A 140520-nucleotide genomic window follows, 5' to 3' on the forward strand; every position below is an offset into this window, starting at 1 on the left:
GAAGAAATCTGTTCCCAAGTATTCCCACACATAACAGAGGCACACGTGATCGTATACAAATGTAAGTAAGGTTTGAAATGACTACGTTTGAGTCAAACATGATATTCATTGTGGGCTTCATACATTAAATATGTAATCAATAAATGATTTGTAATTATGTTTCGGCCCCCAGACCATCCACTCAAGGACAAAACAGCGGTTGCATCTAGATGATGACTCCTGGAACAGGGAATCATATCAGGTTCACTCTGTTCACTCTATGAACATTTCTAGCTCCAAAACAACCTCCTGAGTTGCCAACACGTTGTTCAGCCTCCCAACCACCGAGTCCTAATTAGCGTCTCCTCTGTTAGAGGCAGTACTGTGTAAGAGCCTGGAAGTTATGTCCTGTCTGGTTGCAGAGCAGCTGCACTTTAAAAGCCAAGTGGCATAGCCAGGTTCGTGGAAACCAGACATCTTGTCTGTCCCTTAACATTTTACCCACACCAAACCTTCAGGGGCGTAGACTCAGAGGGGCACACACAGACCCGGGCATGTCAAGGAATGAGATGAGACAGATTGATAGAATAAGTGGGTGGCGGGGCTGGTGTGATTTAGAAGCACTGGCAGTGAGTTCGCAACTTTTGACGGGCCTGAGGGGAGGCTCTGCTGTGCTGACAGTCTGGGGAATAGTACAGCCTGCTGTGGGAGGTAGGAAAGGGGGAGTCCAGTATGTTAACCTATGAATTGGGAATAAAACTTGCCTTTGAGTATACTTACCTGTCCTGGTCGTCTGTGTTGGGGCTGTGTGCTGGAGCACTTTAAATAATGTGTTGTGTGGAGTTAGGGGTTCACTATAAACTGTGACAGGCACAAACACTTTTTTTGCCAAAGCCCTCCTTATCTGTAAAGATATGACACACGCACTCTGAAGTTCCTCTCTGGGGTGCAGAGAAATCATTTTCTCGCCAAATAATATTTTGCCTAATATGGCTGAGCATATGGCCCACTCTAAACGAATAAGTGTAACAGCACTATTGTGATCATGGCTTTGACAACATCAGATGTGTTTCATTGAGCTCTGGGGCGTGGGTGGGGGAGTAACTAACTACAAGCAGCCAGATCTTCAATCGAAAGCTGGTTGTTGCGCCCTTATTCTCTCCCTGTTGTTCTCACCACTGGATTTATTGCGCGGTAGACGGACAACCCAATTTTTTCCATAAAACCCTGCGTTTCAACGCAGCACAGTTCACGTGTATTTTCATCTCTCAAGTCAAACCGTGGTGTGAAACAGAGGATACCTCCTGGACTTGGGGTGGATACCAACAACTGAGAGAAGATTGTTTTTGGTTTAGTCATCGGGCGACAGCAGGAAAGGTGCACGCGTTCAGATGCTCAGCTGACCCGGGCTTTTTTTTCCCCTTGGCGATAGCGGGAGATGCTGCTGGAGTTGCTTTGGCGCCATTCCGCTCTCTCTGTCTCTCTGGCTTGTTGGGACAATACATTTAGCGAATGGAGATGTGAAGAGGCTTAAAGTATGGCATGCAAAGATGGTTTCTGCCAAGAAGGAGATGGTAACTGCGATGTACCCCAGTTACATTTCGACTCTCTTCTACTTTTTCTGCTTGATTGCTTGGTGAGTTCCGAGGATACATGATCTGGGGGGAATATTTTTTCCTGTCAGATTGGCGCTGCGCTGGTGCCACTGTCCATGGTCCTGAAGACTCTCGGTGCTGAAATCTGAAAGTGCTGTAATTGTGATAAAATCGACTCCCTAATGCTAATGTTGTCATCCATAGCTTGGGTATCGGAGAGGCTACTGTAATTTCACGATAACAAATCATTTTGATTATTTGTGTCGTTTTTCAGTGTAAAGAGAATCTCTGGAACGATAAAAAAGGATGACAGAATATATCCCGAGAATTTCACACGCATTTTAGACAGACTCCTGGACGGGTATGACAACAGACTGCGACCTGGATTTGGGGGTAGGTACATACCTGAAACGGTGACAGTTTTCGGCTGTCCAATTAGTTTGTGTGCTACAGTGGCTCAAAGAGATGAGCGACTATGATTTCCACTATTGTACCAATGCCTCAGAGCCTGGTTCCTCTCTAGGGTTCTTCCTTGGTTCCTGCCTTTCTAGTGAGTTTTTCCAAGCCACCAAGCTTCTGCATTGCTTGCTGTTTGAGGTTTTAGGCTGGGTTTCTGTATTGCACTTTGTGACATCTGCTGATGTAAAAAGGGCTTTATAAATCAATTTGATTGATTTGAGTTGTTAAATAGCCTATGAGGTTGACAGATCAAAATCACATTGTATTTTTCAACCAGAGGGCATGAGCTTTTCCGTAGCCTACTGTTTCAAATGAAACATATTCCTCCACTGAGCCACGACTACTGCCTCCCACAGATGTGACACGACATTCCTTGTTTCAAAAGCTAGTCGTCCATGACCTGAATTAACACTTTCTTATAATCACTGCTTTGATTCTCGTGTGCGACTGAAAACGGTAGGCTACCTTCAAATGTTTAAGCGAGTTTACATATGTCGTCTAATCGCTGTGGGGAAAGCCGCTTATTGCACTTTTTAAATAGAAAGAGTGCAGTGTCGTTTTCTTGTGTCAAATTCTCTACGAGCACCAAGTACCAGACACACACATGTTTAAAGACTGTATGCTTGACTGTGAATTAATAACGAAAAAGTAACCTATTTTTCGTTCATTATAGACTTGACGGTGCGTTTGAAAATAGCCTACCTTAGAATACGTCCTTCAACTCCACCCTCAAAAAGATTCTACCTTAGTGCGCGTAAACTTCAAAACTCACCAAGTGTGCATAGGTTAGATACTGATCGGCTTACTCACAGAAATGTACGATTTAAACCTATTTATCTCAGGTTCACTCCATTATATAAAAGTTTAGAACCTGATGCGGGTTATTAGGTTAAGCATACGTTGCATGCTATTGCATATACTGTAGGGTTTTGGCACACATCTCCACAGCACTATCAACCCAACCTTTGGCCAATGTTATGCTGTTACTGAGGTTTTATGTTTCACATATTATTCCATGACAGGCCTACATGTGAATAACACAAGTTCTACTTAAATTCAATTGAGGATTGGTTCATAAAGGGTTGCCTAATAAACCAGAACTAGAGTGCCTGTAGAAAGTATACAGACCCCTTGGATTTCTTCACATTATATTGTTACAAAGTGGGACTAAAATGGATTTGTCATTTTATGTCAACGATCTTCACAAAATACTCTGTAACATCAAAGTGCAAGAACAATTGTAACGTTTGTGAAAGATTCATGAAAAATAAAACACTAACATACCTTGACATGATGGAGTATTTTGTGTAAATAAAATTAAATCTATTTTAATCCCACTTTGTAATGCAACGAAATGTGAAAAAAGTTCAAGGCACTGTGCGGTCACTTCAAATCAATCAATTAATCACATTCATTTTATAAAGCCCTTTTTAAGTCAGCAGTTGTCACAAAGTGCATTTCAGATACCCAGCCTAAAACCCCAAAGAGCAACCAATGCAGATGCAGAAGCACAGTGGCTTGGGGCTATGATGTGATATGCTTAGGACATTCTAGATATTGTGAAACTGATAGAATTTTCCTCTCAATAGGTCCGGTGACAGAGGTGAAAACAGACATTTATGTGACAAGTTTCGGCCCTGTCTCTGATGTTGAAATGGTATGTACCGAATCAACAACTTGAAACAGATGAAAAGCCAAAAAAAAAAAGTTTGATTCATGTAGACAATACACTTAACGTTTCATAGAAGAAAAAAAGACAATGTTAACTGTTTAGATTTTGGTTTCTGCATCCTCAGGAGTACACCATGGACGTGTTCTTCAGACAGACATGGGTCGACAGGAGGCTGAGGTATGAGGGTCCTATTGAGATCCTCCGACTCAACAACATGATGGTCGCCAATGTGTGGACTCCTGACACCTTCTTCAGGAATGGCAAGAAGTCTGTGGCACACAACATGACTGCCCCCAACAGGTTGTTCCGCATCATGAAGAACGGCACGATTCTTTACACCATGAGGTACTACATATACCAAAATGCTTTACACCATGATGCATACATTACCCAGCATGCCATACATCCAAACTGATCGCGGGCATCTGCGAAGCCAGGTGCTAAAATATATTATATTTTAGATGCTTGATGCACTGCAAGTCCTGCCTCTCCCATCTACCCATTGGTTTTTAGACACCTACTAACCCACCTGGGTGATTGAGAGTTTAAGCCACACTCCAGTCCAGTTGGTGGCGGAAATGCACCTTAAAGTTGGTTGCCAAACGCTGTATAAAATCCACAGAAGAAGGAGAAGCAGAAGAAGGGGGGGAGCAGAAGTAGAATGAACAAGGATAAATTAATCAAAGAAAAACTAAAAACTAAGTTTCCCCTTTTATCTGTGGATAAATTGTCAGAGTAGAGAACATGTGCTTTTGTGTGACTCAAAATTCTAGAAAGATCCAGCAAAAAAAAGGAACACATGTGACCCACCGCCTCAATTCAGTCTTATGTAGAAAAAAAATTTTTTTTTTACTTTGAATGTTTTTTACTTTGGAAAAAAGTAGATATCCAGAGCTACAAAATGCTATATCATACACTGATGTTGAGGAATAATGGGAAAGTAATTCTGCTTTGAAAGTTGATCAGTTTGTAACCCCACTTTTGAGTAAATGGCCCTAGAATATTTTGGTACATCCACTGAAGAGCTGCTCTTTGTACTGTACCTATGGGTTCAGGTTATGGTTAATTGTCTAGCTAGCTAGCTAAACAATGAATCATAATCCAAACCCATAGCTACAGTACAAACGGATAGTCATTATCTAGCCACCATGCATGAAATGCTGGAGTATGGATCTGCAGGTTGCAAAAGTTAACCAACTAGGTTCAATGTTAGCTACCTAGCTAAAATTAGGCTATAACTAGCAATGCAAATGGATTTCTGAGATGCGAATAATATTATTACACAGATCATAATGGTAGCGTTAGCTAGCGAGCCAGCATGTCCAGCTCATCCATTATCTCAGCCAATCATGGCTAGCGGGAAGCTTCTTGCCTTTTTCCATGGATAAACCAACTAGGCTCGTAATTGAACCATTTTATTCATATTTGCAGATGGCATACAAGTTTGTTATTAAGGCACATGAAAGTTCACATGTTCCAGAAGGCATTTCCGCCCAAAAAGCATTTTGATAAAAAAATTTAAAACGTTCAAATGCCTCTCCTGTGAAGTAGTGATGTTCGACATACCTTCTTGAAATGGGTCACATATGCATTTCAGGTAAAAAAATAACAACCCAGTGTTTATCTCCCAAGATAAATTAGCTAGCAACAACAAACTAGCTAAATGTCCATGAATGTTTAATGGGTTTCGACCTGTCCCCAAAATAATAGTTGGTTCACAGTTGGTTTTGGTATTTTAACCTGCGTGTCATGAACACATCTGGTGGGGATAGACAAAATCAACATGCGCATGATGGAGCTGGTTTGGTCAGCATGTGCTACTCAGCCTATCTACAGTATCCATCCTAAAGGTAGTTCTCCACTTTATGTATATGATACATGTCTGTCTTCTGTTTGGAGGGGTCCCTACTCTCCAACTCCCATTAGTTTCAATATGTTTAGATGTATGTATCCCCATAGGTTGACTATCAGTGCAGAGTGTCCCATGAAGCTTGTGGACTTCCCCATGGATGGACATGCATGCCCTCTCAAGTTTGGAAGCTGTAAGTATGATATGATATACTTTAAGTCTATTGTAATAGAAGTGACTTGAGAAGTGACTTAAAAAAAAGCGGTACTTCATTCTTCTCATGAGACTAATAAATTGTAGGCCATGCATTCTTCGGAACACTATGCATTGAAATAAACCCCAATGCAAATCCGACTATATCGTTTCTTAGCAGATATTAAACCTGACACGGTTTATGTGTTTACATGCTCTAACAGTTCTTTGTCCTGTTTGATTTAGTTTGCGATGTTTATAAAATGCATATTTGAATACACAGATCACACCAATTTACCAGCCAGCTCCTTTTCCCCTGCTTTTTGGTGTATCTGAAAGGGGTAGGGATTTTTAAAAACATGACAAATTTAAACCCACCTATACACCTTTCACGCAACGTTTTTCCGCCAACTTCAGCATCCCGCCAACTTTTTGCAGACTTTTCTTTATATGTTTCTTATCACCTCCATAATGTTAAATGCAAACAGCCCCCATGGTTTAACAACACCCCCAACCCCCTCCCCCCCCTCCAATCCACCAGCTACCCAGTGATATGTTTAAAAGGGGTATAACAGCAAATAAAGTGGTAAATAAGGGTCTGTTTTAAAGGTGGTCCTATTAACACTGCCTTGTATTTCTTACAGATAATATTCCACATCTTCTGTCTGAAATGTGTAGATGTACTCAATATATCCCAGTTTGTCAACAAACAAAAAATTACTAGTTTGTTTTGAGAAAAATACTACCATTACTGTTACCCTATGCAGTGTCAAGCTTGTGGTATTCTTCCCGTTTTGTCATATTTTGGAATTTCATACATATTCCTCAAGTAAGAATTCATTTGCTTTTTTCTGACAATGACGCTAATAATACATGACATTCATTTTGTACCAAAACCAGAACAAAGGAACCCAAATTCAGCACTATTGTTCATAATGAGTATAACGGTCAGCAAAACAGTGACTTATCTCCAATGGAAGAAGTTTTCAAATGAGGGTTCTGTCTTATCAGAAAACAGTAGCGATTTAAAGATAGCATCTATTGAGGGAAAAGCAAAAGAAAGGATCGGAGGATGGTTTCCCATGCACTTCCCAACCCTCCCCCAATCTATTATCAGCAATTGTGACATTTGTAGAGGCAGAGGACAAAATAGATTCCTCAGTTATCATTCAGTTACGTTATTCTTGGTTTAACATAGTACCTCCCCCCACCTTCCCCAAATCCCATCCTCCCATCCTGGCCCAGAGTCAGGGAAGCAGACGCTGCATCCGATGGGGCCTGTAGCTCGGGAAAGGTCAGAATCCCTCTTCCCGCCCCAGGTTAGCTCAGACCTATTCTGGATCTCTCCAGAGCTAGTGTGAGTCGGCGCCCCCGGCAGCAGTCCACTCCACAACGCCCCAGCCGGCCCATTTTCCCTGCGCAGTTGGTGTCATGCCGACTTTGAGTCCCCTGTGGGAAGCGACAAACGGGAACAACAGACCCCGACATGAACCCAAGCATGTGTTGTTGTTTTTTATTTCAGCCCTCTTGTATGAACCCTCATGTCACATTTCAACGTTTTTGCACCGTTTTTCTGCAACGCTGGATATGCAAAAACTTTTCCATGCAACAAAGAGCTTGTGAGACCTGTCAGTTTGAACGCAGACTCATTGAGCACACATAAGTCTACCCTTTGAGCACACAGGAGTCTACCCTTTGAGCACACAGGAGTCTACCCTTTGAGCACACAGTAGACACCCACACCCTTTATTACCATGCTACTGTACCACTCATGTTCAATCAAATTACGAGGAAAAGGTCTCTCAAAATCCAGAGTGCACTATTTCAGGTCATCTTCAACGTCTGTATGTATTAAGCCAGTGAGGGATGTACAGATAAAGTGGGGGAACCATGCGTAACTGGACTGCACACCATCACATCACACATCATTGTGTCGTGCAAATGCATTGTGATCAGCTGACTAGATGAGGGAGATAGAAACGTTTCTCGTGTTCACAAAGCTTAGAGTTAAGGAGAGGATATCACTTGCACACGGTAGTCATACTCTCATATGACTACCATTTTAACATTTCCACTTAATGACGCTCTCTCACAATAAAGACCCTATTATATCTCTCTCTCTCTCTCTCTCTCTCTATCTATCTCTCTCTATCTCTCTCAATACCTCCATTGTACATGTTTTTTCATTACAGCTACAATTTTGAATTTGTATTAACCCCCACTTGAGGGTTCAATATATATATACATATATATACCTTCTCTCCCCCCAGATGCATACCCTAAAACAGAGATGATTTATACCTGGACCAAAGGACCACAGTATTCAGTGGAGGTTCCCCCAGAATCATCCAGCCTCGTGCAGTATGATCTCATTGGCCACACTGTCAGCAGTGAGGAGGTCAAGTCAATCACAGGTATGGTCGGCCATTGGTAAGATACCGTAGATATCCCCAACTCTGATGATAGTGATGCCATTCTTTGTTAATAAACACTGGCATTTCTTCTTCAGTTCTTCATTCAGTTTGGAATGTTTTCTGTACAGTAGCTTTGTCCAAAATAACTTGTCGAGTTATATTTTTTTATTTTATCATGATTAACTTTTACGCTACTGTCTCCAAAGGCACTCTCTATGGTGTCATTAAAAATGTATGATTTTGTTTGACGCTGTATCCCTCAGAGAACAGTGAAGACACAATACAAACGAGCAGGAGTCCATCATTTTCTGTGCTTGTGCTCACTGTCTCATGTCAGTCTGTTTTTTTATGGAACAAATCAACCGTCACATCTATGGCTATCCTCCAGGTGAATACGTGGTGATGACAGTGCACTTCCACTTGAAGCGGAAAATGGGCTACTTCATGATTCAGACGTATATCCCCTGCATCATGACAGTAATTCTCTCCCAAGTGTCCTTCTGGATAAATAAAGAATCGGTCCCGGCTCGAACAGTCTTCGGTACGTATTGCACACAAATCCCGCCATTCTGTAAAATACTTATTTTGCGAGGCAGAGAAGATGCACATGTGAAAGTGTGATGTGCCTCGTCTGTGTGTCTTTGTCTCCATTTTCATTTTGTGACTACGTGCTGCTGAGCAATGGACTTGGCTGTCTTTAGCCTTTTATATAACAATTAAGGGCTATGATTTATTAAATGTGTGTTATACTTCCATTGTTGTTATCCATTAAGTGGCAGTTGCATTTGCCAAAACCAGCCCATTTGTTTACAAACAGAAATGGCAGGGCCCCACTGTGGGTGGAGTCAAAGATTAAAGGAGTGCACCTTTTTAAACCTGGAACTATACACTCCAGCACAGTGGTTCCCAAACTGTGGGGCCACGGGGGTGCACCCCACAGTTTGCAAAACAATGTGCTAGAGTGTATAGCACAAGTCCATAGGAGACCAAGCAAACAGGATATTTACTTAACATCAGGTCAGGTAGCCTTAAAGGTACTCTAATTCCATGCAAGGTGCACAAGGTTCCCGGCTTAAAGGTGCACTCCTCAATCTCTGACTCCACCCACACTTATGTTTGTTAACAAATGGGCTTCCATCTTACCCTTGAAGGTTGTCATAGAATGCACAAGGTGCAATTTTCAAATTGGGTAGTGCATCATCAGTTTTCTTCTTGTCATGTCAGTCATTGCATACCTTAAAGAGTTATTTCTAAATTCTCAGAAATGTCCTGTTCAACTAGCCCATGCCAGGTAACGTTTTTTTTAGCCAGGTTTTTTAGCCCAAAGATTTTGAATGAATACACATTAGACATGGCAAAATGTACAGAACTGCAAGAAAATGAGCTTTAAACCTGTAAAATGTTCTCTCCGCCAATAATAGGGGTGTGAAAAGTTTGTGTCATGAACAGTGCTTGTGCCCATAGAAATGTGTGGTGCGTGCTCACCCATAACGGGGGTGGAGATGTTCCCCAATGCTGTATAGGGGGCCTGAGTGAAAAGGTTGGAGAACTCTAGAACTTCTCAATTGCACAGCACATTTCCATTACTTTCATTAACCTGGGTTTTACAAGTACTCAAGTACTCCATGTAAATCAGCCTTTCTTATGTGTTACCCCTGAGCTTGGGAAATCGCATACTGTATTACAGCGTTCAATATATAGCAATTGATTGGTTTGGGTTAAATTCAGAAGACACATTTCGGTTGAATGCAGGGTTCTGAATACTTTCCGAAGGCAGTGTGTGTGTGTGTGTGTGTGTGTGTGTGTGTGTGTGTGTGTGTGTGTGTGTGTGTGTGTGTGTGTGTGTGTGTGTGTGTGTGTGTGTGTGTGTGTGTGTGTGTGTGTGTGTGTGTGTGTGTGTGTGTGTGTGTGTGTGTGTGAAGGTGAAGTCAGAAGTTTTCATACACTTAGGTTGGAGTCATTAAAACTCGTTTTTTAACCACACCACAAATATCTTGTTAACAAACTATAGTTTTGGCAAGTCGGTTAGGACATCTACTTTGTGAATGACACAAGTAATTTTTCCAACAATTGTTTACAGACAGATTATTTCACTTATAATTCACTGCATCACAATTCCAGTGGGTCAGAAGTTTACATACACTAAGTTGACTGTGCCTTTAAACAGCTTGGAAAATTCCAGAAAATTATGTCATGGCTTTGGAAGTTTCTGACGGGCTAATTGACATCATTTGAGTCAATTGGAGGTGTACCTGTGGATGTATTTCAAGGCCTACCTTCAAACTCAGTGCCTCTTTGCTTGCCATCATGGGAAAATCAAAAGAAAATCAGCCAAGACCTCAGAAAAAACATTGTAGACCTCCACAAGTCTGATTCATCCTTGGGAGCAATTTCCAAACGCCTGAAGGTACCACGTTCATCTGTACAAACAATAGTACGCAAGTATAAACACCATGGGACCACACAGCCGTCATACCGCTCTGGAAGGAGATGCATTCTGTCTCCTAGAGATGAATGTACTTTAGTGCGAAAAGTGCAAATCAATCACAGAACAACAGCAAAGGACCTTGTGAAGATGCTGGAGGAAACAGGTACAAAAGTATTTATATCCACAGTAAAACGAGTCCTATATCGACATAACCTGAAAGGCCGCTCAGCATGGAAGAAGCCACTGCTCCAAAACCGCCATTAAAAAGCCAGACTACAGTTTGCAACTGCACATGGGGACAAAGATCGTACTTTTTTAGAAATGTCCTCTGGTCTGATGAAACAAAAAAATAACTGTTTGGCAATAATGACCATCGTTATGTTTGGAGGAAAAAGGGGGAGGCTTGCAAGCCGAAGAACACCATCCCAACCGTGAAGCATGGGTCTGGCAGCATCATGTTGTGAGGGTGCTTTAAAAAATAAATAAATCATGTATTGCAAAAAATACAAGGAAGGGGTAACATTAAACTATTAAAACATGAAGGACAAAAATACAGCAACAAGACACTATCAAACGTGTCAGTCCTTCCGCAACAGAGCCATCCTTCTGTGTGAGGGTGCTTGTGCATGATAGTGATAGAAAATATGTCATAGTTTCCTTTTTCATGATCACAACCTTGTGAAACCCGAACCCTCCAAGATCCCCCCACAGTTCCCCAATAGCTGTCCCTCAACCATTCGAGACCCCTCCCACAGTCCCCCCTGGAAGAAATAAAAAATACAATTAATTCCATTCCCCACCCCCAAGAACCCCCCAATGCACCAACAACCAAAATAATGAACTAAAGAGAAAAAAGGAAACGACAGAAGAAAACAGCAAACAACAATGCAATTTTTTTAAACAAAATAATACATTTACAACAAGGGACATCAAGGACAACTAAAATCATAACAGCAATGCCAACTGTATATGTTTGTGTTCATGTCTGGCACTATTACATGTGTGTGTGTGTGTTCTTGTATGTGTTTATTTGAATGAGAGTGTGTGTATATGCATGTGTACAAACACCTGCACGGCATCAGCCTCAGGCAAACCGGCATTAGTTGTAAAAATACTGCCACTTTGTGTCATTCAAATGTACTTGAATGATGTTTTATTTAGACTTTTTTTCCCTTTATCTTTTGACCATCATTCTCTCTCTCACACAGCAACTCCACTCCCACTTGTCTCCAATTCCACATACCAACCCTCAACTTCCCTCAGCCCATCCCATCTATCGCTGCTGGCCACCCACTTCGTGTTTCTATGCAACACATATCTATCTAATCGAATAGAATCTACAGATTGCGTGTTGAAGATAAATACTTTTACTAAGAGTATTAGTATATTAGTAATTGACTGACCCGGTCTCTCCAGATCTCCTAACAGTACTATTTCTGGGATCAATTTTAGATCAATGCTATGCATTTTCAGCCATTCCTGAACCTGAAACCAGAAACAGGCTACCTGAGGGCAATACCAAATAAATGATCTATTGATTCTGTATCCTCACAACAAAATCTGCAGAGCTTCGATGATTTTATGCCCCAAATATTCAACATTTTGTTGGTGGCAAAAATTCTATATAATAATTTTAGCTGAAAAGCACAAAGTCTTGAATCTTGCGTTGTTTTATATATCAACTCATACACCCTGTACCATGGAATCGGTACATCAGAAATCTCTTCCCAACTATTTTGCAATCTGTATGGCACAGTTGTCGACATCCTGGTCCTCAAATGAAACTGGTATACTTTCCTATTTATGTTATTTTTATTCCTCTGCCAGTTTTGATCCTTTATATTGGGACAGACAGACCATTTCCCTACCTCCTCCCGCTGCCACCCTCCTCCTCCATTTTTGGAGCAATGCTGTAATCAATTGGTTATACTCTTGGATTGAGCAGACCTTCCCATACAATTCTGATAACTCCATGATGGACATAACTCTACCATTACAATTTACAATATCATTTAAGAACAAAATACCCTTTTCAAACTTCTTTCCCATAAATACAGGTATTTTATCAACCAGCACATTTGAGTTCAGTCATCATATTTGTTCTATCTTTTCAGGGGCATGAAATTGAAATTGTAGCCAGCTCTGCAATGCTTGCTTAAAAAAGACAGATACTTGAAAAAAGTTTTTTTTTTAAGTCAATTCATAAAAAATGAGACATGACAATCTGCACAAAGGCAAAAAGGCATTCTTAAACAATATATGAGCTTTTCTTATTAATCTACTTGAGAACCATTTAGGGTTCAAATAAAACTTTTGAACGAGTGAAGCTTTTAGAGAGAAGTTTAGTGCTTTTATATTTAATAATCTCAAACCACCCAATTCATATTCATTATAAAGATAGGCTTGTTTTATTTTGTCTGGTTTAGCGTCCCAGATAAAGCAAAATATTTTTTTGCTCATGTGATTTGAAAACCGAATCATCAGGAGTAGGCAGTGACATAAGTAAGTAAGTGAGTAAACTGAGATATGACTAAGGATTTAATCAGAGCAATTTTTTCATAAATAGACAGGTATTTACCTCTCCATGGTTGCAGGATCTATTGGTTGCAAGTTTTCTATTGAAATTCATTGTGGAGAGCTTATTTATATATTTTGTGATATGAATACAGAGTATATCTTTTTATTTATTTTTTATTTTATTTCACCTTTATTTAACCAGGTAGGCTAGTTGAGAACAAGTTCTCATTTGCAACTGCGACCTGGCCAAGATAAAGTATAGCAGTGTGAACAGACAACACAGAGTTACACATGGAGTAAACAATTAACAAGTCAATAATACAGTAGAAAAAAGGAGAGTCTATATACATTGTGTGCAAAAGGCATGAGGAGGTAGGCGAATAATTACAATTTTGCAGATTAACACTGGAGTGATAAATTAAGTGATAAATGATCAGATGGTCATGTACAGGTAGAGATATTGGTGTGCAAAAGAGCAGAAAATAAAATAAATAAAAACAGTATGGGGATGAGGTAGGTAAAAATGGGTGGGCTATTTACCGATAGACTATGAACAGCGGCAGAGATCGGTTAGCTGCTCAGATAGCAGATGTTGGAAGTTGGTGCGGGAGATAAAAGTCTCCAACTTCAGCAATTTTTGCAATTCGTTCCAGTCACAGGCAGCAGAGAACTGGAACGAAAGGCGGCCAAATGAGGAGTTGGCTTTAGGGATGATCAGTGAGATACACCTGCTGGAGTGCGTGCTACGGGTGGGTGTTGCCATCGTGACCAGTGAACTGAGATAAGGCATGGACTTGTAGATGACCTGGAGCCAGTGGGTCGAATATGTAGCCGACTAGAGCATACAGGTCGCAGTGGTGGGTGGTATAAGGTGCTTTAGTGACAAAACAGATGGCACTGTGATAAACTGCATCCAGTTTGCTGAGTAGAGTGTTGGAAGCAATTTTGTAGATGACATCGTCGAAGTCTAGGATCGGTAGGATAGTCAGTTTTACTAGGGTAAGTTTGGCGGCGTGAGTGAAGGAGGCTTTGTTGCGGAATAGAAAGCCGACTCTTGATTTGATTTTCGATTGGAGATGTTTGATATGAGTCTGGAAGGAGAGTTTACAGTCTAGCCAGACACCTAGGTACTTATAGATGTCCACATATTCAAGGTCGGAACCATCCAGGGTGGTGATGCTGGTCAGGCGTGCGGGTGCAGGCAGCGAACAGTTGAAAAGCATGCATTTGGTTTTACTAGCGTTTAAGAGCAGTTGGAGGCCATGGAAGGAGTGTTGTATGGCATTGAAGCTCGTTTGGAGGTTAGATAGCACAGTGTCCAAGGACGGGCCGTAAGTATATAGAATGGTGTCGTCTGCATAGAGGTGGATCAGGGAATCGCCCGCAGCAAGAGCAACATCATTGATATATACAGAGAAAAGAGTCGGCCCGAGAATTGAACCCTGTGGCACCCTCATAGAGACTGACCGGACAGCATGCCCTCCAATTTGACACACTGAACTCTGTCTGCAAAGTAGTTGGTGAACCAGGCAAGGCAGTCATCAGAAAAACCGAGGCTACTGAGTCTGCCGATAAGAATATGGTTATTGACAGAGTTGAAAGCCTTGGCTAGGTCGATGAAGACGGCTGCACAGTACTGTCTTTTATCGATGGCGGGTATGATATCGTTTAGTACCTTGAGTGTGGCTGAGATGCACCCGTGACCGGCTCGGAAACCAGATTGCACAGCGGAGAAGGTACGGTGGGATTCGAGATGGTCAGTGACGTGTTTGTTGACTTGGCTTTCGAAGACCTTAGATAGGCAGGACAGGATGGATATAGGTCTGTAACAGTTTGGGTCCAGGGTGTCTCCCCATTTGAAGAGGGGGATGACTGCGGCAGCTTTCCAATCCTTGGGGATCTCAGACGATATGAAAGAGAGGTTGAACAGGCTGGTAATAGGGGTTGCGACAATGGCGGCGGATAGTTTCAGAGATAGAGGGTCCAGATTGTCAAACCCAGCTGATTTGTACGGGTCCGGGTTTTGCAGCTCTTTCAGAACATCTGCTATCTGGATTTGGGTAAAGGAGAACCTGGAGAGGCTTGGGCGAGTAGCTGCGGGGGGGGGGGCGGAGCTGTTGACCGAGGTTGGAGTAGCCAGGCGGAAGGCATGGCCAGCCATTGAGAAATGCTTGTTGAAGTTTTCGATAATCATGGGTTTATCGGTGGTGACCGTGTTACCTAGCCTCAGTGCAGTGGGCAGCTGGGGGAGGTGCTCTTGTTCTCCATGGACTTCACAGTGTCCCAAAACTTTTTGGAGTTGGAGCTACAGGATGCAAACTTCTGCCTGAAGAAGCTGGCCTTAGCTTTCCTGACTGACTGCATGTATTGGTTCCTGACTTCCCTGAACAGTTGCATATCGCGGGAACTATTCGATGCTATTGCAGTCCGCCACAGGATGTTTTTGTGCTGGTCGAGGGCAGTCAGGTCTGGAGTGAACCAAGGGCTATATCTGTTCTTATTTCTGCATTTTCTGAACGGAGCATGCTTATCTAAAATGGTGAGGAAGTTACTTTTAAAGAATGACCAGGCATCCTCAACTGACCGGATGAGGTCAATGTCCTTCCAGGATACCCGGGCCAGGTCGATTAGAAAGGCCTGCTCACAGAAGTGTTTTAGGGAGCGTTTGACAGTGATCTGGGGTGGTCGTTTGACTGCGGCTCCATAGTGGATACAGGCAATGAGGCAGTGATCGCTGAGATCCTGGTTGAAGACAGCGGAGGTGTATTTGGAGGGCCAGTTGGTCAGGATGACATCTATGAGGGTGCCCTTGTTTACAGATTTAGGGTTGTACCTGGTGGGTTCCTTGATGATTTGTGTGAGATTGAGGGCATCTAGGTTAGATTGTAGGACTGCCGGGGTGTTAAGCATATCCCAGTTTAGGTCACCTAACAGAACAAACTCTGAAGCTAGATGGGGGGCGATCAATTCACAAATGGTGTCCAGGGCACAGCTGGGAGCTGAGGGGGGTTGGTAGCAGGCGGCAACAGTGAGAGACTTATTTCTGGAGAGACTCATTTTTAAACTACTTTTAAACTACTTCACCATCATCCCATTTTATAGGTAAGCTGCAGGGTAATGTAAAAGTTGTATCTTTTAAGGATCCAATACGTAATATTGTACACTTATCATAATTAGGTTTTAGTCCAGAGAGTACAGAAAGGTTATTTAGATATTTATTGAGACATTGCAGGGATCTAGCTTGCAGACTTAAAATAAAGCTTGAGTCATCGGCATACATGGACACCTTTGTTTTTAATTATTGGATTTCTAATCCTCTAAGGTTGTTATTGGATCAGATTTTAATAGCTAGCATTTCGATGGCCATAACGAATAGATATGTTGACAGGGGACAACCTTATTTAACTCCTCTTGACAATTTAAAACTCTCTGAGAAGTAGCTGTTATTTACTATTTTACACCTGGGGTTGCAATACATTATTTTTCCCATTTTATAAGAGAATTACCGAAATTGAAAAGATCCAGGCATTTATAAATAAAATCCAGTCTTACTTTATCAAAGCCTTTTCAAAATCCGCTATAAATACCATTCCTGGCTACTTATATGTTTCATGATGTTCTATTATTTTGAGTAGTTGTCGTATATTATCTCCAATGTATCGTCCATGTAAAAAAACTGTCTGATCAGGATGAGCAATTCCTGGGAAAACCCTTTTAATTCTTAGTGCTCTGCATTTTGCTAGTATTTTTGCATCACAACATTGAAGCGTAAGGGGCCTCCAGGTTTTTAGATAGACTTCCACCTGGGTCTTGTTTTAATAATAGAGAAATCAGACCTTCCTACGGAGTACCTGACAGGCTACTATTTCTATAGGAGTAGTTAAAACAATATAACAATGGAGCTTTTAGTATATCAAGAATATTTGATATACCTCTACCGGTATGCCATCAAGCCCTGGGGGTTTTCCAGACTGAAAGGATTTAATACCCTCAAAAAGTTATTCCTCTGTAATTTGGCCTTCGCACTGATCTTACTGTACATTTGTTAATTTTACATTTTTTATATTATTTGGAAAGAATTCCTTACCGTAATCTTCATTCAGTGGGAGAGGATGAGACAGAAAAGAGAACATCTGCCTAAAAAGCTTTCTTTTTTTAAATATCATTCGAAGAATCATAGATGGCTCCGTCTTCAGTAACGAGTTTCTGCAAATTCTTTTTGTTAGCTTTCCTGTATTGGAGATTCAGAAAGAATTCTGTGCATTTTTCTCCATATTCCACCCAGTTTGCTTTATTTGTGTAATAGATGACATTAGATCGTTCTTGAATAAGTTCCTCAAGTTATTTTTGTTTTTACTCTAACTTATTTTGTATCTCTGTAGTATCGTTTTTATTGCTATCTACCTGTATTAGTTCATGGTTTTCCCTTGTTAGTCTTGTTTCTTTAGCCAGGAACTGCTTTTTTAAATTATTGATGAATATTGAATTGAATGACCCCTGAAGGTACATTTAAAGGTATTCCAAACAATAAGGGGATTTGCTGAACCTATATTATACTGGAAATATTCAGTTATAAATTATTAAGTTAAATTAAGTTAAAAATAAACTGTCCTCCAGTAAAATTTGATTACATTTCCAATATCCCCGTCCACGTGGAAAATCTATAATAGTGATGCCAATTAGATGATGATCCGATCGCATTCTGTCTCTTATTAAAACTTTTTTTAACCGTTGATGCAAGAGAGAAAGAGACAATAAAATAGTCAAGACGACTAGCTTGATTAAGTCTCTTCCATGTACATCTCACGAGGTTGGGCTTTTTTAGGCTCCAAATATCCACTATTTCTAATGTGTCCATAATATTTGTGATTTCCTTAAAGCCACGGTGATGATAGTTTGTAGAGTGATTACCTTCACGGTCCATTGAGGTACTTAAGACTGTGTTATAGTCTTCTACCACAATGATTAGATAATTTGTTGCCTGTAAATTCAATAAATTGGTATAAATGTTTTCGAAGAAGTGTGGATCATCCTGATTTGGACCATATAGATTCATGAGCAAAATCTCTTTTCCGTCCACTTTCATATTCAAAAGGATCCACCTTCCTTGCTGATCATTCCTGATTATTTTCACATTCAGATCGAAATTTTTGTTAATATCATCACACCCTTTTTGTTCCTTTGTCCATGACAGAAAATTATTTCACCACCCCATTCCCTTTTCCACGCAACTTAATTTAAGGATGTAGAGTGAGTTTCCTGTAAACAGTACGTTATATTCCTTTTCTTTTAGCCATGTAAAGACTGATCTTTTTTTATAATCTACCAAACCATTACAATTATAACTAGCTATATATATTTCACCCCTTACCATAACTAGATACTATTCTCAGGCTAAATTGACCATAATTAGTGCTTGTAAAGTTACTGCCATCAGAAGTATTTTGAAGGTCAAAACTAGAGCTTTCAAATGTCTAATAGTTCAAGAAATAGGTTCCAGCAATATTTTTTTTATTCCCTTGCCTGTTTGCCTGTGAGCCAATTCCACAGATGTTAGAAAATTGAGACAAATGATGTGTGAAACAAATCTGAGTAGGTTGATGTGTATGGTATTGGATATGATATAATGAGAGTGTGTATGATGTCTGTATAAGAGTAAGACTATAATGTGTGATGTCCAAATAAATAATAACTCTGCCAATTTGCATGTTTGAGTGTCTGTGTGTAACTTATAGGGCATATAGCCTTAATCTCTTCATAATTGTAATCAATATCATATCACCGTCATTGTTGCATCGTAATTACCATTAACATAATTGAAAAACACATCCCAGCATTTCCATAGCAATTTACGTTTCACATGATCATGAAAGAGACCTTGCATTACTCTAGAGACGGCTTCACTACAGTACAAATGTATTCTGTACAATGTTATTATTCCCCAATGCCCCTATTCTGATATCTTCCCCTTGCTTGTTGTAAACATACAGTGGGGCAAAAAAGTATTTAGTCAGCCACCAATTGTGCAAGTTCTCCCACTTAAAAAGATGAGAGAGGCCTGTAATTTTCATCATAGGTACACTTCAACTACGACAGACAAAATGAGAAAAAAAATCCAGAAAATCACATTGTAGGATTTTTAATGAATTTATTTGCATATTATGGTGGAAAATAAGTATTTGGTCAACTACAAACAAGCAAGATTTCTGGCCTTACACAGACCTGTAACTTCTTCTTTAAGAGGCTCCTCTGTCCTCCACTTACCTGTATTAATGGCACCTGTTTGAACTTGTTATCAGTATAAAAGACACCTGTCCACAACCTCAAACAGTCACACTCCCATCTTCACATAGGAACTCTATAGCTCTGTCAGAGTGACCACTGGGTTTTTGGTCACCTCCTGACCAAGGCCCTTCTCCCCCACTTGCTCAGTTTGACCCGGCAGTTAGCGCTAGGAAGAGTCTTGGTGAATCCAAACTTCTTCCATTTAAGAATGATGGAGGCCACTGTGTTCTTGGGGACCTTCATTGCTGCAGACATTTTTTGTTACCCTTCCCCAGGTCTTTGCCCCAACACAACCCTGTCTCAGAGCTCTACGGACAATTCCTTCAACCTCTTGGCTTGGTTTATGCTCTGACATGCACTGTCAACTGTGGGAACTTATATGGACAGATGTGTGTCTAATCAATTGGATTTACCATATGTGGACTCCAAGTTGTAGAAACATCTCAAGGATGATCAATGGAAACAGAAAACACCTGAGCTCAATTTTGAGTCTCATAGCAAAGGGTCTGAATTCTCATGTAAATGAGATATGTTTTTATTTCTAATAAATATGCAAACATTTCTAAAAACCTGTTGTTTTCACTTCATCATTATTATCTATTGTGTGTAGATTGATGAGGAATTATTACTTTATCCATTTTAGAATAAGGCTGCAACATAACATTTTTTTATATAAATATATTTCTTACTATTGTCTCCATTGAAGAATAATATTGAACCACACATGCGGAGATCATCCGTTCACCTAATCTGCATCTCACAAAGACACGTTGGTTTGAACCAAAAATCTCAAATTTGGACTTATCAGACCAAAAGGACAGATATCCACCGGTCTAATGTCCATTGCTCGTGTTTCTGGGTCCAAGCAAGTCTCTTGTTATTATTGGTGTCCTTTAGTAGTGGTTTCTTTGCAGCAATTCAGCCCTGAAGGACTGATTCACAGTTGTCTCTGAACAGTTGATGTTGAGATGTGTCTGTTACTTGAACTCTGTGAAGCATTTGCTGGTAATTCTTATGAACTCATCCTCTGCATCAGTGGTAACTCTGGGTCTTCCTTTCCTGTGGCGGTCCTCGTGAGCCAGTTTCATCATAGCGCTTGATGGTTTTTGCGACTGCACTTGATAATTTCAAAGTTCTTCAAATTTTTCGGATTGACTGACCTTCATGTCTTAAAGTAATGATGGACTGTCGTTTCTCTTTGCATATTTGAGCTGTTGTTGCCAAAAGACTGGTTGTTTACCAAATAGGGCTATCTTCTGTATACCACCCCTACCTTGACACAACACAACTGATTCTCTCAAACGCATTAAGAAGGAAAGAAAGTCCACAGATTAACTTTTAACAAGGCACACCTGTTCATTGAAATGCATTCCAAGTGACTACCTCATGAAGCTGGTTGAGAGAATGCCAAGCGTGTGTAAAGCTGTCATCAAGGCAAAGGGTGGCCACAAAATATTTTGATTTGTTTAAACCTTTATTTCTTGCTACATGATTCCATATGTGTTATTTAATAGTTTTGATGTCTTCACTATTACAATGTAGAAAATAGTAAAACATTAAGAAAAACCCTGGAATGAGTAGGTGTGTCCAAACTTTTGACTGGTACTGTTTTTCTGATGACTGCCTTGCCTGGTTCACCAACTACTTTGCAGACAGAGTTCAGTGTGTCAAATCGGAGGGCATGCTGTCCGGTCCTCTGGCAGTCTCTATGGGGGTGCCACAGGGTTAAATTCTTGGGCCGACTCTTTTCTCTGTATATATCAATGATGTTGCTCTTGCTGCGGGCGATTCCCTGATCCACCTCTATGCAGACGACACCATACTTCCGGCCCATCCTTGGACACTGTGCTATCTAACCTCCAAATGAGCTTCAATGCCATACAACACTCCTTCCGTGGCCTCCAACTGCTCTTAAACGCTAGTAAAACCAAATGCATGCTTTTCAATCGTTCGCTGCCTGCACCCGCACGCCTGACTAGTATCACCTCCCTGGATGGTTCCGACCTTGAATATGTGGACATCTATAAGTACCTAGGTGTCTGGCTAGACTGTAAACTCTCCTTCCAGACTCATATCAAACATCTCCAATCAAAAGCAGCTAACCGATCGCTGCAGCTGTACATAGTCTATCGGTAAATAGCCCACCCAATTTTACCTACCTCATCCCCATACTGTTTTTATTTATTTACTTTTCTGCTCTTTTGCACACCAATATCTCTACCTGTCCATGACCATCTGATCATTTATCACTCCAGTGTTAATCTGCAAAATTGTAATTATTTGCCTACCTCCTCATGCCTTTTGCACACAATGTATATAGACTCCCCTTTTTTTCTACTGTGTTATTGACTTGTTAATTGTTTACTCCATGTGTAACTCTGTGTTGTCTGTTCACACTGCTATGCTTTATCTTGGCCAGGTCGCAGTTGCAAATGAGAACTTGTTCTCAACTAGCCTACCTGGTTAAATAAAGGTGAAATAAAATAAAATAAAAAATATATTATATATATGATAGTGTTTATAGACATTATGGACAGTATATGAATAGAAAAGGTGTGTACAGCAGTCGATATAGAGGATGAGCCTTGACTAGAGTACAGTGTATATACTTTCTTGGGTACAGGAACAATGGTGGACATCTTGAAGCGAGTGGGGACAACAGACTGGGATAAGGGGGGGGGGGTTGAATATGTCTGTCAACACTCCAGCCACCTAGTCTGCACATGCTCTGAGGACACAGCTAGGGATATATGTTAGCTAGCTAAGTTAGCCATGTTATGTCGACCTCAGGATACGATTTGAGAGCACTAGTTAATGGTTAGCTAGTAACTTGGCTGCATGCTAACAGTAAATTCAGTGGCTATCCAGCAGCTAGCCCCACTAGAAAAACTCAGAAAAAAGCAAAACAGTAATAAGGTCCTCAATCAGCTTTCTGAATTGCCCTAGAGGCACCAAAACATAACATTTTAAGAACATTTTGAAGATTGTTCCACAAATAAAGGTGCAAGAAAACTAAAAGCTGATTTACCTAACTGAGACCAAAGGAATTTCTAAAGTGAGCCATTCCAGAGACTGGGTGTGGTAACTCATACGTCTAAAGTTTAGTAAAGATGTTAGGTGCAGCGGGAGTTTTTGTAAAAGGGTTTTCTACATGAAACCATAGCAATGTAAACCTACACAACATCAAAGAGGGCCAACCAACTTTCTGGTTAAGAATGCAGTGATGAGTACTAAAACTGTATGACACACCTGTAATCAAAGCACAGTGTCCTATGATGAACTGCATCTAACGACTTTAATGAAGTGGCAGCTACGTGTATATAGATAGGAGCGTCTACTGAAGAATCTGTTTTCTATTGTTTAGCGAGAGGCATCCATTTCTATAGAAGAAGCCCCTTTTTATACTCAGCTTCTTAACTAACTCATCGATATGGTTTTTAAAAAGAGGCAGAGCTGCAGCAAAAATGTATCAAGCATATCACCCTGGCGACTTGTTTCCCTCATCTATCTTAAGCAAGGCATCTAGCACGTCACAGGTAGTAAATTGTTGAAATGAAAACAAACAAAAAAAGGCTGACAGGTAAAATCATGATTAAAATAATCACTTATCCCGTTCTTCTCAGTTATGATGCCAGAGTCAGACAGAACTTGCTTAGGCAACGAAGAAGGGGAATTTGTATGCTTCAGTGCATTTACTGTTTTCCAATGCGTTTTTGCCCTTTCGTGTGTTGATGAAAAGATAAATGAGCGCCCACCTTTTGGCACTGTTTTGCATGCTACCCCACATGTGTGTATCTGCCTCTGTTGCATCTATGAGCCTACTTGCTTTGCCTGCTGACTTTCTTACAAAGACAGACACACGATCGCTGAGTCACTGGGTTCTACTCATATCCTAGCAGCTGTAGAAGCTAGTGCGTGTTATTTCACAGCCACACTGATTCACGCAACGCCCCAGTGCGTCCCCTCCCACCTCCTGTCTCAACGGGGAGCTAATGAAACTGTCCAATATGTGACAGGAGGGTGTTGTGGGAACATAAATATTGTTGCATTGGCCAAACCCCCAGGCTGTGGGGCTGTTACAGTACTCTCTCTTGTGTGCATGTGTGTGTGCGTGTGTGTGTGCATGCGTGTGTAAGGAGGGAAAGAAAGGAATTGACTTGAGGGATGATTAAGAAGCTCCCCCTGGTGGCTCAATATGTTATTGTCTAGTGAAATGTGTGGCATATACAGTTGAAGTCGTAAGTTTACATACACCTTAGCTAAACACATTTAAACATTTAATCCTAGTAAAAATTCCCTGTCTAGATCAGTTAAGATCACCACTTTATTTTAAGAATGCGAAATGTCAGAATAATAGTAGAGAGAATGATTTATTTCAGCTTTTATTTCTTTCATCACATTCCCAGTGGATCAGAAGTTTTACATACACTCAATTAGTATTTGATAGAATTGCCTTTAAATTGTTTAACTTGGGTCAAACGTTTTGGGTAGCCTTCCACAAGCTTCCAACAATAAGTTGGGTGACTTTTGGCCCATTGCTCCTGACAGAGCTGGTGTAACTGAGTCAGGTTTGTAGGCCTCCTTGCTTGCACACGCATTTTCATTTCTGCCCATAAATGTTCTATGGGATTGAGGTCAGGGCTTTGTGATGGCCACTCCAATACCATGATTTTGTTGTCCTTAAGCCATTTTGTCACAACTTTGGAAGTATGCTTGGGGTCATTGTCCATTTGGAAAACCCATTTGCGACCAAGCTTTAACTTCCTGACTAATGTCTTGAGATGTTGCTTCAATATATCCCCATAATTTCCCTACCTCATGATGCCATCTATTTTGTGAAGTGCACCAGTCCCTCCTGCAGCAAAGCACCACCTCAACATGATGCTGCCACCCCCGTGCTTCACAGTTGGGATGGTGTTCTTCAGATTGCAAGCCTCCCCCTTTTTCCTCCAAATGTAACAATGGTCGTTATGGCCAAACAGTTCCATTTTTGTTTCATCAGACCAGAGGATATTTCTCCAAAAAGTACGATCTTTGCAGTTGCAAACCGTAGTCTGGCTTTTTTTGGGCGGTTTTGGAGCAGTGGCGTCTTCCTTGCGGAGCAGCCTTTCAGGTTATGATGATATAGGACTCGTTTTTACTGTGGAAATAGATACTTTTGTACCTGTTTCCTCCAGCATCTTCACAGCGTCCTTTGCTGTTTTCTCTGGGATTGATTTGCACTTTTCGCACCACGTTCATCTCTAGGAGACAGAACACATCTCCTTCTTGAGCGGTATGACGGCTGCGTGATCCCATGGTGTTTATACTTGCGTACTATTGTTTGTACAGATGAACGTGGTACCTTCAGGCATTTGGAAATTGCTCCCAAGGATGTACCAGACATGTGGAGGTCTACAATCTTTTTTCTGAGGTCTTGGCTGATTTATTTAGATTTTCCCATGATGTCAAGCAAAGAGGCACTGAGTTTGAAGGTAGGCCTCGAAATACATCCACAGGTACACCTCCAATTGACTCAAATGATGTCAATTAGCCTATCAGAAGCTTCTATAGCCATGACATAATTTTCTGGAATGTTCCAAGCTGTTTAAAGGCACAGTCAACTTAGTGTATGTAAACTTTTGACCCACTGGAATTGTGCTACAGTGAATTATAAGTGAAATAATTTGTCTGTAAACAATTGTTGAAAAATCGCTTGTGCCATGCACAAAGTAGATGTACTAACAGACTTGCCAAAACTATAGTTTGTTAACAAGAAATTTGTGGTGTGGTTGAAAAACGAGTTTTCATGGCTCCAACTTAAGTGTATGTAAACTTCCGACTTCAACTGCAGCCTAAAACTAACCTTGTCTCAGATATGTTTGTCCAATCAATGTTTGGCATGATGAAGGCCAAAGGGGTTTGCAAGACAGCACAAACAGATCTGGGACTCGAATAATGTTAAACTGGTTCTGCCTCTTGGACATGCACTGGTCATGTTTCAATACATTTGAGGGACTGATATGCATCTAGCATTTCATAGGTGGCATAACAGCTTGTTTTTGTAGATTCTTTCATCTTTATCTAACCTTTTAACCTATACACTGACCGATGGTAAGTCTGTGTCCATCCTCAATTTGACTGAATATGGTGTGAGCTCTGTGTGGGATATGAGTGTGTGTGAGTGCATGTGTTGGGATTGTGTCATTTCCCCCGTTCACCTTTCTCTCAGTTTCCATTCTCAATGACCCATTGTTTTTTAGTATGAATCATTCTCTACCACCTGAGTGCTTACTGGAATATTTCTCAATCTTTGTTGTCCTCAATGCATCCTATACGCACTCATTGAAACAGTAGAGACGGGGAGGAGACACTGAACACACTAACATGTGGGCCCTGAGCCACTCTGGGGACATTCATTGTGACTCACAATCCTCACAGTAGTCTACCGGATGTTGTCAGTAGATGCAATGTTTGAAAACATATACTATAAAGTCAGAAAGACCAACCATGGAAGGGCCTCCCCAGGGGAACATGTACTTACAATGGCTTACAACATCCGGTATGCTACTGTGAGGAGTCACAATGAATGTCCCCAGAGTGGCTCAGGGTCCACATATACATTATGAATACCCTACTGTTTATATATATATATATATATATATTGCGACAGACCAGGGGGTTGGGTCAGACACGGACAGAGTAGGATTAGCTCAGTTTCAAAGGTGTTTATTAAAATAATAGTTCAAAAGAAAATAATAGGTCGCCCCCATGAGACCCTCTCCGGGATACCGTCTTCTGGGCTCCGGGTCTTGCAGTATCCTGTGGGGATCAAAAACTGAACTCACTCCTGTTAACTCTACAACCGTCCCCAACTATACAGGAGTCCTTTCTTCCCCCACTCTCTCTCCTGTGTGCTGCCCTTCTGGCAGCTTTATAGGACTTGTACAGCTGGTGAGCAATCAGCCGTTGATTACTCACTAACTCCCAATCAGCCCCAATTAGTCCTGGCCGGAGAGCCCGTCGAGGCCTGGCACATCCAGCAGATGGAGCCAACACCTCGTGATGTATACTCCGTCTGTCACCAGGCCTCGACGAGTCTCCCCCTGGTGGCTGACCTGCTGTACACCACGAAATATATGCATAGAAATGTCAATACAACGTGAACCCTTATGCTGGAGGAGAAGGTTGACGTTTTACGTGTCCCCAACCAATTGTGTTTTTTTGTTTGTTTCTTTGCAACTTATTTTTTTAAACTTATTTTGCACATAATGTTGCCGCTACCGTCTCTTATAACCAAAAATAACTTCTGGACATCAGGACTACGATTACTCATCACAGACTAGCAGAATCCTTTTTTCCTTGAACGAGTCTGACAAGCCCAGTGTGAATGATATACTGTTTTCGCGGGAACAAGCGCCAAAGGGCGGGCTGCCTTCTGAGAATTCGTAGGCGACCCCACTTCCTTCCATTCTGCTAGCAAACGTGCGATCTTTGGAAAATAAAATGGATGACCTACACGGAAGACTAAACTTCCAACGGGACATTCAAAACTGTTATATCTTACGCTTCACGGAGTCGTGGCTGAACGATGACATTATCAACATACAGCAGGCTGGTTATACACTGTACCGGCAGGATAGAACAGCGGCATCTGGTAAGACAAGGGCAGGGGTATTTTTGTAAATAACAGCTGGTGCACAATATCTAAGGAAGGCTATTGCTCAGGCTATTGCTCGCCTGAAGTATAGTATCTCGTAATAAGCTGTAGACCACACAATCTACCGAGAGAGTTTTGATCTGTATTTTTTACATACCACCACAGACTGAGGCTGGCACTTATACCGCATTGAATGAGCTGTATTCTGCCATAAGCAAACAAGAAAATGCTCACCCAGTGGCGGTGCTCCTAGTAGCCAGGGACTTTATTGCAGGGAAACTTAAATCCGTTTTACAAAAAGTCCTAGCAGCATGCTAAATTTGCAACAAGAGGGGGGGGGAATTCCACCTTTACTCCACACACAGAGACACATACAAAGCTCTCACTCGCCCTTCAAATCTGACCATAATTTTTTCCTCCGGATTACTGCTTACAAGCAAAAGTTAAGGCAGGAAGCACCAGTGACTCGATCAATAAAAAAGTGGTCAGATGAAGCAGATGCTAAGCTTCAGGACAGTTTTGGGATTCCTCCGATGGCATTGAGGAGTACACCACATCAGTCATTGGCTTCATCAATAAGTGCATTGATGACGTTGTCCCCACAGTGACCGTACGTGCATACCCTTACCAGAAACCATGGATTACAGACAACATCCGCACTGAGCTAATGGCTAGAGCTGCCACTTTCAAGGAGCGGGACGCTAACCCGGAAGCTTATAAGAAGTCCCGCTATGCCCTCAGACAAACCATCAAACAGGCAAAGTGTCAATACAGGACTAAGATTGAATCGTACTACACTGGCTCTGACGCTCATCGGATGTGGCAGAGCTTGCAAACCATTACAGACTACAAAGGGAAGCACAGCCGAATGATGCCCAGTGACACAAGCCTACCAGACGAGCTAAACTACTTCTATGCTCGCTTTGAGGCAAATAACACTGAAACATGCATGAGAACACCAGCTGTTCCGGAAGACTGTGTGATCACGCTCTCCGCAACTGATGTGAGTAAGACCTTCAAACAGGTCAACATTCACAAGGCCGCAGGGCCAGACGTATTACCAGGATATGTACTGCGAGCATGCGCTGACCAACTTTCAAGTGTCTTCACTGACATTTTCAAACTCTCCCTGTCCTAGTCTGTAATACCAACATGTTTCAAGCAGACCACCATAGCCCCTGTTCCCAAGAACACTAAGGTAACCTGCCTAAATGACTACCGACCCGTAGCTCTCACATCTGTAGCCATGAAGTGCTTTGAAAACCTGGTCATGGCTCACATCAACACCATTATCCCAGAAACCCTTGACCCACTCATATTTGCATACCGTCCCAACAGATCCACAGATGATGCAATCGCTATTGCGCTCCAAACTGCCCTTTCCCACCTGGACATAAGGAACACCTATGTGAGAATGCTATTCATTGACTACAGCTCAGCATTCAACACCATAGTGCCCTCAAAGCTCATCAATAAGCTAAGGACCCTGGGACTAAACACCTCCCTCTGCAACTGGATCCAGGACTTCCTGACAGGCCACCCCCCAGGTGGTAAGGGTAGGTAACAACACATCCACCGTGCTAATCCTCAACACAGGGGCCCCTCAGGGGTGCGTGCTCAGTCCCCTCCTGTACTCCCTGTTCACTCATGACTGCACAGCCAGGCACGACTCAAACACCATCATTACGTTTGCCGATGACACAACAGTGGTAGGCCTGATCACCGACAACGATGAGACAGCCTATAGGGGGGAGGTCAGAGACGTGGCCGTGTGGTGCCAGGACAACAACCTCTCCCTCAACGTGATCAAGACAAAGGAGATGATTGTGGACTACGGGAAAAAGAGGACCGAGCATGCCCCCATTCTCATCGACGGGGCTGCAGTGGAGCAGGTTGAGAGCTTCAAGTGTCCTTTGTGTCCACATCACCAACAAACTAACATGGTCCAAGCAAACCAAGACAGACGTGAAGAGGGCACGACAAAACCTATTCCCCCTCAGGAGACTGACTAGATTTAGCATGGGTCCTCCTCCGATCCTTAAAGGGTTCTACAGCTGAACCATCAAGAGCATCACTGCCTGGTATTGTCAGGACCCCGTTACGAACCTGGGTCTCCGGAGTGAGAAACAGTCACTTAACCAACTGAGCCACGAATAGTCAGCAGAACCCAGATGATGAGGCAGACACAGCAGTACTTAAGACGGTGTATTTAATAAAGTAAAAAGGAGAAGACCTTCAATACAAAAAATGGCAAATCCAAAAGGTGGTAGGAATAGCACAAAAAAGCCTCAAGAGATACTCAAAAACAAAAACAGAATTCCACAAGAGCATCCACTGGAATCGACAAGAATACACAGAACACTAGGGCTGGGTGCTAACATACAAACACAGAGCACAGAACTGAGGGAAACTAAGGGTTTAAATACAATCAGGGGAAACGAGGCACAGGTGCAAATAATAATGGGGAACAAGGGAAAAAACATAAGGTCAAAAAGCACAATGGGGGCATCTAGTGACCAAAACCCGGAACAACCCTGGCCAAATCCTGACAGGTATGGCATCTGCTCAGCCTCTGACCACAAGGCACTACAGAGGGTAGTGCGAATGGTCCAGTACATCACTGTGGCCAAGATTCCTGCCATCCAGGACCTCTATACCAGGCAGTCAGAGGAAGGCCCTAAAAATTGTCAAAGACTCCAGCCAACCTAGTCATAGACTGTTCTCTCTGCTACTGCATGGCAAGCGACGCGCCAAGTCTGGGTCCAAGTGGCTTCTATACAGCTTCTACCCCCAAGCCATAAGACACGTCCCCCTCCTCTTTTTCACTGCTGCTACTCTCTGTTGTTATCATCCTATGCATGGTCACTTTAATAAACTCTACCTGTACATATTACCTCAACTGGTGCCCCGCACATTGACTCTTCACCGGTACCCCCCTGTATATAGTCTTGCTATTGTTATTTTACTGCTGTTCTTTAATTACTTTTTACTTTTATTTCTTATTCTTATCTGTATTTTTTTAAACTGCATTGTTGGTCAAGGGCTCGTGAGTAAGCATTTCACTGTAAGGTCTACACCTGTTGTATTCGGCGCATGTGACTAATACAATTTGATTAGATTTTTAATTGAAGTTACAGAACAGATTAGCAGTGTTCTATAGTACACTGTATTACTTCTACAACTAATATAAGGACAGGACATGAGATGGGAGTAGAAACTAACGTGGGCATTGTTTAATGCATTTCACATAACAATACATTCCAAGCATTCCAATGTACGTAAGCAGGTGGTGCGTTACCAGTGCCCTAAAGAACATCAATACACAACAAGTGTAGACTAGAGCTTATTTTCTACTCCCAATATAATGTAAGCAAGACCCATTTTGTCCTAATCCAAGCAACTCCAAAGCCATGCGTTCTAATCTAAACAAGGTGTCACACGATGAGGAATGAAGACTGTACACCAACAGAAGCCGTCATTGCTATTACTCCTTAATTTGATGATTATAGCTCATCTGATTACATCAGTCACACCTCATTAATCTGTAAAAGGAACGATTGTGCATCTGATCTTGCCAATTAATCCAAGGAAAGACACAATTTTATTAAAGCTAATATCTACTGTACCTTTGGAAGTCCTCTGCCTCATACACTTAAATATGCATGCTGTAGGTAGGCAGAGTTTTGGAGATGGAGGATGAAGTTATGTTTCTGTATCTCTAACATAAAGGGGATTTTCTCTGAATCACATTACAGCTATTTGCTAATAATCCCAAGTGACCTGCAAGCTTACTATAACCCCCCAGTTATTGTAAAGGTATAATCCTCAGAGTGGAGACAATTTGTCTTAAAAGGAATTGGAGGTGAGGGAAAGTAGGTATGCTATGTGAGGTGGTCACTTGGGCAAACTCATGAGGATGGAAAACACAGGAAGCAAAGGTCAATAGGTCATCGACCAGATGTTTACAGGTCATTCTAGTGTCAGAAACGTTCAGTTTCCTGTTTTTCATGTTAAATATGTGTGTTAGATTTCCACAAATTATTTTCATCGACTTTTCTACGTAATTGTATCCCTGAACTAGTACACCTGATTCAATTAGCCAAGGGATTGATGATTATATGAGAAGTTGAATCAGGTGTGCTAGCCCTGGAATAGATTAAATACAATGAACAGCCAGGGGGGGGTCCCCCAGGAATGGTTTGAGTGATGCTAATATAATAGGACGGTTATATAATAGGACGGTGAGGCTGATACTGACTGTTTTAGTACTGTATGTATTATTTGAGTGTGTTGACTATTATTTTGGTTACAATTTACAGCCAAGGTCACAAACTTTTTCAAATTTTCAGGCATCACCACGGTCCTGACCATGACCACGTTAAGCATCAGCGCGCGCCACTCCCTCCCCAAAGTCTCCTACGCCACCGCCATGGACTGGTTCATTGCCGTGTGCTTCGCCTTCGTCTTCTCCGCTCTCATAGAGTTCGCTGCCGTCAACTACTTCACCAATGCAGAGATGGAGAGACTGAAAAGGAAGCCGCCAAAATGCCCGCCGGCACCCCAAACAACCCCAGTGAAAGTGAAGGATATGGAGGAAGTTCTGCAGGTGTGTTAAGACCTATCCTCATTCCCTATACCCTTTTCCACTTCAGAGACTGAAGTGTGCACTTGTTCGTTCCCCTTTGTTAATTTGTATGCTGATCATCAAATGCAGATTCATTGCAAGTCTCAAAATTGGATAAATGGACTTATTAATATATAATACAGTAATACAGTAAACTGAAGGTTACTTTAGCATTGATCATTTATGTTTGGAGGGTCTCTTTTCCTAGCTCTCTCCCTTTGTGCCTCTCTTGTTCTCTTTGTACCTCTCTTTCTCGTTGTACCCCTCTCTGCCAGCCTTCTCTCCCGCTCTCTCCATGATGTCATGAGCTAAGAAACATTCACTTCCTGAAGGCCAAATAGGAATAGTAAATGATGAATACATGTTAAGTTTGTCCCATTTAGAGTACAGCTGAACAACTGTCTGCTTAGATCACTGCACGCCATTTGTAATCCAGCGGAGAGGCTTAGCAATATTATCTAAAAAAATGTTTTTAAATATGCTCTGAACGTCCTACATTTGCTTGCTTTCTCATCATAAAAAAAAGATAAATGTGTTTTGAAGACCCGTGTTGTAGAATATTCGTCCCATTTTCATTTGTTACCTACATTTACAATGTGATGCAAGCATGTTTGCGAGAGCCATTTTTGGTTTTACCCAAAACATGAACGGCTCCTACAAAGTTTTTGGTTTTGCTCGTCATACTGCGTACAGCATGTTCTCATGAAAGGGTATTTGCACAGAATCGCGTGTAATGGGGGTTGATCAAACATGTTTACATTGAATTCATTACTCCATGCATTTGCGTTCTACTGTAGTATGAACACAATCCTTCATTTAAGGGGAAATGACATGCTAACTATCTCATGTCACAGTCCAACTGTTGATTGATGGCTGGCTGATACTAACCGAGAAAAAGCCATACATTCCCCCTGTATGCCCCGATGACTGCTTAGAGTGTGCCCTGTGGATCTCAAATCTTTGTGCGGAGTAATCGCACCTGAATGCAGTTTTAGTGACAAGTGCACATCAATGGATTAGCAGGTTGCCACAGCAACACTGCTGGGACACATCTGTACACGTTTCAGAAGCCCTGGCGCCGGGAGATAACTCTGTTCCTACAGAGCTGTGGCTCCAGCCCCGCACGGCTAACAGTGGGCAAATCAGCTCGGCATTAAGGCCCGCCGTGTGTATTGATGTGGCTCAGATTGATCTAAAACCTTTTACCTCCCAGCCATAGTGATGTCAAACCTAGCCTAGTGTCTACAGCACTGCGCCTCACATCTCTCAGACAGTAAGCAATACGCTTAGCCAGTTAGCACATTCCGGTAGGGGAATTATCACCAGTGAGGCTATAGGGCAGCACCTCCCTCTTCTGGGGCTGAAACCTATGCTAGCTCTCAGGAGATAAGCTCTTTTGATGTTTTACTGTACTGCCATGCCGCCCCATGGAACAGTACTTTGTGACATAAGCTTGTGTGAAATGAGTGAAAACCTACACAAATAACGTCTGGGAGCTGGGCTATTCTACCACGCAGTGCAGTATGTATGCAGACTAAAGAGTGTCGGCGGTATAAAGTAGGCCAGTCATATTCAGGCACATAGGAAAGGCTTAGAATCAGTGGTTCCTGACTGTTAACATGGTATAGCTCTGCATAGTTGATATTTCTCAGCTCAGTACAATTGTCATATTGTACCTTATCACAAAGAATCAAGGAAAAATGGTCACATTTGAATTCAAATTGCTCCACTTCAAGGGACTTGCTTGTTGTTGCACTTGAGTGAACTATGTGCACAATTCATTCACATCACTGCGGTTTTGGGTTGATGGTTATTTTTCCCTCTCCACAGCATAACCCTGACACCAATGGTAACCTGCGGAAACGGATGAACTATATGTCCCAGCAAGATGGCCAGAAAGCCGAGTCAAACAGCACAGCAGCGGCAAGAGGGGTAACCAGGAAACAACCCCAGTCTGGCCAATCATCTTCATCTAAGGGGGCACCTGGCGGCGCCATCATCCTACCACACTCCAGCCCCGGCCCCGCCAGCCAACCCAACACGTCCTCCTTGACCCTGTCTGCCATGAACACGCCCCTGGCTCCACCCACAACTGAAAAAGCAATGACAATACCAGCCAACCAGAGCCAGCCCACCGCTGACTCCTCGCTCCGGGACCTTCTAGGACCCAGACTGGAGCACATTCAGCTGATGGGCATAAATGAGCCCAAGCAGTCGCCATGCTCCCAGCCGACCACCGCCTGTATGGGTGGGACCAGTAAAATCGACAAGTATGCCCGCATCCTGTTCCCGGTGTCCTTTGGCGCATTCAACATGGTGTACTGGGTGGTTTACTTGTCAAAAGATACCATGGAGGCCAAATTTAGAGGCCAAATCTAGTTTCTAGCTCCTCTCGGGGTCATTTTGGGAATCCTTTTCTACAAAATGTAAAATGACAGGAGAAAAAGAGCTTCGGAGACATGGGAGATTAAATCATTTTTCAACTAACAAGGAAACCAAATATGCTGGACAAGAGCCTCAAAAGATTACACCCAGGAATACTAATCTCAGCACATCTGTTTGTTTCATTTCCGAGAGGTCTTCTGAGAATGAGCATGGTAACAAAACCATAAAACCATTTTTAAAAATGTCTGATTCAAACAAATATCACAACTATGGCCATATCAAATATGCAATACAGTAACGGTTTGTAACGGTTTGATGGATTGGTTAGTTGTTTTAATGTTAGTGTGTACAGTAACACCTGATCTCAGCGTAAACAGCTAATAGGTCCCTCTAGTCTTGGCAGGCATTGCTCCAATGACAAAGGATAAGGACAATATCACTGAAGACGAGCTGGACACACAAGTCGCAAGGTGTCGGGCATATGAACAAGAAGATTTTGGGTGTACTTCCTCCCTTATTGATGACCAGAAGTAAATGACTGGGTATGTTGTCATTTGTTCTGGTATCAAAAGTAGATACACTTTTGTCCACTCAAGTCTAATTTGCGCTCCCAAATCTGTGCAGCAAACCTCGACCAAGCTTTGTTAAATAGCATAGCATGAGGATACCAAATACAATAGGTGCTGGCCTATTTACTTCACTCAGTACCCTACAAACAACATTTCCAGGGGGTAACGTTCATCTAAGCCCAATAATTTCCCTCCAAAAACATTCTTGGAAGTCTTTGTTTGAACGGTCAACTATGAAACGATGAGCTTTTTATTTTTTTTATTTTTTTTACATGGTCAGTTTCTGGAACATTGTGTACTAATGTATTCAATCAATATTCTTCATTCATGTTAACTTACAAAGGAACATATTGTAGGAACCCTTTGGTTTGGGAACGTTTCCTCTGATTTCGGGAGTGTTTATTTGTTAGCAAATGTGGGGCCTGATTCATACGGTTTTGTCCGCTACCTGTTATTGTTATTGTGCATCATGTGTGCAGAGGAAGAGTCATTCCCCATAACCAAATTCCTACTATTAATGTAGAATGCCGTGCACTACCATGAGTCCATCGGGACACGCCCAGAAGTTCTGTTGGTTACCCACTGGGCGCACGACGTCATTTCAACATGGAAATGTTGGTAGTATTTGGTTGAGACGTTGATCAATAAGATTTCAACCTTTATTCACCCACTCAAAAAGAAAGCCATGAGTTTGTTGAATTCCCAATGTGTTATCACTATGCTTTTAAATCACCTAAAAGCACAACCAAATCCCAATGGGAAAAACAATGTCGGATTTTTGGTTTAGTTGTCATCTAAATGTGTTATTAGTGCACTTTCAGCCATTTAAAAAGCAGAACAAAGTTCAAATGGAAAGACAATGTTAGATGTTGTATTTATACAAGAACTTCATGCGTTATCACTGTGCTTCATCTAATAGCAGAACCAGATGATCTGGGTTGCAGTTGAGATGACATTAAAAGTACATGATGCAGGTGATGCTGGTTGAGATTCTGCGCAGATTATTAGAGCAATTGTGAAGATCTCCACAGACCAGCGACCTTTGCATGCTGTCTTGAACATGCACGCTTTCTGTGATTACAGAAGACATTTAGTAACAGTAACCTCAATGTGGCCATGGATGTGTTACTCATATTAGGTTAAACAAATGCTGTTACATTCGTTTGTAAGTTAACTTCATGCTATTTACTGTATTACAAAAGTCATGTTGAATTGTGTTTGTGTCACCAAATATCAACATTTAAAGGAGATGTTCTGTATCCAATGATTGGGAAGTTTCCTCTGAGCCACTGGCTTAATCCGATTCTTTAAGTTTTGGTTGTGATGGAGGTATATAAATGATTAATTTGTAGACAAACTAGAATTAAAGCCAGTCTGTTAGTGGCAGACAACTATCCAAGCAGAAAATACATCTCCTTCAAATGTTAATATTTGGTTGCGTTGAATACCAAACACAACTCAATATCCAGCTCATCTAAAAATGAATAATTTGTTACAGTGAGGGGGAAAAGTATTTGATCCACTGCTGATTTTGTATGATTGCCCACTGACAAAGAAATTACCAGTCATAATTTTAATGGTAGGTTTATTTGAACAATGAGAGACAGAATAACAACAACAAAAATCCAGAAAAACGCATGTCAAATTTTAGAAATTGATTTGCATTTTAATGAGGGAAATAAGTATTTGACACCTCTGCAAAACATGACTTAGTACTTGGTGGCAAGACCCTTGTTGGCAATACCAGAGGTCAGGCGTTTCTTGTAGTTGGCCACCAGGTTTGCACACATCTCAGGATGTATTTTGTCCCACTCCTCTTTGCAGATCTTCTCCAAGTCATTAACGTTTCGAGGCTGACGTTTGGCAACTCGAACCGTCAGCACCCTCGACAGATTTTCTATGGGATTAAGGTCTGGAGACTGTCTAGGCCACTCCAAGACCTGAAACTCCCCATCCCGGATCCGGGATTGTGACTAAGCCTCAGGCTCATTAGCATAACGCAACGTTAACGATTTCTGAAAATCGCAAATAAAATTAAAATAATGCGTTTGCTCTCAAGCTTAGCCTTTTCTTAACAACACTGTCATCTCAGATTTTCAAAATATGCTTTTGAACCATAGAAATTGACTAATTTGTGTAAGAGTATGCAAAGCTAGCATAGCATTTTGTGTAGCATGTAGCACGCAACATTTTCACAAAAGCCAGATAACCAAATAAATAAAATCATTTACCTTTGAAGAACTTCTGATGTTTTCAATGAGGAGACTCCCAGCCACATACCAAATGTGCAGTGTTTCCTGAAAGCGTCTGTGTGTAGGAGAAATCGTTCCGTTTTCTACATTGCGCCTGGCTACCGAAACGAACCGAAAATGCAGTCACCTACAACGTGAAACTTTTTCCGGATTAACTACATAATATCGACCGAAACATGGCAAACGTTGTTTGGAATCAATCCTCAAGGTGTTTTTTCACATATCTCTTCATTGACATGCAGTTCATGGAAGCTTGCTTCTCTCTCTGTGCCCCATGGAAAAATACTGGCAGGTGACTTTGCGCACCAATTTCGGCGCAGGACACCGGGCGGACACGTGGTAAATGTGGTCTCTTATGGTCAATCTTCCAACGATCTGCCTACAAATACGTCACAATGCTGCAGACACCTTGGGGAAACGACAGAAAGGGCAGACTCATTCCTCTTGCGTTCACAGCCATATAAGGAGATCATGAAAGACAGAGCCTCAAAAATCCTTGTCATTTCCTGGATGCCAAGTCATCTTGGTTTTGCCTGAAGCTCACGTTAAAGGGCACGCACAGAGAAGATATTTGTATTTCTGGACACGTCAGAGTGTTTTCTTTCCCTCAGTAGCAATTATATGCATAGTCGAGCATCTTTTTCTGACAAAATATCTTGTTTAAAACGGGAACGTTTTTCTTCCAAAAATGAAATAGCGCCACCATAAGTGTAAGAGGTTAATGTGCTTCTTCTTGAGCCACTCCTTTGTTGCCTTGGCCGTGTGTTTGGGGTCATTGTCATGCTGGAATACCCATCCACGACCCATTTTCAATGCCCTGGCTGAGGGAAGGAGGTTCTCACCCAAGATTTGACGGTACATGGCCCGTCCATCATCCCTTTGATATGGTGAAGTTGTCCTGTCCCCTTCGCAGAAAAACACCCCCAAAGCATAATGTTTCCACCACCATGTTTGACGGTGGGGTTGGTGTTCTTGGGGTCACAGGCAGCATCCCTCCTCCTCCAAACACGACGAGTTGAGTTGATGCCAAAGAGCTCCATTTTGGTCTCATCTGACCACAACACTTTCACCCAGTTGTCCTCTGAATCATTCAGATGTTCATTGGCAATCTTCAGAAGGGCATGTATATGTGGGACATTGCGGGCGCTGCAGGATTTCAGTCCTTCACGGCGTAGTGTGTTACCAATTGTTTTCTTGGTGACTATGGTCCCAGCTGCCTTGAGATCATTGACAAGATCCTCCCATGTAGTTCTGGGCTGATTGCTCACCGTTCTCATGATCATTGCAACTCCACAAGGTGAGATCTTGCCTGGAGCCCCAGGCCGAGGGAGATTGACAGTTATTTTGTGTTTCTTCCATTTGCGAATAATCGCACCAACTGTTGTCACCTTCTCACCATGCTGCTTGTCGATGGTCTTGTAGCCCATTCCAGCCTTGTGTAGGTCTATAATCTTGTCCCTGAGATCCTTGGAGAGCTCTTTGGTCTTGGCCATGGTGGAGAGTTTGGAATCTGATTGATTGATTGCTTCTGTGGACAGGTGTCTTTTATACAGGTGACAAACTGAGATTAGTGTGCTCCTAATCTCAGCTTGTTAACTGTATAAAAGACACCTGGGAGCCAGAAATCTTTCTGATTGAGAGGGGGTCAAATACTTATTTCCCTCATTTAAATGCAAATCAATTTATAACATTTGTGTTGTTGTTATTCTGTCTCTCACTGTTCAAATAAACCTACCATTACAATTATAGACTGATCATTTCTTTGTCAGTGGGCAAAAGTACAAAATCAGCAGGGGATCAAATACTTTTCCCCCTCACTGTATATGTTGGATTCACGTCTCCAACTCAACCAAAAATCCAAGTCAAAGAATAGGACTAAATAAAATCAAAAGGTAAAGTCAAAGTTTGATTTAGTACTATTCTTTAGCTTAGCTTTTTGGTTGAGAGGAAGACATGTATCCAACATATTAATTGTTGACTTTAAATCTTTAAAATCAACCAAAGCTTGAAACACTAGACCTATATGTATTTTTAGTTAAACCCTGGGTTGAATTGAAACAGTAGCTGTTGAGGACTTTGCACATGATATATACAGTCGTGGCCAAAAGTTGAGAATGACACGAATATTAATTTTCACGAAGTCTGCTGCCTCAGTTTGTATGATACTTTGCAATTTATATGTATATGCAATTTGCATATACTCGAGAATGTTATGAAGAGTGATCAGATGAATTGCAATAAATTGCAAAGTCCCTATTTGCCATGCAAATGAACTGAATCCCCCAAAAAAAACATTTCCACTGCATTTCAGCCCTGCCACAAAAGGACCAGCTGACATCATGTGTTGACGAGGAAAAGGCTGGAGATCACTCCAGTTCAAATAACAGACTAGAAGCTTCAAAAGGAGGGTGGTGCTTGGAATCATTGTTCTTCCTCTGTCAACCATGGTTAACTTGTCACGTTCTGACCATAGTTCTGTTATTTTATTCTTTGTTTTATTATGGTCAGGGCATGAGTTGGGGTGGGCAGTCTGTTTGTCTTTCTGTTGGTTTTTGTGTTCGGCCTAGTATGGTTCTCAGAGGCAGGTGTCATTAGTTGTCTCTGATTGAGAATCATACTTGGGTAGCCTGGGTTTCACTTTTGGTTTGTGGGTGTTTGTTTCCGTGTGAGAATTTGGGCCACACGGTACTGTTTCGGTTTTGTAAATTCACGTATTCGTTTATTGTTTTGATTCAGTGTTCAGTGCTTTCTTTAATTAAAATCATCATGGACACTTACAACGCTGCGCTTTGGTCCGATCCTTACTCCTCCTCAGACGAAGAGGACGATAGCGGTTACATAACTGCAAGGAAATATGTGCCGTCATCATTGCTTTGCACAAAAAGGGCTTCACAGCCAAGGATATTGCTGCCAGTAAGATTGCACCTAAATCAACCATTTATCGAATCACCAAGAACATCAAGGAAAGCGGTTCAATTGTTGTGAAGAAGCTTTCAGGGCGCCCAAGAAAGTCCAGCAAGTGCCAGGACCGTCTCCTAAAGTTGATTCAGCTGCGGGATCGGGGCGCCAGTAGAGAGCTTGCTTGGGAATGGCAGCAAGCAGGTGTGAGTGCATCTGCACGCACTGTGAGGTGAACACTTGGAGGATGGCCTGGTGTCAAGAAGGGCAGCAAAGAAGCCACTTCTCTCCAGGAACAACATCAGGGACAGACTGATATTCTGCAAAAGGTACAGGGATTGGACTTCTAGGGTAAAGTCATTTTCTCTGAATCCCCTTTCTGATTGTCTGGGGCATCTGGAAAAAAAGCTTTTCCGGAGAAGACAAAGTGAGCACTACCATCAGTCCTGTGTCATGCCAACAGTAAAGCATCATAAGACCATTCATGTGTGGGGTTGCTTCTCAGCCAAGGGAGTGGGCTCACTCACAATTTTGCCTAAGAACACAGCCATGAATGAAGAATCGTACCAACACATCCTCCGAGAGCAACTTCTCCCAACCATCCAGGAACAGTTGGTTGATGAACAATGTCTTTTCCAGCATGATGGAGCACCTTGCCATAAGGCAAAAGTGATAACGAAGTGGCTCGGGGAACAAAACATCGATATTTTGAGTCTGGCCTGGAAACTCCGCAGACCTTAATCCCATTGACAACTTGTAGTCAATCCTCAAGAGGTAGGTGAACAAACAAAAATCCCACAAATTCTGACCAACACCAAGCATTGATTATGCAAGAATGGACTGCCATCAGTTAGGATGTGGCCCAGAAGTTAATTGACAGCATGCCAGGGCAGATTGCAGAGGTCTTGAAAAATAAGGGTCAACACTGCAAATATTGACTCTTTGTATCAACTTCATGTAATTGTCAATAAAAGCCTTTGACACTTATGAAATGCTTGTAATTATACTTCAGTATTCCATAGTAACATCTGACAAAAATATCTAAAGACACTGAAGCAACCTACTTTGTGGAAATTAATATTTGTGTCAATCTCAAAACCTTTGGCAACGACTGTAGACCTGAACAGTATCAGTGATGATATGACTTATAAAGTATGGTTACATTTAATTTGCTTTGTGATCAGTGTCCCTTCCACGGGACGGTTGAGCTAACGTAGGCTAATGCGATTAGCATGAGGTTGTAAGTAACAAGAACTTTTCCCAAGACATAAACACATCTGATATTGGCTGAAAGCTTAAATTCTTGTTAATCTAACTGCACTGCCAATTTACAGTTGCTATTAGAGTGAAATAATACCATGCTAATGTTTGAGGAGAGTGCACAATTTTGAATAAGAAAAGTTAAACACATTCGGCACATTTGGGCAGTCTTGATACTACATTTTAAAAACAGAAATGCAATGGTTCATTGGATCAGTCTAAAACATTTTGCATACACTGCTGCCATCTATTGGCCAACATCTAAATTGCACCTGGGCTGGAATAATACATTATGGCCTTTCTCTTGCATTTCAAAGATGGTACAAAAAAAATACAAAATAATTGTTTTTTTCTTTGTATTGTCTTTTACCAGATCTATTGTGTTCTCCATTTCTTTCACATTTCCACAAACGTAAGTGTTTCCTTTCACGTTGTACCAAGAATATGCATATCCTTGCTACAGGCAGTTACCCAAATCTATGTCATTTTAGGCGAAAATTGGGGGAAAAAGGGGCGGATCCTTATTAAACCTACCCTTTGGAATGACTTCTATAGCAACAGAAAATGTATTTAGTTATTAAGAGATGAATTGTCATTCTCACCATAGCACATTGGTAGTAGTCAGTGACATATCGAAGCTGGGCTTGGTTAAAACACTAGATGTGAGACCAAAGGGATAGATCAATTCTCCAAACAGGAAGTGCTGCCCAGCCTATTGTTTTTTTCCTGATAGTGAATTTAACATTGAATATCTGATATTGTTTCAAAGGTACAAATTCAACATATTTTGTACAAGGTTCGTCTATGTTGAAAATTGCTTTCCATGATGACAAATCCTGTGGTTTAAATATCACCTTAAAAAACAGTTTACTTTGTATTTTTTACAACGTTGGTTAAACCACTTTGTGCACAGTGGGTAGGGACTTGGTGAGGAAGTGGGAAAGTGTGCTATGTAATTCTCTCTGGTCGTTAGGTATCGGGGGTCTTTATAGGGTCTCTATGCCAACTTTGGACAGATTTCCACTGATAAGCTACAGAAGCCTACATGGTCAATTCTTACACTGTGCCATGTCATGTGCCATGTCCATAGCATCCTCTTACGGTGAAAGTGTACTTCTGTCTAATCTTTCCCTGATGGCAACTCTCCTCTCGCCTTGTCAGCTGAGGTGATGTCACTTGCAGAGGCATGGTCAGTGATCATCCTGTTGCTTGGTTTCCTGCAATGCTAATGAATATTATCACCCAGATAGTCACACATTGTTGGCCCCTCCGTCACTGTTGACCTAATAGTGCATTTCTTCCATTTCCTGAAGGTGGGGCTCAAAACAGAGGCTGATGGACAGATCAAGATGTCTGCCTCAGCTTCAGGTCTCCTCGATGCACTCGTGTGAAATTGATTCAGCCCCCCCCCCCCCTTTAACAAAACACACATCCACGTACAACAACACTCTTTAAGGACCTTGTTAGCAGCAGGTGAGATGGTGTTTTGATGCATTTCTGTGTGTTCTATTTCCCAGCTGTCCCCATTGATTTCTCTGTCTCAATAACACACCTTGCCTAGGGATTGATGTGGGTGTCATCAGTGGGCCGCCTTGCTTGTTTAAACAATCCTAGGCTAGACGGCGGCCGGCTAATGAAAGTTAGGTCTTACGTAAGGAGCTCCTGGATGCTGTTTGGGAGCGGCAGAACAGAGGAGAAGTGAGTCTAGTGTAGTGAGTCTAGTGGAAATAGCCAGAGTGCTCTTGCAAAGGATGTGGTTGACTGGTTACATCTGATACTTAAGCATCTCCCTGGGTGATTAGCATCACCATAGCAGAGGGAGATATAGAGGTATTGCCCAGGCCCAATGAGGAAACACATCAACGTCCCAGTTTTTTTTTCTCTCATACATTTTTTTGTTTGTTTATGTCCTGAATATCTAAATGAGGCTGCTTAGAAGAAGCAGACCTGAGAAATCATGTGTTAACACACTGCAAACATGGACATAACTGTCCACCACTGTTAAGCCCAATTGTTGGAGCTTTTTTATTTTATTGCCCACTAAAGATGTTCTCCGAGACATGGTCCTGAAGGTCAATAGTTCAATTTATGGGTCATACGTTGGTTTTCATAACGCCCTGTCCATTGTCTATATTCATCAGAAACACAACTTTTTTTATCCTTTTTATCATATGTATTTTTGGTTCAATAATATGTGGGGTTACATTTCAGTGTAATTGTGTCTTACACAAAAGTCTTGTGAGGTTTTTGTTCTTATGCGGTACCTATAATTTCAGCTTGGAGATCACGGTAAGCTTTCCTCCACCCGTTTGTATGGTTTTACGATTACTGTCATAATGGACTACGGTCACAGAGCTTTGTCTTTGTTTTCTGTTTTAGAGATGAACCTTATTCCTCGATCTACTGCCATTGGAAGATAATCATATTTGGTAAATTACTTAGCAATGAAAGTCTTTGTCTCTGAGAAACACTGGAGATTGAAAATGATTTATTGTGCAATTAATTATGTGCACAGATATCCATAATTGCCTTTGGACTGCCTCCCGAGACCAGAACCAAGCCCAGGAGAGAAATATAACTACAATAAGAATTGGGATGGCTTTTTTTAAGTATATATGAGATTTTGGTGAGGAAGTGACATCACCAATCAGCCAAATAAACAGAGTGCATATGTTACAGCATTTGGTAGTTCAGTTTTCTCCATCTTCTCTTCCCAAAGAATTCAGCAGGTTTTGCGTTACTATATGTTATGTGGTCAGCCATTAGGCAATATAGTCAAAGTTCCAGCCATGTGTCTTCTTCAGCACCCCTATCTGGTAAAAGGCTTGTATTGTGATGTGTTTTAACAAACAAAAAAATAAAATAAAAATAGGTGAATCTGTTTGTATAACAAAAATGTTTACATCCATATGAGGACATCAGTCATCCTCCTCAAACCCCGAACACAGGTCAAACATCAACCCTCCCATTTTGTTCAGTTCTCTCTTTTTTTTTGGACTTCCTAACCCTTAGGGCTAATGTGTTACAAATTGCAGAGTGCAAAGCAACCTCATTGACAGCCCCGGCGTGAAAATAATAATAATAATAATAATAATAATAGCTTGGCTGTAAATGACACGAACAATTTGTCGGTGCTTGACTCTGCAATTTCACAAAGCAATTAAAGCATAATTAAGAAACATTACTTCATAGACGGTTGGCTGAGCGCATGTCACTGACAAGTGCTAGGCAAAAGGCTGAGGGCTGTGACTCATGCTTGTTGTGTCCTGCTGCTGCTATCCCAATTGTACACAGACACGTCTCACTGGTTAGCATCTGCATGTCACAGCAGTCAATGATGTGTGAGCAACTCGACAACAACCCCAAACTGGAGTGAAATAAGGAGGAAATGTCTCAATTAGTAGAGTATTGTGTCTGAGTACAGTATTGGTAGTGACATAATATATGCATGTACGTACTGTACTGTGTGGGTTCTCTCTTTTACCCACAACAGTTTTGTCTGTTCATGTAGCCATTTGCTTCTTTGATTATAGTAAGGAAAGACAGTTGAACTCATCTCATTTTCATAATCTGGTTATATTTCATTATTCAAAATGATTGGAATCCTACCTTGTTTCTTACCTTTGCCAAAATCAACTCACAGCCTCTTCACGCCCATAAAAGGTATACAGTTTAGGACTTTAGGTCAACACACTAGTCTGTCCTGCTTTAAATATGTTTACTATAATGCCCCCTGCTGCCATGTTATGATATTACACAATAAACTGAAAATACTGTGACAGCAATGACTAAAAAATCTTACTGTTTTTCTAGTACATTTACATTTACATTTAAGTCATTTAGCAGACGCTCTTATCCAGAGCGACTTACAAATTGGAGTGTATGTTGTCAGAGTTTGCCTATTGATAATGAGTCTTGCAGCCTAACCTAAGGGGACAGAACTACACAAATGTAAACGTCGAAGCTACCAACCTTTTACTGAAAGAGACCATATTAACCCAGAGATATTTAGATTAGGGCATATTTATAGATTTAGTCATGTGTTATAAGGTTGTTTGTTGGATTCTTTTTGATACTGCCCACAAACCTACGCTTTTCAAGATGATCGGTCCTGACTTTATGTGGTGTGATAATGAAAGTTGTGGGTGGGTGTATTATATTTTATTACATAATATTTAGTTTTCCTAATATCTTGTACCCTACCAAGAACAAGAGGGCTCCAGCATGTGGTGCTTGGTCCCCTAACAAGTTCAGAAATGCATTCACATACAAATGTACACATATTAATCTATACTCAGTGGTGGAAAAAGTACCCAATTGTCACAACGGTAAAGATAACTTAATAGAAAATGACTCTAGTAAAAGTGAAATTGACCCAGTAAAATACTACTTGAGTAAAAGTCAAAGTATTTGGTTGTAAATATACTTAAGTATAAAAAGTAAATTAAAATTATTAAAAAAAAATCAAATTCCTTATATTAAGCAAGCTAGAAGGCACAATTTTCTTGTTTTTTTTATTTATTTATGGATAGTCCAACACATAATTTACAAATGAAGCATGTGTGTTTAGTAAGTTCGTCAGATCAGAGGCAGTAGGGATGACCAGCAATGTTGTCTTGATACTTAGGGGAATTTGACCATTTTCCTGTCCTGTTAAGCATTCAAGTACTTTTGGAGTGTCAGGGAAATGTATGGAGTAAAAAGCACATTATTTTCATTAGGAACGTAGTGAAGTAATAGTAAAAGTTGCCAAAAATAGGAATAGTAAAGTACAGATACCCCTTCAAAAACTATTCAAGTACAACGTTTTAAAGTAGGCCTACAGCCTATACTTATTTAGGCTAAGCGTTTGTTTTGCACCTTTTGTGCATTTCCTATTTCTTTTGGTTAAAGTTTAAAAAAAATCTCCCACAGTAAGAATTCCACTCCATTGCTTGATGTTCTTCTCCTTGAGCATATTCATGTTTGTCTCGTTTAATGTTATTCTCAGAAATGTACTGAAGAGAATAGGACACAACGAAATGCAAAAAAAAGAGACTCGGTAGAATTCCATTTGGTTTGTTTCCTTGGTAACCTGAAGTAAATTAAAAACGAAATGCAGAGAGATTAACTCCTGGGAATTACATTGCCAAGGTCACAAGGTTGGCATCTTAATTCACATACATGTGCGTATGATTAATTAATCTCTCCTCCACATAAGAGAAGAGCTAAAAAGGTTTTTTTAAATGGTTAAATATGAACTTCATTACATTAAAAAAAAATATGAAACATGAAATTAGTCTTTTTTTTCTTCAGTTTGGTGTGTTTACTCTAAATAAAAGTGGGGTTAAATCTGAAAGTTTGGGAGTGCCATTTCCAGTTGCCCATGTTCCCTAATTGCATCTAGAAATAAAAAGGCATACATTTTCTTTATTTTGTACATGCCTCATAATTCAGTTTCTATTGTTTCATAACAGGGAAGCATTTCAGGTTGCCATTACAATTGTGTAAAGCAACACAAAAGCTAAATCTCCATTATTGGCATGACATGTTTCACAATTTAAACAATTTCAGCGAGACCCATCCATGTAGGTGTGTAACCTATTTCATTAATGAATGTATTAATTAATGATTTTATTCCTCCCAGTGTGCATACTTAGTCAATAAACAACACTTGTAACAGGGGAAAAGCTAAGTATTTGTGAAGCATGACTGAGTTATTGTTGCCATCTGTCAGAGCACAGTAATCATGTGCAATATTTTGAAATGCATCAATGTTTTACAGATTCATGAACGACACCAGAATAACAAGGTATGTCAAGTGTCATCATATTATTTCACCTTTTTGGCACCTTTAGAGAGACAAGGGTTCAACATTAGGGTTGAATAACAGGAACCAGACTTACCAATATTTCCAGCCCAAACCCGCTCCCTTTTCCTGGGATAACTAACTGCAAGAAACCGGTAAATTATAATAAACTATTTATATGAATGTGAAATGGAACTGTTAAATGATATGCAATTCCTAAATCTGACTTCTCTATCTATGGCCTTCTCTCTTCTATCTACATGATCAATGCTTAGGCTGGGGGAAAGACGGCGCATCTCATCATGTAGTGCAGTTCGTTCACAATGCATGTATCATCTCATCATGGTCAATCTTTGTCTTGTGACAGGTAGGCCTACAATTGCTGCAGCATAATATGCTACAGTAAAATAAGGACTGAATGCGCTTCTAATTTACACATCTCCATCTAACTTTCGGGGGTCAAATATTTTTTTTATTGTAAAGAGATATATTTTTGCAGCTGCAGAGTTTTAAAACGCATCACTCGAAAATCATTGCACGCATGTGAGCTCTCAGTATATGGTATTGATGGAAAGAGAAAGACTATGTATACAAAGGTATGTGGACACCCTTCAAGATAGTGGATTCAGATATTTCAGCCACTCCCGTTGCTGACAAGTGTATAAAATCAAGCACACAGCCATGCAATCTCCAAAGGCAAACATTGGCAGTAGAATGGCCTTACAGAAAAGCTTAGTGACTTTCAACAAGCAATGTTCCAACATCTAGTGGAAAGCCTTCCCAGAAGAGTGGAGGCTGTTATAGCAGCACGGGGGGGGACCAACTCCATATTAATAGCCATTATTTTGGAATGAGATGTTCAATGAACAGGTGTCCACACACTTCTAGTCATGGAGTGTACACAAATGAATGGATGGATAGACTACCAGTCAAAGATTTTAGAACACCTACTCATTCAAGGGTTTGTCTTTATTTTTTACTATTTTCTACATTGTAGAATAATAGTGAAGACATCAAAACTATGAAATAACACATATGGAATCATGTAGTAACCCCAAAAAGTTTAACAAATCAAAATATATTTTATATTTGAGATTCTTCAAATAGCCACACTTTGCCTTCATGACAGCTTTACACACTCTTGGCATTCTCTCAACCAGCCTCATGAGGTAGTCACCTGGAATGCATTTCAATTAACAGGTGTGCCTTGTTAAAGGTACATTTTTGGCATTTCTTTCCTTCTTAATGCCTTTGAGCCAATAAATTGTGTTGTGATAGCCCTATTTAGTAAAAGAACAAGTCCATATTATGGCAAGAACAGCTAAAATAAGCAAAGAGAAACGACAGTCCATCATTACTTTAAGACATGAAGTTCAGTCAATACGGAAAATTTCATGAACTTTGAAAGTTTCTTCCAGTGCAGTTGCAAAAAAAACAGAAAGCGCTGTGATGAAACTGGCTCTTATGAGGACGACCACAGGAAAGGAAGACCCAGAGTTACCTCTGCTGCAGAGGATAAGTTCATTCGAGTTACCAGCCTCAGAAATTGCAGCCCAAATAAATGCTTCAGAGTTCAAGTAACAGACACATCTCAACATCAATACTTATTTTCCACCATAATTTGCAAATTAATTAAAAATCGTATATTGTGATTTTCTGGATTTTTTTTCTCATTTTGTCTGTCATAGTTGAAGTGTACCTATGACAAATTACAGGCCTCTCATCTTTTTAAGTGGTAGAACTTGCACAATTGGTGGCCCCTCTTTCCACTGGGATTCTCTGCCTCTAACCCTATTACATGTTTTTAGATACTGACATATCGGTCCTGATCAGGTAAGGTTCCAGGAGACCACAACCCTACAGATTCTCTCTCAACCCCAACAGAGAGATTTAGGGGTCTGAAGATGTGGGGGTTTTATGACCCCTCACTCCCCTGGTAAAACTCAGGCCACAGACACATTTCTTTGTCCTGTTACTATGGAGAACCTGCCTCATAACATTAAACATGAAATAAAGGGACTTCGGAACCATGGTTTCCGTCAGCCACAATGGTGGGCATGACGATAGATGGAATATGAAAATGTACGTCATTTTTGTTTTGTTATTAAAGGTTAATAGATGACATTATAATGAAAACATTGTTTATGTGAAGAGTTTTCCTAGTACATGTTTGATGTTTTTACGTTGTGTGGAAAATGTCCAAATCAAAGGAAACGTTTTGGTAAAGATGAAATGTTAAGTTAGTTGTCTAAAATTAGATTTGAGTTAAATCTTGACCTTGCCTCATTAACTTGGTACGCCCAGAGAATTGCCCTAAAGGCGGTTACGCCCAATTCTGACCCAAGGGTATAAAACCTGTGAGTATAGAATTTACAGAGTAGACTGCATGACCCAAGCTGCAGCCAAGGTCTAAAACGTCAACGAACCTAGAACGGAACACAAGTTTGAAGACAAAGAAATATTTTTCTACCCAAGCTATGGTTGAGTAGCTGTGTCTAAGCGGGTGAATTCAAGCCAGACCCCCTTAGCACCCATGGGATATGTTTCGTATTGCGTCAGACAACAACATTGACGAATACGCTGATTCGGTGTGCGAGTTCATTAGAATGTGCGTTGAAGATGTCGTTCCCGTAGCAACAATTAAAACATTCCCTAACCAGAAACCATGGATTGATGGCAGCATTCGCGTGAAACTGAAAGCGCGAACCACTGCTTTTAAATCAGGGCAAGGTGACTGGTAACATGACCGAATAAAAACAGTGCAGCTATTCCCTCCGCAAGGCTATCAAACAAGCTAAGCGTCAGTATAGAGACAAAGTAGAATCTCAATTCAACGGCTCAGACACAAGAGGTATGTGGCAGGGTCTACAGTCAATCACGGACTACAAGAAGAAAACCAGCCCAGTCACGGACCAGGATGTCTTGCTCCCAGGCAGACTAAATAACTTTTTTGCCCGCTTTGAGGACAATACAGTGCCACTGACACGGCCTGCAATGGAAACATGCGGTCTCTCCTTCACTGCAGCCGAGGTGAGTAAAACATTTAAACGTGTTAACCCTCGCAAGGCTGCAGGCCCAGACGGCATCCCCAGCCGCGCCCTCAGAGCATGCGCAGACCAGCTGGCTGGTGTGGTTACGGACATATTCAATCAATCCCTATACCAGTCTGCTGTTCCCACATGCTTCAAGAGGGCCACCATTGTTCCTGTTCCCAAGAAAGCTAAGGTAACTGAGCTAAACGACTACCGCCCCGTAGCACTCACTTCCGTCATCATGAAGTGCTTTGAGAGACTAGTCAAGGACCATATCACCTCCACCCTACCTGACACCCTAGACCCACTCCAATTTGCTTACCGCCCAAATAGGTCCACAGACGATGCAATCTCAACCACACTGCCCTAACCCATCTGGACAAAAGGAATACCTATGTGAGAATGCTGTTCATCGACTACAGCTCTCATTTAACACCATAGTACACTGCCCTCAACTCCCCTGGGTCTGGACAAGTGCAGGAACTGGACTTCCTGATGGTGAGATATGCTGATCCTCATCACTGGGGTCCCACAAGGGTGCGTTCTGAGCCCTCTCCTGTAGTTCACCCACACCTGAGTTATTCACACATCCTGTCTGGGTTGGCGCCCCCTTGGGTTGTGCCGTAGTCTTTGTGGGCACTCAGCTTTGTCTCAGGATGGTAAGTTGGTGGTTGAAGATATCCCTCCAGTGATGTGGGGGCTGTGCATCAAGTGGGTGGGGTTATATCCTTCCTGAGACCCTGGGTCTCGATCCTGTCTCAGCCTCCAGTATTTATGCAACTGGGTGGGGTCTGGACTTCCTGTCCACGGGTCCTGTGTGAATCCCCTAATTCTCTCCTTCTCTCTCTCGGAGGTGGTGAGGATAGGCACCTGACAACATCTCCACCCCTGGCTGCTCCTCAACACTGGGGACCATGCCCCAGGACACTTGACATGATGTTGTCCCCAGTCCACCTGGCCGTGCTGCCCTTTCAACTGTTCTGCCTGTACTCCCTGTTCACCCACGACTGCGTGGCCATGCACGCTCCAACTCAATCATCAATCCTTCCTGTATTTCCGGGGTGTCCTCGGGGTGGGGCCACAGTGCCTCCAGTTTATGTGTCCGGGGTCAGTTTGTTATATCTGGGAGTACTTCTCCTGTCCATTCGGTGTCCAACTGATTAGCGGACTACCCCAGACACAAACATTTGAACATCTTGGACAGTGGTTCCTCTCTAGGTTTCTTCCTAGGTTTTGGCTTTTCTATTTTTCCTACCACCGTGCTTCTACACCTGCATTGCTTGCTGTTTGGGGTTTTAGGCTGGGTTTCTGTACAGCACTTTGAGATATCAGCTATGTACAGGATTTGATTTGATTTGACTGGTGGCCAGGGCCTCAATCATCAAGTTTGCGGAGTGTGGTGATTACCAGGAAAATAACCTCACACTCAACGTCAACAAAACTAAGGAGATGATTGTGGACTTCAGGAAACAGCAGAGGGAACACCCCCCTATCCACATCGATGGAACAGTAGTGGAGAGGGCAGTAAGTTAAGTTCCTCGGCATACACATCACAGACAAACTGAATTGGTCCACTCACACAGACAGCATCGTGAAGAAGGCGCAGCAGCGGCTCTTCAACCTCAGGAGACTGAAGAAATTTGGCTTGTCACCAAAAGCACTGACAAACTTCTACAGATGCACAATCGAGAGCATCCTGGCGGGCTGTATCACTGCCTGGTACGGCAACTGCTCTGCCCACAACCGTAAGGCTCTCCAGAGGGTAGTGAGGTCTGCACAACGCATCACCGGGGGCAAACTACCTGCCCTCCAGGACACCTACACCACCCGATGTTAGAGGGAGGCCATAAAGATCATCAAGGACAACAACCACCCGAGCCACTGCCTGTTCACCCCGCTATCATCCAGAAGGCGAGGTCAGTACAGGTGCATCAAAGCAGGGACCGAGAGACTGAAAAACAGCTATCTCAAGGCATTCAGACTGTTAAACAGCAACCACTAACATTGAGTGGCTGCTGCCAACACACTGACTCAACTCCAGCCACTTTAATAATGGGAATTGATGGGAAATGTAAAATATATCACTAGCCACTTTAAACAATGCTACCTAATATAATGTTTACATACCCTACATTATTCATCTCATATGTATACGTATATTCTGTACTCTATCATCTACTGCATCTTTATGTAATACATGTATCACTTTAACTATGCCACTTTGTTTACATACTCATGTATATACTGTACTCGATACCATCTACTGTATCTTGCCTATGCTGCTCTGTACCATCACTCATTCATATATCTTCATGTACAGTGCCTTGCGAAAGTATTCAGCCCCCTTAAGTTAATACTTTGTAGCGCCACCTTTTGCTGCAATTACAGCTGTAAGTCGCTTGGGGTGTGTCTCTATCAGTTTTGCACATCGAGAGACTGAAATTTTTTCCCATTCCTCCTTGCAAAACAGCTCGAGCTCAGTGGGGTTGGATGGAGAGCATTTGTGAACAGCAGTTTTCAGTTCTTTCCACAGATTCTCAATTGGATTCAGGTCTGGACTTTGACTTGGCCATTCTAACACCTGGATATGTTTATTTTTGAACCATTCCATTGTAGATTTTGCTTTATGTTTTGGATCATTGTCTTGTTGGATGACAAATCTCCGTCCCAGTCTCAGGTCTTTTGGAGACTCCATCAGGTTTTATTCCAGAATGGTCCTGTATTTGGCTCCATCCATCTTCCCATCAATTTTAAACATCTTCCCTGTCCCTGCTGAAGAAAAGCAGGCCCAAACCATGATGCTGCCACCACCATGTTTGACAGTGGGTATGGTGTGTTCAGGGTGATGAGCTGTTGCTTTTACGCCAAACATAACGTTTTGCATTGTTGCCAAAAAGTTCAATTTTGGTTTCATCTGACCAGAGCACCTTCTTCCACATGTTTGGTGTGTCTCCCAGGTGGCTTGTGGCAAACTTTCAACACTTTTTATGGATGTCTTTAAGAAATGGCTTTCTTCTTGCCACTCTTCCATAAAGGCCAGATTTGTGCAATATACAACTGATTGTTGTCCTATGGACAGAGCATCTCTGATCAGTCTTCTCCTTGTATGAGCTGAAAGTTGAGGGACGGCCAAGTCTTGGTAGATTTGCAGTGGTCTGATACTCCTTCCATTTCAATATTATCGTTTGCACAGTGCTCCTTGGGATGTTTAAAGCTTGGGAAATCGTTTTGTATCCAAATCCGGCTTTAAACTTCTTCACAACAGTATCTCTGACCTGCCTGGTGTGTTCATTGTTCTTCATGATGCTCTCTTCGCTTTTAACGGACCTCTGAGACTATCACAGTGCAGGTGCATTTATACAGAGACTTGATTACACACAGGTGGATTGTATTTATCATTAGTCATTTAGGTCAACATTGGATCATTCAGAGATCTTCACTGAACTTCTGGAGAGTTTGCTGCACTGAAAGGGGCTGAATAATTTTGCACGCCCAATTTTTCAGTTTTTGATTTGTTAAAAAAAATATCCTATAAATGTCGTTCCACTTCATGATTGTGTCCCACTTGTTGTTGATTCTTCACAAAATACAATTTTATATCTTTATGTTTGAAGCCTGAAATGTGGCAAAAGGTCAAGGAGGCCGAATACTTTCGCAAGGCACTGTACATCCAATTTCCTTTGATCATCCTTGTGATGTCGCTACAACTTGATTGGAGTCCACCTGATGGTAATTCAATTGTTTTGACATTATTTAGAAAGAAACATGCCCGTTTATATACCGTAAGGTCCCACAGTAAACAGTTCATGTCAGAGCAGAAACGATATCATGAAGTCCAAGGAACTGTCAGTAGATCTCTGAGATTTGTGTAGAGGCATATATCTGGAGATGAGTATAAAACAATTTCTAGATTGTTGAAAGTTTCAAAGAGCACAGTGGTCGCTATCATTTAGAAATGTCACATCTAACTTAAAACTTCTTATGGCTGAAATCCCATTAACGGGATCGATTTGACAACAGCCAGTGATATTCAAACAGAAATCTCATAATTAAAATCCCTCAAACATACAAGTATTATACACCATTTTAAAGATAAACTTGTTAATCCCACCACAGTGTCCGATTTCAAAAAGGATTTATGACGAAAGCATTCCATGTGATTATGTTAGGTCAGCGACAAGTCACAGAAAAACACAGCCATTTTTCCGGCCAAAGAGAGGAGTCACAAAAAGCAGAAATTGAGACAAAAATGAATCACTAACCTTTGATGATCTCATAGGACTTCATGTTACACAATATATGTAAGTTTTGTTCAATAAAGTTCATATTTATATCCAAAAATCTGTTTACATTGGCGCGTTGTGTTCAGTAATGTTTTGTTTTCCAAAACATCCGGTATTTTGCAGAGAGCCACATCAATTTACAGAAATACTCATCATAAATGTTCATGAAAATACAAATGTTATGCACAGAATTATAGATATACTTCTCCTTAATGCAACCGCTGTGTCAGATTTCGAAAAAGCTTAACGGAAAAAGCACACCATGTAATAATCTGAGTACAGTGCTCAGGCACCAAAACAAGCCATACAGATACCCGCCATGTTGTGGAGTCAGAAGTCAGAAATAGCATTATAAATATTCACTTACCTTTGATCTTCATCGGAATGCACTCCCAGGAATCCCAGTTCCACAATGTTTGTTTTGTTCGATAAAGTCCATAATTTATGTCCAAATATCTCATTTTTGTTTACGCGTTTAGTTCACAAATCCAAATTCACGAGGTGCAGGCACTTAGTCCTGACGAAAAGTCGTAGAAACATGTCAAATGATATATATATAATCAATCTTTAGGATGTTTAACATAAATCTTCAATAATGTTTCAACCGAAAAATTCCTTCGTCTTCAGAAATAAAAAGGAACGCAGCTCGCTCTCATGGTCGCTCGCCTGACTTAGCTCATGGCATTCTGCCAGACCACTTAGTCAAACAGCTCTTATTCGCTCCCCCTTCACAGTAGAAGCCTGAAACAAGGTTCTAAAGACTGTTTACATCTAGTGGAAGTCTTAGGAAGTGGAATCGGACCAAATTTTATACAGTATATTGGATAGGCAAAGACTTGAAAACCTACAAACCTCAGCTTTCCCACTTCCTGGTTGGATTTTTGCCTGCCATATGAGTTATGTTATAATCACAGACATCATCCAAACGGTTTTAGAAACTTCAGAGTGTTGTCTATCCAAATCTACAAATAATATGCATATCTTAGCTTCTGGGCCTGAGCAGGCAGTTTACTCTTGGCACTATATTCAAAGATACTCAATACTGCCCCCAGCCATAAGAAATTATTAACAGAGCTTGAGAAAATCTGCAAGGAAGAATTCAGATGTGCAAAGCTGATACAGACCTACCTAAAGATGAACCAAAGCTGTAATCGCAAAGTATTGACTCAGGGGTGTGAATACGTATGTAAATTAGATCTTTCATTTTCAATAATATCTAAAAACATGTTTTCACTTTGCAATTGTGGGCTATTGTCTGTCGATGGGTGATGAAAATATTTAATCCAGACTAACACAAAATGTGGATTAAGTCAAGGGGTAGGTATGAATATTTTCTGAAGGCACTGTATACATTGAGTGTACAAAACAGACACCTTCCGAATACCGAGTTGCAGTCATGGAAAAAGACGGTGTTCCTAATGTTTTGTAGACTCAGGTTGTATATTTTATTTTCATTTCACCTTTATTTACCAGGTAGGCTAGTTGAGAACAAGTTCTCATTTGCAACTGCGACCTGGCCAAGATAAATCATAGTAATTCGACACATAAAACAGAGTAACACATGGAATAAACTAAACACAGTCAATAATACAGTAGGAGAAATAAAACAAAAAGCCTATATACAGTAAGTACAAATGAGTTAACACAGGGTAGTTAAGGCAATAAATAGGTAATGGTGGCGAAGTAATTACAATATAGCAATTAAACACTGGAATGGTAGATGTGCAGAAGATGAATGTGCAAGTAGAGATACTGGGGTGCAAAGGAGCAAGAAATAAATAAATACAGTATGGGGATGAGGTAGATAGATGGGCTGTTTACAGATGAGCTATGTACAGGTGCAGTGATCTGTGAGCTGCTCTGACAGCTGGTGCTTAAAGCTAGTGAGGAAGATTTGAGTCTCCAGCTTCAGTGATTTTTGCAATTCGTTCCAATCATTGGCAGCAGAGAACTGGAAGTAGAGGCGACCAAATCGATCGATTGAAAAGCATTCATTTAGTTTTACTTGCATTTAAGAGCAGTTGGAGGCCACGGAAGGAGAGTTGTATGGCATTGAAGCTCGTCTGGAGGTTTAGTTAACACAGTGTCAAAAGAGGCGCCAGAAATATACAGAATGGGGTCGGCTAAGGCTATATATGCATCAGCCTACTAATTATAAAAATGTAAAACAGTGCCTATTATATTTAAAGACAAGGCAACAGTAAATATGTCATCCCCCACAAACGATGCAGCCCCATGGAGCTTGTTTCATTTACTTACCTAAGAGAGCATAGCTACATCTATGGGCTTTTATATTTTCCTGCCGTGCATAAGGCGCGGTAGCATTAGCGTATATATCATAGGCTATGTATTGGATAACAGCACAGTCATTTGGGATTTTTTTTAGCTTGGACTCAAATGTTTTTCATGTATGGCTCATCAGGCTAAGGTACTGTAGCATCAGGTTTGAATTGATATGCCGTACAAAGCTCTAATCGAATTCAGACATTTACTGTACATGTTTTATGCTCTAGAATGACACTTCCGGTTGTGGCGAGAAATACCGGGGTACCCGGTAGAAAAGTGATTTATTCTCAAGATGGAACATTTGTAAAATACCGGAAACCATATTAAAAAAAAACATGTTGGGTGAACAGGTTCTACCTGGAAAGGGTTCTAGGGTGACAAGCCATAGAACCCTTTATGACCGGTGGAACCTTTTTCCAAGAGTGGGGATCATTACCGCCTTAAAACCTCTCTGGGACAGGCGGGATTGCCAGGTAAAATGCAGAGCGCCAAATTCAAATAAAATGCTATAAAATTCAAACTTTCATTAAATCACACATGTACCATACCAAATTAAAGCTACACTCGTTGTGAATCCAGCCAATGTCAGATTTCAAAAAGGCTTTTCGGAGAAAGCATAAGAAGCTATTATCTGATGAAAATACAACAGTAAACAAAGCGAGAAAGAATATTTCAACCCTGTAGGCGCTACACAAAATGCAGAAATAAAATATAAATCATGCCTTGCCTTTGACGAGCTTCTTTTGTTGGCACTCCAATATGTCCCATAAACATCACAAATGGTCCCTTTGTTCGATTAATTTTGTCCATATATAACCAAAATGTCCATTTATTTGGTGCGTTTGATCCAGAAGAAAAACAGCTTCCAATTTGCGCAACGTCAATACAAATTATCTCAAAAGTTACCTGTAAACTTTGCCAAAACATTTCAAACTACTTTTGTAATACAACTTTAGGTATTTTTAAACGTTAATAATCGATCAAATTGAAGACGGGCCTATCTGTTTTCAATACAGGACAACAACAAACTAACGCTACTTTTCAAGACTTGCGCAACTCAGTGTTACACTGTTTCAAGATGGCCGTACTTCTTCATTTCACAAAGGAATAACCTCAACCATTTCCAAAGACTGGTGACATCCAGTGGAAGCATTAGGAACTGCAAACAAGTGCCTAAGAAATCTAGTTCCCCAATGAAAACTCATTGAATAGACATTGACCTCAATTTTTTTAATTTCTGAATGGTTCGTCCTCTGGGTTTTGCCTGCTACATACAGTGGGGCAAAAAAGTATTTAGTCAGCCACCAATTGTGCAAGTTCTCCCACTTAAAAAGATGAGGCCTGTAATTTCTATCATAGGTACACTTCAACTATGACAGACAAAATTAGAAAATTGTAGGATTTTTCATTAATTTATTTGCAAATTATGGTGGATATTAATTATTTGGTCACCTACAGACAAGCAAGATTTCTGGCTCTCACAGACCTGTAACTTCTTCTTTAAGAGGCTCCTCTGTCCTCCACTCGTTACCTGTATTAATGGCACCTGTTTGAACTTGTTATCAGTATAAAATACACTTGTCCACAACCTCAAACAGTCACACTCCAAACTCCACTATGGCCAAGACCAAAGAGCTGTCAAAGGACACCAGAAACAACATTGTAGACCTGCACCAGGCTGGGAAGACTTAATCTGCAATAGGTAAGCAGCTTAGTTTGAAGAAATCAACTGTGGGAGCAACTATTAGGAAATGGAAGACATACAAGACCACTGATAATCTCCCTCGATCTGGGGCTCCACGCAAGATCTCACCCCGTGGGGTCAAAATGATCACAAGAACGGTGAGCAAAAATCCCAGAACCACACGGGGGGACCTAGTGAATGACCTGCAGAGAGCTGGGACCAAAGTAACAAAGCCTACTGTTACGAATCCCTTTTTGTCCCGACAGTCTAGGGAGGGGGGGATGGTAATGAGACCCGTAACATAACTCATGCAAATTATAATAGTGACAAAGTAAAAGTGTGAACGAAATAACCAGGACAACTGAAATCTACCGTCAAACTCAAGGTTTATTTGAAAACACACGGTAATGGGGGGAGCAGGAAAAGGGTCTGAGCTGGACCCAAGGAAAGAAACAATAAGTATTAAAAAAAAACCTAAGCTAGTCTAGCATACTTTAACAATAGCTAACTAACCAAAAATACAGTGGGTGGTCCGCCCAGTTCTAACTAGTGTATTTAACAAAGTCTACCTACGGGTAGTGTATGCCCATGGGCGACTTGTCTTGGTTTCCCCTTTTCCCACCAGCAATCAAACACCATAACCAAAACAATACTCACAGGTGATGACAAAGTGCTATGAGGTGCGCAAACAAAAGAGAGGTTAATACACAACGAGAGAGTGAAACACAGAGACCTACAGACATGGCATTTATAGAGAGATTGAGCTCAAGAGCAAACAACTGACAGGGTTTTTAAACCAAGGGAAAGGAACTGTGATAGGGTAGGAAAACAGGAGGAGGTGCGTCTTCTGATTGATTGGTGACTGATTGGGGAGTGATGATTTTCACCTGTGAGGGGAGAAGGAGAGCAAACACAGGATACATACACACACACACACAGGATACCTGTATCCGTAACACCTACCATCAGTAACACACTACGCCGCCAGGGACTCAAATCCTGCAGTGCCAGACGTGTCCCCCTGCTTAAGCCAGTACATGTCCAGGCCCGTCTGAAGTTTGCTAGAGAGCATTTGGATGATCCAGAAGAAGATTGGGAGAATGTCATATGGTCAGATGAAACCAAAAGAGAACTTTTTGGTAAAAACTCAACTTGTCGTGTTTGGAGGACAAAGAATGCTGAGTTGCATCCAAAGAACACCATACCTACTGTGAAGCATGGGGGTGGAAACATGCTTTGGGGCTGTTTTTCTGCAACGGGACCAGGACGACTGATCCATGTAAAGGAAAGAATGAATGGGGCCATGTATCGTGAATTTTGAGTGAAAACCTCCTTCCACCAGCAAGGGCATTGAAGATGAAACGTGGCTGGGTCTTTCAGCATGACAATGATCCCAAACACACCGCTAGGGCAACGAAGGAGTGGCTTTGTAAGAAGCATTTCAAGGTCCTGGAGTGGCCAAGCCAGTCTCCATATCTCAACCCCATAGAAAATCTTTGAAGGGGGTTGAAAGTCCGTGTTGACCAGCAACAGCCCCAAAACATCACTGCTCCAGAGGAGATCTGCATGGAGGAATGGGCCAAAATACCAGCAACAGTGTGTGAAAATCTTGTGAAGACTTACAGAAAACATTTGACCTCTGTCATTGCCAATAAAGGGTATATAACAAAGTACTGAGATAAACTTTTGTTGTTGACCAAATACTTATTTTCCACCATAATTTGCAAATAAATTCATTAAAAATCCTACAATGTGATTTTCTGGATTTGTTTTCTCCTTTTGTCTGTCATAGTTGAAGTGTATCTATGATGCAAATTACAGGCCTCTCTCGTCTTTTTAAGTTGGAGAACTTGCACAATTGGTGGCTGACTAAATACTTGTTTGCCCCACTGTAGATTCTGTTATACTCACAGACATGATTCAACCAGTTTTAGAAACTTCAGTGTTTTCTATCCAAATACACTAATAATATGCATATCTTATATTCTTGGCATGAGTAGCAGGAAGTTGAAATTGGGCAAGCTATTTATCCAAAAGTGAAAATGCTGCCCCCTATCCCAAAGAGGTTGACCATCTACACTCTTAGAATAAAAAGGTGCTATCTAGAATCTTAAGTGTTTTTCCAGCTATCCATATAGGAGAACCCTTTGGTTAACCTATTTGGTTCCAGGTAGAGCCCTTTTGGGTTCCATGTAGATTCTGGAAACAAAAAGGGTTCTACATGGAACCAAAGAGGTTTCTCCTATGGAGACAGCCAAATTACCCTTTTAGCAGTGGTGGGGAATGTAGTCAATCGTCATACTTCAGTAAAAGTAAAGATACCTTGATGGAAAATGATTCAAGTAAAAGTGAATGTCACCCAGAAAAATACTACTTGAGTAAAAGTCTAAACGTATTTGGTTTTAAATGTACTTAAGTAAATGTAATTGCTCAAATGTACTTAAGTATCCAAATTAAAAGTATAAATAATTTAATGTTCCGTATATTAAGTAAACCGGAGAGCACAATTTTCTTTTTTTATTCACAGATAGCCAGGGGCACACTCCAACACTCAGTCATAATTTAAAAACAAAGCACTTGTGTTTAGCGAGTCCCCCAGATCAGAGGCAGGAGGGATGAACAGGGACGTTCTGTTGAGGAGTGTGTGAATGTGACCATTTTCCTGTCAATGTAACAAGTACCTTTGAGTGTCAGGGAAAATGTATTAATTGAAAAGTACATTATTTTCTTTAGGATTGTAATGTTGTAAAAGTGGCCAAAAATATAAATAGTAAAGTAAAGTACAGTTTCCTCAAAAAACGACTTAAGTTGTACTTTAATGTATTTTTACTTAAGTACTTTACATTACTGCCTTTTAGAACCCTAAGGGCGAGAAACTAAATGTATGACATTAGAGAACATCCTGTAACATTATCATAATAATATACAAAGTACATTGAATTAATAAGCCAATTCTGTTACAAATTAAACAATTATACATACTTCATTGAACCCATTAGACTTGCAACCTCTTCATATCTCTATTTCTCTCTCTCTCACACACACACACACACACACACACACACACACACACACACACACACACACACACACACACACTCACGCTCTCTGTCTCACACACACAATCAAAGACACACACTGTCTCACAAACACACACACACACTTTCTCTCTTACACACACACACACAGTCTTTCACTCACACACACACACACTCAAAATTTCGCCTCCTGAGTCCTTGCTACCTGTGAAGATGTAACACGGCTTGTCTTTTCTCATGAAGCAGTGGGATCTTTATCAGTGTCACAGACCCTCGACAGCCTCTTCATCTGTATTCTGCACAGCTTGTTGCCGAGGCAACTGGCGAGAGACAGGTCTGGCAGTTCCAGCAACATGTGTAGGGTCAGCTGACCAAAATTATGATAATGTGCGGCTGATTGAAGTGTGTGATTTGTGTGTTCTCATAAATCACCGCTTGCTGTTAATTGCCCTTGTTATACGTTTTTCTGAAATAATACCAGCATGTCTCGTTTAAATACACAATTACCGTAGTATCTTATCTTGCCATTTTATAATAACGTAAAGCACATGAATGCCCTATATCACCTCAGTAAGCAGATTAGAATATGTAATAACATGTCTATTTTGGATACACATTGAAATAATGTCTTGACTGTTAATATTGCAATATTCCCCTCACAGATGATATAGCTATCCTGTGAGGAACAATAGATGATAAATATGACTAAAGATCATTTTACGAGTTTTAGATGGTAAAATTAGATGTTTCTTTATAAAGATGGGAAGTGATATGTTGAGAGTTACAGTAATATTTTTCTCCAACAGAGGATGCTGTCATCCCCATTACTGGTTGTTGTTGGTATTTGCGGCAAGTGAAACATCATTCGGGGGCAGGAGTGCACACTTCGGCAAGTATTCCTCAACCCTGCAAATCACACCTTCAGTTCCTATCCAGATTCCTTCTGCTACATTAATCATCTTGCCGTGTCACTCAGTCATCTTTTCCAAAGATGAACCCATGAGTCCTGTAAGCTTAATGTGATGCAACACCTAGCAATACAAATGATGTGCCATAATAACTTGTGGTTTTCTCATGATCTTTTTCTGGCTGCTATAAAGTGTTCTCTGCCAATGGCACAGAAATTGAGAAAATATTTCTGTGCTTCAAAGTCCTTTGAATTCTAAGATTTGCTTGACCTCATTGAACTGTATTCTTCCTTCCAAACTGGTCTCCCTTTCAGCCATGGAGTTTAGTGTACCCTGTTCATTCCAGGTTGGACTTGACAGTGGGCATAGACCCCTTAAAATGAGAGTGAAAGTGCCATTGATGACCGGTCACAGACTCCCAGGTATGTCCACTAATGGGATCAATGTAACCGTCCCCTGGCATGTAATGACAGCCTCCTCAGACTGATTAGATGCAGTAATAGCTCAATGCTGGTGGGAAATTGTGTTGTAATGAAAGGGTGGGTCGGAGTTGTAAGTTTTAATTCAGTTATTGTAATATCGTGGTCTTACGCAGTACCAGTACTACAAGAATGTGCTTTAACCTAGTCTTGGAACTAATAACCAAATTTCACATGCTCCTCGGTCATTTAACGGTCCATCAAACTTGCTGGAAACAACCTATAGCTTTAATCATTTGTGAATACATTTCACCAAATAATCAATATTAGGTCTGAAGGATGGTCCCTTTGATGGCTGGTTTGTTCACCTACATTTCTTTCCTCAGCTGCAAGCAACCTTGGTCTGTCAGCTACCAAGGTGTCTGACACCACGCTGGCCTGGACGTGAGAGGGCACAGAGAACAAGGAGAGGGCAAAAAAGAAGGGTGGAATTAGCGGCATCAAGGAATAAAGAGTGGAGAAAGATTCAGCAGATGGGAGGGAGAAATGACGGAGGAGGGGAAAGAGGGGGGGGGAGTGTGTGCACAGATTGCGTTGGGGGGGGGGGGTGACATCCGGGTAGCAGTGTGGCACACAGATACATTTGAACATGTGAAAATCTGAAAAATCTAAAGTCATTGCATGTGTTGGTTAATATGAATATAAATGTAGTGACAGTGTTGTTATGATGTATTTACATGTAGGTTATTGATTGAGAGGTGGTGTGTTTATACTTACACTTTTAGGCAACCATTTCTTTTTCTGTTAAAACGAGACGTTTTGGGGCTGTTTCTCAGCTAAGGAGTTATGAACGGTTAAATCTCGCTCACATCTTGTCACTGTAACCGTGTTTATGTTGGTCTTCATGCGTACAAGTGTTCCTTCCTCGCCATTCAAATGACTTCCCCCATCCACTCACAAGCCACCTAGATCACTGTGCCACACATGATTTCGTTTTCAATAAGAAACTGGAGACAATCAATGTATCTAATAGTTAGGATGTGCAAAAAAATAGTATTTTACTGTAGACTAGGCCTATATAGACGGAATGAGGCAGTTTATGCGTTTCCATTAGCAAATATGTAGAGGAAGCCTACAGATGGAAGTGGTCTTCAAAACATGTTCATTTTTCTTCTTCTTCTTGGATTGGAAGTATCAACATTCCTCTCTACTTTAAAAAAAATGGATCTGCTATGTGGAAAATGCAAATAGAGTAAGATCAAAATTGCAACTCCTTGCTTTCACTAGAGAGTGCCAATTTTCTTTCAGAAATGGGGTATTTCTCCTCCTATGTGTTTTGCTCTTGGAGTGGTTACAGCTGGTTACAGCTGGTTTACAACTGATGTAATCTTTCTTAGAGCTCTAAAGAATGAACAAAATGCCCTGCAGTGTATACAATAACCAGGTATTATTATGGAGGACACAGTATTATGCCATTGGATGAAGAATACGGTCATGTTCATTTTAAATGTAGAAGCAAATATTCCTCAACTTTAGCCGACTAATTACATGTGTTCTTTAAGAAATTGTTACATCTGTTTAAAACATTGTGGATACAAAATAACTATCTTTAGGACCCGTTATTTTCCCGTCTTTAACCATGTAGTTTAGCGTGTGTGTGTGTGTGTGTGTGTGTGTGTGTGTGTGTGTGTGTGTGTGTGTGTGTGTGTGTGTGTGTGTGTGTGTGTGTGTGTGTGTGTGTGTGCGTGCGTGCGTGCGTGAGAGAGCGATATTGTCGAGGCTCGGAGCGTGTGTTCTTCCCTTTCACCAGCTAAACTGAAATGGAAACAGAATGGGAAAATGTTAGACGCTGAACGTCAGTGACATCAAGGAAAGGATAAAGACATTAAGTGCATAATTGGCCACAACTGTAATTATTGGTGCTTTGAATGTATAAGGCTCGCTCTTGTTATACTCGCGCGCGCTTATTCCATCTTGACAGTACACCGTAGTGGTTCCACTGGGTTCAACTTTCACATCTGGCTCAATTTCTGTGCTGATAATTGCTTCAATTAGGCTACACCCTGCATTCCAGGTGAGTCTCCTCGCTGATGAAAAGTCGTTTTGTGGTGAGAATGATTTGATACAGTTCCTGTCTGTCTCCGCCGATAAGTAGGCAGGAGTAGCCTAGCCTAGATATCATGTAGAGTTTATCTCAGTGGGGATATCCCTCAAGCATTTCTGCACAGAAGCAAGGGATTTCAGATCTGTGGTTGAACTCGTTCACTGCGCTTTTGAACTCGTTCACCACTACACGCTAAATGTTCTATTAGGCAGTGGAAATTCATTATCATTCAACACAGGCATGTTATGTGTCAATCAATACTAATTGCAATCCCCCTAGAAAACATTCTGTAAATATTAATGGCATGTACGTTTTTCCTCTGCGGGTCCAAATGATGTATTCCCAGTAATACTGTAGGCCTTTCTGGGTATATATTCTCCGAGTTCATTCTGTGTAGGCTATTTGAATATATTCCCGCACAAATAGACCTAGAAAAAGAAACGTAAAATCGCCAGCTTGATCCATTATGGTTCCATTCATTATTGTGTTCCCTGCTGTGTAGGTGTAGGCTACATGCAGCTATGAGGAATAGAGACTACGTTTTTCAATGTCTGTTCATCTGCCTGTCGTTGACGGTCGTCTGGCAAACGAGGTAAGTCGTTACCTCGAATAATAAAAATTAATCAAGTATCTTTTATCACATTACAAAGTGAAACTGAACGTATAGCGTACCACTATATCTAGAGTTTGTAATTGAATTCATATTTTCTCCTAATCGTATTCCTTTAGTTTTGTACACCACCATGTCGGGATTCTACGTGCTTTAGTAGCCTACCTTATAGGTAACGCCTATGTATTTAGGATAGTGAACATCAGGCTTTTGTCGACTTGGGGTTCTTTTGAAATCAATGAAGTGGGGAAATTATCGGATTAGGTTCCTATGGGTGGCGATGAAGTACAGACACTATTTTCAGTCAGAAAAAGCTGTGCTCACACCATGATGCCATGGAGAAGTGCTCATATCACTATAGCCACTGTAATATGTTTATCATCAGAGCATGGGTCACGAATAAGCAAATAGCACTTCATTTCAATCATCAAGGAATGACATTCCATGTGATCACTCAGTTCTCAATTGTACCGATGTAACTACATACTGGGACACTTTGTAAAGTGGGACCTTGTACTGTATGACCATTGTACAGCATCAGTAGCCTACAGCCTATACAGTTTCTCTACAAATAAACATGCTTGTAATCTACACATATTGGGACATGCTCTTCATTTTGTGACAGCATATCGTAGTCACGTAGTGTAATTCTCAAATGGACTAGGAAGTCTCATGGTTGCAACATTATTGACACGTTGCGCTTGACTCGCTGTGTCCACAGCGTTCACGAATGTAGCTTGTAGACTGATATTAGCTCACAAATCAATCAAGAAACCAATGTCAGTCAATTGATTAACCAATACATGATCAATATCATGTGCATTTAATTCAATTACGCCTCTTCAGCTTATTGGATTCATGAAACCTATGACATTTGTGACCCACCACCTCAATTCGGTTTTATGTACAGTAGCAACATTTTAAATGTTTATTTTTTATTTTTACATTGGATAAAAGTAGAGACTCAGAACTACAAAAAGGTATATCACACACTACAGTAGAGGAACAAAGGAAACTTATTCTGCTTTGAAAGCTGATAAATTTGTAAACTCACTTTTGACAAAATGTGCCTTGAATATTTTGGTACATCTAATGGAGAGCTCTTGTTTGTCTACACCTATTCAGCATTGTTCACATCCTCATAAGACTTAGTGAGGCCATGTGCTAAACAGAGTGAGTAAGGTTGTGTATTAAGCAGCCAAAGATCTCAAGACTACAAAGGGTGAAAGTAGTAGCAACAACTAGTTGTAAAATGCCCTTTAACTAGTCCTTGGCCTATATCCTAATCTGATTTTAGTGCAGGTCATGTTGTTTTTCACATTAGGGTCTCTGGTAAACACAAAGTATATCAAATAAAATTATGTTTATTTGTCACATGCACATGAAACAGAAGGTGTAAACAGTACAGTGAAATGGTTACGTGCATATTTGCATAGTAGCAATATAAGAAAATAGAACGTGTGCATATAAAAAATATTGTATAATTGCTAGATGATGCTTACCAAGACACACTTGTCTAAATTGATGGGTCATGTGAAATAAACTCAATAACCACCCCCAGCCACATCTAGTTAGACATGTATACATGTTCATGAAATACAATAGATGGCCGTAAACACCCCTGGACACACCTGGCTAACTTGGTGGGTCATCTAATCATCTGGCGAAGTGGAATATTTGTTTTAGACATGTAGCTAGCTAGCTAATCAATTAGCCATAATCCCAACCCATAGCTACAGTACAAACATATTGCCATAGCTAGCCACCATGCATGAAACGCTGTAGTATGAATCTGCAGGTAGCTGAAGTTAACCAACTAGGCTCAATGTTAGCTAGCGAGCTAACATTAGACTTTAACTAGCAATGCAAATCAATGTCTGAGATACAAATAATATTACTACACTGATCATACACGTAACATTAGCTAGCGAGCCAGCAAGCTAACATTCACGAGCGAGCTAACAGTATGTTTTAACTTGCAATGAAAAAAACTTTCAGAAAAAATGTGAAACTTGTAATGTCTGAAAATGTAGCTAGACTTACCTGTACACATGTATGAATGCTTGTTTCGTTGTGTCAAGTTACTCCGGTTCACACCGAGTGCAGAAGTCGTAACGTTTCCCCACTGATCTTTGTCAATAGTGCCTGCAAAAGGGCAGCAATGTTGTTGAGAGCAGGAGCAACACTTTTGCAGCATTCCATGGTTAACGTTGTATCTTTAAAAAAAAAAGCCTTTGTAGCTACGATTATCTACACACACTGAGCAGCTCATGTTATAAACAGAAGCCAGCTACATGGCAGACCAATCCGAACTCATCTCTGGGCATGTCCAGCCCATCCATTATCTAAGCCAATCATGGCTAGCGGGAAGGTTCCTGATATGTTTACGTGGCTAAACCAACTAGGCTTGTAATTTTACAATTTTATTCATATTTACAGATGGTGTACAAGTTTGTTATTAACATATATGAAAGCTCACATGTTCCAGAAGACGTTTAAAAAATATATATTTTTCAATCGAAATGCATTTTTTTGGCAAAGTATTACCTACAAAAGCCTCTCCTGTAAATTACTGATGTGCGTCATATGCCTGGCTTCCGGAAATGGGTCACGTTTCTATATTCAATTGTGTTTTTGCTCCAAGATCAGATGGCACACAAAATGTTCAGCATTGAAATGGGTCATCTGGGAGAATGCTTGGTAAAGGGGGAGATGTGTGTGTGTGTGTGTTCTATTACCTTTTTTTCTTGATCTTCTCTTTCATTCCCTCTGGAATAACTGTGCAAAGGCCTTGTCAATCTGACACTCTTGTCTGTCTCCAAGGCCAGTCATTGCTGATCCTACAACAGATGCCTTCAAGAACAACATCACTCTCTTCACACGGATCCTCGACAGACTTCTAGATGGCTATGATAATCGCCTTCGACCCGGCCTAGGGGGTAAGGAATCTCTCTTGGCTTGATTTTCCATGACAAAACAAGCTTAGGCCTGTATTCATAAAGGGTCTCAGAGTATGAGTGCTGATCTAGGATCAGTTTTATATTTGACATAATAATGAACAGATTATATGGACAGGGTTGACCTGATCCTAGATTAGCACTCCTCCTCTGAAACTCTTTATGAATACGATTCCAGTTTGTGGACAAACATTTTAGAAACACATGGTATAAATTCACATCACAGATTGTGATGACTTCAACTTTGTTGGCTTCATTTGATTAATTTTCCTGTCAGGTTTAGTGAATCTTAGTGGAAGTATTCCTCACAGTATTTCATATTCCTCACAGTCAGCATGCAGAACAAATACTGCCAGCGATGCTTCTGCTTGTGTCTTGTAATGTGAAAGATAGTGCAACCATAAATCGTGTAGTGCGCAGCTTAAATTTGTGTGGAGCAGCGAAACGCAGTTCAGGCAATATTTTCTCATGACATTTAATGGTGCTGCACATGAAACCACATGAACATATCGGTCATCAGTGAGCTTGTTATTCCAAATCCTCAGTATAAAGTTGTGTCCCAAATGGCATCCTATTCTCTGCACAGTGCACTACTTTTGACCAGAGCCCTAGAGGCCCTGGTCAAAAGTAGTGCACAATAAATTGAATAGGGTGTCATTTGGGACGCAGTCCTGTTTGGTAAAGGTAGTGTTGTCGAGTCAGCAGGAGACAACGTTTCAATAGCTCTTCCCCAGAGGCAACAGCATGTGAATACTGTAATTGTTGCAGTACACGATAACACTATTACATGGTAGTTCAGCTACAGACCACTACTACCACCACACAGAGAAAAGGTTCCCTTAGCACTTTATTAGGAAACTGCCCTGTTATATTACAGCTGCTCTCAATCCACAGTGTCAAGATATTGGCTGGCGCCTTATCAAGTGGGCTATTTGCTGCACTAGCACATAGTCCACCTGGGAAAACAAGTGACACTCTGTGGTGTGGCACGATGGTCTATTTAGGAACCTTCGGTAGACACAAAGACACGCTTTATATGTTCCTTATCCTTCAAACCTGCATTGGTAGGCATCCAAAGCTCCTGAATACAGAATCAAACCCTCAATCCTTGACGTCAGCACCATGCTCAAACCCATTAAGACATTCTGTATTTATCTACACACCCAGCAACCATCAACTAAAATCTGTAAATGTGACAACAGATCATAAACTATATTTTAGTACAAGGTGTAGATCAAGGATATTATCCAATAAACTAAATGGGAATCACTGGGGCACTTTAAAATGGGGTGGAAATTGTATTGCACAGAATGACAAGTAGTTTTGCGTTGGTGTTGCAAGCCACATTTATAAATGGGTGGTACAGTAAACCTACACAGAATGTGCTATCGTCAAATATACTTTGTTCGACCATTAGCTGTAACAACAATTAAAAGCTGATGAGAATTAAGGAGAGTATTTTGATTTATGATATATAATCTGCTCTTGGGTCCTTAACAGATACATTTCTGTCTGCCTGAGGTGGACATCCAGTCTGTACAGTATAGCATCCTCGTTATTTGTTTGTCAATTCTGTTCCTCTGCGCAAACAGGGCAAATCACCTGCCCGTCGTTTTGGCCCATTATGTCGTAACCCTTGATTTATAGTTGTATCGGTTGGAATAACCTTGATTGCTTTCAGTCCTCCTCCTCAGTAAACTTTGACCTGTGTACTTAGACATTGGACCCAACCCAGCACACATCCATCATCAATATCAGAAGTCATCGTCGAGCTGTGGCATGGATTGGGATGTGTGGTTCACACAGGTTCTCGTTATTCTCTCGATCTCGTTAGCTTTCACTGCAATTTTAGCAATGATATCTGAATGGTGATTGTAGTTTCTTTAGACAATCGAAAATAGACAACTTAACATTTCACAGACATGGATCCACTAAATTAGACATGACATCGGCTGGGACATAATGCCCAACATAAATCAAAAAAGATGAATAAAAAGACACAAAACACCAACTCTGACTTACATGAATTTCAACAAACATTTATGACATACTTGTTTGATTGAGGTGGTTTTAGTAATGCATTTTGAACACTCAGACTCACCAGACGTTTGAAGGCTCTCTCTTTAGAGGTACGACAACGTGTATTGTCCACATTTCGACATTGCTAATGTCAACTGAGAAACCAGTAACCTGCTGCCATGCTCCTAAATACTTGTGCTGATACGGCTACATCCCATGTTTTGTATCATTTGTGTATGAAATCACAAATGGTTAATGTTTCGTCGCCATCTATCCATCTAACCACAGTAACTAAATTGGTTGAACATGCTGCTCCTTCCGTTTTTGATAACCATTTGAGGCGTATTGTCACAGTTTAGTGCCAAAATCTCACTCTGCCAATCTGAGATCTGTAGGGGGAAGGCGTTCTGACAGGGAAGCTTTATGTGATTGAACACCGGCCCTCAGGCATCATCATGGATATTGTTTGATGTACAGTGTCAGACATCTCATTGCTGACCACCACCACCACTGGTTCTTTCCATGTGCCGGCAAAGAACTCTGTATAGGGCTAGTGGCTAGCTAGACACTGGAGTTATCTTTCACCGCCTTGACACTTTACCCGGTGTGTGTGTGTGCATGCGTACGTGTGGGTCAATGTGTGTGCGCGCTTGCACGCGTCTGAGTATGTGCGTGTGTGTTCTAGTCCTTAACAAGCTCATAAAGGATAAACACTTGGTCAGCATAAACCTCCACCTAATGATTATGTTGCCCTCTAGAGGAAAGTATAGATTGAGCTGAAGGTGAATGTGTGCCTAGGTCTAGCCGACTAAACTCAACACCACGATTTACGATATAGATGATTGGCGACTAGTGTGGGTGGACTTGAGCTCCGGCGTCTCATAAAATGACGTTTTTTAAAATCAAAAACGACTGGATTTCAGCACTCTAGAATAGCCTGCAATTACATCAAACAACATGTGTAATTATGGGCTATTCTGTTGGCGCTGATGTGTATTTTATGTGACATCGGAGCTCCAGTTTGCCCACGCTAGTCGCCGCTCAACTCCATTGTACATTCCTGGAGTATAGTTTAATTGGCTAGTCTAGGTCCAGTAACAGAAGGTATTATTGACATAATGGTGTGATGATGATAAACAGCACAGCACATGAATCAATGATGGAGGATGATGGGATGGATTAGTAACAACTGACCTGGAGAAAGAAAATCTTTTCTTTTTTTTCCCGATCAAATGTGATATTTAGAAGCACTGAGAAGAAGTGGTATGATAGTGTCGAATAGTCCTCACTTGAAGTGTAGTGTCTTTGTGAGATCATACTACTACGATTCATACAATTATTTGTCGAAGCGTCTTCACTGTGTGGCTATGAAAGAATCTCCTTCCGTCATGAGAAGATGCCTCTTCCTCCCTCCACCATCCACCCACCTCTCCACCTCTCCCTCCATTCAGTCTCATTTCCAGGTGGCCCCAGAGCCCGGGCCTCCCAAAGAATCTGTTGAGATTCAGGGGCCATCAGCTAAAAACTAGCATCTGCCATATGGGTGATAGTCTTTGTTTTTGTCTTGGGGAAGGGCTGGGAAGGGTTGCCTGGATGGCAGTATGGTACAGAAGCACTGACATACTTTCTCTATGGAAAAAAACAAAAACAATTCTCCATGCCTAGAGGTACTGAATCATCCGCAGACTTCTGCAACCCAAAATTGAGTGGCTTATGAAGGAAGTACTATTTGATGCCTATGCTGCATTTGTTTTGCCATCTGTTCCACAAATGTTAGATGCCAGAGACGCATTTGACTTCCGATGAATAACAGACTATTTTTGTGTTGCATATTAATAGTGTCTGTCTTCACTTTTGTTTTTAGAAAGTGCATTGCATTTTCCCCCTAGAGTTTCCCCCCAAGAGTTCTCTTTGCTTTGTGTCCAGGTTTGTCTTTAAAATGTACCATAACCCCTAGCCAAAACAACTCCATTCCCAATCGTTAAAACAGAAACTGCATTGCGTGTTCTCTTGTCGTCTTTATTTGAGAACTACACAACCCGGCAGCAGAAGCAGCAGCAGCAGCAGCGGCAGAATAACTTGCAAACCTGCACCTTTAATCCTCTGTGTTTCCAGTCTGATTGTTTAACCAGGCGTAGTTGCTGACTGGTCCATACAAGGGTCAGAAACGCACACAACCCCGACACCTCACATGTGCACCTAGGGAAACTCTTGATTTCCTGACGCTCCTAACTAATATGCGTTTGCCTCCTTTTCAGTACAGTATTGAGAGACCATTCATGTCATTTAGAGCAGCTACGGTATATTAGGTATTGGACGATATGCAAGTTTGCCTGGCAGGCATGTCATATCCATGCTTCCTTGTAAAGGTTGTTGTGCGTCATATAAAAAAAAGGGAGACCGGGTGTGATTGTCACCCCTCTTATCTGTGCTTTATTTCTTAACCTCTCTGTCTCACACAGCCCTGTTCCACGTTAATTGAAGGAACAGTATCTCACTTTGTATATAGGGTTTTTGTATTGAACTATAAATATTGCACTCATATGTTCAGTTTGCTTGTTTACTAAAGTTTAGTTAGACATTTGATAGCTCGGTCGGAAGTCTAAACGCATATAAATGACAAGCTAAGGGAACTTGACTCGACCACTCGCTTTGTTCCGTCTGAGCTGAAGAAGTGAACCTACATTACTTGATACTATAAATAAAGTGGCCTCACATCCTCAGGCTTCAAATGCACTCTGGTTTCTTTTCTAAATAATAAAACGAGCGATTTATCCCCAAGAGCCACTTCTTTGTACTAAGTATGCATCATTTGTACGTATCTCAGTACATTTTTTTCTGGATTCTTTTCTAAATAATAAATAAGTGATTTGTCCTCAAGGGCCTCCGCTCCTTTTGTATGAAGTACGTAACATATTTTTTTTTTCATGATTTGGTTTACTTTTCCATTGAATATGAATAGGCTGCTGCTATTTTTTTAATGATTTAGTTCTATGGTGTTATTGACTGTAGGCTTGACCATAGAATCATAGAGCAGTGTATTATAGGATCTCTATCCACAGGTTATAACATGGTATTATTGTATTGTAAAGGTCTCACATTAAAACAGTGCATTAGAATGGGCTACATCAGGGTCACTGTCAGTGGAGTCATATTTCATGTTTCTACATATCTAGTGTATTTATTCATCTAGTGTGAGTCTGCACACAGCAAGGTGTTTTCATCCACACATATGCAATCGAGAAGTATTCAGACCCTTTGACTTTTTCCACATTTCTGCAGCATTTAAGGTCCAAGAACACAGTGGCCACCATCATTCTTAAATGGAAGAAGTTTGGAACCACCAAGACACTTCTTAGAGCTGGTCTGGCCGGCCAGCCAAACTGAGCAATCGAGGGAGAAGGGCCTTGGTCAGGGAGGCGACCAAGAACCCATGGTCACTCTGATAGAGATCTAGAGTTGCTGTGTGAAGATGGGAGAACCTTCCAGAAGGACAACCATCTCTGCAGAACTCCACCAATCATGCCTTTGTGGTAGAGTGGCCAGACCAAAGCCACTCCTCATTAAAAGGCACATGACAGCCTGCTCAGAGTTTATCAAAAGGCACCTAAAGACTCTCAGACCATGAGAAGCAAGATTCTCTTGTCTGATGAAACCAATATTGAACTCTTTGGCCTGAATGCCAAGCGTCACGTCTGGAGGAAACCTGGCATCCGAGTGGCATAAGGCACTGCATCTCTGTGTGCTAGAAGCATCACTACAGACTCTGGTTAGATCCCGGGCTGTATCACAACCGGCCGTGATCGGGGGTCCCATAGGTCTGGTCTGATAAAACAAAAATAGAACTGTTTGGCCATAATGACCATTGGTATGTTTGGAGGAAAATGGGGGAGGCTTGCAAGCCGAAGAACACCATTCCAACCGGGAAGCACGGGGGTGGCAGCATCATGTTGTGGGGGTGCTTTGCTGCAGGAGGGACTAGTGCACTTCACAAAATAGATGGCATCATGAGGTAGGAAAATTATGTGGATATATTGAAGCAACATCTCAAGACATCAGTCAGGAAGTTAAAGCTTGGTCGCAAATGAGTCTTCCAAATCGACAATGACCCCTAGCATACTTCCAAAGTTGTGGCAAAATGGCATAAGGACAACCAAGTCAAGGTATTGGAGTGGCCATCACAAAGCCCTGACCTCAATCCCATAGAAAATGTGTGGTCAGAACTGAAAAAGAGAGTGCGAGCAAGGAAGCCTACAAACCTGACTCAGTTACACCAGCTTTGTCAGGAGGAATGGGCCAAAAGTCACCCAACTTATTGTGGGAAGCTTGTGGAAGGCTACCCAAAAGGTTTGACCCAAGTTAAACAATTTAAAGGCAATGCTGCCAAATACTAATTGATGTATTTAAACTATGTACACTTCTGACCCACTGGGGATGTGATGAAAGAAATAAAAGCTGAAATAAATCACTCTACTATTATTCTGACCTAAGACAGGGTATTTTTCTAGGATTAAAAGTCAGGGATTCTGAAAAACGGAGTTTAAATGTACTTGGCTAAGGTGTATGTAAACTTCAGACTTCTACTGTATACAGTACATGGATGATTTATAAAGCCAGGCACATTTAACCGTTAGACTATTGATTATAGACCTAGTGAAGTTCAGAGTTTCTCTCTCTTCTCACTTTTCTTAGACAATTAAGGCAAGTGCTGTTTTCTCGTCTCCTAACTCCGCTGCTGCCTCAGCCGCATTGTTCTCAACACCAATAAGCTGGTTAACTTTGCCATTATGCACATAGCAACATGGTCTATTAAAAGGTGCCAATTCAACAGCGCACTGATGTGTTTCAGAACCGCGGACTACGACCACTATCCAACACGGGAGAAAGAGCATTTGTTATAAAGTTATGTTATGTTTTTTAAAATTTATTTTACCTTTATTTAACCAGGCAGGTCAGTTAAGAACAAATTCTTATTTTCAATGACGGCCTAGTTTGTGTTGCACAATTGTTCCTACATAATATAACCATATGCAATTTCAGTTGTACATGTCTTTGAGTGATGGACTGTGCCATCCCCACCGCCTCCACAATGGATCAGTCCTCTCAGACAGGTGCGAATCAGACAGCTGTCTTGTACACCATGATTATTATATATTGTTTTTGATACTGCTCAACTAAAGAAATCTCGGTTGACCAACAGCCTATTGAGCAAACAATTTTGGTGGAATGGAGTTTTGCCTTTCCATGGTGATGTCACCATGCGGTAAAGGTGTTGATAGACCAAAAAAAAGAGTTTCCAACCTCTCTGCCAATAACAGCTCATTTCACATTTTCCCCTTCCCACTTAGACAGTCCTAGCTAAACTATGCCTGAAGGAATTACTCTTTGCTAAGCAATTGTTGTTTCTTTTTGACCATTTTAATTGAAAACTATCATGGTAAGGTACTCATTGTTACCCAGATATAATTTGATATTGAGATCAAAATGGCTGCATTGGACCTTTAAACACCTATTTTATAGTGCAATCCAGTGTATGTATTGCTAAATGTATTGCACACATTACCCAACGAGCCGTCTGTTCCTCTCGATATGTACTAGTTCATAAATAATAAGCATATCCATTACACGTCTGTGTGTCATTTGTCAGCAAACGCAGTGAACAGAGCGCGGCGAGCGCACTGGGCCAGCTCTCGCTCGCCAAGTCGCCTTGCATGAGAGCACTTTATTTTAGGCTAATGAGAACCTCTTTAGAATACACATGAGTTCGTGTCTGTGTGAGTTACTGTGTGTGAGTTGCTGTGTGTGAGCAGCAGAGGATACTTGTAAAGCCTGAAAGCTTTTTTAAGAAGTTACCCAAGCGTATAAGAGATTAACTTAATGAAAGAGATGCCCATGAGAGAAACCAAGATGTGTGTGCTGTTTGTTTTCTCTAGCACTGAACAGAGGTAGGCCAGACAGGATGGTGTCGTTTGGAGTAAAAATTGAAGTGTTGTTTTACTGCAACGCAGGGAAGTGCCACTCAAAATACGAGCTTCGGTAATTCATACTGAAGTGTCTAGTAATAGATCTGTTTATTCATGTTCAGCGAGGAAGAAATGGTCTCATGATCCGCCTTCGTTTGTTCTATTTTAATCCTCCTTGTTATTATGTTTTTCAGATCGTGTAACAGAGGTGAATACCAATGTCTACGTCACCAGCTTTGGCCCAGTTTCAGATACAGACATGGTGAGACCACATTCTAATCTTACAAGTACCCTGTTACCACACTGAGCCAAACTGGGCCGAACCAAGCCAAGCTGTACTGGGCTGGGCGGGTTACGCATTCACCATAGTTGCTGTAACTGTGCTGGAATGGGCATTGTGAATGGAAAAATATGCAGGCCAGCACAGTACAGTTTTGGTCTACCCTATAGTGTGAAGCATGCATGTAGGGAAATGAGTTTAACCTGACCACATCAAATGTACCACTATGCAGAAATAACTGCAATTTATTACCATGACAACACAATTATGTTAAACAAGATATGACGGGAAAGGACCAAATTGGTTCTTATAAATGGTTTATAAATATTATACTGTTGTAAGAATGGTTTGGGTTAAACACTTAGGTTTTTTTATTGTAAAACACCACTGAAACACAACAGAGATCTTAATTACTACACAAGAACGTAGAAAAACTCAATTCTGATTTTGCCATTTCAGGTATTTTGTTTACTGTTTCATTGCAAAACCACCATTCTGCACCATTTTCCTTTCTGTCGCTTATTTGGACCTCTTAGTCCTGTTCGTATTCATTAGGGCACACCATATCAAAACATTTTGCAATTGAAAATGAAAACAAGCATTTCTCATTGGACGGATTCCGTTTGCCCCTTCCTGTTTCCGTCCGTTTTCTTCAGTTTGGTGCCAAATGAATAGGACCCTGGTGTTTGTGTTTGTTCCAAGCAGCTTTGCCTGGCTCTAGTGGAGCACCAAAGCCCCCCCTAACACTGACACCTTAAGATTACGGCTCCCCTGATCGCCTTCAAAGGGCCCTGGCTTCAAACATAGCCAAGAGACCCCTCTCTCCCTCGCTCTTCCCCCGGGCAATCCATCCGCTCCTCTCTTTCTCTTCTCTGGCCAGGCATCACACCTTGTTACCTTTCAAAACCTCAAAATCTTTCCCCTTCGTTTTCCTCCACAGCAGACTTAAGATCTCTGTAGCCAATGCTCCAGCTTGCGTCCCCTATTCAATTTCACTGTTCAAGGGACATGTTTAAATCAGGTTCTGGAAGAATGAGGGGAGAGAGAAAAGGAGCGATAAGGCGCACATGCGTTTTATTCCCATTGTGTTGCTACCTTTGCCACATTGTTCTACCCTTCTTCATCCTGAGTGCTATTTCACTGTCTGGACTCCTTTTGGTACAGCAATATTATATCTCTCACTCTCTCTCAGGTTCTCCTTTCATTCTCTTCTTTTGATGTTGTTTTCTTAGTTTCTTTTCAAAGGCAGAATTGTCCCTTCTTTCTTCTTCCCTGGAGCTCATCCCTATACATCGTTTTCCTCTTCACGGCAACACCTTTATCAGTCTTACTATAGAGAGAGATGTGTTCTCTTCCCCCCCACTCGGAGCCGTGCCTATTCCTTCGACAGTTTTGTTTTATGAATTATATATATATATATATATATATATTTATTTTTTAAATTAAAAATCGACTCGTTATTCAAGTCACTTCTTCATTTATCTTGGGCTTGTATTCAAGAAAATACACACACCGATTTTTCATTCCACACTCACAGTCCCGTTTTAAAAATGGCAACATCCAGCATGAGCCATTCTTTAAATGAACATTATTGTAGGAGCCGTTTTGGCCTGTGTGGCCGGGAGTGTAATTGCCTGAATATTACCGTAATATAAGATGCACCCAAATTGGCTCCAACAACTACGAATCAGCTGTTATCTATGAAACATTTATGATATTTGAAGAGCAATGCAGAATTCAAACCCTATCACCCCTAAAAGCAACATATACATTAGGCATAAGTTCCCATTAAGTATTCACTAGGTGAGTGTGTCTCATGTCGTGGTATGGAGCTTTAACTTAAGATGTGTACGATCGTCTTGATGCAAAGCCATGCCTTAATAAACACCTAGGGAGACTATCAGTATTATAATGTATGCATGGTTGACGGTAGCTTGTAGACATGATTGATAACGCCACATAGAAATCTTTGGGATTGTCATACCGAGTCCAGTGGACTGCATGAGGTGCAAATCTACTTTGATAAAGCACAGAATATTGTTATCGGTTGTTGCCATCAAATGGCTAGTTGGCTGAAGGTAAAATGATGAATTGACTGTTTTCATTGCCCATGTGGTGTTTTTCCCATCCCAGCTCATATGATTTTCAACACAGCTAGTAAGCACACATGCACACCTCTTTCAATACACTTTGCCCTGGAGGCTATAACAAGCCAGGTATCCTTTGGAGAATGACGGGAGAAGCAGGAGGAGAGAGAGAGAGAGATTGTTCTGCCTCAGCACTGTATCTCATGGCTCCAGGGCTGCTAAATCAAGTAGTGGGGGTTGGTTAGGCAGGATAGGTACATGGCACACTAACACCAGAGACCTCACCTTGTATAGGCTGCTCCGCTCTAAAGAAAAAAAACATAAAACTCCCATTCGGTGTGGATTAATGGCAGGCCCAAGTGTATGCAGGAGGAGCAGTGAGTCAGTAATGGATGTTATAGGGGCTGCATTGTCTGGAGGGGATAAGACAGAGAGAAAGTGTGCCATCCACCTAAGCTTCATCACAGGCTGTTTTTACAGCCTCTCACTAGTTGCCGCTTGTGATTTATCTGTTTACACTTGAATAATTTAACAGACGCCTTGCTCAAGGGCACATCGACAGATTTTTCACCTCACCGGCTCGGGGATTCGAACCAGTGATATTAAGGTTACTGGCCCAACACTTAACGGCTAGGAAAACTTTCAGGGCAATTGTAATATAGTAGGGACTGACAGCTAAGGAAGGGTCAGAAAGGCAGGTGGTACAACAGAAGATATTGTGTCATTTTTTAGGTGAAGGTGCAGGTTTTCATATTCACAGTGCAGAAATCATTTGCAATAAAACATTTTTATATATCTTTTTTGTTGTTGTTGTTGTTTTTTAAGTGAACTTACGGTTCAAGGTTTTATTGTCTGTAATCGATTGCCGATTGCTGACAACGTTACTTCTGCCCACAGGAATACACCATAGACGTGTTCTTCCGGCAAAGCTGGAAAGACGAGAGGTTGAAATTCGACGGGCCCATGGACATCCTGCGACTGAACAACTTGATGGCCAGTAAAATATGGACTCCGGACACGTTCTTCCACAACGGGAAGAAGTCGGTGGCTCACAACATGACCATGCCCAATAAACTACTGAGGATTCAAGACGATGGCACCCTGCTTTACACCATGAGGCAAATACAGCTCAAACCAAACTATTTGAATTTGTGTTAGAAATGATTGATGAAGTTGAATGAAAATATTATGACTGTGGCAGGTTTAGCTTGTTCTTTCAATTCATGTGGAACAGAAAAAAAACACACAGTCAAAAGTATGACCACCGTACCCAGTCTCTCCCAATGTCACCCTTAACCCAAACACATTTTATTTGAATGCTTGACACACATTGCATGTAGCACATATCCCCTCGTTTCTCCTCATCGAACCAGTTTCGGTGTACGCCTCCCTTTGCCGCAGTAGTAACCCCCCTAAATCAATAATTATGTTATTTATTTCAATATTTGACTCACTCAGTGCCAATGACAGGGGACATTACTTTGACAAGTGAGTCCCTGTAGAATACAGATGAAAGCATTGCCCAGGCAAAGGCTATTTGAATGGAATCACTTAGGAAAAGAGCATTGTCAGGTCATTTAGGCTGGAATTGATATAGATAGAGAGCATCTCCACTGCACACAGTGCAATATATTTCAGAAATAGCCCACTATAAATCTGAGGGATGCTCATAGTTTGTGTGCACTATAAGCATTCTCGATCTCTTGAGCTTTGGTTTCCATCAACTCTGGTTTATTACCGATTGCACCTTAGTTTAGATTAAAAAAAGAGTCTCTCATGCTTGTTTGGTACAACTCCATTGGTTGTTCATTCTGACACTACCAAACACAACATATAGCTAGCTACAGGATGTAATAGCCGTAACTATTGCATACGGGTTCACATCAACCATATTTGATGGAACAGCGCAGAGAATAACAAAGTGAAAAGGATGTATGCCTGCACAGTTTGGTCGGCACGAGTGTGTGTGTGTGTGTGTGTGTCTGTTTTTGGACGTTACAGTGACGCATTGTGCTCCATGTGTGTTGTATCTAGGTTGACGGTTCATGCGGAGTGTCCTATGCATCTGGAAGATTTCCCCATGGACTTCCACTCATGTCCCCTGAAGTTTGGCAGCTGTGAGTAATGCACGATTGACACGTGTAGAGAGTGCAGAGACACACAGGGTCACTGAGGGCGGCAGGGCACGACTCTCCTGAAAAGAACGTGTGATTTGAAATGCAGATTTGAAATGGAGTTGCTCAATAGGTCATATGTTGCCGGGGTTTGACTTAATACATCTTTTGAGAGAAAGGGATAACGCCTGTGCTAAGTACCGTAGCACTAAGGATCCAATTGATTGGGAGTCCTACAGAAAATGAAGAAACACCAATAAAACTAGAAATCCAAAAGTATCCTTCTATGGATAATACAGAGCCTTCCGAAAGTATTCACACCCCTTAACTTTTCCACACTTTGTTGTTGGAACAGCCTACATTTAAAATGGATTCAATTTAGATTTTGTATCACTGGCCTACACACAATAACCCCAATAATGTCAAAGTGGAATTGTTTCTTAAAGAAATGTTTACAAATTAATAAAAAATGAAAAGCTGAAATATCTTGCGTCAATAAGTAGTCAACCCCTTTGTTATGGAAAACCTAAGTAAGTTCAGGAGTAAACAATTGCTTAACAAGTTAAATATTAATTTGGACTCATTCTGTGTTCAATAATAGTGTTTGAATGACTACCTCATCTATGTACTCCACACATCATTTTCTGTAAGGTCCCTAAGTCGAGCAGTGAATTTCAAATAATTTCAATGACTCACAAAGAAAGGCACCTATTGGTAGATGGTAGAAAATAAGAAAACATTGAAAATCCCTTTGAGCATGGTGAAGTTATTCATTACACTTTAGATGGTGTATCAATACACCTAGCCACTACAAAGATACAGGCGTCCTTCCTAACTCAGTTGCTGGAGAGAAATTAAACTGCTCAAGGATTTCACCGCCAATGATGACATTGAAACAGAGTGTAATGGCTGTGATAGGTGAAAGCCGAGGATGGATCAACAACATTGTAGTTACTTCACAATACTAACCTCAATGACAAAGTGAACAGAAGGAAGCCAGTACAGTATACAAATTATTCCAAATGTTTGCAATAAGCCACTAAAGTAAAACTGCAAAAAAATGTGATAAGGAAAATAACTTTATGTCCTGAATACAAAACATTATGTTTGGGGAAAACGCAACACATCACTGAGTACCACTCCATATTTTTGTGGCTGCATCATGTTAAGGATATGCTTGTCATCGGCAAAGACTTATTCGTTTTTTAGGATAACAACAAATGAAATAGAGCTAAGCACAGGCAAAATCCTAAAGGAAAACCTGGTTCAGTCTACTTTCCAATAGACACTAGGAGACAAATTCACCTTTCAGCAGGACAGTAACTTAAAACACATGGCCAAATATAGACTGGAGTAGCTCACCTGTCACGTATGCTCCCTCTCCAGCCTCTAGGTCATCAGGCTGCTGATTATCCCACACACCTGTCACCCTCGTCAAGCGCCCCAGCGCCTCATGACACTCACCTGGACTCCATCACCTCCTTGATTATCTTCCCTATTGTAAGGTTCTGCTTTTCTTTTCTTAGTCAACCTTGTGTTCTTTTTCTTTGTGTTCTTGAAAGTAGCCCTGTCTCTTTGTGTTCTGGAACGTAGCCCTGTCTTTCATTTTTGTTCATTGATTTCACCTATGTTCGTTTCTCAGCTGGTCTCATCAGCTCCCTATTTAGTTCACTTCTTTCTGTTTTTTATGGTTGTGAGGTATGTTTGTTTTTGACTGCCTACCTGTGTTTGACCATTGCCTGCCTGTGACCACAATTCCTGCCTTCTGCAAAGGCTTAATAAACATCTGTCGCGCTCTGCGCCTGAATCTACACCTTTTTCTCCCTGAGCATTCATTACAGAAAACAATACCCCACAACCATAGAAACAGAAAGAACTGAACTAAATAGGGAGTGGATGAGACCAGGTGTGAAATGAACGCAGGTGAAATCAATGAACAAAAATGAAAGACATGGCTATGTTCCAGAACACAAAGAAATAGGGCTACGGTCAAGAATACAAAGAAAAATAACACAAGGTTGACTAACAAAAGAAAAACAGAACCTTATACCTATATCTGTCACTCCCCTTGGTTCTTTCCTCAGGTGTTATTGACTCTGTTTCATGTCGGTGCGTTGTTTGTGTTTCATGTTTATTATTTTGTTTATTTATTAAAACACTTACTCCCTGTACTTGCTTCCCAACTCTCAGTGCGCTCGTTATAGTACCAAGATGACTTTGAATGTTCCCCGACTGTCCTAATTACAGTTTTGACTTAAATTGGCTTGAAAATCTATGGCAAGACCTGAAAATGGCTGACTAGCAATGATCAACAACCAACTTGACAGAGCTTGAAGAATTTTAAAAAGAATAATGTGCAAAGCTCTTAGAGACTTACCCAGAAACACTCACAGCTGTAATCTGTAAACCAAAGGTGATTTGAACCGGTGTACTTCTGTAAATGAGATTTCAATTTCAATAAATGGGGTATTGTATGTAGATGGGCGAGATACAACAAAATGTGGAATAATTCAAGGAATAAGAATATTTTCTGAAGGCATGTATGTACAGTGGGGCAAAAAAGTATTTAGTCAGCCACCAATTGTGCAAGTTCTCCCACTTAAAAAGATGAGAGAGGCCTGTAATTTTCATCATAGGTACACTTAGGTACACATGACACATAGGTACACATGACAGACAAAAATGAGAAGAAAAAAATCTAGAAAATCACATTGTAGGATTTTTAATGAATTCATTTGCAAATCATGGTGGAAAATAAGTATTTGGTCAATAACAAAAGTTTATCTCAATACTTTGTTACATACCCTTTGTTGACAATGACAGAGGTCAAACGTTTTCTGTAAGTCTTCACAAGATTTTCACACACTGTTGCTGGTATTTTGGCCTATTCCTCCATGCAGATCTCCTCTAGAGCAGTGATGTTTTGGGGCTGTTGCTGGGCAACACGGACTTTCAACTCCCTCCAAAGATTTTCTATGGGGTTGAGATCAGGAGACTGGCTTGGCCACTCCAGGACCTTGAAATGCTTCTTACGAAGCCACTCCTTTGTTGCCCGGGTGGTGTGTTTGGGATCATTGTCATGCTGAAAGACCCAGCCACGTTTCATCTTCAATGCCCTTGCTGATGGAAGGAGGTTTTCACTCAAAATCTCACGATACATGGCCCCATTCATTCTTTCCTTTACACGGATCAGTCGTCCTGGTCCCTTTGCAGAAAAACAGCCCCAAAGCATGATGTTTCCACCCCCATGCTTCACAGTAGGTATGGTGTTCTTTGGATGCAACACGACGAGTTGAGTTTTTACCAAAAAGTTATATTTTGGTTTCATCTGACCATATGACATTCTCCCAATCTTCTTCTGGATCATCCAAATGCTCTCTAGCAAACTTCAGACGGGCCTGGACATGTACTGGCTTAAGCAGGGGGACACGTCTGGCACTGCAGGATTTGAGTCCCTGGCGGCGTATTGTGTTACTGATTGTAGGCTTTGTTACTTTGGTCCCAGCTCTCTGCAGGTCATTCACTAGGTCCCCCCATGTGGTTCTGGGATTTTTGCTCACCGTTCTTGTGATCATTTTGACCCCACGGGGTGAGATCTTGCGTGGAGCCCCAGATCGAGGGAGATTATCAGTGGTCTTGTATGTCTTCCATTTCCTAATAATTTCTCCCACAGTTGATTTCTTCAAACCAAGCTGCTTACCTGTTACAGATTCAGTCTTCCCAGCCTGGTGCAGGTATACAATTTTGTTTCTGATGTACTTTGACAGCTCTTTGGTCTTGGCCATAGTGGAGTTTGGAGTGTGACTGTTTGAGGTTGTGGACAGGTGTCTTTTATACTGATAACAAGTTCAAACAGGTGACATTAATACAGGTAATGAGTGGAGGACAGGGGAGCCTCTTAAAGAAGAAGTTACAGGTCTGTGAGAGCCAGAAATCTTGCTTGTTTGTAGGTGACCAAATACTTATTTTCCACCATAATTTGCAAGTAAATTCATAAAAAATCCTACAATGTGATTTTCTGGATTTTTTTTCTCATTTTGTCTGTCATAGTTGAAGTGTATCTATGATGAAAATTACAGGCCTCTCTCATCTTTTTAAGTGGGAGAACTTTCACAATTGGTGGCTGACTAAATACTTTTTTTGCCCCACTGTATGTACTGTAAACACATTAAGAAGGAAAGAAATTCCACAAATTAACTTTTAACAAGGCACACCTCTTACCTGGAATGCATTCCAGGTGACTACCTCATGAAGATGGTTGAGAGAATGCTAAGTGTGTGCAATGCTGTCATCAAGGCAAAGGGTGGCTACTTTGAAGAATCTCAAATAGAAAATATATTTTGATTTGTTTAACACTTTTTTGGTTACTACATGATTCCATATGTGTTATTTCATAGTTTTGATGTCTTCACTATTATTCTACAATGTAGAAAATGTTCAAAATAAAGAAAAACCCTGCAATGAGTACTGTAGTTGTCCAAACGTTTGACTGGTACTGTAGTTGCGGCCACCAGCTGTGAATGAATTACCACTGTGACCTTTATTTTTGGTGTCATTCAGCGCTGCACCTCACTCTCCTCCATGTCAACAACACCATCACATTTTGTAATTTCCAAGAGGCAGAATATCATTTTTTACTTCACTTGATTTGAGCCTAAACCCTTTATAAAATCCCACACCATAACAAACAAACAGGGGAACCAAGACCAGGAAAATTACAAGGATAAGAATAGATTTTGGTTTGTGCTGCAACAAACTTCCGCCAGTTACAGCAAACTTATTGCATAACCACTGAGGGTGTTGAAATGTTTCGATAAACAAAACAAAGAAATGGGGCCAAATGCTTCAGCCCTTAAAAGCAACACAAAAAAAGCTTAGTGAGTCAGTACGTGACATTGCATGTTGTGAAGTACACTGCAAGCCATCCCCTGCCTGTAAAATGCATGACCTATCAACCCTAAAAGCTAAAAGTCTACACCTGTGAGAGAGGGGGTTCTACTAAGCTAACATATGAAATAGTTTTAAGATAGTCATACCGTGGATCATTTAGCTATTAGATTTTTGTTATTTTAAGCCCTATGCAGGTATAAAAAAAATATACAATTTGATACGATATTGAATTTGACCTTTACTGCTGTAGCCCATAGAAACTCATCGAATAACACATCCATAAATGGCAAAATAGAGAGTCAAAAAAATCAATCATAAAGACGTTTTTTTTTGTGTATGTCCATACTGCCATTCATTTTAGAAATCCGTACTGCGTTACATTGAGACACTTGTGGGTGTCCTCGAATAAACGGAGAACACCGTTGTGTTCGTAAGTGTCTCCCCTTTCCATAATGGACGCTGTAGACAGAAGTTGTCAAATCGGCGGTACCGACTTCAGACGACTCCCGTGGGGCTTGTGGGACAAACCGTTCAGGCGCTGCAGACGTTTGTGTGTGAGAAGACCTATTTTTCAGGACGCCTCTTAGTCTGCCAAAACAGCACTCCGGCTCTGCCACTTTCCACTGCAGATGCGGAAGGCCGACATGGGTTCAATCCTGCACGTCCGCCTATCTCTAGCTTAAACAGACGGATTTTGATGGGGATTTTTGCGTTGTGTTTATTGATTGACGCATGGCTGCGTCAGTCGACTATAGGGGGAAACTCATCCATTGCCAATAACCAATTAATAATACAAGCCTTACTTTAAATGTCAAGATGAGTTAATATGTTATATGTTTTCATGGCGCAGCAAGACTCGCCGGGAGAGAGTATGATTCCCTAATGGCATTGATGAGTCACTGTCGATGTTTACTATATGAAATGTGTTGTCCTCTTGATATCTGTGTCTCTGTATGAAACACCCACGATAAGGAAGATGTGATGGTTTTGGCAGAGCTTCCTGCCAAAACCATCACATCTTGGCAGAGCTTCCTGCCAAAACCATCACATCTTCCTCATCGTGGGTGTTTTATACAGAGACACATATCAAGAGGACAAGACATTTCTATATACACTGAGTATACCAAACATTAGGAACACCTGCCTAACATTGAGTTGCATGGGGCATGGACTCTACAAGGTGTCGAATGCGTTCCACAGGGATGCTGGTTCATGTTGATTCTGATGCTTCCCACAGTTGTGTCAAGTTGGCTGGTTGTCCTTTGGGTGGTGGACCATTCTTGACACACACGGGAAACTGTCGAGCAGCGTTGCAGTTCTTGACACAAACACAAACCAGAACCTTGAAACCTACTACCATACCCTGTTCAAAGGCATTTAAATATTTTGTCTTGCCTGTTCATGCTCGGAATGGCACACATACACGATCCATGTCTCAATTGTCTCAAGTCCTTTTTTAATCTGTCTCTTCACCTACACTGACTGAAGTGGATTTAACAAGTGACATCAGTAAGGGATCATAGCTTTTACCTGGTCAGTCTATGTCATGGAAAGAGCAGGTGTTCTTAATGTTTTGTATACTCAGTATACACAGTACCTATCAAAAGTTTGGACACACCTACCTATTCAGGGGTTTTTCTATATATTTACTATTTTCTGCATTGTAGAATAATAGTGGAGATATCAAAACTGTGAAATAACACATATGGAATCATGTTGTAAACAAAAAAGTGTTAAACAAATCAAAATAGATTTGAGATTATTTAAAGTAGCAACCCTTTGCCTTAATGACAGCTTTGCACACTCTTGAATGAGCAGGTGTCTAAACCTTTGACTGGTACTGTATGTATACACACGACTATGGTGTCATTTGGATCCTATGTAATTTATACTAGGTGTTTATTTCTTAAGTCAATAGTCATTTTCTTTCAGTTGCCAAACAAAATGTACAACAGTCATTGAGCTAAGCATCTAGAGTAGCTTTTTCTGAAATGACAATGAACCACTGCCCTATTTTCAAATGCCACACTGATGCTGTTACCCTTACTCTCTCTGTGGTCTTAGATGCCTATACGATGTCAGAGGTGACTTACGTCTGGACCAGTAAGCCCGCCGACTCTGTGGTGGTGGAAGGCGAGAGCTCCCGTTTGAACCAGTACGACCTGCTCGGCCAAACAGTGGGCCAAGAAACCATCAAGTCCAGCACAGGTAAACTCAGGATATTACCTTTATTTTAGTCATTTTGGTACTATTTCCACAAGTATGTGGTACATTTTCACAACTCTTAGTTACAAAACTCCAACTCGCGTGTGACGCAGCCAGCCTTTCATTCGAAACCTGTCATTGCGCATTCATTTGGATTGTAAACATCACCACACAACCATTGTTTCAAAATACAAGTTAATTGTGAAATGTAATAAGAGTATTGGTTTAATCCACTAAACACAGCATAATGATATCTATTCAATTTATACGTTTATCCAATAGCAAACAATGCAAGATAGAACGTGTTTGAAATCATCCTTAGAAGTGTCGAAAGTAATATGCTACAGTACTGTAAATTCCAGTAGATTTCATTGTTTTCACATACACTTAAATTACCCAACAAATTTACAGAATATCTATATTTCCCATAATATCTATCCAATGTGTAATCAAAGGTGTGATCAATGAAGACATCCTAATTCATGCAAAAAATAAGAAATGAAATAAGAAATGTCAAAATTAAACATAATGTTTAGCACACATTCATTTGCATCAAGCCTGTCTTAAACATTTGGCCATAAATTCTTATCCACATCACAATGAATGTTCTCATTGTTCATGCACCATGGGAAAAAAAAATTTGGCATGGCGAATCCAAGCTTGACATTGGTCTGCACTGATCCATGGCCAGAAGGAGGGTGGCACACTCATGGGGATGGCTTTCATACACCTTCCACCATGCTGAAAACAAATGAGAGTATGGGGGCAGGTATAGGGTCACGAATCGGGGAATTGGGGATGGGCCCGAAACCATGCCTGAACCACCTCTGCATGTTGGAACTCGACATTGTCCCAGACAATGACATAGGTGACCACTTCACCGTGACAGACCTGCTTAATTCAATTGAGAAACACAATGAGTTGTTCAGCGTTGTAGAATCCAAGTAATGGCCTACGTCCTACCACACCATCTTCAGAGATAGCGTCGCCCATGGAGATGTTTCCCCCACGTTGTCCAGGCACTTGGATGATCGCTCGTTGGACGATGAGGTTCCACCCACGGCGTCGAGTTTTGGGCAGGTTGAAGCCCGCTTCATCAACAAAGATATACTTGTGATGGTTCATAGCAGCGTCAAGCACCATCACCCTCTAAAAATATATTTTGGTTAGTTATTTTTACAGGATAGTTCCAATATGATATTGTGAAGTAGCTTGTGCATTAATAGTAACAGTAATATGGTATATAGTGCTGTACCTGAACATACACGGCCCGCAGTTGTTTCACCCAGTCGTTGTTTCTCTCAAAAGGCACCAGGTAAATGTGTTTCATAGACACCTGGTGCCTCTTCAAAAGGCGGGCGATTGTTGGTGGGCTGATGGATGCCACATTGGCAAAGGTGTCATCATTCTCCTCAATGGCCTGCTCTATTTCAGACCCCTCACTATTTCCACCACTGCCCACTCCTGCTGGTGAGTCAGCACACGGCCACAGCCACCACTATGAGGTCTTCTGTCAATTCTGATGGTAGAACAGAGTATACTGTCAATAGATCATACTGTAAGAATAATGTAGTATGTTTTATGAATTTACATGCATTACAATATGTCATTTACTGTAAATGTCATGGTAAACCATAGTACATATCCTGCAGACGAAATGTTCTCATAATCAAATTGACGGTCGATCTTTTCAGATTGGGGTGAACTAATCTGGCAGCCTTTGCCGTGGTAAGGTCTCTGTTTACAACATGGTCAACGACAATGGCCTGGACTTCATTAGACACAACAGTTACCTGTCCTCTGCCTCGCTCTCTCTGATGTCTACCTCTTTGACGGTGCCCATGCCCACCTCTTTGACCTCTTTGATGGGGTCCATGCCCACCTCTTTGACCTCTTTGACAGGGCCCATGCCCATGTCTTTGACCCCTTTGATGGGGTCCATGCCCACCTCTTTGACCTCTTTGACAGGGCCCATGCCCATGTCTTTGACCTCTTTGACAGGGCCCATGCCCATGTCTTTGACCCCTTTGATGGGGTCCATGCCCACCTCTTTGACTTCTTTGACAGGGCCCATGACCATGTCTTTGACCCCTTTGATGGGACCTATGCCCACCTCTGACGGGCCGCTTTTCCACAAGCTCTTTGATTTCTTCTTCTGCTTTGCTGTCTATCCTGCTCCATGTTGAAAGAAATTGCAAGTGTACACACACCGTGTGTATATGGTGACCAATTGTGTTTACCACTATAAATCAATTAGTGATAATGAGTAGTCATTGGGTATGGTTATCATGTATCATACATGTCATTTAGATGTTAATACTTTACAAACAAATATTTTATGTATGTTCTCAAAATCCATATATAGTAGACAAAACAGTTTAAAATCTATAGGTTTACCAAAAGGTTAAGTGATTAACCATTAAGCGCAGATGGATTAAGTGATGGTCAAATGTATTTAAACAAATGACAAGAGAATCATATAAAAAGTATTGTGAGAATTGCATTGTGAAAGGCAATTACTTTATATGAAAGGTATTTCTAGACGAAACACTGATTAGGTTTGCTGAAAAGTTTCTGTGTGATTTTGTGTGTTGTACTTCGTGATTTGAAATGTGCTTAACGTTTTTTTTGAATTGCCTTTTTGATAATCTGTTTTGAGTTTTGTACTGAGTTGTGACATTTTACCACACTTGTGAAAAGACTACCAAAGCGAGAGAAAAAAAGAAAAACTGTATTTCACTTGGTTTTTCACTCAATTAGATAAGCACATGCTCCCCCTGCAGGCCTGGATCACATCGCTGCCACCAAATGCCACAAAGTGAAATGAAACAAAATCAGAGTATATGTGAAGGACAGTGGGCATGTATAGGAATTTATTCAACATCCCTTTGTAGTTGGCCAATGTTTAGTGCTTGTCACTGCTGACTGCATATGATTGTTCAGTGGTTCTCAACCCGTTTTGGTTACGAAATCCCCCAATTACATCTCACTCATCGCAAAGAACCCCCTCTTTTGCAACCAAGGACTAGGCCTAGATTCTTATGAAATCCTACAAAGACTCCACTGTGGATAGGCCAAGTCTCCCCAAGAGTACTAGAAACCCAGGTTTCGAAACACTATTAATTGACCCAGCCTGTGGATAACAGAGGCTGAAAGACTGTTCAGTCCCTGTCCTATCATACTGAAACAGTCCTCTCATGTCTGATGAGCTTATTTGTAAGAGCTGCGACTAGTCTGACTAGGGAACCAGCTGCACAAAACAACAGCCGATTCCGCTTTGACTGTTGAAACAAGAGACTCTCCACTTTACTTTGGACCAATCGGACTACAAAGGCTTCGGAGACACAGGTGCGCAGCCTCCTACGAGAGGGGAACACTCCTGGTCTACTCTGTCGGTTTGAGAGGAAGCAGAAGCAGAGCTGTAGGAGCTGCCATTCACTCAGACACACAGGGGAGCGCCGTTCTGAAAGGAGGGCCGCCTCCTTATTCCTGAGCTGTACTGCTGCTGCTGGTCTTATTTTGGAGCCGTCGCAAGACACAAGAGGCGCCTTGTCTCACAAAAGTGCACCAGAGCGATAAATGGGGAAGAAATGCTGTGTTCTGGACTGTGAAACAAACACACAGTAAAAAAAAGGGAAGGAAAAGTCTGTATAGGAACAGATGGGAAAAAAAGCTGTCAACAAAGGGGTTGGAGGGGAGTCCTTAGCGTAAGGAGAGGCATTCAACAGTGACACATACACTCCACCAAGAGGCAGACAGGCTCGTTTTAGTTGTATGGCGAACAGGTTGTTTGTCAATATTGAGCATTGTGACCTTTCGAAATGCAGTTATTCATCTGATTTTCGGGGTGTTACAAAATATGTGTATTACTGAGGGAAAGCAGAAGGCACCTTGGAATTATATATATTTTCTTATTGCACTACATTTCGTGACTGTGCTCCACCATTGAAATAAAAGCAAAATATGCTAGGGAGATGTTGGCTGCTTGGAGTAATGCCAAAAGCTCCAAGGAAATACAGAATAATAGTTATTTATAACCACAAAGGCAGAGAGAAACCTCAGAGAAACCCAGAAATATGCGGGATGCGCTCCAGCTATGTGGCATGGCATGGGATTGTCTTGTCACCATGACTTTGGCAGCAAAGCGGATCAATACGGTGGCCAATGTAGTGGTCTTCAATGATTAGTATCTGCCCCCCTCTGCATGTCTCCGCATGCGTCTCTCGGGAGCACTCTCGTCACAAAAGTCATTACATGTTTGAAACACTCTTGAGGATCTTCATGACCAGGTCAGTCTGATTCTATGCAGCGTGGATCTATTCTCCTCCTCTGTCATCCCTCCTTTTCCTCCTCCTTCCTTCCCTTCCCTTCTTCTTCTTCTTCTTCTTCTTCTTCTTCTTCTTCTTCCCCTTCACTTAGACATCACACACTCCCGAGTTTAGTGCCACTATCCATTACTACCCATAAGTCTACATTCCAACAATGTAGAGAAAATTACTGTTGGATGTTTTAACATTCAATGGGAATTTCTAATCTGTTTTCATTAAGGAAAAAGCCCTACGATCCCAACTAAATGATTCAGTCATATGCCACTGGTCTGAAAGTGCAGTGCTTAAAAGATTGAATTCCTGGGCTTAAGTGCCACAAAGAGCGTTGTCCAAGTGAAATACGGAGGAGCCCCCGTCACTGAATCCCTTCGTTTTCCTATCCCCTACATATTTGCTGATTGTGTTCAAATGAATCATTCATTAGTACCGTGTCAGTGTGTCGTCTACCGTTGCGGTAAACTAGGTCGTTTGGCACGACTACCTGTACTCTGAGGCTTGAATGTGAGGGACATCTTGCATCGGGCCACGAACATAACAGCTAAATTGTTTTAGAAAATCATTTCATTTTGTTGTATTCTTATTTTACATTGAGTCACAGAGAGGACAGGGGGGGTTTTCCAAAGCAAATGAGTGGACCGGAAATGACAAAATAACTCAAAGTAGATGTCTAATGAAATCAAATCAAATGTATTTGTCACATACACATGGTTAGCAGATGTTAATGCGAGTGTAGCGAAATGCTTGTGCTTCTAGTTCCGACAATGCAGTAATAACCAACGAGTAATCTAACCTAACAATTCCAAAACTACTACCTTATACACACAAGTGTAAAGGGATAAAGAATATGTACATAAATATATATGAATGAGTGATGGTACAGAACGGGATAGGCAAGATGCAGTAGATGGTATCGAGTACAGTATATACATATGAGATGAATAATGTAGGGTATATAAACAAAGTGGCATAGTTTAAAGTGGCTACATGTATTACATAAAAATGCAGTAGATGATATAGAGTACAGTATATACATATACATATGAGATGAATAATGTAGGGTATGTAAACATTATATTAAGTAGCATTGTTTAAAGTGGCTAGTGATATATTTTACATTAATTTCCATCAATTCCCATTATTAAAGTGGCTGGAGTTGAGTCAGTGTGTTGGCAGCAGCCACTCAATGTTAGTGGTGGCTGTTTAACCGTCTGATGGCCTTAAGATAGAAGCTGTTTTTCAGTCTCTCGGTCCCTGCTTTGATGCACCTGTACTGACCTCGCCTTCTGGATGATAGCGGGGTGAACAGGCAGTGGCTCGGGTGGTTGTTGTCCTTGATGATCTTTATGGCCTTCCTGTGGCATCGAGTGATGTAGGTGTCCTGGAGGGCAGGTAGTTTGCCCCCGGTGATGCATTGTGCAGACCTCACTACCCTCTGGAGAGCCTTACGGTTGTGGGCGGAGCAGTTGCCGTACCAGCCCGACAGGATGCTCTCGATTGTGTATCTGTAGAAGTTTGTGAGTGATTTTGGTGACAAGACAAATTTCTTCAGCCTCCTGAGGTTGAAGAGGCACTGCTGCACCTTCTTCACGATGCTGTCTGTGTGGGTGGACCAATTCAGTTTGTCCGTGATGTGTATGCCGAGGAACTCAAAACTTACTACCCTCTCCACTACTGTCCCATCGATGTGGATAGGGGGGTGCTCCCTCTGCTGTTTCCTGAAGTCCACAATCATCTCCTTAGTTTTGTTGAGTGTGAGGTTATTTTCCTGAATATTTGTACATTTGAACGAATTCATGAAAATGTGCATCTCAAGTGGAGGTGTTGGGCAGAAGAGCAACAGCCCAATCTGTGGTCTTCATCTTCAGCCAGGGGTGAAGGGTGAGATCCATGTCTCTAGCAGTGCCAACCCTGGCCGTGGCAGAAGTGTTACGTACATACCTCCATCCACCTCTGAGGACATTGCTTTTGAAGATGCAAATTTTGAGTGATAGGCTGATGTTCTTAGCTCTCCATACTGGTCTTAACATGGTGATCACGTCGCTCATGGAATTGCCATCCTTGGTCATCTTTTACCCAATATAAATGAATTCATCCACCTCTTCCACAGCAGGGTTATTGATGTTGGTTTTGGTGATCACCATAATGGTTTTTGTCTTTTGAATATTGCTGTTGAGTCCTGCTATTTGTGCGGTCTGCCAACTTCAGAGTTTTTGCCTGCAAGTCCTGATGTCAACTTGCAAGAATAGCGAGATCACCTGCATAGGCCAGATCCTCAAGCACTTAGTCAAGTGTCCATATGATCCCACGTTTTCCAACCGTTGTGGAAATCATTAAGACTCCCTCTAAATGGGTGTAAAGCAGGCAATACTGTAAGTGCTCTTGAATAACAGGGAGACAAAATATTTTGCGATTAGCCAGAAACATAAATCACGTTTTCCTTCTGCCAAGTGGCAGTATCAAGGCCTTTATTGCAGAATCACAACAAATGAGATATATTTCTCTGTTCTGTTGCCATGGGTAACACACATCTTTCTCTACTCATCTCTAATCTTGGGTTCTTTTTGAGATATTCTCCCATTACAAGTCGTGCATGCTGTTGCGTCATTGGCATTATTTAATGTCCTTGGATGCGCTTTAGTTTTCAGATGCGGTTATACAGTCACCATGTGCAATGCTTAATTCAATTGGCCTTGTTTGAAATTTGAAAAGCACACCATTTGTCTAACATTGCATATCAAACCCAAAGTATCCACATCCACATTTATTATGAATTCGCATAGTGATAAATGTGAACTGGTGAAAAATATATGTATAATTGTACGTGAATTAATATGGTTACCCTTTAAAGAGTAGTACTCTAGTTTGGGCAGTGTAAGTTAATAAAGCACTCTTTTCTCTCTACAGGCGAATACACTGTCATGATGGCACATTTCCATTTGAAGCGAAAGATTGGTTACTTTGTGATACAGACCTATCTACCATGCATCATGACTGTCATCCTCTCCCAAGTGTCCTTCTGGCTGAACAGAGAGTCCGTGCCAGCTAGGACTGTGTTTGGTGAGTATGGGGCCACCTATCCTGCTTTGATGTCAAAGGTAGATATGTTTGAGAGGATTTGTGTGTACCCCTTTTGCTCTATCCATATCTCTCCTGCTTTCTCCCACCATTTTTTTTTTACTTACCCAAGCATTGGTCCTCTTCTTACCCTGTCTCACACTACTCACTATATCTCTTTCTCTCCTCCTCCCTGTCTTATTTTGGCTTGGTCCTGCATTGGTGACAGAGTAGTGGCAAGTTATCATGTCATGCAGACCGCCTAATTGCAGTTCAGTGTTGCTCTGTGGTGCCGGGAGCCTTGAAGATGTGCCCTGTGTGTCCGTTTGCCTGTTTTCCGACCCACTCTGCGGTATAGCTGTTTGTATTACTGTGTAATGAATGAGCAACACTTGTTCCAATCCTGTACGACAGCCTGAAAAGCCAAGTGAGTGTTTGTTCTGCCATAGCAAGGTAATTGAATTTTAGTGCTAGGGGCCAAGTGGATGGCTAGCTTAATAGTGTGATCAGAACTCAGCCTGTTTACGAAAAGCAGGGGGTTGTTTGGTAGCCAATGCCAGACCCCAGCAAAAATAGGCATTTTCTTTTCAGGACAACCAGGGATACAGGTAGAACACAAAACAATTTGACATAAACAGTTGCATTCATGAGTTTTATTGACAAATGTCAATAAAACAAAATAAGGCCTGCCAAAGCAAAAAACCTGATTAAAATTAATAAAATAGGAATTCTCTATGTACAGAAATGGTTTGATCAGTGAGAAATTAATATTCAACTTGTCAGTGACAACTGTGTGGAGTTTGTGACAGCAACTATGTGAATTTATTACAGTAGTATAGACACTTTATCCCGGGATTTCTTATGATCGTCTATGTAGAAAAACACCTGACCTTCTAATGACTCGTGTAGCTTGTGAGCTTCATAGAGTAAAACATGTTACACGTGGGTGTTCCTGAGAGTTTTAGCTTTCAATAGTTTGAAGCTCAAACCATTCTGATGCTACAGACGATTTTGTAAAAAAAAAAAAAAAAAAAGACCCAGCCCCTTCGGGATCCGCCCTCGTCTCACAAACACCGCTCAAGTTCAGCTCCACGTTAATCAGATGAAAAAGACAAATCCAATGGTGAGTGTAGCTCAAATACAATGTTTAGAATGGTTAGAAGTCCTAAATCACGCTGGCGCAACGGTGGGGCCTCATTGGGTTAATATTCCCCCGTGGGCTACATAGACTGCAGAAATATGCTCTGTACACCTGGGCAGACATTGATGGACAGATTTTATTTGGTCATTTGAAAACATGTACAGCACATTCATATCACTGCAGAGATGATTACCATTCACACATGCTAAACACAATATATTATATAAAGAATAAGCACCTTACACAATAAAGTCAGCAACTTCTGGTGTGAATAACCTTTCTGAATGAATCATGCAAACAGCAAGCAACTTTTGACTGAAGATGGCAATTAAAAATGTACTCTGGAGATATATGACTCTAAAGGCCACATAACTCCAACAAGTGAAAAAAATAGGTTCATTTTAGCAGTTACTGTATGATAGGTATCATGTTTTCTGCTTAATACAAATTATACATACAAATAATTTAGGTTTTGTGATAATTACCTTTTACAAGTAACCTTTTAAAAAAAATCCTGTTTATGGTGGAATGTCTGTTCCAGGCTTCTAGTTTGGTAAAACTAGTTTGGTAATACTGAAGGGAGGCTGTGCCTGCCTGGCATACACTTTTGAGGGTGTTAGTACTGTATGTTAGTGTGTAGGTAGCACCGCCAACAACCATCCTGATGTGTTCACGGTAGAATGGGACATGGTTGTGTAACCAGCTTTAAAGGATCAGGACATTTCTATATAGGATTGGGTTTGCTCTGAAAAGGGGGAGTTGGTTGGTTTATTATTCTCTGTGTCCCTTTAAGCCTCCTCATATTTCAGTGCCACAGATAGTATACCCTCGGCGAAGTGGGCAGCGAATTCATGTTTTTCTGCAGATAAGAAAAAAAATTGGTTAAAGAAATTCAAGCGTTTCTTCTCAACCTTAGTTCTAAAAATACAATTTGAGTAAATACAGGCTCATCTCTTATTTGCAGAAACAATGTTTTTACTTCATGTTTGATGTAAATGGCATCCAGACACTTTATTTTGCGATTTCACTTGTTTTTGATTAACTTACCCCAACCACCGATTCAATTTTTCATCCTCGTTGGGCAGTAAGGGGGCTCTGAAAAAGCTTGAATTAATGCTCCAAAAACGCCCAAATGTGTCTTTTTAGAAATGGAAAAGCTCTCAGTATAGTGATACACGTTTGTTATAAAGGCACATGAAAGTTCACATGTTCGAGAAGGCATTTTGGAAAAAAAACGCATTTTGATAAAAAATAAAAGTTTACGTTCAAACGGTTCTCCTGTGAAGCAGTGACCCACGACATACGCCTAGTTTCCTGAAACAGGTCACAAATTCTGTCATTCGGGAACCCTATCTGCAAGATTATATTCAATTTTGTTGCGACTCAAATATGTACCTACATTTACATATCAGTCAGGACGCACACTGGCTAAATTGTGAGGAAAACACAGGAGCTGGAGATCGCCCAGCATGCTCTGCTCCACTTCACAGGTGTGCGGAGCTACAGCTCTGATATGATGAATTTCGATCTATTCTACAGCACTATGATAACTACTATTTCTCCACAGCCTTTTGTACAAGATGTTACATAAAATAGTTTTTACTATACACCTACTCTTCTTTGCTAACCAGAATGTAATTACTTGGCTGTACATGGTATCTGTAGAAAAGGTACTTAAAATGTTTGACTTATAATCTAAGGAAACTGACCACACTGAAACTGTTTGCTGTTCCCCTAGGTGTAACCACTGTGCTGACAATGACCACCCTGAGTATAAGTGCTCGTAACTCCCTCCCCAAGGTGGCATACGCCACGGCCATGGACTGGTTCATCGCTGTCTGCTACGCCTTTGTCTTCTCCGCCCTCATTGAGTTTGCCACCGTCAACTACTTCACAAAGCGCGGCTGGGCCTGGGATGGGAAGAGCATTGTGAATGACAAGGTAATGGAAGCATATCCCCCTCCGCTTGCCTGACATGCAGCATTTTCAGAGAGAATCCATAGTGATCTTTTTGTTTTGATGGGGCCCAACCCATTTCCATATGATATCCAACCAGAGGGCCTCAGAATGTGTTGTGTTTGCATCAGCATTCAGGTCGTTCCCTGTGCGGCAGCCACAGGGAATACTGGAGCTCGAAGACCATGTGCATATGAACGGATTTACGTAATGAATGTATAAACACACATATAGTTGCCTACAACCATACAGATCAGAGAAAACAATATGGCGATACAAACACAGAAGGTCACAGGTTTTTTTTTTAACTTTCTGTTCAGGGAGGGATAGTAAATTGGGACCCCATGAAGCATAGCCAGGTTAAATGGGTTGAGATCACAGAAAATAACATATGGAGAGGGAAACTGTGAGAGCCATACAGTGAAAAAGACTGTCTGTGTGGGAAGATCAGTTTGAAGTGAATCAGACTTTTTGGGGGTAATAAACATTTGCTGTGACACACTTTGCGTCAGTTCATTAGTTAGACACCACAAAAAAAAACTAAAAAGTGAAGTGGAACGGTTGGGACTGAGTTTGAATACATCCTTCAGAATGTCCGTATGCATCTTTAAAAAAGCATATATATTTAAATATACTGGATATTTCAGTGCTCATTCAAAGTAATACAAGTAAATGAAAATACATATCATAAAATACTTTTGATCAGAGAATCACTAACCATGTACCGCTAACCTACAGTATGACAGCTGAATTGATTGGGAAATTACATTGGCTAGGTCGGTAGAATGGAAAGCAGCATTTCATGAGTGATTCCCAACTGGGAACAGACGTCAATTCAACTTCTATTCCATGTTGGTTCAATGTAATTTCAATGAAATGTCGTGGAAACAATGTTGATTCAACCAGTGTGTGCCCAGTGGGTCCTCACGAAACCTAAACAAAAAATTGAACCAGATTTTGAGATTTTCACGAAATGTAATGAATAGAAGAGTCCTTCAGAGGAAGGATTGTTTACATATATTGGACATTTGTATCTAAAAGCATAATTGAAAAATTATTATCAAAGTTGGCATATTTACCCAGCCTGCTTTAAGACTCTATAGGTGCTACAAAGGATATTATGCGTAATATGAGTAGTATTTTGATTTCAATAACTTTTGTTTTATATTCATGTAGGAATATTGAAACAGATAAACATTAATTTTGAAAATATACTAATGCTGATTGTCAATTGTTTCTGTCCCAACAAAAAACAAACATTTTGGTGACCAAAAGCTGTCTGTTCTTTCGAGCAATCTATTACTCAACATTTTTAAACGTGTATTTTTCCATATATAGACACACCCTCTGTTTGAATAAAATTAACTAAATGCATTGACCTTGTCTGATGCTTTAAGCTTACAGTTTGATGCCTCATGAAGGTGCCAAAGATCTAGATAACCATAAAAAATGTATTTAAAAAGTAACCTTAACCTGACCAACTCATCTCCTCCCTCTCGTGCTGGCTTTCGCAGATTCTGCCATTAATCCCCTGAAGTTTCTGGTAATAGGCTATCTGAAGAGTTCGTAGCCTTTCTCATTTGGAATGGCAATTTATCTTACCATTTATTTAAAAAAATGTATTGTACTTTTGCCCCTTTTTTTCTCTAATTGTAGTTAGTCTTGTCCAATCACTGAAATTTCCCTTACGTACTCGGGAGAGGCGAGGTCGAGAGCCATGCGTCCTCCGAAACATGACCCTGCCAAGCCACACTGCTTCTCGACACTCTGCTTGCTTAATCCGGAGGAAACACTGTCCAGCTGGTGACCGAAGTCAGCTTGCAGGCGACCGGCCCACCACAAGGAGTCGCTAGTGCGCGATGGGACAAGGAAATCACAGCCGACTAAACCTTCCCCTAACCCGGACAACACTGGGCCAATTGTGCGCCGCATCAAGGGTCTCCCGGTCACAGCCAGCTGTGACACAGTCTGGGATAGAACACCACTGTGCCACACGGGAGGCCCCTTATCTTACCATTTCTACTGATCTGCGTGCCAGTTATGGTTTTCATATGCACATTTTCTTGAAACAGTTTAATTTAATTCATAATAACTCTTCATATCTCAAAATCATTGTCATGTGGTTAATCAAAACATGCAACAATGTATGAAATATTCTGGACCCTCAGAGATTCCTGCACCAGTGAGCTCGGGACAGACACAGTTGTAGGCAATTTGCGCAATGGGATAAGAAGCAGTGCTTGGCTTGGGCAGGAGCTCACCGGAGCTGACTACCGGCAATGTTCTACTGCTTGAGCTCCTGTTCCTCTGATAGAATATTAGTTCAAAAGTATTGTGGAGCTCCTGCACCTACATATAAACAGTACTAGCACCGGAACCTATTTCAATCCAAGTCTAGCACTGATAAGAAGCTTATTTTATGACGTGTCCACTGGATCAGAGCATGACATGTTTCCATTTTAATGCTGTGGTTATCGAAAGGGAGAGCTGGAACAATTTTTCAAATACATTGAGGAACTATTATAATTCTCAATGAATGTTGCTGTTTGGGGTGAAGAAAAAATTACTTTGAGAAGCTCCACAGATCATTAGTGGTGGTGTGTTAAGCCAATCAGACATACTATCAGATTCCCAAATGAACACATGTATATGCCTACATTTGCACGCAGTCCAGGAAGCCTATAGGTCTACTTCTATGCATGCGTGTCCTTACTCAACATTGACAGGAGCGCTCCAAACTAAAAGACAATGACTAAATTGACAGAACTCTTAAATGGAATTAAATAAACAAAAACGTGTTTTCCACAACTGTATTATAGGCTGTGCACTCTGCAAACAATGTGTGCACTCAGACAATGAGAACAGGAAGACTGGAATAATCATATTGAATGTATTAAAATAAATAACCATAACCAAAGTAACAAACATTGTACATTAAAAATTATAAGAATTAATGGTAAATGTACTACTAGCGATATATGTCATGGGAAATTGTTTTACACAAACAAACAAACACAAGCAATTCACACAATTAAGTTATGAAACAGTGAATGTGCACAAATTGGTAGGAGACAGTGCATTCTGGAGAGAGAAGTGCATTGTGCATCTGGGCGCGCGGTCAATCCGACTCCTACATTGGCCATGCAGCATTTACGGTGATTTGCCCTCAGCAGAAGTCAGGGCATTCATACTTCTTGAGCTTCGCGGAGCAGTGCAGTGCTGTTGTCAAGGAAGTGAGTTTGTGTTTCTACAGGATGTACCGCCTCCACCTGCCGTCAAACAATCATGTCAATGCGGAGCTATACGGTGCCCTCCGCATTGTTACAACATTTGGGAGGCACATGGCGATGAGGTACAGAGGTTGATTTGGCCTCTGGAGGCACACCCTCCATATGGAGCCTGCGACCACATTTTAGAATCAGGCATGAATTGGCTTTTAGTCTACGCCTCAGCAATGAATTAGTTTACGGAGATGGGCGCAAATAAAAATATATATTTGTTACTGCTTGACTAAAACAAATCTTTGTCGACCAACACCCTAATGACCAAACAATCAAACAATCGACCAGTCGACTAATTGGGGTCAGCCCAAACAATTCCATTGATTTTAGTGAGTTACAGCTCATATGAGGAAATCAGTCAATTGAAATGAATTCATTAGGCCCTAATCTATGGATTTCACGATTGGGAATGCAGATATGTGTCAGGCTTGTGCGTACTTGTGGTGAAGTCAGGGTAGCCTAGTGGTTTGAGTGTTGGACTAGTAACCGGAAGGTTGCAAGTTCAAACCCCCGAGCTGACAAGGTAGAAATCTGTCGTTCTGTCCCTGAACAGACAGTTAACCCACTGTTCCTAAGCCGTCATTGAAAATAAGAATGTGTTCTTAACTGACCTGCCTAATTAAATAAATAAAAATAAATTAAAAAAGGAAGTTAAAGCATGGTCGCAAATGGGTCTTCCAAATGGACAATGACCCCAGGCATACTTCCAAAGTTGTGGCAAAATGACTTAAGGACAATCAAGTCAAGGTATTGGAGTGGCCATCACAAAGCCCTGACCTTAATCCCATAGAAAATTTGTGAGTAGAACTGAAGAAGCATGTGCGAATTAGGAGGCCTACAAACCTGATTCAGTTTAACCAGCTCTGTCAGGAGGAATGGGACAAAATTCATCCAACTTATTGTGGGAAGCTAGTGGAAGGCTACCCAAAACATTTGACCCAAGTTAAACAATTTAAAGGCAATGTTACCAAATACTGGGAATGTGATGAAATAAATAAAATCTGAAATAAAACATTCTCTCTACTATTATTCTGACATTTCACATTCTTAAAATAAAGTGGTGATCCTAACTGACCTAAAACTAAAACAGGGATTTTGTCCTGGGATTAAATGTCAGGGATTGTGAAAAGTGAGTTTAAATGTATTTGGCTAAGGTGTATGTAAACATCCAACTTCAACTGTACATGTGGTCTGTAGTTGTGAGGCCAGTTGGCTCACAAAGTGTTTTTATTTCATCTTTATTTAACTAGGCAAGTCCGTTAAGAACAAATTCTTATTGACAATGACAGCCTACCCTGGCCAAACCCTAACCCGGACGATGCTTGGCCAATTATGCGCCGCGCTATGGGACTCCCAATCACGGCCGATTGAGATAGCCTGGAATCAAACCAGGGTCTGTAGTGATGCCTCCAGCACTGAGATACAGTGCCTTAGACCGTTGTGCCACTCAGTGTTGGAGGTGACATATGGTAGAAAAATGAGTGTTAAATTCTCTGGCAACAGGTCTGGTGTACATTCCTGCAAGTCAGCATGCCAATTGGACACTTCCTCTAAACTTGAGACATGTGGTTCTTGATATGCCACTCCTGTCAGATGGATGGATTATCTTGGCAAAGGAGCATTGCTCACTAACAGGGATGTAAACAAATTAGGGCTGACCCCATTTAGTCCACCGGTAGATAAGCTGTTGGTCGACCGAGATTTCTTTAGTTGAGTAGTCGCATTTTTATTTTTTTAATGGTGCACAAGATACCTGTCTGATTCACACCTGTCTCAGTGGACTAATCCATTGCGGAGGCCACGAGGATGGCACTGTCATCACTCTAAAACATGCGATACAGATATTGTATATGGTTGTATTATGTAAAAAATGCAACACTAATAAATCTAATATTATTTTATAACGAATACGCTTTATCCCGCGTTGGATACGGTCGCTGTCCGCGGTTCTGAAACATAGTCTTCAGTGCGCCGCAGAATTGGCGCCTGTCCCTATATTGCTATGTGCATAATAGCACAATTAACCAGTATATTGGGATTGAGGCAACAATGTGGCAGAGGCAACTGCAGTAGAGATGAGGGAACAGCCCTTGCTTTAACCCCTATTCGGGCGGGATTCGATTTACTGGGGGTGGTCAGGTAATGCAATTATGTGCACAAGCTCAAAACACCACATCTGTCATTTTAGTCACGTCCGAATCTGCCATGTCGGTAATTTGTACATGGCAGGAGAGTAACAATTCCAGCCAGAATAACCTACAGTTTTTTGGGTGAACTCCAAGGTCCTAGTACCGTGCGAATCGACATCCAGATGTTTTGAGAGAAATATTGGAGTTTGACAGGCGATGCTCATGGTTTGAGCAAGAAAACAATAACTGATTCGATAAATTGAACGAAGTGAATGTTTTTGTTCATATATTTTGTGGGTGTGAATTGAATATTGCCAAATGCATCAGTCATTTTTGCACCTATTTAATGTAACCCCTTGCTGTTAATACATTGCAAACAGCATACACTTGCGCCCAATAGCCTTAAAACGCATCTCAAGTGCACTGTTTAGCTCACATCTGAAGGTTGGGAGGCATTTGGGACATATACTACGGATTGCTAAAATATCCTAACGATTATGATCACACTTTCTCAATTCAAATGTTATGGCAACACTATACCAAAGATGGATCGGTATGGTTTAGAAACTTGGGAACCATGTTCAAGTTATCAGTGTAGCCCTGCTATTGCCTGGACTTGTTAAAATATTTTCACGGCGAGAAAATAACTTCCAGGCTTCCGTCATAACTGTCAATTCCTTGGGGAAAAAATGAAGAATCGCTGTTTGTAAAAAAACTAATCCCGTCCGAATCGTCCTCTGGAATAACGGACGTCTGGGGTAATACATACATAACCAACGTTCTCTAGTAATTCTAGTCCCATGCGAAAAGGGCTCAGCCTGTCTAAGAAAATTGAGGAGAGAGCAAACCCCAATTTAATTAGGTCTGTAATCAATAGCCTAACTGTTAAATGTGCCTGGATTTATAAATCATCCATACGTATCTACAGAAATAAGACAGATCTTGCTTATGTTGCCTGTTTGAGTGTTTGTTTAATAGCCTGCTGAGCACCAACCCTCAAGCAACTGAAAAATGTCAGATAAAGCTATTTCACAGATTTGGCTGTTTTTAATCTTTGCTTTGCTGTAATAAAGGCTTTAGAATTGTTTTCCATTAGAACAGACTGGAATAATTCATAATGCATTTAGTGTTGTTTACACTGTTACAAACAAATTATAATGTAATCTAACAGCACCTGTTTCTTATACATATGCATGCAACTCTCACCCCTATACCCTCCTTTTCCTTGATCTCCTTATTTTGTTATTAATACAATTATTCTTATGATCATCATTATAACAATAAGTAATGTCGTTATCATTAGTAGGCTTTGAATGGTTTCCTTGTATAACCACCATTGAGCTGTAGGCCCAAGTGCACCTTACCGTGTCCTATATTTCAAAATATAGGCTAGTTTGTCATAACCAATTTATTGATGTGATTATGATATGCTGTAGGTCAGGCCCTATTGGTCACATGCATATGACGCTTACATGTTTCACGTAGAGAGAGCAAGGGTTGAGGGAATAGGGAATGTTTTTCCGAAACAAATGAGGGATTTTGGTAACAGAACTTTTCAGTCAGAAACAAGTAAGAAACTAAATGGATGAAATTATGTTGCAGCTTCAGCGCAGACAGCGCAATAAAACACTTGCTGCGCTGTGGGGCCTTTTTGCTGCAGTAGGGTGGAGATCGAGACAACATGCCACACAGGCACTTGCTGTCATTTTTGTTAACACAGTGTGACCATTGGGCTCTTTCTTTTTTTTACCCCTTGTTCTCCCCAATTTTCGTGATATCCAATTGGTAGTTACAGTCTTGTCCCAACACTGCAACTCCCGTACGGACTCAGGAGAAGCGAAGGTCAAGAGCCATACGTCCTCAGAAAACACGAACACGCCAAGCCACATTGCTTCTTGGCACAATGCTCGCTTAACCTGGAAGCCAACCGCAACAACGTGTCGGAGGAAACACTGTACACCTGGCGACAGTGTAAGTGTGCATGTGCCTGTCCCACCACAGGAGTGGCTAGAGCGCGATGGAACAAGAACATCCCAGCCGGCCAAACCCTCCCCTAACCCGACGCTGGGTCAATTGTGCGCCGCCTCATGGGTCTACTGGTCAAGGCCAGCTGCGACATCAGGCTCTTTCTTGAGTCATTTGTGTCTTAATTATTTAATCAAACAGTGTGCTTCAAGCATCAAACAAGCTCAGTGCATATGGAGTTGGTTTTATTCAAACACATAGGGTATGCATGTCTATATATGGAAAAATAAGTTTAAACATTTCAACCAAGATTTTTGTTGTTATTGGGGACAGCCCTAAAACATATGCACATCCCTGTTAGTGAGTATTTCTCCTTTGCCAAGATAATCCATCCACCTGACAGGTGTGGCATATCAAGAAGCTGATTAAACAGCATGATCATTGCAAAGGTGCACCTTGTGCTGGGGGACAATAAAAGGCCACTCTAAAATGTGCAGTGTCATCACACAACACAATGCCACAGATGTCTCAAGTTGAGGGAGTGTGCAATTGGCATGCTGACTGCACGAATGTCCACCAGAGCTTTTGCCAGAGAATTGAATATTAATTTCTCTACCATAAGCCGCCTCCACCATTGTTTTAGAGAATTTGGCAGTATGTCCAACCGGCCTCACAACGGCAGACCCCGTTTAACCACGCCAGCCCAGGAACTCCACATCCGGCTTCTTCACCTGCGGGATCGTCTGAGACTACCCACCCTGACAGCTGATGAAACTGTGGGTTTGCCAACCGAAAAATGTCTGAACAAACTGTCAGAAACTGTCTCAGGGAAGCTTATCTGCATGCTCGTCGTCCTCACCAGGGTCTTGACCTGACAGCAGTTCAGTATCGTAACCAACTTCAGTGGGCAAATGCTCACCTGTGATGGTCACTGGCATGCTGGAGAAGTGTGTTCTTCATGGATGATGGTGAGTTAAGCTATGGGCAGCCATAAGCTACGGACAATGAACACAATTGCATTTTAGCGATAACGATTTGAATGCACAGAGATACTGTGACGAGATCCTGAGGCCCATTGTCATGCCATTCATCCGCCGCCATCACCTCATGTTTCAGCGTGATAATGCACAGCCCCATGTCGCAAGGATCTGTACACAATTCCTGGAAGCTGAAAATGTCTCAGTTCTTCCATGAGCTGTGTCATGTCTTTGGCATTATTAAAGTGAAGACTGTTATTTTATCAAATCAATTCTCTGTAATTATTATTACGTGATTAAACTAATCAATGTGAATGTAATTAACTAGGAAGTTGGGGCACCAAGGAAAATCTTCAGATTAAAGTTATAATTTTCCTAACATAACTTTTCAGATATTTTAACATCTGATCAATTAGTCTTCTTCTTCTTAATTCTTCTTTACCTCACGTTAGTCTTATTCCAAACGTCGTAAATTGTTGGTTATCTGCACAAACCCAGTCTTTTCTATGAGTCATCCATACATCAATTGTCTTAATCATTTATTTCCTAACTAACTAAATATCACAGAAATGCATAACAAACAAACAAACAAACAGTCGGTATGGTTACAAGGAAATTATAGGGGATGTGCCCTAGTGGGCTAAACCGGTATGGCGGATTGGTAGACAAAAGAACTGAGAAGGGCGCAAAAGACAAAATACACTACACAGTTGATAATTATAATAATTGAAATGCTCATACTTTGCACATGAACGCTCACTCATTCGGGAATAATTGCAATCAATATATATATATATATTTACGCTCAGTGTGTCGTCGTGATCTCTGTTGGAATCGTCCTTTTCTGTTGGAAGATTCTCTCCGCGTCCCTGGAGTCTTTGGTTAGAATGGATACTTCAGAGTAACATTCAGAAATGTTCTTATAGAGTAGTTGTTTCGGCTGTTGTTGGTCTTCGCATTCAGTCGAGATAAATTCTAGCTACAGACTAGTAATTAGTATCGAAGATTTGCTCTTATTCTGTCGGGTGTCAATAGTCTCAGAGTTTAACAACCATTACAACCTTAGCTTATACTGAAGGTATGCATGATCTCTACTCAAACCTTAACCCTCCCGGTAATCGAGGTGCGCTTGGTCTCTATTCAAACCTTAACCCTCTCGGTAATCGAGGTGTGCTTGGTCTCTATTCAAACCTGAGCCCTCTCGGTAATCGAGGTATGCTTGGTCTAAAGGGAATTCCTCCAGGTGGGGGTTATATTCGTAACAGTAGAAAGGGGCTGTCCCTTGACGCCAGATCAATGTCTGCGGTCATGGGGCGGGCCAATGATTTAGTTCAACTTTAAAGGGAATTGGATTCTCTTTCATTAAACAGTTTAAAATCACATTACATAATTCACAAATAGTTTCATCTTTACTCATTCATTTTATACAATAATTAGATACATGCCTCAGAATGGAAGCCCCTGTATAAACAGAGTTATGGTAATGTGGCTGTATTGTCTTTCCTGAGGTCACAATCATAAAACAAAATGAACCGGTCATAGTTGGATTCTCCACCGACCGTTTCCACATTCTCCAAAACATGGATATTGTTCAGTTCTCAAGTTCTGTGAGGTAGAAGAAGTTCCTTTGTTCTACTGTGAACCCTCTCTATACCGCATGGCCGGGGGGAAGAGAGTCTCCTCAGGAATTTACGACCTGAGATAACAGAGCCTGGGTGTAGGGGGAAGAGAGAGGTGGTGAGAGAGAGAGAGTTGGTGCTGGCTATATCCAAAGAGGGCCATGTCATGACACCTGCATACTCACCAGACATGTCACCCATTGAGCATGTTTGGGATACTCTGGATCGACGTGTACGACAGTGTTTTCCAGCAAGTTCGCACAGCCATTGAAGAGTGGGACAGCATTCCACAGGCCACAATCAACAGCCTGATCAACTCTATGATGAGGAGATGTGTCGCTCTGCATGTGTCAAATGGTGGTCACACCAGATACTCACTCCCCTACCCTTTTTTAAGGTATCTGTGACCAACAGATGCATATATGTATTCCCAGTCATGTGAATTCCATAGATTATGGCCTAATGAATTCATTTCAACTGACTGATTCCCTTAAATTAACTGTAACTGTCACATTGTATAAATTATTGGAGACAGGCGCAGGAATTCGTAATAGGGGGGTTTAATACTCCACCCAAAATATACAACGTGCCATGAAAATGCACAGGGACAAAGCCCAAAACAGACACGTATACAAAAACACAGGGTTGTAACCCAAACAAAAGAGCAAGGTCAAACCTCTATTAAATACACGGGACGAGACCCGCAATACACTACATGGGGTGAGACCCATAATAACAAATGCACAACCATACACTGACGAGACCCGTAATAACAAGTGCACAATACCCCCAGCATGAAAGCCGAATTAACAAATCACAGGTAATCACAGACCAAAGGACATGGGATCAATAACCGACCAAACAATGGTGAACAGAGGGCACATACAGTATATACAATTACTAATCAGGGGGAATGGGAACCCGGTGTGCGTAATGAAACAGTTCAGTGACGCCTAGAGGCCGGTGACTTGGACCTCCTTAGCTGGTGCACGGAATGAGCAGCAGTACCAGGGGAATACGTGACAGTAACTCAGTAAAATCTTTTAAATTGATGCATGTTGCCTTTATATTTTTGTATACTCACTTTTTGGGGAAGATGTACACAAATTCATGAGGTGGAAAGCACCAATATCGCCAGGCACCCCTATCTGGAATAACCACACCTTACCTCCAGATGTGACAACACCTTTAAGTGGTGGTTCCAAAGTGGCATCGTTCCTTTTGAGCATGTGTATTATGACGGATCTCGATTTGGATTATCCACGGACCGTTTCTTTAAATTCTTACAACTCAGAAATCTTGTTCAAGCGCTTCAACATAATCTGGATGAACCTAAGACAAACACTGAAAGAAGCTGCTATGCCAGATAAGTTGATTGCCAAGTTATATCAAGGGTTGATTGAAACTCTACCTGATGGTTCAGAACCTATAAGGGGGAAAAAATGGGAAACAGATCGAAAGGATGAAATTGAGGAGAACCATTGGTCACATATGTTAAAATGTTCATACCTGCCTCTACAACCTAAGACATGAACTCATGTAATTTAAGATTATTCATAGGATTTACTAGACTCCTGCCAGAATGCATATAATACACCAAGAAATGTCACATCTCTGTTAGAGATGAAATAAGGCACAAAGTAACCCTTTACATTCTGTATGCTGTGGTCCTGTGATAAACTGACACGATTTTGGGATGATGTATGTGCTATCATTTCATTGTGTCTTGGAATTTATATCCATCCATTTCCACGATTATGTCTGTTGGGAAATGTAAATATTGGTGATCAATATCCGATAATGTTTTTCTGTAAAAAAAATAATGTATAGCCATCATATTCACCCTCAATAACAAACTGGAGGACTGAACTAACTAGCTGCATACTGTTGGATTTTGTATATTATAAATGTAAACAAAAAAAAGAATTGTTTGACAAAATTTGGAAAATATATGTTGATCACATTACGGAATGTGTTGTTCAGTGGGTGTTTTGTTTTTGTGTTATTTGTGGGGTGATGTTGGTATGTGTGGACCATGATAATTCCTTTGTGATGTGGACACAGAGGAACTTGAAGCTCTCCACCCGCTCCACTACAGCCCTGTCGATGGGGATGAGGGCGTGCTCGGCCCTCTTGTTTCCTGTCATCAACAATCAGCTCCTTTGTCTTGCTGATGTTGAGGGGCAGATTGTTGTCCTGGCACCACACTGCCAGGTCACTGACCACCTCCCTATAGGCCGTCTCATTGTCGTCTGTGATCAGGCCAACCACCATCGTGTCATCAGCAAACCTAATGATGGTGCTGGAGTCATTCGCAAACACCCAGTCGTGGGTGAACAGGGAGTACAGTAGGGGACTAAGCACGCACTCCTGAGGGCCCTCGTGTTGTTGGTCAGAATGGTGGATGTGTTGTTCCCTACCCTCACCACCTGAGGGTGGCCCGTCAGGAAGTCTAGGATCCAGTTGCAGAGGGAGGTGTTCAGTCCGTGTCCTGAGCTTAGTGATGAGCTTGTAGTGCACTATGGTGTTGAATGCTAAGCTATAGTCAATGAAAAGCATTCTCACGTCGGTGCTCCTCTTTTCCAGGTGGGAGAGGGCATTGTGGAGTGCAATAAAGATTGCATCATCTGTGGATCTGCTGGGGCGGTATGCAATTTGGAATGGGTCCAACGTGTCTGGGATGATGGTGTTGATGTGAGCCATAACCAGTCTTTCAAAGAATTTCATGGCTACATACTGTATATACGAGTGCTACGGGGCGATTGTCCTTTAGACAGGTTACCTTGGCATTCTTGGGCACATTGGACTATTATGGTTTGCTTCAAACATGTAGGTATTACAGACTGGGTGAGGGAGAGGTTGAAAGTATACTCAGAGTACGCTTCCTGGTAATCCATCTGGTCCCACAGCCTTGTGAATGTTAACCTGTTTAATGGTCTTACATCGGCTACGAAGAGCGAGATCATACAGTTGTCCGGAACAGCTAGTGCTCTCATGCATGGTTCAGTGTTGCTTGCCTCGAAGCGAGCATAGAAGGAATTTAGCTCATCTGATAGGCTCTGGGCAGCTCACTGCTATAGATTTCGCTTTGTAATCCGTGACAGTTTGCCAGCCCTGCCACATCAGACAGGTGTCAGAGCCGGCATTGTAGGATTTGATTTTAGTCCTGTTTTGACTGTTTGATGGCTCGTCGGCAGTCTTAGGGGCATTTCTTATAAGCATCCAGATCAGAGTCCCGATCCTTGAAAGCGACAGCTCTAAACTTTAGCTCAGTGCGGATGTTGCCTGTAATCCATAGCTTCTGGTTGAGATATGCACCTAGGGTCATTGTGGGACGATGTCGTCGATGCAGATATCAATGAAGCCGGTGACTGATGTGGTAAACTCCTCAATGTTTATCGGATGAATCCCGGAACAAATTCAAGTCTGTGCTAGTGAAACAATCCTGTAGCTTAGCATCCGCTTCATCAGACCACTTCCATATTGAGCACGTCACTGGTACACTGGTACTTCCTGTTTGAGTTACGGCCTGAGGCAGCCATTTCCTTGTGAGAAGGCAGTGTCAATGCAATATCATGTTGTTAAAAGTAGCTAGAGAGGAAATAATGATGCGGAAAATATTGTCCTACAAGATTCATTCAAGCTACGTTTGGTTCAGTTGCATCCCATTAGAAACGAAAAACTGGCACCTGTCATCATTCCACACTAGTGCTGGCCAAAATATCATATCACAGTATTTTTACATTTTTTGACAGTATGACTGTATTTTATGGTTTTGAATAATAAAAGTCCTAAATTTGCTTTATGAGTAGTGCGTGACCCTAGGATGGTCGTGCATTCTAAGTGATTTCAATGAGTCTCTCTCCATTCTCATTGTTTTATACTGTTCATTCAACTTTAACCCCCTCCGAAAATCTGAATTTTCATGAATTATTATTCTGTATCTTATGCACTCATTTGAGATAATTCCTAGGCCATATTTTTAACCAAATGTTGCAATTGCGATTTGACTTGCAATGTAGATCAAAACACTTGAAACTGTTGGAATCATGGAAAAATAATGATTATTCGAATTCTATAGTTAGAAGATAATAGTGGGCACTTTGAATACAGTATTTGACTTGACAAAGAATAAAAATGCCAGGGAGGAGTTATTGTGACAGGGTAGGAACCAAAGTGTTGGTCAGTGTTTCCTAAGGGACCCTATAATCTTTGCTGACATTAAAGCTGCATTTCAAACTCATACCCTCATATCCACTTACCCTTGCCCTATGCCCTTGGGGGAATCCCCATCACCATCTTGGACGTCAGTCCAAAAGATTAGCCAAAAAAGGGAAGTTCGCAACGTAAGCCCCTCAGCCCTCGTTTTTAATTGGGTTTGCGAGTGTACAATTATGTTCTCTTCGGGGCCTGAAACGCCCCATAATTCAATTCGCAATGATTGTACATCCGCTAATAAAAGTCAGCCGAAACTTAAAAACTTAAAAAACTCATGCTGCCAAACATACCCTCGTAAAACTGACTATCCCTACCGATCCTTACTTTGGCGATGTAATTTACAAAATAGGCTCCAACACTCTACTCAGCAAATTGGATGTAGTCTATCACAGTGCCATCCGTTTTGTCACCAAAGCCCCATATGCTACCCACCACTGCGACCTGTATGCTCTCGTTGGCTGGCCCTCGCTTTATATTCGTCGCCAAACCCACTGGCTCCAGGTCATCTGTAAGTGTTTACTAGGTAAAGCCCCACCTTTTCTCAGCTCACTGGTCACCATAGCAGCACCCACTCATAGCACGCGCTCCCTGCAAGTATATTTCACTGGTCACCCCCAAAGCCAACTCTTTTTTTTGGTCGCCTTTCCTTCCAGTTATCTGCTGCCAATGACTGGAACAAATTGCAAAAATCACTGAAGCTGGAGACTTAAATCTCCCTCAAGAACTTTAAACATCAGCTGTCATAGCAGCTTACCGATCATTGCACCTGTACATAGCCCATTGGTAAATAGTCCACCCAACTACCTCATCCCCATAGTGTTATTTCTTTTTTTGCTATTGTGTTATTGACTGTACGTTTGTTTATCCCATGTGTAACTCTGTGTTGTTTGTGTCGCACTGCTTTTCTCTATCTTGGCCAGGTCGCACTTGTAAATGAGAACTTGTTCTCAACTGGCCTACCTGGTTAAATAAAGGTTAAATAATAAAATGAAACATTAAATTGTTGCATGTGCTGCAACACCAAATGCGCTCTTTGAGTGACAGGGGCAGAGCTAGATCTGTGTGGAAAGTGGCATGGAGAGAGAGAGCGGAGAGAGAGCTCAAGTTGTGGAGTAAACTATAAAAATGGACGTAACTCAAGGCGTATCACATTTAACAAACCAAACATTCAAATACAGTTCTAGAAGGTAAAGTAAAAACCCAACATGGTCCGTGCATCAATACTCATTCAATTGAGTCTATGACTGAAGCTAGGTGGTTTTTATTCTTGTTGTGAAGATATTTCTACATCGTGTCTTGACAATAAAAGACTATACTGATCACTCATGCTTAGCTGCCAAATGTACTGGATAGGTGTCCCTATAGGTCACATATTTCAATTGAGTAAATGTGATCATAATCATTATTTTAGCAATCCACGTTAGACGATGTTCAACTTCAATTCATTGGCACAAAACGTGCGTCAGACAAAAATATTGTTTTGTCTCTGACTGGCATAGAACAGGTAGTGGTCACCTACATTCAATGTAGTAGGTGTAGGCTAGACCCAATATATGAGCTTACATACGTAGGGTGGATTAATAGCCCAGCCTATGAATTCACCTCTAATTTACACATCTCGGTCTTCACTCCTCTCTTCTTTGCCAGTTCATGCATCTCCACTGGCCTCCCTCTCTCTCTCCATCTTCTCTCTATTCCTCTTATAGCTCCTGAAACAGTAGCCTAGCCCAATGAGTGTCCTAGAAGTAGGAATATAGTTTTGGCCACTTATTTTGAGCAAATATATATATATATATATATATATATATATATATATATATATATTAGAGGAAAGAAGAACCTTTACAGTGTTCACAATGAACTGGCAGAGAAGTTTGAATGGCGAGAGCTTCTCTGGTATGATGTGATCACATTGGCTGGTGGTAATAATGCAACAAACGCAAATTGTCTGTTCTCTCCGCGCCCAATGTTCATGTTTACAATCCAATGTATAACATCAGAATGCCCAATGTAAGAAGGTTTCCAATCAAATGTATGAATTAAGTTAGAACGTTTGCCTATCAGTCTAATTTGCATAAACATTGTGATTGGATGACAGCTGTGAGGGTTATCGAATCAGGGTCATATCCTCTGATCTCCTCGAGCTCATTAATGATAGAATGTTCATATTTGACGATTGCAGAAAGGCCAGTCTTATTGTCAAATGACAGGAGTGGCAAGGAGTGGAATGTAATAGCTGAACAGAGATGGCAACCAGGCTATCACATAGTAATTCCCTGCTAAAATATTGACAGTATGGTGCTCGACAGCACATCCAAGACCCGGCTGGCATTCATTCTGCCACTTCTCTGCATTTAGATTGATGCATTACCCTATCCCAGATCCCATTAATTATTATTAGGAACCTCCCCTGGGTGCATTCATCATCTAGGACTGTCTGGAACACATGCTAGCCGGAAGTGACAGGTCCGTCTGATGACTGCTAGCTACTAACTTTTGCTCTTTCCCACAGAAAAAAGAGAAGGCCTCCGCCATGAAGAAGAACAACGCGTACGCCGTGGCGGTGGCCAACTATGCACCCAACATCACCAAAGACTCTGGGTTGTCCACCATCGCCAAGGGCGGCGCTCCTGACCCCAACATGGCGGTTGGCAAGGTGGGTGGCAAGGCAGACCCAAAGAAGACTTTCAACAGTGTGAGCAAAATCGATAGGATTTCGAGGATTATGTTCCCGGTCCTGTTTAGCAGCTTCAACTTAGTCTATTGGGCCACATACTTAAACAGAGAACCTTATATAAAGGATATGGTGCGCTCAACCTAGAGGCCCCTCCCTCCTGCATTGTAATATATCCGAATTACGGGACTAAAAGACTTAGCAAATACGACTAGTATCTGCTAACTCTTGGTTCGTTGGTACAAGACAGACAAGCCCTGGATTGCTTTGTGTCCCTCTCTTTCCTGTTTTTTCTACACCACTTTCTGCAGTGCTTTTGGAAACAACTGGCATTTGTAAATACAGCATAAATGTACAATCATGACTTTTGTGTGTTTCGTGATATAATCAGTGAACAATACATTTATTTCACGTGCTTATGTTCTGTTGATCATTGATGGTTCCATGTTTGAAAAGTTTATGAAAGGAACCTCGAGATGTTTATTTTAGTCAAAGTTTTAGAAATTATTCTTATTTAAAAATATATATATATTTCATCTTATTTATTTTTTTGTGGGTTAAGTATGTAATATTTCTCAGCGACCAGAATTTCTCAATTATGTATAAAGATATCTTTTTCTATACAAGCCAATACAAAAACATATGAAAAAAATGTAAATGCTTATGTTTTATTGCAATGTAGTATATTATTTTGTTAAACAAAATATCAACATAAGCAAAACAAACAATGTTTTTTGTGTGTTGATTTACCATACTGTGTAATGATTGATTAATTGATTTTATTTGCCAGTAAAAAAAAAAAAAACATTTACCCACAGTACATACATTTAAAAACATGACAGGGATACCACAAAAAAGTCTGACTTATTTCCATTGTGAAGACATAAAATGGAATGGATGAAAGGGTTGTTTGAAGCGTTTGAGGGAGGGTGGGAACATCAATGATCTCAATGGAGGGAGAATCATGGTAGCAGACAGGGAAGTCTGACAGTCAGTCAGACACGGACAGGTCCGTAGCCTCAGCCACGCATCTCACCGTCTGTGTAGCCATTTTGGCTCAGACTAAGTACAGTGCCTTCGGAAAGTATTCAGACCCCTCGACTTTTTCCTAATTTTGTTACATAACAGCCTCAATTCTAAAATGAATTAAATAAATTAAAATCCTCAGCAGTCTACACACAATACCCTAAATTGACAAAGAAAAAACATGTTTTTATACATTTCTTCTCATTTATAAAAACAAAAATACCTTATTTACATAAGTATTCAGAACCTTTGCTACGAGATTCAAAATTGAGCTCATGTACATCCTGTTTCTCATGTACATCCTGTTTCCATCCTTGAGATGTTTCTGGAGTCCACCTGTGATAAATTCAATTGATTGGACATGATTTGGAAAGGCACACACCTGTCTATAAAAGTTCTACAGTTGACAGTGCATATGCCAAGCGTCACATCTAGAGGAAACCTGGCATCATCCCTACAGTGAAGTATAGTGGTGGCAGCATCATGTTGTGAGGATGTTTTTCAGCGGCAGGGACTGGGAGACTAGTCAGGATCGAGGGAAAGATGAACGGAGCAAAGTACAGAGAGATCCTTGATGAAAACCTGCTCCAGAGTGCCCAGGACCTCAGACTGGGGTGAAGGTTCACCTTCCAACAGGACATCGACCCTAAGCACACAGGCAAGACAAGCAGGAGTGGCTTCGGGACAAGTCTCTGAATGTCCTTGAGTGGCCCAGCCAGAGCCCGGACTTGAAACCGATCTAACATCTCTGGAGAGACCAGAAAATAGCTGCTCCCCATCCAACCTGACAGAGCTTGAGAGGATTTACAGGGAAGAATGGGAGACACTCCCTAAATACAGGTGTTCCAATCTTGTAGCGTCATACCCAATTAGACTCAAGGCTGTAGTCGCTGCCTAAGGTGCTTCAACAAAGGACTGATTAAAGGGTCTGAATACTTATGTAAATGTGATATTTCAGTTTTCTTTTTAATACATTTGCAAACATTTCTAAAAAAAAAACTTTTTGTCATTTTGGGGTATTGTGTATAGATTCATGAGGAAAAATAATTATTTAATACATTTTAGAACAAGGCTGTAGCGTAACAAAATGTGGAAAAAGTTAAGTGGTTTGAATACTTTCCAAGGGCACTGTACGTAGCTTGTCATTCATACTTATGTGCAGTACCCACATGAGTGATGCTACTGCTTCCATCAGGCGCTGAAAGCTCACCACACTTCTGTATGAAGTAGTTTGTGTTTCACTTCGACAAGCCATCGCAGTCCTCTCTCCGTTCTGCTCATCACTGTGTCAGGATGTTTCGAGTTGATAAAATTATATTTGGATGATTGTCCATTCTACATTGGAGGCAGGTGCCATTTTCCTTTTCCCCTTTATATTTCTACTCATCAATTTCTAAGTTAGGACATGCGGAAGGCGGAGGAGCTCCAGTACAGTAGGTGGCGTTAATGCACAATAATGTTCGATGCCAGCCGCCGATAAACCCCAGAATAAGGGCACTGTTATCCCGCAGTACTGTTAACGATGGCGAGCTCAGGTGTTCAGCAGGCCGGAGCGAAGGACATTGTGTGCTAGCTTAGCCAGCTAGTCCTAAGGAGGACTCCGGTACACAGCAGGTGGGAGGTGGGGGCGACACTGTGTGCTAGCTAACTAGCAAGCTAGCTAGTACATAGTGTTGCTAAATATTAAGCTAGCTAGTATACGGTGTCACCCTAGCCTCCCATCTGCTGTGCTAGCGGGAGGCGGGGATGACTAGTAGACAGTGTCCTACCCCATGCCTGTCGGGTGCGTTTTTCTCCGGTACACAGCGGGAGGGAGCGACACAGTGTGTTAGCTAGCACATAGTGTCGCTAATTAGCAAGCTAGCTGGTTAGATAGCACACGGTGTCGCCCTAGCCTCCCGTCCTCTGCTGTGCTAGAGGGAGATGGAGGCAATGGTAGACAGTGTCCTTCGCCACCTGCCTGTCTGGCACTGTTTTCCCGCAGTTCTGTTAAGAACGGTGAGAACAGGTGGTAAGCAGGCGAGAGCGAAGGACACTGTCTACTGGTGTCGCTCCCGCTTGCTAGCAAGGACTCCAGTAGGCAGGGGTGAAAAAAACTTTCATTTCCCTTTTGACACATGTATATCATATCAGAAGGCGGATATTATGTATCAGCGCGTTAAAATGTGTTCCACATTTACATGCTTTTCATTCACTGAGGTTTGATTCCTGGTTGGTGCTACAGTGTATTTCCATGTCTGGTTTCATTGACTCTCTCCTTTAACTGCCCCTAATTTACAAATGTTTAGCTACAACTTCTGAGTCCGTTGGAGAGGATCAGCTTGAGCAAAGTGAGGTGTATAATCACTGATCTTCAAATAGTATTCGCTGGCAAATAATAGGCTTTGTGAGATTAAGATTCGCAGAGCTACGCCTCCCCTGGCGTAGGCGATCCCCCCCACCAAACACACACACACACAACCAGACATTGACTGACTGATTGGAGACAGCTTGTGTCAATTAAATAACACTTCCTAGGATTTTCTACCTGTAGGAAACCTAAATGGATAATGCTGGAAATACTGGTAAATGCCGAAAAAAAAGCCGAAAATCATGGCCCTACACATGACATATTTTGAAAAGTAAAAGTTTAGGCACAGCTTATTGGCAGTTTATTTTGATTTGTTATGAGGGTAGCATTAATTTTATCTACCATCATTCAGTACCTTGGTTATATACATTTTCCACCTCACAAACACAAATAGAATACAGGTGTACGTCTATGTTAGTTATGTACACTGTCACACTGACCTTGTTGATGAAGATTATTGAGCACCCAGAAACGAATGGAACTTATTTTGTCATGAACAGGCTTTGTATGAAGTGGCATCAATAAATAGGATGTGTTGTTTGAATTGCTACAATGGTGCTAACCTGTTCTCAATCCTCAGATCAATTTAGCCATATTTCACAGGTAATTGGGTGTTGGTCAAAGACCCTATAGACCAAAGACCCACAAGTGCTTCAAAACAAAATTGCACCAGTGTCTACACATTATTATAACAATTGTTTACATTTATATGAAGTTATGTCATGTGATATATTTCCCACGTTTGTGTTAAATAATGTACGTCTTCTACCAATTTGCTCACCATCAACTGTTTCAATGGTTATGTACTGTACAGGGCCCGGAGTCTTTCATGGTCACATGGTCAGGGAAACGTTCATCAGATCTTTACAGATGTTGACATGCAACATTTCATGTGTACATAATGTGTTTGTTATTCACCTTGCAGTTACAATTTATTTCAAAAGTTAGATGTTGTTCATAGCCATTATATGTAATCACCTGTGGCTCAAGAGATTTGTGCATATATTATTAACTATTGAAGTGAACATTTTCATGAATACTTCTACTATTGCCAAAATTGGTGCCGTAGACAACAATTTCAATTGTTTTGCTATTTAGTTTGTCTGATAAATGAACACTAAATTGTGTTATGAAAATCTTCCTAAAACAACACAACCACATGATGGTGTGGAACACACATTCGGGAAAGAGTGTTATGTGAAATGTGATACAATATGGCGCTCCTCTCTCAGTCATCACCTCTAGTCTAATCCAATATCAATCTAAAAGTCTGATCTCATATAATTTGAGAAGTCATATCGATCTAATTTCAGATGTTCCACTGTGATGTCTCATAGGAATCCAAGTTCACTATTATTATCGTTGATGATTCGTTTGCACGTTGTGATCTATTCAAATGAAATGTGACTCGTGCAGACAGGTGAAAAGAAGAAGACTACTCAGTTGAGCCTCTGTACCAGTTCAAGTCGCTTGAGAAATGTCGGGTTGAGTGTGTGGATGCGATGCTCAGTGTTTGCTACAGCAATATGACTTCAGGGCCAAAGAAGGGATCTTGACACCATTGCAGTTTACCAAGCAGTTTTACTCATCAGATTGGATATGGAGGTAGAATGAGTAGTGTGCTGTTCGGATTATATGAGCTTTTTTTATAAGGACGCCGCATCACGGTTCATCTGACGAAATGTCAAAGCAATAAAAAAAATAAAAATGACAGATGAAATTGTCACAACATGGTGTAAATATGGATTGTGTTTGTGCTTTGGAAGATAGTGCATGCGAGTGTTTGACGTTGTGTTGTTGGGGGGTGCCAATATACTCTGCTGAGCAGCACCAGCATTAATTAATTTATTCATATTTATATATATGACTATACAGTTGTTTAGACTGCATAGTCATGTATTCATTTGAGTAGTCTTACCACCGGAGTCTGTATGACACTGCCATTCTACAGTCTCTGGATTGTTTGACTTGAAAATTGATGTGAAAGATGCAATGGGGCCATCTGTATTCAATGTACTTAACTGTCCATGAGCTATTGTTATACACTGACAAAAATACATATTTTTTTACCCTTATTTTCCAAATGGTCTGGTAATTTGGAATCATTTTGACCCCCAATATCTTTTTCACATATTTGAATATGACGGTATAAGGAACACACCCATAGAAATCCACCTGACATTCCTACCCAAACAGCTTCTATTTTCTACAAACTCCAATTGTAATTCTTTCCATAGCGGCAAAGTAAAAAGACAGAATATCTGAATAAAGTATTCCATTAATTAATTATACATTTGGGTCTTTTGATTTCTCTCCACTGCTTCTCCATTGATTGGGATGTCATGGATGAATTATGCTGAACAGAAATGTAAAAGCAACATGCAACAATTTCTAACATTTGACTGAGCTACAGTTCATATGAGGAAATCAGTCAATTGAAACAAATTCCTTCGGCCCTAATCTATGGATTTCACATGACTGGGAATACAGATATACATCTGTTGGTCACCGATACCTTAAAAGAAATGGGCCTCAAAATGGACCTCAGGATCACTCAGGAGCATTCAAATTGCCATCGATAAAATGCAATTGTGTTGGTCATCTTTAGCTTATGCCTGCTCATACCATAACCCCACCGCCACATTGTTCACAATGATGACATCAGCAAACCACTCGCCAAAACGACGCCATACACGTGGTCTGCGGTTGTGAGGCCGGTTGGACGTACTGCCAAATTCTCTAAAACAATATTGGAGTCGGCTTATGGTAGAGAAATTCACATTACATTCTCTGGCAACAGCACTGGTGGACATTCCTGCAGTCAGCATACCAATTGCATAATCCCTCAAAATTTGAGACTTGATAAAATTGCACATTTTAGAGTGGCCTTTTATTTTCCCCAGCACAAGGTGCACCTGTGTAATGATCATGCTGTTTAATCAGCTTCTTGATATACCACACCTGTCAGGTTGATGGATTTTCTTGGCAAAAGGAGAAATACTCACTAACAGGGGTGTAAACAAATTATTGCAGAACATTTTTGATAAAATAAGCTTTTTCTGCAAATAGAACATGTGTGTGAAGCTCATCAATCTACACACAATAACCCATAATGACTAAGCAAAAACAGGTTCAGAAATTGTAGCAAATGTATGAATAAATAACTAAAATTAAATACCTTATTTACGTAAGTAAGAAGAGAGTCCCATCACCATGTGATTCAGGTACTCAGTCACCACATACCTGTCCGAGAACTGGGCTGGGTTCACTATGCTGATCTTCTCCTTCCCATGCTCCTACAACACAATAGGAGAGTTATAACCTTTGTGATCACTGTTACCAAACAAGGGCTACCATATGTTAGGTTCACATGACATACAATACAGTACGTTTGAAAAGTATTCAGACCCCTTGACCTTTTCCACATTTTGTTACAGCCTTGTTCTAAAATTGATTAAATAAAAAATGTCCCAATCTATCTACACACAATACACCATTGTGACAAAGCGAAAACAGTTTGTGACAATTTTGAAAATGCATTACAAATAAACAGAAATACCTTATTTACATAATTATTCAGACCCTTTGCTATGAGACTTGAAATTGAGCTCAGATGCATCCTCTTTCCATTGATCATCCTTGAGATGTTTCTACAACTTGATTGGAGTTCATCTGTGTTAAATTACATAGATTGGACAAGATCTTGAAAGGCTCACGCCTATCTATATAAGGCCCCACAGTTGACAGCAAAAAACCAAGCCATGAGGTCGACATAATTGTCTGTAGATCTCCGAGACAGGATTGTGTAGAGGCACAGATCTGGGGAAGGGTACCAAAAAATGTCTGCAGCAATGAAGGTCCACAAGATTACAGTGCCCTCCATTATTATTAAATGGAAGAAGTTTGGAACCTTCCTAGATCTGGCCGGCCAGCCAATCTGAGCAATCAGGGGAGAAGGGCCTTGATCAGGAAGGTGACCAAGAACCCGATGGTCACTCTGATAGAGCTCCAGAGTTCTTCTGTGGAGATGGGAGAACCTTCCAGAAGGACAAACACCGCCAAAGCACTCCACCAATCAGGCCTTTATGGTAGAGAGGCCAGATGGGAGCCAAATCCCGCTTGGATTTTGCCAAAAGGCACCTAATGACTCTTAGACCTTGAGAAACAAGATTCTCTGGTCTGATGAAACCAAGATTGAACTCTTTGGCCTGAATGTCTAGCGTCACATCTGGAGGAAAACTGGCATCATCCCTACAGTGAAGTATAGTGGTGGCAGCATCATGCTGTGGGGAAGATTTTCAGTGGCAGGGACTGGGAGACCAGTTAGGATCAAGTTAAAGATGAATGGAGCAAAGTAAAGAGAGATCCTTGACGAAAACCTGATCCAGAGTGCCCAGGACATTTGCAGCACTATCAGAACATTGGCTATCTGGATTTTGGTGAAGGACAAATGGGGGAGGCTTGGGCAAGTTGCTGTGTGGGGTGCAGGGCTGTTGGGGTAGCCAGGTGGAAAGCCAGGTGGAAAGCATGGCCAGCCGTAGAAAAATTCTTATTGAAATTGTCAATTATCGTGGATTTATCGTGGTGACAGTGTTTCCTAGCCTCAGTGCAGTGGGCACCTGGGAGGAGGTGCTCTTATTCTCCATGGACTTTACAGTGTCCCAAAACCTTTGGGAGTTTGTGCTACAGGATGCATAGTTCTGTTTGAAAAAGCTAGCCTTTGCTTTCCTGTCTGTGTATGTTGGTTCCTATCTTCCCTGAAAAGTTGCATACCGCGGGGGCTATTTGATGCTAATGCAGTATGCCACAGGATGTTTTTGTTTTGTGCTGGTCAAGGGCAGTCAGGTCTGGAGTGACCAAGGGCTATATCTGTTCCTGGTTCTACATTTTTTGAATGGGGCATGCTTATTTAAGATGGTGAGGAAAGTACTTTTAAAGAATAACTAAGCATTGTGTACTGACAGAATGTGGTCAATATCCTTCGAGGATACCCGGGCCAGGTCGATTAGAAAGGCCTGTTCGCTGAAGTTTTTTAGGGAGCGTTTGACAGTGATGAGGGGTGGTCGTTTGACCGCAGACCCATTATGGACGCAGGCAATGAGGCAGTGATCGCTGAGATCCCGATTGAAGACAGCAGAGGTGTATTTGGAGGGCAGGTTGGTCAGGATGAGATCTATGAGGGTGCCCATGTTTACGGATTTAGTGTTGTACCTGGTAGGCTCCATGATAATTTGTGTGAGACTGAAGGCATCTAGCTTAGATTGTAGGACGGCCGGTGTGTTAAGCATATACCAGTTCAGGCAGTTCTATCTTGTCAGAAAATGTTATAGTTAGGGATGGAAATTTCAGGGTTTTTGGTGGCCTTCCTAAGCCAGGATTCAGACACGGCTAGGACACCTGGGTTGGCAGAGTGTGCTAAAGCAGTGACTCAAACCAACTTCGAGAAGAGGCTTCTAATGTTAACATGCATGAAACTAAGGCTTTTGCAGTTACAGAATTCAACAAATGAGTGCGCCTGGGGAATGGGAGTGGAGCTAGGCACTGCAAGCCTGGATTAACCTCTACATCACCAGAGGAACAGAGGAGCGGCAGGGTAGCCTAGTGGTTAAAGCATTGGACTAGTAACTGAAAGATTGCACGTTCGAATCCTTGAGGCAGTTGACCCACTGTTACTAGGCCGTCATTGAAAATAAGAATTTGTACTTAACTGACTTGCCTAGTTAAATGAAGGTTAAATACATTTAAAAAAAGAGGAGCGCAGGAGTGAGATAAGGGTATGGCTAAAGGCTATAAGAACTGGTCATTTAGTGCTTTCGGAACAGAGTAAAAGGAGCAGGTTTCTGGGCATGGGAAGAATAGATTCAAGAATAGCTTCAACTAAGTACTAACTAAAAGGTCTGAATAAATGTGATTTTAAAAAGTATTATTTTTTGATACATTTTTTTTAAGAAAAAAAAATCTTTGTCATTTTAGAATAAGGCTGTAATGTAACAAAGTGTGGAAAAAGTCAATGGGTCTCAATACTTTCCAAATGCACTGTAGTTCACTACTCCCCCAACACTGGTGATAGCGAGACAGACGGCAGAGTTGGAGATTGGATTGGAACTGCAAGTCTTTTAGCTGATAGCTTTCAAGTGTTGGCCATCTAGAATTAACATCACCCTGTGTAAACATGTTCAGGGAGTTCAGTTTTGCCATTGTGTATACATGAGGAAAAAGAGAATTGGCTAAAAATGAACTTCCACATCTACATTGTCAGGAGAAGAGTTACAAATTGATTGACTATCCACCTCAATCTGACCTAAAGACAAAAGTTCCTAAATAGCACCCCTTAACCACCTTAAAAAGGGAGGGACTCTTTAAAATAACACATAGAAAGTACTCAAACTTAGCCCAACAAGACCCTTCTCTCCCCTATCAAGTGTACTAATGCCAGTAATTTATCCAGCTCAATCCTGAATTCGTCAATTATATGCTGCATCGTGGCACCCTTAAGACTTTCGGGAAAGGCTGTCCTTCGCACCGGATAAAGCTTACCACAGTGACTAAGGTGTGTTCCATGGAGAATACTGGTGGATTCCTCGTCATCTTTCAGAAGATGCTCTTGCCGGCAGGAATATGATTACCGATGCACACTGTCACTCAGTGGCTGCCTACCCATCTGGCTCTCCCCTTTGGTAGAGACGTTGGTGAGACGAAGTTGACCCCTAGCACGTGACAGCCCCCAAGCTTCATCATGAGTGACAGGTTCTCATTGTCATGCTGGTGCCCTCAGTGACTCCTGGTGGCTCAATGGGATTCTCTAGAAGTACCCGTTTCTCCCATCATGCAAATCACCATTGGGTTTGTTCATTTGATGTCTTCCATGTAGGTGAAAATTTACAAAAATGTTCATGAATTTTTTTATTTTCCTGAAATTCATTACAAATAGATGTAATTTCTAGAATTGCTCTTTGACTTTTGACATTTAATTTCTAAAATCGTTAAGGAATGATTTACCAAAGTTTGGTTAATTATAAAGAAGCTATGACATTGCAACTTCAGGGTGACATTTTCACCTCTATTTCTTGGTGTAGTAGTAGCCTGCTGTGATCGGGAGTCCCATAGGGTGGCGCACAATTGGCCCAGCGTTTTAGGGATTGGCAGGTGTAGGCTGTAATTGTAAAATCCGAATGTGTTCTTAACTTGAATAGTTAAATAATGTATATATATTTTTTATATACTTTATCCGGAAAGACATAGAATTTCTGAGGCAGAATGCTCTCCACACAACCTTAACTTGGCGATACTATCTTCGTTCTCGATTCGGCCATAGATGAATCTTCTAAAATGTCAGTGTCCAGCTGCAGGTGGTCCATTTGAATTTAGAAAAGGCTCTGTTATTAAAATAAATATATATTTTTAAATCCATCACCAAATTGAGGTTGATCGGAAATTATTTGTGCTACGACAAACAGTAGGCTCACCTATCAGGGGCGTCATGCACCCCAAAAATCTGAGAATCACAAAGTACATGAGGATGACATGGGGGGTTAGAGAATTTAGCATTTTTCAAACACATGAAACAGCTTTTTCCTGCAATTTAGAGCCATAGTCAATATGCTTAATTCTACGTAAATACAAATGTTTTCAATTTTTCTGCATGTCTAAGGATTCGCCCTGAGCTGTCTGTATCCGACTGAATGGTGTTTAATTTTGTTTCTCTGCATCTCTGTTAAAATCTGGGTCAAATATTATTCTTTGGGATCGGTGTCCCTTCCACAGGACGGTTGAGCTAACGTAGGCTAATGTAATTAGCAAGAGGTTGTAAGTAACAAGAACATTTCCCAGGACATAGACATATCTGATATTGGCAGAAAGCTTACATTCTTGTTAATCTACCTGCACTGTCCAATTTACAGTAGTTTTTACAATGACATAATACCATACTATTGTTTGAGAAGAGTGCACAATTTTCAACATGAAAAGTTATTAATAAACAAATTAGGCACATTTGGGCAGTCTTGATATAACATTTTTACAGAAATGAAATGATTCATTGGATCAGTCTAAAACTTTGCACATACACTGATGCTATATAGTGGCCAAAATCTATATTGCACCTGGGCTGGAATAATACATTATGGCCTTTCTCTTGCATTTCAAAGATGGTACAAAAACACATTTTAGTTTTTTTCTTTGTATTATCTTTTACCAAATCTATTGTGTTATATTCTATGACATCCCTTTCACATTTCCATAAACTTAAGTGTTTCCTTTCAAATGGTACCAATAATATGCATATCCTTGCTTCAGGGCTAGAGCTAAAGCCAGTTAGATGTGGGTATGTCATTTCAGGCTACATTTTTTAAGGGGGCTAATCCTTAAGAGTTAAAGGAGTTATTTTTACTATTTTCTACATTGTAGGTGTGATTGTAGGTGTGATGGTGTGGGGGTGCTTTGCTGGTGACACTATTGGTGATTTATTTAGAACTCAAGGCACACTTAACCAACATGGCTACCACAGTATTCTGCAGCGATACGCCATCCCATCTGGTTTGCTCTTAGTGGGACTATCATTTGTTTTTTCAACAGGACAATGACCCAACACACCTCCAGGCTGTGTAAGGGCTATTTGACCAAGAAGGAGAGTGATGGAGTGCTGCATCAGATGACCTGGCCTCCACAATCACCTGACCTCAACCCCATTGAGATGGTTTGGGGTGAGTTGGACCGCAGTGTGAAGGAAAAGCAGCCAACAACTGCTCAGCATATGTGGGAACTCCTTTAAGACTGCATTCCAATGTAGAAAATATTATTTTATTTTATTTGTATTGAATGAGTAGGTGTGTCCAAAATTTTGACTGGTACTGTGTATATATAGTAACAGTCAAAAGTTATATATATATATATTTTTTTTTACAGGACAAAATCTGAGGGGCACATGCACCTGTGCCCCCTATGTGTACGACGCCTCACCTCCCTTTCCTGTAATGGCTAATGGAGCATCATATTAGCCATTACAATCTTTTAGCTAGGCTAAACAGATGTCATAAAAGGTGACGTCAAAATCTCGGCTGACAAATACCTAAAAATAGAGCGCTCCTCAATCTCTCAATGTGGACATGGACTCTGATCAAAGATGATGTAAACACTTCCCATCTATCGTGCTGTGGCACTTCCTCATTTAAATATGACCCTCTACTGTCAGTGTGACATTCCTTGGGTGGTGCACTTCCATAGGAATTAACTTACGATAACAACACATAGTTATACCTACACTTTTCAGTGACATGCTCGCTAGAACCAACTCTGTAAAAAGGTAAACATGGATAGGTATTTCTTGCCGTCACTGATTTTCACCTTTTGTAAACATTATAAAAAGGCACAAAAAATAAACCTCATTGAACTATATACTGTCCTTTGAGTGGTGGACCATTATTGATATACAGGGGAAATTGATGAGCTTGAAAAACCCAGCAGTGTTGCAGTTCTTGTCACACTCAAACGGGTGAGCCTAGCACCTACTACCATACCCTGTTCAAAAGGCACTTCAACCTTTGTCTTGCCCATTCACCCTCCGAATGGCACACATACACAATCAGTCTCAATTGACTCAAGGCTTAAAAATCCTTAATTAACCTGTATCCTCCCCTTCATCTACACTGATTGAAGTGGATTTAACAAATGACATCAATAAGGGATAATGGCTTTCAACTGGAGCCACCTGGTATGTCATGGAAAGAGCAGGTGTTCCTAATGTTTTGCAAACTATGTGTATGGTTTGAGGGGAAATAAGATCATACAACGTTTCCATTGACTGTTATTATAAAATAACATTATATGGATTTGTAAGAATATTAATCAAGTCAGTGTGTTTTTGCTTGTTGATTCTCTGCACTCTGAATCTGTGTTTTCTTTGAAACAAATGTTTGAGGAGAAAATAGACTCTGTAAACAGTTTCCTTGGTAACCATCAAAAGAAGGGATTTTCCTTTTTTAACAGCTAAGCTTCCCATGATGGTACAAAGGCTAAGAATATGAACAATTAAGAAGACTTTGTCTGGACAAAGAGTATCCATGCCACAAAACTACAAACATGTCTCACCAAAAACGAATACCCTCTTATCACTCATATTCATCTGACATTTTAAAGACATCGACATCATGATACCCTCTGCAATCTTTGCAATGTACAAAATGTGCCCTTGAGGAGCAGCAGAGTGTATAAAATGAATACTCTGACCCATACTTAGGGATGGTACACTATGGATGTTAGATGATGCGTCTATAATTACAGAACAAAGCAACCCTTGCCAAGTTTAGTACCGTGTCACTGACCAGTGACCATAATACGTTGTTCTGAGCAGAAGACCATTGAGGTCTGCTACACCAAAACAGTCGGTTCTCATCATGCAAGTAGATATTGATAGTGGTCACTGTAAGGGTAAATACACTTTCTGAGCTCTGTAAGGTAACTGCACTGCTGTTGTTTGGTAATTGCGGTAGATGTTTTTTTTTAACCAGCACAATAATGCAACATTACAGGACAGTGCAAATGCTAATGCATGAAAATGAGGGATCATTTTAAATGTAACTATTCCTTTACAAAGGGAAAAGTAAATATGGCCCGATCTTCGTCAAATTTGAAAGACCAAGGTCATAAGAGACTATGATCGCTGACATGCCTTTGGACTTGGCATCATGCATGGAAGGCATGATCTGTCCATATGGGCCTAGCTCTGAAGCCCACGCCAGTCCAGATGGCCTATGCTCAGCTGTCTGACAAGAGACAAACAGGATCCTAGCAGAGGCCATTTCCCTGCCGATGCCAGGTGTCCAACATACTCCATATCATACTCTGGTTCTTAATGGAGTTTGAGATCAGGGACTGATGAGACAGGTGACTTCAAAGTGGTCAGTGCTTTAAAATGTGCTTTAAAATTCATATTATCCTTCTTCGTTTTTCAACCACTCCACAAATATCTTGTTAATTAAAACCTGTTAAGGCTCGGGACAATACTGCCCCCTTTGGATGAAATGCGTGCCCATAGTAAACTGGAAAAGAAATCTGTCCAAAATTGCTAATATATGCATATAATCATTATTATTGAATAGAAAACACTCTAAAGCTTCTAAAACTGTTTGAATTATGTCTGTATGTATAGCAGAACTCACAGGGCAGCCAATCTCCCAAACTATTTTTCTCATCAGGAAAGTTGGGCCAACTTTGACGTCATCGCCCCCACCCTTCCCAACCAGCTATGGATCTGGGATCCGTTTCTATGTCTTCCGCGAGATGTCTTCTATCATTTGAGCTTTTAATTGTGCAAATCCCGCAAGCTTTGACCCTTTGGCAGGCTAAATACTGGGTGTCGCGAGAAAATAGATGCGCGTTCTGCCGCGAATTGTACACAGTCATTCCTTCATTCCACCTTGTCTGAGAGGAGTTGCTTTTGTCCGGTCGAATCGCCAATTGTTTTGTACGTTAATAACATCCTAAAGCTTGATTCTGCACTTAGTGTGACCAGTTTAGTCGACATATAATATATAATTTAGAAGTTTTTATGCGCAACCCCTCGAGACCAGAAGTAATTTTGGATGCATTTCAGCTGGAATTTGTCGCATTTGCTAACACAAAGACACACGACTTGAAACCAAATGCTGTTTTGGGTAAATATGACTCCTTCCACTACATTCTGATCGAAGACCATCAAAGGTAAGGGAATATTTATGTTGTAATTTTGTATTTCTGTTGACTCCAACATAGCGGAGAAATATTGCTTACGTCTGAGCGCCGTCTCAGATTATTGAATAGCTAACGATTTCTGTAACGTTAAAAATAAATGTGACAAAGCGATTGCATTAAGAAGCAGTGTATCTTTCTAACTATATGTAGAACATGTATATTTAGTCAAAGTTTATGATGTGTATTGCTGTTATCTGGCGGAGTTATCTATAATTTCTCCAGACATTTTTTAGCATTTTCTGAACATGGCATCAATGTAAACGGAGATTTATGGATATAAATTGCATATTATTGAAAAAAACATAAATGTACTGTGTAACATGTCCTATTACTGTCATCTGATGAAGATTTGCAAAAGGTTAGTGAATTATTTTTCTTTTAATCCTGCGTTTGTGATTGCATCTTTTGTTTGACAAAATGGCTACATATCATCTGTGTCTTTGTGGTGGTTTGATATACATATGTGCTATGTTTTCGCCGTATAACATTTTAGAAATCTGACTCTCTGGGTAGATGAACAAGGTGTTTATCTTTCATTTGAGCTATTGGACTTGTTAATGTGTGGACGTTAAATATTTCTACGAATATTTCTGCAGTCTGTGTGCCACTTTTTGAGTTGAGGGGGTGGGGGGGGGGGTGCCCTTGGGGAACGTGTAGCGTGAACATGGTAACAAATTATAGTTTTGGCAAGTCAGTTAGGACATTTACTTTGTGCATGACACAAGTCATTTTTCCAACAATTGTTTAGACAGATTATTTCACTTATAATTCATCGTATCACAATTCCAGTGGGTCAGAAGTTTACATACACGAAGTTGACTGTGCTTTTAAACAGCTTGGAAAATTCCAGAAAATGATGGCATGGCTTTTTCATTTGAGTCAATTGGAGGTGTACCTGTGGATGTATTTCAAGGCCTACCTTCAAAATCAGTGCCTCTTTGCTTGACATCATGGGAAAATCAAAAGAACTCAGCTCTCAGAAAACAAATTGTAGACCTCCACAAGTCTGGTTCACCCTTGGGAGCAATTTTCAAACACCTGAAGGTACCACGTTCATCTGCACAAACAATAGTACGCAACTGTAAACACCATGGGACCACGCAGCCGTCATACCAGGAAGGAAGGAGATGCGTTCTGTCTCCTAGAGATGAACGTACTTTGGTGCGAAAAATGCAAATCAATCCAAGAACAACAGCAAAGGACCTGGTGAATATGCTGGAGGAAACCGGTACAAAAGTATCTATATCCACAGTTAAAACGAGTCGCAAATGGGTCTTCCAAATGGACAATGACCCCAATCGTACTTCCAAAGTTGTGGCAAAGTCAAGGTATTGGAGTGGCCATCACAAAGCCCTGACCTCAAGCCTATTAAAATGTGTGGGCAGAACTAAAAAAGTGTGTGCGAGCAAGGAGGCCTACAAACCTGACTCAGTTACAACATCTCTGTCAGGAGGAATGGGCCAAAATTCACCCAATTCATTGTGGGAAACTTGTGGAAGGCTACCCGAAATGTTTGACCCAAGTTAAACCATTTAAAGGCAATGGTACCAAATACTAATTGAGTGTATGTAAACTTCTGACCCACTGGGAATGTGATGAAAGAAATAAAAGCTGAAATAAATCATTCTCTCTACTCTTATTCTGACATTTCACATTCTTAAAATTAAGTGGTGATCCTAACTGACCTAAGACAGGGCATTTTTACTGGGACTAAATCTCAGGAATTGTGAAAAACTGAGTTTAAATGTATTTGGCTAAGGTGTATGTAAACTTACAACTTCAACTGTATTTGTTGATTTGTAGAAGTTCCTCACACAAAACATCTTATATCCTATCCTATTTTAGTAACCCTTAGAACAGAAAACCAAAACTCATGTTAGTAAACCACAGGGGTAATTCTAGTCATGTCACTGACAAGCCTGGCAGTTGCCATGCCAACAGTACAGTGTGCAACTTCACTTTGGAAGAGCTCCAGTCACTCAGAAGAACCTACAGTCACTCTCTCAGGAAGGAAGGAAGAAAAGGAAGACCCACCAATCAGGTCACGATTCTTTTTGCCAGTGGATGATAAGTGAGAACGTGTAGACCTAGATATAGAATATCTCTTGAATTGAGTTTATAATTAGAAGAAACCATCCATTATTAAGAGCTGAAATTCCCTATGTGGGTCAGTCTTGTGTGGAATAACTAGAGCATTTGACAAAAACCTCTTTAATGTATATTTCAATAGTGCAATGGTGGCCGATGTTTAGCAGCATGGGTCATGAAGCACTACGCATTCTGCCTCTTAACTTGTCAGTCACACCACAGTTTGCAGCTGCACGTTTCCCCTTGAGCAATTACTGAGAGATGAACAGCAGACGGTGTGCACACTCAACAGAGCCAGATCTAATCCACAGCTGTGTTGACGCCGGTAACAGGAACCTGTAATCAAGACTATTATTTTTCTTCCAATAAATGTGATTATACAGAGCCTATCCATTCCAGAAATTGGAGGGGAGAGATTACTTCATGGTCTACTTGGCAGAAATCAAATAGTAGCTGTGTGCGCATTGCCCTTTTAGTAAGCTGAAGAGGAAATGAACATCTTGATCTCTAGCCTGAGTTTGAAGTTTTTACCAACTGTAGGCTAAATCCCATGTGTGCTCAGAATACCACAGTCGACCTATAGATAGATAAAACACACTCTGTCATCTGATGAAATATAACACTTTCCAGTTGTCTTCTATACTTCTATTCACATACCTTATATTACTTTCTTTCCTCTGCAGATCTCTTATTCACAGTTTATTAGATAGAGTCCGGATTAGAAATGGCGATATAGCTCAAAATGAGATATAATGGAATGGGGGTGCTGTAATCTTGACAAAGATCTGTCTCCTGATAGCAGTGTCGGTTGTCCACTGTCAGCCGCGACCATCAGTATTCATTACAGCGTTAATTAAAATGTCATTACAGAGCACTGTCACAGCTCGCCATGCCAATGTATGATTACTGTGGACACGCAGCTTTCCATCCACAGCATTGTGTTAATGACATGCATTTGCCTCAACACGACACACATCAAATTCTGTTAGATGTAAAAAGCTCAAATTTGGAAAGAAGCACACCGCTATGACATAATTGCTACCATTTCATGGCAGACAGGCAGAAAGACAAGTCTTTCATTGATTTAGCATCTTTTTGTAACGTTCCAGTTCTCCCATTCAAAGGCAAAGACTTTATATCCAAGAAAATTACATGTTTTCTAGCCAAAATCATCATGGCTTTGATTATCCTTCCAAATGAGGCAACTACTGTATCTCCTGAGCTAAAAATAGAACACTTGTTGTAAAACTGAAGTATGCATCATTAATTCTTCATGCAATGCTCAACTAGCAATGCAGATGAGATAGAATATTGTCTTCTGGCTATAATAAGAATGAACCTATGACTATCAACATCTGCTTGTGGTAAACTGATATGATGAGATCAGATGATGACTGTATCACCACATCGTGTGAAACAAGGTGCTACAGTGGGATCTAATGCTTAAGTTACATAACTGTAAAATACCATGTAACACTAATATCAGTATGGCTAAGACAATTGATTGCTGGAAATGATCAAATGATCAAATGATCACTGCTGTTCAACAAGGCAATCGTCAAAGGCTCAAATAGCGATGGAACCAGGGATTTAATTTAAGATTTTAGGCACTGGCCAGCCGGGTTCAAATGTCAGGGGCAAATGTCTCGGAGCATTGTACTGGTTGGAATACTTGCTTCAAATTATTTTAAAAAACAGCTTTCACCTCTCAAAAACAGAGGGCTTTAAATAGAAAATGTTTGGGTAATACAAATAGTTTTTGCTGACTTTAGCCATACAAAAAGAAAAAGTATATAAACTCAACAAAAAAAGAAACGTCCTCTCACTGTCAACTGCGTTTATTTTCGGCAAACAAGATTCAACAACTGAGACATAAACTGAACAAGTTGCACAGACGTGAATAACAGAAATTGAATAATGTGTTCATGAACAATCTGGTGTGGCCACCAGCTGCATTAAGTACTGCAGTGCATCTCCTCCTCATGGACTGCACCAGATTTGCCAGTTCTTGCTGGGAGATGTTACCTCACTCTTTCACCAATGCACCTGCAAGTTCCCGGACATTTCTGGGGGGAATGGCCCTAGCCCTCACCCTCCGAGCCCAGTGCGCCTCCACAGCCCTGTACGTCCTGTGCCAGCTCCTCGCACTCACCTTGCGAAGTGTGTCATAGTTCCGGTACAATTGATGCCGGCTATACGCCCCAGGTCTCCAGTGCGCCTTCATAGCCCAGTACGTCCTGTGCCAGCTCCTCGCACTTGCCGTGCGAAGTGTGTCATCGAACCGGTACCATTGATGCCGGTTATACGCACCAGGTCTCCAGTACGCCTCCACAGCCCAGTAAGTCCTGTGCCAGCACCACGCCCCAGGTCTCCAGTACGCCTCCACAGCCTAGTACATCCTGTACCAGCTCCTCGCACCCACCCTGAAGTGCGTGTCACCAGTCCGGTGCCACCTGTGCCGGCTCAATTCAGAGCTTCCGGCGATGGTCCCCGGTCCAGAGATTCCCGGCGAGGGTCCACGGTCCGGAAGCTCCGGGGACGGTCCACGGTCCGGAAGCTCCGGGGACGGTCCACAGGCCGGAACCTCCTGAGACGGTCCGGAACCGCCTGGGACGGTCCGGCCGGAACCGCCGGGGACGGTCCACGGTCCGGAACCGCCAGGACGGTCCACGGTCCGGAACCTCCAGCCACAGGGGAACCTCCGGTCCACGGTCCGGAACCGCCAGGACGGTCCACGGTCCGGAACCTCCGGGGACGGTCCACGGTCCGGAACCTCCGGGGACGGTCCACGGTCCGGAACCTCCGGGACGGTCCACGGTCCGGAACCTCCGGGGACGGTCCACGGTCCGGAAGCTCCGGGGACGGTCCACGGTCCGGAACCTCCGGGGACGGTCCACGGTCCGGAACCTCCGGAGACGGTCCACGGTCCGGAACCTCCGGGGACGGTCCACAGGCCGGAACCTCCAGAGACGGTCCACAGGCCGGAACCTCCAGAGACGGTCCACAGGCCGGAACCTCCAGAGACGGTCCACAGGCCGGAACCTCCTGAAACGGTCTGTTCAGCCTGGGTCCATGGCTGGAGCCACGGGATGAGCGGGTTCTTCGCCCCGCACCAGAGCCACCACCGACACTAATCACCCCCCATACCCTCCCCATTTGGTTTCAGGTTTTGTGGCCGGAGTTCGCACCTTAGGGGAGGGGGTACTGTCACACCCTGACCATAGAAAGCCTTTGTTTCTCTATGGTATAGTAGGCCAGGGCGTGACTGGGGAGAATTCTAGTTTATATTTTCTATGTGGGGTTCAAGTTTATTATTTTCTATGTTGGTGATTTTGTATGATTCCCAATCAGAGGCATCTGGTAATTGTTGTCTCTAATTGGGGATCATATTAAAGTAGCATTTCTCTCACTTGTGTTTGTGGGATATTGTTTATGTGTAGTTGCATGTTAGCCCTCCATTGTCATCACGTTTCGTTCTTTTTTTATTGTTCTGTTATATGGTTCACTTACTTTATATAAATAAAGATGCGGAACCCAGATCACGCTGCACGTTGGTCCGAGTATGCTTCAAACGATCGTGACACGTTGTCTCCCTTTTTGTTACGGACTTCGAACCGGTTCGTGACACGTCTAAGGGCATTGCGTCGAGCCTAGGAAAAGCCCTTAGCTGTGGTATATTGACCATATACCATATCCCTCAGACATGATTGCTTAAATATAGTAGTAGTTTTGCAGAATAGGAGAGGGTACTAAAAGAGCAAGCTTCACAACCTGCTAGTTTAGTGCATTCAGCATAATAAAAAAAGGGTGAGCCTTGTTCATTCATTAGACTACATTTTGAAGTCTGATATAATGTTTGTTTTGTTTTTTTACTTTGATTCAATCAAAGTTCCACCCTTCATCTCTACCTATCGACTGAAAGGCTGTCCCTATGTCAAATCAAATTTCATTTGTTACACACACATGGTTAGCATATGTTGAATGACATGTTTGAATTTAAAAGGTATGCACTGTATGTAGCCTTGAAAGATGGTACAACTACCTGACGAACAAGTCGGCTTTTAGCACAGTCTGTACAATACTGGAGTCTTTGCTAAAAGTAGCAGATTGTTCGAAGGCGAATATAAGAACACAACTTCATGGTTGCGTTGGTTTGTAGTGCAACATATGCAAAATATGACTTTGGGTTCATAGATTTTGAGATTTATATGTGAGCCATATGCTGAAATCAGATACAACTGAGCAGAGCAGTAACATGGCAGATGGGCCACTTTGCATCCAGATACCAGAGTACTGTAGAGAGTCATATTAAAGTCATTGGAAATAGAAACACAGAATATACAGTCAAATGTCCTCCAGGTAGGGTACGACCTTTTTAGGGCTGTCCCTGACTAAAAACCTTGGTCGACCTAGAGTCATCTGTTTGTTCGACCAATCGATTGGTCAAAAACATTTTTTAACCTGTATTATTCCCTATATAGACACCACCTGTGTTTGAGTAAAATCAACGACATGTAGGCTACGGAATTTGTCTGATGCTTTAAGCACACTGATTAAATAAAGACACACAAACGCCTGAGGGAGACAGAGATCGAGAGAGCCTAAGCAGATGGGAAAAAAAACCTGTTCCCGACCCTCTACCTCCTGCTTCTGTTGGCATTCGCAGATTCTGCTGTTACGCTCCTGCTGTTACGCTCCTAATAGGCTACACCAGGGGTCGGCAACCTTTTCCATTTGGAGTGCCAATTTATCTTACCATTTCTACCGATCTGCATGCCAGTTATGATTTTTATATGCACATTTCCTTGTAACAGTTTACTTTCATTTATAGTCTTTTAATATTTCAAAATCATGTGGTTAATCACAATTCTAAAAAGTAACTTCCGTTGCCAACTATGTAAAAATAGCGACAAATAAAAACATTGCAGCCTGCAGGTAGAAAATATTCTGACTTAAAATAAATATCCTATAAATCACATTGGCTATGCATGGCTATGCCTGCAAGGAACTTGATACATTGTATCAACTATTAACTTGGGTCCTAACTTGGGTCTGGCCTGAAGCTTGCTCTAGCAAACTTATAAAATATTCTGAGCTCTCAGATTTTCCTGCTCCAGTGAGCTCCTGACAGACATAGTTGTAGGCTATTTGCGCAAGGGATAAGAAGTAATCAGGTAGGCCTATTTTATGTTTCCACCAGATCAGATTCATGACATTTTTCCCCACTTTCACACGGAGTGGTTATCGAAAGATAATGGCTATCTGACAAACGTTTTGGTTTGTACTTAGTTTTTTCCTCGCTCAACTGTTTTCATTTAACTTTTTAATGGTTCAACAGGACCTCACCTGCCGAAAAACCTAAGTAGTAACATTAACACTGTGCCATCTAATCGCTGTATTCATAACATACAGGAAACATATCACCGAATGGTGAGGAAAGCCGTGTTGCAATCACAGCTTCAGATTCAATAGTTAGGCAAGGGCAATTTAAGTGTAGGAAAGTGTCTGTGCCCCCAGTAAGTACAGATGGTAAGGGGAGTGATGAGCTCTACAGCAGAGTCTCAAAACTCAATGGTCAGCTCAGCTATCCCCATTGAGACCGTGTCTGTGCCTCGATCGAGGTGGAGCAAAACAAAACATGACGGTGTTCGCCTTAGCAATCTCACTGGAATAAAGACCTCCTCCATTCCTGTCATTGTTGAAAGACATTGTGATATCTCACATCTCAAAATAGGGTTACTTAATGTTAGATCCCCCACTCACAAGGCAGTTATAGTCAATTAACTAATCACTGATCATAATCTTGATGTGATTGGCCTGACTGAAACATGACTCAAGCCTGATGAATTTACTGTGTTAAATTAGGCCTCTCCTCCTGGTTACACGAGTGACCATATCCCACACGCATCCCGCAAAGGCAGAGGTGTTCCTAACATCTATGCAACCTACTCAATCACTTTTTATAGCTACTGTTTACAGGCCTCCTGGGCCGTATACAGCGTCCCTCACTGAGTTCCCTGAATTCCTATCGGACCTTGTAGTCATGGCAGAAAATATTTACATTTTTGGAAATCTCCACAGACCCATTCCAAAAGGCTGTCGGGACCATCATCGACTCAGGTTTTTTGTCCAACATGTCTCCAGATCTACCTCTTGCCACAGTCATATCCTGGATCTAGTTTTGTCTTGTGGAATAAATATAGTCAATCTACATGTTCTTTCTCATAATCCTTGACTATCGGAGCACTATTTTTTTACGCTTGCAATCACAACAAATAATCTGCTCAGACCCCAACCAGGGACCATCAAAATCTGTGCTCTAAATTTTCGGACAACCCAGAGATTCCTAGATGCCCTTCCAGACTCTCTCCACCTACCCAAGCACGTCAGAGTACAAAAATCAGTTAACCACCTTAGGATCTTAATTTAACCTTGCGTAATACCCTAGATACAGTCGCACCCCTAAAAACAAAAAACATTTGCCACAATAAATTTGCTCCCTTGGTATACAGAAAATACCTGAGCCCTGAAGCAAGCTTCCAGAAAATTGGAACGGAAATGGAGCTCCAACCAACTGGAAGTCTTCCCACTAGGTTGGAAAGACAGTACAGTGCAATTTCGAAGAGCCCTCACTGCTGCTCGGTCATCCTATTTTTCCAACCTAATTGAGGAGAATAATAGCAATCCAAAATTGATTTTTGATACTGTTGCAAAGCTAGCAGCCTTCAACAAGAGAGGATAGCTTTCACGTCAGCAGTGATAAATTCATGAACTTCTTTGAGGAAAAGATCATGATCATTAGAAAGCTAATTTTTGTCTCCACATTGAATCTGTGTATTTCTCCGAAGTTCAGCTGTACAGAGTCTGCAAAGAACTGCCAGGACCTAGGATCAATGGAGACACTCAAGTTGTATAATCTGGTATCTCTTGACACATTTATGAAAATAGTCATGGCCTCTAAACCGTCAAGCTGCATACCTATTCCTACCCTATTCCAACTAAAATACTGAAAGTGGTACTTCTTGTGCTTAGCCCTCCAATGTTGAACATAATAAATGGCTTCCTATCAACAGGATGTGTACCAAACTCACTAAAAGTGGCAGTAATAAAACATCTATTGAAAAAGCCAAACCCTGACTATAAAAATGTTTTATAAAACTATTGCCTATATCGAATCTTACAGTCCTCTCAAAGAAAAATGAAAAAGCTGTGGCACTGCAACTGACTGCCTTCCTGGAGACAAATAATGTATATGAAAAGCTTCAGTCTGGTTTTAGACCCCATCATAGCACCGAGACTGCACTCGGGAAGGTGGTATAATGACCTTTTAATGGAGTCAGACCAAGACTCTGCATCTGTCCTTGTGTTCCAAGACTTTGGTGCTACTTTTGACATCATCAATCACCACATTATTTTGGAGCGATAAGAAACCCTAATTGGTCTACACGGACAAGTTCTTGCCAGGTTTAGATATTATCTGTCGGAAAGATATCAGTTTGTCTCTGTGGATGGTTTGTCCTCTTACGATCAATTGTACGTTTCGGCGTTCCTCAAGGTTCCGTTTTAGGACCACTATTGTTTTTGCTATATATTCCACCTCCTGGTGATGTCAGTTAGAAACACAATGTCAACTTTCACTGCTATGAGGACGACACACAGCTGTACATTTCGATGAAACATGGTGAGGCCCCAAAATTGCCTACACTGGAAGCCTGAGTTTCAGACATGGCAGCATTTTTTTATTTTAAACTTGGACAAAACAGAGATGCTAGTTCTAGATCCCAAGAAACAAAGAGATCTTCTGTTGGATCGGACGATTCATCTTGATGGTTGTACAATCGTCTCAAATAAAACTGAAGGACCTCTGTGTTACTCTGGACCCTGATCTCTCTTTTGATGAGCATATCAAGAATATTGCAAAAATCTGTAACTTTTCATCCAAAAATGGTGCAGAAAACCTCATCCATTCCTTTTCACTTCTAGATTAGATTTACTGCAATGCTCTACTCTACGGCTACCTGGATATAGTACTAAATAAACTTCAGTTAGGATTATATCAGCCGTGTTTAGCACTGACTAGAACCAGAAATGTGATCATATTACTCCAGTGCTAGCCTCTGGCTTCCTGTTGAGGGTAGGGCTGATTTTAAGGTTTTACTGCCAACCTACAAAGCATTACATAGGCTTGCTCCTACCTATCTCTTTGATTTGGTCTTGCCATACATACCTACATGTACGCTACGGTCACAAGGCCTCCTTATTGTCACTAGAATTTCTAAGCAAACAGCTGGAGGTAGGGCTTT

At 41.3% G+C, this 140520-nt stretch overlaps 2 protein-coding genes across 2 annotated transcripts; both read left to right on the top strand.

Annotated features, from left to right (window-relative positions):
* Positions 1-1529: 1529 nt before the first annotated feature.
* Positions 1530-34128, top strand: LOC135545210 (gamma-aminobutyric acid receptor subunit alpha-4-like). Its single transcript, XM_064972837.1, has 9 exons — positions 1530-1615; positions 1849-1967; positions 3623-3690; positions 3830-4050; positions 5665-5747; positions 8017-8160; positions 8549-8701; positions 31379-31635; positions 33484-34128. Exons 1-9 carry the CDS (start codon positions 1530-1532, stop codon positions 34030-34032), a joined length of 1680 nt encoding a protein of 559 aa, XP_064828909.1. The 3' UTR covers positions 34033-34128.
* A 30092-nt stretch (positions 34129-64220) lies between these two features.
* LOC135545956 (gamma-aminobutyric acid receptor subunit alpha-2-like) lies at positions 64221-115745 on the top strand. Its single transcript, XM_064973966.1, has 10 exons — positions 64221-64529; positions 65062-65151; positions 67993-68108; positions 76303-76370; positions 79373-79593; positions 80510-80592; positions 87544-87687; positions 94917-95069; positions 97946-98148; positions 114865-115745. Exons 2-10 carry the CDS (start codon positions 65081-65083, stop codon positions 115171-115173), a joined length of 1368 nt encoding a protein of 455 aa, XP_064830038.1. The 5' UTR covers positions 64221-64529; positions 65062-65080; the 3' UTR covers positions 115174-115745.
* The last annotated feature ends 24775 nt before the right edge of the window (positions 115746-140520 follow it).

Source organism: Oncorhynchus masou, chromosome 9 (genome assembly GCF_036934945.1).
Source record: "Oncorhynchus masou masou isolate Uvic2021 chromosome 9, UVic_Omas_1.1, whole genome shotgun sequence".
In the NCBI taxonomy this organism is placed as follows: Eukaryota; Metazoa; Chordata; class Actinopteri; order Salmoniformes; family Salmonidae; genus Oncorhynchus; species Oncorhynchus masou.

What these genes read in the sequence shown, in the direction of transcription:
- LOC135545210 (XM_064972837.1), top strand. Translation starts at nt 1,530, where the DNA reads ATGGTTTCTGCCAAGAAGGAGATGGTAACTGCGATGTACCCCAGTTAC. An exon ending in ACTGCGACCTGGATTTGGGG is followed by an intron (nt 1,968 to 3,622) that starts GTAGGTACATAC and finishes TCCTCTCAATAG; the next exon opens with GTCCGGTGACAGAGGTGAAA. An exon ending in ATATGGAGGAAGTTCTGCAG is followed by an intron (nt 31,636 to 33,483) that starts GTGTGTTAAGAC and finishes CCCTCTCCACAG; the next exon opens with CATAACCCTGACACCAATGG.
- LOC135545956 (XM_064973966.1), top strand. Translation starts at nt 65,081, where the DNA reads ATGAGGAATAGAGACTACGTTTTTCAATGTCTGTTCATCTGCCTGTCG. An exon ending in ACCCTGCTTTACACCATGAG is followed by an intron (nt 79,594 to 80,509) that starts GCAAATACAGCT and finishes TGTTGTATCTAG; the next exon opens with GTTGACGGTTCATGCGGAGT. An exon ending in TCCCCTGAAGTTTGGCAGCT is followed by an intron (nt 80,593 to 87,543) that starts GTGAGTAATGCA and finishes CTGTGGTCTTAG; the next exon opens with ATGCCTATACGATGTCAGAG.